Below are 144,179 nucleotides of genomic sequence, written 5' to 3'. Positions count from 1 at the left end.
ATATAATTTCGCACCGCTTAATCTTTTACCGCCTAACGTTGAGAATATCCTCTCGAATCATCATCTCTAAATTATTGGTACAACATGGCGCAGTCAGCCGCAATGTCTAGAACCCCACTGGGTGTCCCATTCTTCTGGGACCACGACATGGTTCACCTATCGAGTGGCCATCATGGGCATCAAACCCGAAATTAGCAATATGGTGAAAGAGTCTATAATCGTAGACTCGTTGCTTTGCAACAAGCTTGAGGCAAAAGATCTGTTCAACAGTGCGGAGCCAAGATACAAACCCCCACAAGCCAATAAAACACAGACCCAAGACAATGACATGGTTCAACAAAACATCAAGCCGAAAGTGGACTCGGAAAACAAATGCAAATCCATTAAATTCAAAGGACCAGTCGTCGACGGAACCCGTGTGACGAAGCTGACGTCAGAGTGAAAAATCTGACCTGCTTGTGCCTCGATGCTGAAAGACAATCAGCAATGTTTCCCTCACTCTGTCATCAACACAATCTCAGCATTCGAATTATTCCACGAATTGTCACTCGCATTCACTCGCCCCGAAAACACAACGAATCGTTTCCTCCTATTTACATGCCAGCAAAAAGAAGACAAAAGTTACAGAACTCACATTGTAAACTCGAAGGCCCTTGGAGTAGGCTGCCACCTCAGAACTGCCGAGGATGAACTCAGCAATGAGTTATTCATAGCCTTTATGAATGTCTCCGAAAATGAGCGTGAAGTCCTCATGGATACAAAGACTCCCCTACAAGTCCAACAAATCGCATTGAACTGAGGGAGAAGACAGAAAAACCAAAAAGCAATTCCAGGCAGACTGCATAGGATTCCAGTCTACGAAAACCAAATCTCTCTAGTCCAACAGCAAAAAACCCGCCAGTGGCTCCAATGCCTAAAATTTCCCAGCATAAGACAACAACAAAAGAACGCGGCCTTCAATAGTGCATGCCAAAAATGCAGGGTACCCTTCTAGTGCGAAAAATGCGGGTTACCTCCAAACACCTTCTTGTATGTCCCGCAGAATAAGTCCAATGTAACCTTTGCAAAAAAATCCGACGCTATAGTAAAGTATACATATAGAACGTTCAACAAACCCCGCTGCAACAAAGAAACCACACCCATTGCGGAAGACAGACACCACCCACTCTCGGAACTAGAACAGTGGCATTCAACACAATACCGCATTATTTTACTAAAACTCTTCGACCAAGAAATCTGTTCGCGCCACCACGAGAAAAGATACTGGGAGCAACTAAGGGCTGTAAACAAATACTATAGCAACTTACGCCAGGACTGGATATCTCACCTTTCGGTTGTATACTCTACGATGGGAAGAGAGTCATACCGTATCGGCTACAGTCCGTCATCGTAATCGTAAGCGCAGTTAATCGAACCCATCCGGGTGAAGTAGTGATGCGACGCCAATCCAGCCTTATTTGTTTCCCGCAGGTTAATCGCACAATTTCCCTTTGGCTGGAAAGATGCCGCAAATGCCTCGATCAAGGTAAAAACCTGAAACTACTTATCCCTAAATCCGATAATTTCCCAACTAACTGAACCGAACGAAGAAATCCAATTGGACTTCGCAAGTCCCATCCAAACCCAGGTTTTTAATTTTAGAGCGGTTTAAATATTTTGCAAACATAAAAACAGAACTTATCTTCTCCCAAACTAATGAATTCAGGGCATCGGGAATGGTAGGTGGTTTAATCCAAACATTAAAACGATGCCTCACTTCTACGAAATTCGACCCACTCTTGAACAATGCAACCCTGACTGAAAAAATTTGCTGGCTGCAGCAATAATTGAATCGATAAATCTAAGACCCAAACGGGTCACCAAAATCGCCCCTTTTGACACTCATTTCGGATGCCCCTACCGAACCGTCCGTATTTTTACTAAAACTAAAAAACATAACCCAACAAACAACATGTCACATCTCTTTATCTAGATAAACGGCTGCTCCAATTTCCGCCCCTGACACCCGCAGCAATCTGGCAAATGGGCAAAATTCTGAGACGAACCTGAATATCAGATACATGCGCCACCTGTCCACAAACTCGAGCAGCGTGAACCCTGAATCGGACAACGCTCCCTTCGGATACCTCAAAAAGTGTACAATCATTTCTCCGAAACTTACCTTCCGATTAAAAAACAACTGTTATATAATCGTAGCACAACTGTAACAAAAAACGTAGCACAAAAACTCTAAACCTACGCGACTCCGAAACGGGATAATCGTTGATTATTCCCCTCATGTAACAATAGATATAAGCAGTAGAAAAAAACACGGTCATCCGCTCGAACAACCTAGCCATTTCGAAAGAAACCTTACCTAAACAACCAGAACCAAAATAACGATTAAAAAACTTCGTCGCCTCAAAACCGTCGGGGGCATATAACCGGAACAGAAAGCAAAACTGAAAATTTCTGTTTAGCAGAAAAAAAGCAGCTGTGAAGCAAGCTACCCAGCCAAAAGCTACCCCCAACCGCCGTCTACATTGACGGACACGGACCATCCTCAGGGAAAGTAACTACGCCTCATATTCCACGTCCCCATTTGAGCAAGGACCCAAAAGGGCTGCCCCTAAAAGACCAAACAGTAAAACCCACAAATGAAAGGCAACCAAAAAAACATAACAAACAAAGACTCCCCGTCCTCTGCAAGGATGACAACTTCATCTTGGCTCACAAAAGCCAAACTTGCCACCTTCCAACGATCTTAAGCAACTGCAGCGATCCAGCGACCTTTAAAACCCTCGACGCTACTCAAAAACCCACACATTAAGGTACAAATGATTAACAAAAGATTAACTATACCAAGCCCGCCAAACCACATGTCAAATTCCCCTCCTATTCGGCAGCCGACTTCATGTCACCATCCCCACCGTGGAACAGGAATACCATATCGCTCATCGCAACCACCCAACAAGCACCTAACAAGCAAAAACGGTAAGCAGAGCCCACAGTGAAGCTCCGCGTGGAGAACGCAACGTCGAGCCTACCCCTTTCCCATTGCAAAGCTCGCCCACTAAAGTGGACCTCCTCGACACAGCAGAAGATACCACAGTCTCCTAAACCCCTGTACTCACAATCAAACCACCCACGGCAACTTTTGGACATTTTCTGATGATTTAAAAAATAATACTAATAATAACAAAAAAAATAAAGATAATATTAATAATTATATTAATAGGAATAATAATAATAATAATAATAATAATAATAATAATAATAATAATAATAATAATAATAATAATAATAATAATAATAATAATAATAGTAATAATAATAATAATAATAATAGTAAAAACAATAATAATAATAATAATAATAATAATAATAATAATAATAATAATAATAATACTAATAATAATAATAATAATAATAATAATAATAATAATAATAATAATAATAATAATAATAATAATAATAATAATAATAATAATAATAATAATAATAAGAATAACAATTGTTCTGAGTTCACTTTACCCAAGTAACCAAGTTGCAACAATTACTAAAATAGACTCTCTTTTTGTTTTTTGTGTATTGCTACTTTTTTAAAACTTTTAATGTTTACATATGTTGTTCTCGAGAATTTTTAGGAATTGTATTGTGCTACTTCAGCGTTAACCGATTGTTTAAACTGTATGAACGACTGTACATTTAGCATTCTTTCTACAAAGCAATGATAAGGTAGATATAGTGTCTTAAGTGAAAAGAAAACAGTTCCATTTCAATTCTTCGCAACATTGCTCTTTCGCAGAAAACATTTGAGCAGAAAACATGGCTTGGTAAGCTATTCTGAACCGAATTCCAGTGGACATGCCGTTTTTCTGGGAAAGCAGAGATACAGTCTCTATCCACCTCTCAACTAGGCGACCTAGTCATCCACTCGCGACCTTGTCATAATGGTAAAACACTGCATACACTTAGACCTTCTCCTCGGCAACAAACCCGAAACTAAAGGCTTGTGTTGCCCAGCTGAGCCAAACTCTGTGCCCCTGATAGCTGACGAAAAACAAGATCAACTTCACGACAGGGACCTCCTAAGAGTAAACCGAAGAATAGATTGGGAAAAAGATAGCAAAAAATGTGGAGTACAATCGGCCACAAGTGGACGGAATCCCCTGAGACAGATTTAACTGTGCATTGGAGAGACAAAAATATTAATATAATTAATTATTATAAAATGATATTAATCATAATAATAATAACAATACTAATAATAATAAAAATAATAATAATTATAATAATAATAATAATAATAATAATAATAATAATAATAATAATAATCGTAATAAAGATAATAATTATAATAGTAATAATAATAATATTAATAGTAATAATAGTAATAATGATGGTAATAATAACGACAAAAAAACTATCTATATTAATAGTAGTAGCAAATATAATAATAATAACAATGATAATAATAGAAATACTAATAATAGTAATAATAAAAATGATAATAAAAAAATCATAATAATGATAGTAATAATAATAATAATAATAATAATAATAATAATAATAATAATAAAAATAATAAAAAAGATGATATTAATCATAGTAATAATAATATTAAAAAAAATAAGTATATCAATAGTAGCAACAAAAATAGAAATACTAGTAATAATAATAATAATAATAATAATAATAATAATAATAATAATAATAATAATAATAATAATAATAATAATAATAATAATAATAATAATAATAATAATAATAGTAATAATAACAATTATTTTATTAACAATAATAATGATAATAAAATAATAGCAAAAATAATAATAATAATAATAACAAAAATAATAATAATAATAAGAATAATAATAATAATAATAATAATAATAATAATAATAAAAGTAAATATATTAATGGTAGTAAGGAAGATATTAATAAAAATAATAATAATAATAATAATAATAATAATAATAATAACATCAAAATTAATAGTAGTAATAATTATATTAAAATTTATAATAATAATATTTTTTAATAATAATATTAGAATTAATAATAATATTAATAATAATAATATTAAAAATTATAATATTTTAAAAAAATAATATTGTTAATAATTATAATAAGAATAATAAATATTGCAATAATAATGATAGTAAAAAGAACAATAAAAATAAAAGTAATACTAATAACAATACCGATAGTAGTTATAATTATTTATGCATAAAGGAAGGGAAATTAATTGGTAAATAAAGCTACTAATAGTAAAAATATGTTTAGAAAATTAAACTAATTGAGAATCTCTCCACTTATGGTTATGCTTGTCTCAGTAATCTGCTCTATGAGTGAATATGCTTAAGATTTTTTTTTCGAAAACGTTCCATCTTCTTATATAGCCCTATCAATTTTGATCGATCTTACAAGACCGTGTAAACTTTGGAAGGTTTTTATCAGAACAAGAGTCCTAAAACACTAAAATCACTATACGTACAACTATATATAGCATTTTTGATGTTAGCAATTTGATGTTGAACTTCACCTTTTGCTTTGAACACAAAATCGAAAAACAAAACAATGGTGAATTTGATTTGAAGTCTAAAACTCAAACAAAGAAATGAGGCACTAATAATTAGCTAGCTGATTTTGAGAGTTCATTTGTAATTGGATCTGAGTATGAATCGCAGACAATGAGCTGCACTTCAGCGACCGCCTCTTTCCAACTGAATGCGATAGATAGCTAGCTAATTAGGATATGCTTGTTTGCTTAGTGTCTTTCCTCTTTCACTGATTGATCTGTCATTAGGAAGTTGATACACCAAAATGGCCTGAGCCGGCATTGTTGTTATATCACGCACTATAGCCGATCTAGTTGCACCTTCGGCATGTTGTTAATAATGAGGTATATGTATATATTAGCTAGGCTTTTATCTTAAATGCATGGATCGCAAAACCCTTAACTGTTACAAAAGGTAGATGAAACTGACTTTGGCAAATGGTTATTGTAACTTTTCAAAAAAGCTTTTCTTAAATATTTTTTTAAAAATAGCTATTTACCTTTTAGTTTTCATTTATAGCTTTTATTAAAGCAGTAAAGTCTGCAAAAGTAAGCCATTGATTAACAAAATTCAGGCCACACTCTATTTAAGAAAATCAACGAATGATGGGATTTTCTAGAATAATATGAAATATTCTCTTAGGAATATAGGATTTTTAACATAAAGCATCATTTTGAAGGCATTTATCGTTTGTATATATTCTAAATCATTTGATCCATTAATCGGTTTTAGTGGAATCACTGAATTTATTTACCGATACTGAAAAATAAAAGAACTTTTCCCATGAGCCTGAAATGGTTTCGAACAACCCCAGTGAAAATTGGACGGTTATCTTGCAAAATCTTGCAAGAATCTTGCAAGATTCTTGTAAGATCTTGCAAGATAACCGTCCGTTGCAAGAGTCCTGCAAGATAACCGTCCATCTTGTAAGACTCTTGCAAGATAACCGTCTTGAAAGAAGCGCCGGAGACGTGCCTTAGCTGCTGCATGGGCCTCTTTGGCTTCTTTGGAGATTAGAGAGTAGGATTCGACCTATTCTCTAAAAGAAAAAGGTAGGAAAAGAGAGTAGGATTCGACCTGCCAAAGAAAAAGAAAAGAGACACCCTAAAAATGCTAAGGCTAACACGTATAATTAGGAACATCATCAAAATGCGCAGAAGGGGTCACAGAAAGGGACGACTAATAAATTTTTTTTCTGGAAACTGGTGTTTCAAATACCTTATCACCAGTAAAGTACATTTGAAACTTTCTGTTTAGGTCTGAGAAAAAAAATGATTTAGGGCAAAGAAATTTTCGAACCAATTTTTTTTAGCTGTGTGTTATCCTCAGTAGGAGTGCAGTTCAGCTATAGATCGCTTTTTAAACGGATCAGAAGGCCAACAAAAGTGACCATTTACGATTTTCACCATGTAGACATTTAATCATCAAAAAACCTTATTTTATCGCCACGCAAAACGTAATACCACCTTTTCTGCCTACCATACTTGTATAGTCAAGCCAAACGTACAGCCATTGATTAGTTGCTATGGTATTTGAACCCTATTTTTATTTCAATGTGACTGGAGTCAGTGAAAAAGTCTTATTTCGCTATGTACACATTCAATCAGTAAAAACGTTGCTTTATCGCAACGAAAAACGTTAGATCAACGTTTCTGACTGTCTTCAGGTTTAAAACTGTCTTCAAGTTTTTGGGACGGTTATCTCGCAAGATCTTGTAAGATTCTTGCAAGATAAACGTCCGGATCTTGCATCTTGCAAGATAAACGTTGTTTGCAAGAATCTTGCAAGATCTTACAAGATAACCGTTGGAGTTCGTCTGGGGAATAACACAATTTTGTTACCAAGATGTTCAGGAATTTTAAACGATTCAATCATTTTCGCACTGAAGTAATTAAATTTTTTATTCATTCAAGATTCTGTTGATGAAATATTTATTTCACAAAAACAACATCTTTAATGATGGACAATTAAGAACACAAATTCAGAAAATCAAGAGGCTGTTCAATTTTCTAGTTATAGCTTTTGTATTCATTAGTCTTATTAGCTGAATTGCATCCACACTATTGTGTCTATACGTATATCGCAATTTTCCTGTAACCTTTTAACTACGAAATTTGTTCATGCCAACATTCCTTCTTGAGTATATATATTTTTGGGCAATTTGTTTTTAGAGAACAATGCTCTTTTAACACCCCCTTTTCAAACAAATTCCTTCTTAGTTCAAATGTATGTATTCAAAGAAAATTCAGCTTTGCTGTGACGCCATTCGGAGTGATTGAGGCATAGCTGAAAGATCACGAAACTGATGTAATGATTTCTCTCTAATGACATAACAAGTCCCACTAATGACATCTTAATAAGGAAAGCAGTACACTAAAGACACTAAAGTAAATTTTCACTAAAATAAAAGGCCTTTCAGTCTTGGTAATCAAAGCTTTGACTTTTTTGTGTTTAACTGAAGTGTGAGAATCATAAATTTAAATACAATGGTTCCACCAATAAAATGATACAATGTAAAAAAAACATGTTTCCGCAATCGTTAATATAAATCCTGACGTTTTGCGATGAACTGTCGATGCTGTTTTGAGTCATACGATGAATGTTGCAACAAGTTTGGTGTCTGTCATCCAGAAGTTATCAAACTCTGAGATGTAGAATAACTTTGAAAGGTCAATAACAACAGCGTGGTAATATTTTTGTTTAATACTCGTTGCAATTACAACGATTGCATAACTTGTGCCGCACTGCAGCTGCCAGACTATCGTCTTCGCCACCCTTTTCTCCCAAATTCATATAGCCCTAGTGGAAAGATAATACAGGCCAAAAAAGATATTTTAATACCAAAGCAGACCTTCTCAGCCTCTAATTCGGCTTTTTGTAGTATTTTTCGCGCTCTAACACGTTCTTTCATCTAAAAATGAATCATCTTTTGTTACCGCAACGAGAGTTTCTTCAAAGAAAAGTTTCATTATTAATTCAGATTTGCATTGTATACATTTAAACTCTAATTTTTACGAAACACTACTGAAAGATTCAAAGGAAGAGGTTTTTGTAATACTTTGAGATTCATTCCGCGGGTCAAATATCATTGCTACTGTCCATTTTTTTTTGCTAGAGTATTTTGTGCTTTCCGTAATCTTGCATGTTACTAATTAAAATAATTCACTTTTTTGCTGTTTGGGCTGTTTGGACCAACTTGTTTTTATTTCGCAAACAGTTTTTCTTAACTTTCAAGATTTTCTTTTTAAATAAAAATTTTTAGAAGTAGAACACATTTGGTCAAAATAAATTGTGGATTGATAACGAATTAAAAATTCGGTTTGTTTAAAGGACAAATATGTGTGCAAAAGTGCAAGAATGTGTAGAAAGTTAGTACTTCTGTGCAGGAATGAAAAGACAATTTCCGACAGATTCTCCCGGCTGCCAATATTTCAAAAACAGCTGAACTCTTTTTGAACTTGGAACTTGTTAATTGTTCCGACCCCCACTTTAATAGGGAGGGAGGAACTATACTCAAATGGGTTTTTTTTTTGTTCAGTCAATTTTGGCCGATCGATATAATCATCGTAGAGAGTTGTGAGGGGTATCATTAGAAAGCCAGTCCAGCGTAGAACAAGGAAATAAAAAGATTTTTTTCATTTTTCGCTTTTTATAGGGAGTTATCGAGGTTTAAAGTTTTGTGAATAATTGCTGTTTTTATTCACATTTTCAGTATTTTTGACCAAATTTTTGTCAATTTTGGTTTAAAAAATGTAAAAATTGTTAACTGTACTGCTTTTTATTTCATCTTGCATGTTTTTTTGCAAATTCAAACTCGATGATTACAAAAAAAGCTTTATTTATTTTTTGACAAACTAAAAATTTTGTTTAAAAAATGATTTATTTCGCAATCTTTTGAACAATTGATTGTTTTTTAGACGCACAGCATTATCTGGGCTAATCTTGATCTCATCGTGGATCCTTACGATAACAATTTTTTATATTTATATGGGGCGCGACCTTTTTTTCAAAGCATTTCAGCTATGTAAATGTTTTCATGTAAATTACTGGCAAGAATCTCAAATCAGGGCTCAATTAATGTCAGCTACTATTTTCAAAAAAGATGTACAACGAAATTATAATATGAATTAAGAGTTAAGCTCATGGTTTTTATGGCTTTGACGAATTGTTTTCGTAAAAATTTTATAGACTTTTTGAGTTTTGCCTTCATTTGTTATACTTTTTGTAGCCCAACGACTTAGTGCTCTCAGTCAAAGATGGTATAATATTTTTAGCTGGTATAGATGAACCTAGACGATTCTTTCAGTTGTTATCTAAGGTCTCTTATGATTTTGAATATAATTGTTTTAAGAAAAGATTGATGAGTTTTTGAACTTTGCCACTATTTTATCTTATTTCTCTCAACTTCGGGCGCAGCCCCAATGAAAACAAGCAAATACCAATTTCGTGTTGATAAAACATTTTTGTTGGAAACGGTTTTATATTCAGTTTATGTTTTCCTTGTTTTGATGCTGAGCGTTTTCAAATATTTTTTTTCTTTTTCATTTTTGAGCGTAATTGCATTTTTTATGAGTCCAATTCGTTTCGTTGTCGAATTATCACTTTGTTGGCAAATCTAATTTTAAAAAGCAAGGTGGGAAAGTTTAACAGCGTTGGAAAAATACGTATCTGTATGTATTAATTGTTTTTGTTGACTAGTTGATGCTTCTTGGGCTGAGACCAAGTTATCTCGCAAATTTTTGTGGATTTTTTGTTGTTTTTTTTTTTAAATTTTTGTCTTTCGTTTTGTTGTTGTCCGCCAAATACATGATAACAATAGGTCTCAATTGCTTCCACAGGACGCATAACTCCACCTTGATAAAGATATCAGTTTATAGCTGTTTGTTTTAATGGTTTTCAAATTAAATTCTAAAAACTGTTTTTTTCAACTGTCTCTTTTTGCTTTGAATTTGGTCGCCATGTAAATAAATCTCACTGATTATAGGTCTCAATTACTTTTGATGATTTATCAATTTTTATTGCGCTGTGTTATACGTTGTGACTGATTGCTTCGACCATTTATTTTCAAAAAAAATTTCGAGGTTTATGTACTGTTAAATTTTCGGGTTTTTTCTCCTTGGTGTCGTTTCTATGTTGTCCTTTTAAAGAGAAGGCTTGTTGGTGTTAGAATGAGGAAAAACGAATGATTTACAATTCTTGCGGGTAACGTCTTATAAGTATAGTGCCTTGAATGGTGTGATGTCGTAAAATTGTTTGAAGTTTTGGCTTCTTTGTGTGTTTGTTATGTATTTGTTATTTTGTGGGGTCGTGGCGTGGTCTCATTATTATTAGGCCCAATTGGCTTCCTGGGTAGTTGAAGCCTAATCCATCGGTTTTTGTTGAAATTTTATATCTGTTATGACTTTTGGAAATATTTGTTTCCATAACAAATTTGGGTTTTTGAGCTTTGTCATTTTTTAAAATAGTTTTTTGGTCGAATTGTAGTTCAATCTTTGTAAACACAGGCCACAACCCGTTTTCAGTGAGCTGTATAAAAACCTTGTAACAGTTTTAGTTTCAAACTTTTATTCGGCTTTTTTACTACTTATACTACGAGACTTCATAAAATTTTTGAGATTTTTATATATTTGTACATTTTAGAGGATTTTTGTTTTCTTTTTGGTTTATAACAATAATCGTACAACCCATTGACTTTGAAATTTTGCGCAATTGAAAACTGGATTCTGGTATGTTTCAATTGCTTCCTATAGAGATATAAATGAAAATTTCAGTGATATCTAATGACATTAATAACTGTGAAGTTAATTGTTTTCAAAAATAGAAACTAATTTTTTAACTTCTCACCTCTTTGCTATTTTTTTGCATTTTTGTCGACCTGTTAACCAGTTGCGTTGAGAACCGGTCCCATATTTTTGCTAATGAAGTATAGGCTAAACTATTTTTTTTTTAGATTTTATCTGACGCGAGTTTGATTTTGTTGTGATTTTTTTTATTGTAGACATCGAGTTGCGGTCGTAAATAATGTTTGTTTGTTAATTTTTTAATGGACCTTTTTAGTAGTTTATTTATCAAAAATTGTCGTCGGCCCTCTAGCGTGACATTATTATATTCCATTGCTTGTTTATTGAACGATATCTATGTTTTTGATCTTTTCATCATTTGGTAGCCAATAAAGTTAAGAATGTGGATTAGCGGGGTCGGAACACTATGTGCGTACGCACATTACCGAGCCTCCATGTTTTAACTAGTATCGTTATCCGATAATTTGGTCTAATTGTACAACTGATCGTAATTAAGCAACCGGGCGACTCCCATAAATTACTATATCAATTGAATAAGATTTTTTTATTGTTTTAAAAATATTATTGATTTTGTCATATGATTCACTGTCATTTTTATCAACCTGGCAAATTTATAAGCATGTAGCTGCAAATAATTTCTTTTCAATTTTTGATTTCCTTTTGGTGCCACCCCTGCTTCAGCACTTTGCTATCAGCTCTATTTGAACAATTATTCAGTTCTGTTTTTTTTCGGGTAATGACAAATCAGGAATCAAGTTTTCGTCTTTCTTGGTGCTGTTTTGGTATGGTACACCTTCAGAAGTCTTGAAAGTGAATGGAAAAACAGAAATTTTTCCTTCGGTTTTATTAAAAGCGCTGTTCATCTGAGTTCTCATAAGTTTAGATATACGTTAAAGCTTTTTCATCACTCTGAGGAATATTGTTAAGACCTGACACTGTTGGACTTTCACTTCTTACTTTCGGTTTTCTCAAAGCAACTTGACGCCAAATTTCACTTAATTATGATTAAATCCTACATATTCATTGAATAGACAAAAGTAATGGTGATATTAATTCGCAAAATTTTTTTTCGGGAAAGCAAAATTACTGTTACATGAAAATCCGATCAACAGCGGAAATTCAGAGACTCTACTGGGCCGATATAGCCGAACCATTGAGATTAGAATGTCATATAATGAGAATTATAGACGAGTACCTCCCTTAATTCTGATTGGCTCATTTTTAATGCAGCGTATTATAGATAGAAACACCATAACGAAGTTTTATCCGTGCCTTCCCCCCCCCCCCCACCCCGAGAAAAACACAGTAGATCGATATCGAACTAAAAAATGGACAATTGCACGAAGATTGAACGGTATGCATATTGGTCAAATAAAGAGCTGCGCTATTCGCAAGCTTAAATGAAGTTTCGATGTACTCTCTTTAAATCTGTTCTAGCACCGTAGTCATCCATCTACCTATAGGCGAACATGAATCATACATTTCCAAACTGCTATTTGTAAAGACTTCCGTATAAATCGAGACAAATTTTCAAAAAGACCATTCAAAGCGCTAAATGTTTATGTTCAAATCGTATGTCTCAAGGCATCCAAATCATTTGCTCAAAACGTAGTTCGCAGTTTGGCTATAAAATCTGACTTGCCACCTGGAAAAAACAGGTAAAAAAAAACTGAAAAATAACTTTAAATGACACTATCTTGCTTGCTATTTTCAAAAAATTAAATGAATGTTGTACACAAACGAACCATTTTAGACCTGTCATGGATTTTTTTCTTCAAAAAATCTTGCAATATCGGTCATTAATTACGCTTAAAAACGATCAAAAACGAACAGGTCAAGGTAGTGATCTTTTCTGCTAGCCCCCCCCCCCCTTCCGCTTAGTTTCGCATCCTTGTTTGTAAATGTTTAAATATGTTGATAAAGCTAAGTACTCTTTTACGTGAACATATATGAACAATACGCATTTACTAAAAGCTAGCACAGCTATGGTTTGAAAGTTAAGTATTCATAACCAAAACTTTTTGCCTATAACGTAAGCAACAATAAAAATTTCTGTATTAGATAAGTTTTGGTGTTATAGGCTACAGTAGGGCTCGATTTTTTAAAATTATCAAAGGAAAGTATTCTAAAAGTGCCTTCAATCTGCCTAGACACTCTTGTTTCAATGAAATGCAAATTTCACTCTTACAATTCGCAAAAATTTAGATTTTAGGGGGTGCTAAATTAACGGCTATATAGGGCTGGGGGGCGCTAGCAGAAAAGATCCCAAGGTAACTGATGGGGTTTGGGCAGTTCCACTAAAAATACCATCATTTAACGCTCGTTTCTATGTTTCCCCGACAACATCCAATCTACGGTGCCCGCCCATGTTATTATTTTTTCACAAAAGTAGAGTTCTAAACCAGAGCGATACTTTGATGGTTTCGACAGTAACTTTGCATCATGTGTGATAGATATACGCAGCAGCCAAGAAGCAGCAGAGGGCAATCCAGAGACAGGCCAGGTACTCCCTCCCCTCCCAGGTGCGCTCTGGATCAATAGGGTGCAACGACAATGACAGTGTTCAATTCACACCCACACACGATGACGCTGACTTTCATCACAACCCAAATGGACAAGAGAACGGGTCTATCAGAGACGATACCAACACAAACTACCGACGCAAAAAGTTAGCTCTTCATCTATTAAGTTTGTTGTGCTAGTAAGCAAGTGGATACTAAACTACTGATTTTCGGGGTCTAGGAAATAAACCCCCTCGTTAAAAAAAACGCACCGAACCCCCATTTTAAAATTGAATTTCGGTCGTGATAAATTGTTCGGTTGTGATAGTTTCATATCAAATCCCACGGGCCGCTGTGGCATGGCCAAACGCGCTGCTTTTTAATAGTAAAGTGGGGGTCTATTTCCGTGGGGGTTTATTTCCTATCTAAAATGAATTGAGGGTTTTTCCGCGGGTTTTGTTTCCGCAACTGGACTTTCGGCATATCGAGTTGTTAATCGTCGACGGCAAGCACACAAAGAAGCAGCTGTTAAAAATAATGGACAATTTCGCTTGCTTAACGTTATTGCACTATTAATGAATACAAAAATTACATCAACAAATTTTTATATAATTTTCGAGATGTTTGTGCTATTTGTAATGGTTAACCTAGCAGATAACAAAAACTGTCGTAAAATTTGGGCCATTTCTAACTGAAGTTCCAAAATTTTAGCTACGAAATTAACTTTTATTAACTCGACGCGCCAAAAAGCAGTACGTTAAGCATTACAATCGTTTACAAATGTAAATTCCCAAATAGAAAATTTATATATTAAACTACTTTTTTTCGATAAGCATTTTGAGTGACATTCATTCCAACTGCCATTATATTTTTTTATAAAATCGATAGAATTTTTTATTGTTAATAGCCGCCCTCATCTTCTCAGCCGGCTATTATAGCGCTCCTATTTTTTTTTACAATTCAAAGAATTTGAATTGTATTGGGGCGCTGTCTTTTTTTTAAGATCTGTTCACACATTTTCATGATTTTTGAAGTCAAATTGGAGTGGTGATTTTGGTCACGCCGAAACAGGAAATGGAGCGAAAAAGCGAGTGGTTTTGCGCCGTGAATTTTTTTCGCTCTAATTTTAAAGTAGAGTGAGAAAACGGTGTTTGAACAAAAATTCGGTTTCTCGGTAGTGGTTTTTTGTTCACATGCGGCAATTTCACTCTTAATTTTACTGTTTTTTCGATTTTTTGAATCGAATTTTTTTCTAAATAGTTTTCCCAATCCATTTACAGCTCATTCTGGACCTAGTTTTTTTGTTAGAATCAAAATTACATATCTCACTAGTGGTTTTTTTGTTCTCACTAGCAGCATTTTGACATTGATTTTCTGTTTTTTTTTTGTTTTTTTATCTGATTTTTTTTTAGAAATGGTTTTCCCAATTCACTCATTGTCTGTTCTAGGTCTAGTTATTCGTTAAGTCAATCAAAATTCTTTGAATTGTACGTCAGGACTTGTCCTGCTATATTTTTTTTACTTCGTCGAATAAAAAAATGTTTCGCTTTACCTCATTTTGCCGCCTTTTCAACATTTTGCGTAAAATCTTTTTGACTTCTCTAGGCTAGTTTCTCTCTTCTCTCATTCTGCTAAAAGTGATTTTGAACATCAGTTGCTCAGTAAAGCAATTCAAAATGAACAGAGTCAGTATAAAAATTGAAGTCAGAAATAGAAACGGGATAAACCCATAAAGCCCAATTTTAGATGCCCGCTATTTGAACGTCTTTCCTATTAGTCTTATTTATCATCTCTAATGCTTATTGTTATTGATGGTAGCCCCTGTAGCCTCTCTCTAAAACAGAAATATGTTCAACCACGAAATGCCATCAAAATAATTCGGACTTAAAAAAATGTTTTTGTACAAAAATCTTTTTTTTTCAATATCTTCTGTTATTTCAATCCCAATCATGCTTATTGGAATCAACGGCGGCTATTTTTCGGCAATCTGCCGGGTATGTTTCTGAGTTCTACAAAAAAGGAAAGTAGTTAAATGAGTTGAGTTGACATGAGGACTGACATTTATTATTGAAACAATAATAGAAGTTCTCTACTTTTTATAAGCCTTTATCCAATTTGTAAAAACAGTGTAATGTCTAAATCAACATTTTTAAAATTAAGTTCAACGTTTTTGGAAAACAAAGATGCCCTGCTCAAACGAGAAATTTTTCAGGCAATCAGCAAAGAATTCAATGCACAGAAACGAGAAGAAACTGAAAGTTAACATGTAAAGATCAATCAATCAGTTGTTGAATATTTAAAAGTTTTGGTACGAAAATCTTGGCTTTTCGATATCTAAGCTTAGTGTTTACGATATCTAAAGCTTTAGAAGCTCTTCAAAAAAAAATTAATGTTTCTTTTTTAATTTTGAAGAGATCACAAATCTACTAATCTAAGTCGGACTTAATAGGTTGACCGGAGAACTTAATTATTGCTTAGTTTATTTGAGAGCACAGTAAATCCAAAGTGTTTTGCAGACCAAATCTGATTTTTTTGAATTAATGGTATGGAGTTTCAAACTTGAGATTGGAATTTTGAGATTGAAAAAGTTCAGTCATCTGGCATTATAGAGAAGAATGCTATGAATGACTTTTCTTGAACGAACAATTTCAATTTGGAAGCAGGAAACAGAAACTGTATAAAATCAAAATTGAACATCAGAAATTGAGACTTTTTCGCTGCACAGATTTTCAGTCCAAAAGTAGCAAAATTTTGTAAAGAAAGTTTTCCACTCATTTGCGGTTTTCTTGAGGAAGACCAAGTCATTAGAGCCCGATTTCAGCTATATAATGTTTGGTTAGAGCATCGATAGGGCTTGTATGTATCAAGCCACTATGGATAAGCCACTATGGTTCCAAAAAACTACGTACGAGTAAAAAAATTTCTTAAAGAAAAATCTTCTGGGGGCATCAAATACAATACAATTATTTGTTCCAAGCAGTTTTCTAATAGAACAGTCTATTAACGAGTCACTGCAGCCTTGGATTTTTAACATCTAATAGACTGTGTACATAGTTCTAATAGTTGTTTCTATCAATGTCTGTGTCAATCTACGCCACCTTTTGCTTTAAATTGGATTCGAATCCGGACTAAATGACGACCATTACAGTAACTCCCACTCCTTTTCTTGCAATTTTTAGCAATCTTTTCTGTGCAGGCGGAGAAAAAGAATGAAATTTTTTTTTATAACTTTAAAATTTCACGCCCTAGTGGAAATGGGATTTACTGACCGAAAAAAAAGACTAAAAGAGCGCAAAATGTGCTGTACGTAGTTTTTTGGTCCCTTAGTGCAGCTCATCTAAAAAAACTGTTATCTTTATACCCAGATTGATGTTTTATCTGAAATTAACGTAAGAACTTCGGTGATTGGCGTTTTAAGATGTTTTCAAATAAAAAATGTTGCATTTTTTAATGGTGAATGCTCTAAATGCGGTACATTTGCTCAAGAATTGCGATAATTAGTGGTTGCAATTTTTTCCCTGCATTCGCTGCAAATCTAGCGATTCTAGCGATTGTTATGCCTTGGTGATACATAATATTAATGAAGCGATTCAATGAATGGTTGCGCCATTGAAATAGAAGTATGTGTTTAAAAATGATTTTGTTTAGACACTCGCTACAAACAGTTGAGGGAAAGGTGTCTGCCTCGAGGGGCAGAAAGAACACAGTCATATTCTCGACCCCAGTCAACACCTACAGCAGTCATGGAGGAGCAGGCTCCCAAAGGGCATCAATGGTGAGAAGACTGTCTACAGCTGTGCCCCAGACACTCATGCGGGCAAGACGCAAGCTAACCAATCAGGTGTGGATACATAAAGAATTTTTAAGAAAAACAATTTACTCCTACTCAATGGCCCCACTCACCTCAGAATAAAAGCCCGCTTCAATTATAAAGATTATTCTCGCTTTTCTTCTTTTTCAGCTGCTGGACATTCATTAATATACAATATTTTTGTTATGATTCAGTAATGGTTTTATTAGAGAGACTCATATTTATACGTGAACAGTACTGGAACGTACTGGAATTTGGTACGGCATATTCTGACATCATATCTTTTCACATCTACATCCCTTTACCACAGACTTTTCACCCACCGAATTTCACCATGGAAGATTAAACAGCAGCTAGTAAATTAATTGAAGAAGTTTAAATGAAACTTTCTATTATTTTAAAAATGACTTTTAATGTCCTATATTTCACATTTTAGGCAAAAATATTGGTAGGCTATAATACAGTATGGCATGCTCTCAAATAGACAAATAATCAAAGAGACAAAAATGAAACTAAAATAAGTATGAAAGCATATGAATGAAACAGGACACACAAGACGGTTCTGCCTGCAAATTGTTTCAAGCAATGTTACGTGACTCATCTTGCTACCGCCACTTTGAAATTGTGACTGGCATCTCGAATAGCTGCGCGGTTGTCAATTCAAAAAATGGCACACTTAGTGGTCATATAACTATAGCCCCCAATCATGTTAATTATACCATAATGGGGGGCTACAATTTCGTGGGGGCTATAATGGAAAAGACCCCAGATCTGCTCACTGATTAAATTTGAGTCACGTAACCTATACATCAAAGCTTAATTGCTCTCAAACAAAGTTTGCGACAATTATATTAGTCCTGTGGTCTTTTTTATGCAATTTTTCGGTTGACCGATTTGTCGTCTCACCCATTTGACTTTTCGTCCTCAAAAACGTGATAATCAGGTAACGCCCGGGGGGCATTAAATTCTCCATTACGGGCGTCTATCGATATCAAATTTTTGAGTAAATGTACTCGTTTTTATTACGAGATTACACTTTTCCTAAGTTAATACATAGTGCGTGTGAAACATTCTGAAAAACGTCGCGGACGAAAAGGCGGTGCCCTGTATGGAACTTTCGGTCAGTGTTTTTCACTTTTAAACTGAAGTTGAAAAGTGAAAACTGCTTTCCACGGCAAAATCTGTTTGACGGAAGCGCGTTCCGCAAAGAATTGTGCGGCGGATTAATTGCACTATAATCCTTCATTTTAGTAATCTTAAAACATTAGATCGTATTATTGAGGGGCAAAATGATTAAAAGTTTGTGAAATGCCCTTACATTCGCTCGTAACTACTGTTCACATTTATTTGATTCTACTTTTCATTTTAAGGCTTTTAATTGCTTTCAGGAAACCATTTTCACTACACTTAGGTGCTTTCCGCATTGAACGGAAGTCGGCACTGGAACTTTCTTTGCCAGCCACTTTCTTTGAAAGTAGACTTTTGGTATCGGTAGACACTCTTAATGTCTTGGCGCCTTTCGTCATACTGTACTCTAATTATGCAAATCATTAAAACTATTTTAAAGACATAAATTCATGTTGTGAAAGGTTGTTTTCAGAGTTTGACTTCAAACCCCCCCCCCCCCCTACCCCACTTCACCCCCATTGCCACTTCAGCCCTCAAACCCCACCCCGGCACATCCTTCTACCCATAACCCAGCGTGCTCGACTCCCCCTCCCCCGATGTTTGAGAGCAATTTGTGCGATGTTATTTGGTTATGTTTTGTTTGACTGAATCAACAACAGAACGGTTATAAAACATCAAAGTTAATCAATAGTAAAGCACACTCATTCCCAGATCATAGCAAAGTTGTAAGTAAAACCAAACCATGATAGTTAAAATCTGTATTTTACTATGAATTGATTCCGATTATGTTAAAGAAGAACAAGAAAACACTTTTTCGCACATACAGGCCTATAAATAAAGTCAATTTCTCTATGGATATTTAAAACGCTGCCAAAAAATAATCGAACTCTGATTACGACGTGGAGCCAAGTTCAGCTCGATAATTCATTGATATTTGATTATTGCACTGTAGAAGAAAATAGAAATTGTAATTTTCTCCGATGCATGATGATATTCAACAGTTGTTCACAGTGCTGTGAAATTACCAGTTGTTTATGGAGTAAATACAAAATTAAATGAAACAATGGAATTGAATAAAATTTTTTGCATATATGTTTCCCTTCCCTCAACCCCGCGTAAACAGAATTTTATTTTTCTGAGGTTTTGTCAACAAGTCGAAAAACTAATGCATTTTTTAGAAAAGATAATGGTTGATATGCTAGTCCAAAAAATTACGAAGACCATAGCTTTTTGTGGCCAAAAATATGTTTTTAATTTAAATCCGCCTAAGAAATTTACTTCAACTGAATTCGTTTTTTTAAAAGATTTTAATACGTATTTGCTTCAGTTCTATAATTTAACATAATAACTAAAAACGAAATCAAGTGCTTACCGTATTTATTTTAGAGAACATTTTTAAAAGTTTACTTTCTTATTTGCACTTCGCGGACAAATTAAAAAAAGGCGTTAATTAAAAGCATAAAACAAACTAAAATTTTGTTTGTTCAACAGTCCACAATGTTCGATTGGTACCTTATTGTCTCCACGCTGTTCAAATTTGTAATTTCAAAAAAAAATACAAATTCAATACACATGAAAACATCAATCTAACTTTATACCAGCATAAGTGTTCTGGCGTCAGTTACTAATAAATAGTAATAAAAGTTCTTCTTCACAACAATATCTTTCTTCGAGTAATTTTTATAAAAATAAAATGAAATATGCAACATATAATACTATATATGTAACAAAACTCGTATACAAAATAACATTTTATTGGTATCTGATGCAAACCTATTGTGCTATTATTAACAAAGTCTATATCGAGGCAGTGAACCAATCAATTAAACTATTCCAACTGGCAAGAAATTTAAGCCTTCTCTATAAAAAAGCAGTAATTTTGAAGTCGAATCACTTTTTCAATCTCTGCCACAAAATAACACTTTGGTTGGAGCCTGAAGCCCAGCTGAACAGGAGCGGCCGGAAACAACACCAAGCTTTATGTTATATATTTGAAGGTTTATTCTTTGAGTTAATGTAAGAACTTCTGTTTGGATGATTCTTTTAGTAGTGAAAAAGTTATCATATAGTCTTCGCCAACTAAAAAAATCTTAATTTATCTGAAACGATTGAAAGTTTATGTTGAACCTTCGAAATGTAAATATCACGTTCATTGGGCAAAATTTTCTACATACGTTTATCTGGCGCGAAGCGATAGACGCTTTTATTGGGGTCATCGTGGTTTCTACAATCCGAAGAATTTGAATTGTATTGGGGTGCTGTGTTGTTTTTAAGATGTGTTCACACATTTTTCAATGACTTTGGTCTTTCAAAACAGGATAAACAGGTAAAGCCCAGTTGACATTAAATTTCATTAGAGGCCCAAAGAGGGTTTTAGTAGTCCTTCGAGTGCTTAGAGTAGTGCAGCTGCTGGGATGGCCTAAACTTGAAGTTTAAAGGTCATTTTTAGCAGTTTTTGGGCTCAAAATGGTGCAATTTTGCATGTTTTTTTTTGTGATTTTTCTGGAGTTTTTGTTTGATTTATCATGGATTGAAATTTTTAAAAGTTGATAAAGCCTTTTTTGGAGACAAAATTAATTGCTATGACCAATTTATGAGCTATATGTTTTGGTACTAATAACACAAACACGCAAAGTGATACTAATTTTTGCTTTTTTTTCGAATTTGAATTTTTTTTGAAGTTTTTTGAATTTTTTTTTGTCATTTTTGAGTTTTTTTCAATTTCAAGGGCCAGGCAAGCTCCTCTAAGGTTTGATAGTAGGGCACTGAATAGTTTTTTGTAACATTGGATTGGTTTTCAACATTCTAATGTCTCGATTTTTTGCATTTTTGGATAAAAATCTGCAATTTTTTAAAGTTTCCTAACGTTTTTGTCAATTTCTATATTTGTCCATTCTCAAGTGCCAGAAAACCTATTCCACGGTCTGATATAAAGTTAATGCATGGTTGTTAGAATCATTGGATCTGTTTTCAATAATTTAATCTTTCAAATTTTAGAAACTTTTAGATAAAATTTGCAATTTTTTTCAAGTTTTTCAAAAAAAATTGTGTTTTATTTAGTTTTTCTCGCATCAGTAGCCATGTAACCTCATCCAGTTTTTAATAATCTGTTATTAAATAGTTACTAGGGGGCAATTTAATGGTTGTCAACATTGTAATTGAACGAATTTCTGTTTTTTGAAATTTAATATCATTTCTAAAAATTATCGATCTGTGAGCCAATGAATTTTTAAGGCTTGCAATTTGGTCACTGGATAGCCTCTAGAGACACAGAAATGATTCCGAAGATTTGAATATCCTAATTTTTAGCAAAATTTCATTAAAATTTGCAATTAAAATTTGCAATTGGTCATTTTCGAGTTAGTTGATCTTCAAGGGCAAATGATTTTTTTTCAGGTCTTGCAGATATAATACTGGGCCGACTTCAGAAACACAAATTGATTCTTATCATTTTTTTGAAATAAATATATTTGAAGAAATCAAATTTTGCCTCAGAGGTAAGAGCTTCAAGAGTTTTTAACAAAGAATATATGTTTGTTTAGTTTGTTTGTTTGTTTTAGTTTCTAAATTTTTTGAGATAATTTTTTGTTTTGGCTGGCATTGTTCAATTGATCTGCTGACCAGAAAGAGTAATTCTAAATTTTTATTTCAATTCTTTGAATTGTTTTTCAGGACTTGTCCTGATAAGTTTTAAATCGTTGTCTCCATCGATGATTCTTGAAGATTTTAATATGATTCCGAAGATTTTAATATCCTAATTTTTAGCAAAATTTCATTAAAATTTGCAATTAAAATTTGCAATTGGTCATTTTCGAGTTAATTGATCTTCAAGGGCAAATGATTTTTTTTCAGGTCTTGCAGATATAATACTGGGCCGACTTCAGAAACACAAATTGATTCTTATCATTTTTTTGAAATAAAAATATTTGAAGAAATCAAATTTTGCTTCAGGGGTAAGAGCTTCAAGAGTTTTTAACAAAGAATATATGTTTGTTTAGTTTGTTTGTTTGTTTTAGTTTCTAAATTTTTTGAGATAATTTTTTGTTTTGGCTGGCATTGTTCAATTGATCTGCTGGCCAGAAAGAGTAATTCTAAATTTTTATTTCAATTCTTTGAATTGTTTTTCAGGACTTGTCCTGATAAGTTTTAAATCGTTGTCTCCATCGATGATTCTTGAAGATTTTAATATGATTCCGAAGATTTTAATATCCTAATTTTTAGCAAAATTTCATTAAAATTTGCAATTAAAATTTGCAATTGGTCATTTTCGAGTTAATTGATCTTCAAGGGCAAATGATTTTTTTTCAGGTCTTGCAGATATAATACTGGGCCGACTTCAGAAACACAAATTGATTCTTATCATTTTTTTGAAATAAAAATATTTGAAGAAATCAAATTTTGCTTCAGGGGTAAGAGCTTCAAGAGTTTTTAACAAAGAATATATGTTTGTTTAGTTTGTTTGATTGTTTTAGTTTCTAAATTTTTTGAGATAATTTTTTGTGTTGGCTGGCATTGTTCAATTGATCTGCTGGCCAGAAAGAGTAATTCTAAATTTTTCTTTCAATTCTTTGAATTGTTTTTCAGGACTTGTCCTGATAAGTTTTAATTCGTTGTCTTCATCGATGATTCTTGCGACCATTGACTTTTTCAACTTCAGTGACTTCTACTTCTTTGCATTTAAAATGTATGTTCCTAACGTCATTTCTGCTTTTAGGTCAATTGCGTGACTTACCTCACTCAAAAAAATAACTCTTGAACTCGCTTAATGAACTTTAATTTTTATGAACATTTACTAGTTAAAAATCAACAGTGTGCATCGAAGTAGTGCCAAACGTATATGCTCTAATTTTTGAGTATTAGAGTCTTGAATTTTTCATATTGAATAAAAAGTTTGAAAAACATCTATTAGGGCCTTAGCGTATGTGTCTCATAAAAGTAACAGTTCGAATCTAACCCAAAAAGCCTAGTGGTCTATCAAAATGACTGGTGGTCAATCTGTCCATCTAATTTCTTTAGTTGCTTCAATTCCATGGAAAGCCGCAAGCGTTTATCGCAGCTATTTTCCGGCAATCTGCTGGCTGTGTTTTTTTTTGTTTTTAGTTATTGAATGGGCGGAAAGAGCACCGATAAAATATAATGGTATCATTCAATTGAAATTTTCAAATTGGTTTCTATTCACCGCAACTCACAAAACGTGTGAATCATACGTTTTGATGCATAAAACTGTGGTATTCTGCCCGAAAAGCGTTCATCTTACCTAATTTAAGTTCCATAGATTGTTTGAGTTTGTGGAAAACTTCCATTAACAAAATAGTGTCTCAAAGTAATTAAAATTTGTTGATTTTTTTTGTGAAAACCTTAGTACGAAATATTAGTAAATTTGACGTCTGGAATACAAAGGTTCAAGTTCTCAAAACAATGTTGAATCAGTTTTTGTTTTTTATAGATTTTGATCTACTTCCAACCATTTTTACAGGCCAAAAATGTTGATTCGCCCTCTTCATGCATGTTTACGTAAACTCTATACAACACTAGACAATTGTCGGAAGGCAATCAATTATTTAATACTTTTAGACTTTATAATTTTCTATTTTTTTGCTTACGTTATTTTGAGTTGAAGTAATTTCTGTTATTTTTTGCAATGAATTCTTGTAGTTTCAAAAAAAGTGTGTTGCTTTTCTGTTTTCTGAAACCTTTGTGTAACGGCCTCTGTTTCATGATCAAGCTGAGTTTTATCCTGTAGCCACCAAAGTTAATGCAGAGGAGCAGTTCCTCTGACATTTTTCTATTTGAAACAGAAAAATTTTCCGATTCTAGCTGCGTCAGAAAAATGTGCGCAGGGACATATACTACCGTCTGTTTTCAGTTAATTGGGAAAAATAACTACGGAAAGATAAGTTGGAAGATAAAAGATGCCACTATATAAAGAGGTCAACAAAAAATTACTATTATGCTCTTTCAGCTTTATTAGTTTTTGAGCTAAGACAATGGGAATTACAACCGGCGAATCGCTTCGGTTTGTCTGTGGCTTAAGTAGAAAACTTTTTCTGTGCGTAGATGTAATCAGTATTCATTAGTTCTTACTTCAGTTTTCGTTCAAGTTTCAATAACATTATTTATTTTTGTTTGAGGCAAATTCAAAATAAGCCGATATGGACAAATTTTATACCCCCAAACTATCCCCCCCCCCCCCATTACCTGTCTCAGTTATACCATTGTGGAGGTATAATTTCGTGGAGGGCATAAAGGCGCGCTGTTTTGTGTATGATCACTTAATTATTCTTGATGTTGCGATTTGATTGGAGATTGTATGTGTGTTATGATTAGGCGAGTGAGTTGAAGGCGTTCCGTATCCTGTCAGTGGTGATGGGTGCATTCATCATCAACTGGTTTCCCTTCTTCGCCCTCTACGTGTTCGAGGGGGTGTGCACCCACTGTATCATTCCAACATGGGTCATGACTCTCGTTGTATGGCTTGGCTACTTCAACAGGTCTCCGCTCTTATACACTTCTGTTCTTTATTTAAGCTTGAATGAAGTTTTTAATCAGTAAGAATTTGATTATTATCATCAATTAAGGTTTCTGCGTAATCACAGATCCCGAACATCATTAGGCCATATAGTGGCATGTTCTAAGGTGCAAGCTTTCACATAAGTTGTCGACGTCTTAAACTGCAACGTAAAAAATGCAATATAACTGTTTCCTTTCCCCTTCATTATCTGGCCATTGTCGGATTTCTCGAGAAAATTTACTCAATTTTGTTACTATTGTCGGCGACCATGTTCTGTGATTAGGTTATAAACGTGTCTGAAAACTAGTTACATTAAGCTGATTTAGCTGAGTTCTGTAGGTTAGATTCACTCTTCTCTCATTTGACTCATTTTTTAGACTGCTATTGCTCAACAAGATAATCTCGAATCAACTGAGTCACTATAGAAAAACGAAATCAAAATAGAAACAGCATAATCCCATAAAACCCTAATTTAGACGCCCGCTGCTTAAATTTTGTTAGAGCTCAAAGCCGAAGGCGCTTGCGCCTGGGCTGAGCTCGAATTGCCGAAGGCTTCCCAGAACTATACTCTGACTTATTTAGACCCCAATTACGCTGTTCAAAACTCAAAAGAGAATTCAATTAAAATTTATAGTAACATTGCAATTCTCGTGCAGCGAATCAATCCAACAATTAAAAAATCATTCAACCCAAATAATAATTTTTCTGAATGCCTTGATTTTATTGTAGAAGCGAATGGATCGCAGAGGTCGTCAGCCGGCTCTGCTGTGTCACTCTCATTGTCACTCTTTATGGTTTTCAGAAAAATGAGCAACTTTTAAAATTATTTCTTTATATTGACTCAATTATAGACCTTAGAAAAGTCCTCTTTGCCGAAGTTGTTATATTTAGCGATTGTCTCCTGTTTTCAATTATCCCTTTTAATTATCTTTGAAAAGTGTATGCTTTGTCTCATGAGAAAAAAATGGACTTCCAATAAAATTTTCCAAGAGACATGGCTTAAGGCTTCCAAGAAATTTTCCAAGAAGGTTGCTCAGTTGATTGCTCACTTTATACCCTTTTGAAAGGTCGAACCCTTCATGGCAAGTGTGAAAAGTGAGCCAAAAACTGATTAAGTTCAAACTCTAGTGTGATATAAAACGTGAAATCATGAAAAAAATTGGGACGCTTGAAAAAGTATGAAATAATGACCTCTTTCTTGATCAACTTTCAAAATTAGTGATCGAGCCTAACTTTATTGCTGATTTTCATTAATAGCAAAATTCAGGTCTAATACTTTTTTGTATTAATACTGGCCCATCTATCTAAAACATGAACTTGCTAGAAATAAAATGACATCAAAATAGGTTTATTTTAAAACCGTTTTTGTTCAAAAATCTTTTTTTTTCTGTTCATTCAATCCGTATCTGGATTCATTGAATCAATGGCGGCTATTTCCCGGCAATCTGGGGGGTATTTTTACTTACATAATTTGGACCATAAAGTTTCAGGCTAATTGCATGCTCAAAATATTATGTTTATTGTGAAAACTCGTGAAAAAAGAAAAACCTTTTTTAGAAGATATAAGTAACTTATTTCCACGACTTGAGTAAATTTTTACCATCGTGAAAAATGGTTACGCAAATTGAAAAACGGTTACAAGGTATTGCCAATCGTTTCCAGAGCACCTACTTAATTGAAATTTACCTTTTCGGACACTGGCCAGCCAATGGTGAATTTTCCCCCGCATTCATAAGCCTGTGGGAACAAAACAATCTATGTTTTTGCAATGGTAATGAAATGTATAGCCCTATAAGGGGTGGGACCCGCCATAAGATTCATTATCTACAATTTTATAAATGTGCAAAATTATCAACTATAGATGGCGTTACTTTAGGGGAGAGGCACATAACTTATGACACAAAAATTTTAACAGGACAACCGGCTGGTGTAATACAAACATTGAGGAATGTTTTTTCGTTTCAGTTCCATCAACCCCTTCATCTACGTCTTCTGCAACCGACAGTTCCGAATGGCTTTCATGAAGTTGTTGATTCCCTCCAGAAGAGGACACAGACTAAGAAATAGACAGATCAGTGAACACCTAATCGACGCCAGCATCATGAACGAAGCATGCCAAGTCAACAACAATAACAACAACAATAATAATACCAACAACAATAACAACAGCAACCGTAGATCATCAAGTCGGAAAGCGAGCAGTGCTATTCTGCAGTTAGCCAAACAGAACTCAATCAACGCAGTTAACGATGGGGCTGACTGTAATAACAGTACTCTGTAAATTATACCTGGTTTTTATTTAGGGTAAACAACCACTAGCAGATGTAAAATCACACAGGATAGTACAGCACAATAGTATTCTATGTAAAAAAAAGAAAGTTTAGCATACAAATAAAAATAAACAAACTAAAAAATAGTACAGATCAATCTTGGTACAACCAAATAAAATATTTTATTGCGCCGCAGCAAATGGTATGCTGAACAATTTGTAACATCATACTTCAATCCAGATACTTAGATTTTTCAACTAAGCTCTTTGATACTGTGCGTACATTAATTCGTACATTATTTAATGGTATAAGTTGAAATCAAATTTTTACATATCAAATCACGGTGAAAACCTTAATACCTTATTACTGTAAAAACAAGCTTTTGATTTATTGTCTATTTTGATGGGTATATTATAGGATATTCTCGTTTATTAGAAAAATGCTTACTTCAGCCTAGTTAAATGTTCATTTCGGGACGAGCCAAAAAAATAATGTAATAGAATAACATCAGCTACTAGAAAGCTTTTTCCAAGATCATTTTTATCTGCTAATATCTAGAATAAATATATTTGGCACAAAAACTGATGAATTTTTGAAAGACGTAGTCTTAGCTCTACTTTTTGATCTATGTATAGTTTTAGATCAACATTTGCAAGGTTCTAAATGTTTTAAAACATATCTGTACACAAAATTACAGCTGTGGAGATTAACAGTAGTGAATTAATTGATTAGAACCACTGGATTGCTGATAAAAAAGATCCTCAATAAAAAACAAAAAGTTATGTTATAAACTTAGCTAATGATTTAATTAGAACGAAGATTATAAAAATATCTTGAGAGCAATTTTGGGATTTTTATTTCCCCATGCTTGGGGCAATTTATTTTTCAGTTAGAATAGTTTATTTAAAAAAAATTATAGCAATATTTTGGGGCAATTACGCCTGCAGACGAATTTGTAATTATAATAATGCGTTATGTTTTGTATTATTTTTAAAAAGTTCAAACTTTATTTCGTTTGTTTTTAGTCATATACAGTATTGCAGATAGTTTAATAAGTTTGCGATCTATTGTAAATATGAACAAATTGAGTGAGAAATTTGTCCCTGCTTAAGATCAATGGAAAACTAAACAACGAGTGTGAATAAGTGACGTCAACACGGTAGCTACAGACGAAAAAATAAAAATTTTACGCTTGGTTTTTAGTTTTAATTGAGTCTAGACCAAAAGCAGCGAGTAATTTTGTTAATATATTCTGTCTATAACAAACGTAATAACAAGCATAACGGCTATTAAAATGCGTAATAAATGCTGCATAAACACAAACGCGAATTCAGAAGCATTCTTAATTACACAGAAACTTAATCCTTGCGGTTGATAAAAAATCAATCGCCATTTTAGATGATGATTAATCTATTTGGCCCACTTCATGAAGTTAAAATTTGTAAGCAAATAAAAAAAATTGCACGCTTGGTCTTAAGGTTGAAATTTGCCACTGCTCCGCTGTACCCTCATTTTGTACTTTGAGTTTGCAGGAGATTTTCTTTTTCTTTTCTTGGGAAGAGATGCATCGAACAACGATCAGAAGTGATACAGAGTGTCATTACGATTTGTCAAGATCTGACAAGAGTTGTTAAGAAACTATCTTGGTTTATTTTGATAAGATCTTAAAGATATCATCAAGATTTACTACAAAATGTTTGTATTTCAAGTTTTTGGCAAGATTTGTTTTGGCAAGATTTTTGAAGATCTTGCATGTCCTACCAAGATTTATCATGTTTTATTGCACTGGGTTTGAATTATACATACAGATTCGTGGCTGAAACCATTTGCTTGGTATATTAAAAACTGTAATATGTTTACGAAATAGTGTATATTTTAAAACAAAGACGATGACAAAAAACTGTTGATCAAGAGAACTTAATCGAGGTTCATTGATTGATACCTAGCTTTTCTATGAGAAAAAGAATCCAACCGCTGCCAAATACTTGCAAAAGCATCTATGCAAGCTTAAGTCGAGATGGGTCTTGAAAGACTGTCCAAGTCGAAGTGTCAACGCTGAAAACCGCACAAATGTGCTTAAAAATTGCGGTGAATGCGGGAAAGGATGCGAGAATTTGTTTTATTGCATTGAATGCAGTCAATTTAGTGAAAAAATTTACCGCTAAGAATCGCAAATCTTACAAAAATTCAACGCTAACTTTACCAAACATCTTCACCAGGTGAATTATGTCAACAACTTTCTGGGAAATAATTTTTTTTCGTAAAACAACTTGTATATTTCACGAAAATGTAATTCATTGCAGCCTCTGCGTCAAACGAGATTACAATTCAAAAAAGTTTTATCTTGTTTATGCTATCACCACAGAAAAAAGTTTTTAGGCATTTATGCCACAACAATTTCAGCAAACTGTACTCAAAGTATTCTTGTTTGGCATTGAACCTGAAACAGACAGAATTTTTGGTTGGTAGTGTTCATCTAGTTTTGAAGGTTTTTGTGTGTGTAAGATGCCTAAAAGCGTACATTTTTTATTTAAAATTATTGATCGAGGTCAAAATTACTTCAAAAAAACCAAGCTCTTGATACGTGCTTTATTTTCAATCAGTATTCTGAAACAACAAAAATAATTGAAATCGCTTGCGTGGAAAAAAATGTCAGCTTTCTCACTAATTAAGTTGATATTCGGCAACTAAGCGTTTGTGAAAACATTCATTAATTGCTCCTGTTGTACTCTATTCAAATAGAGTAGCTATTCGCGGTGCGAGTATGCTTAGAATTATTTAGATAAAGATTTGCGGAGCGAAATCCTGATTTGAATTATTTGCGCTTTCTCGCGGAGCGGGATTGAAGAAAAGAATTGTTAACTGAATTTGAAATGCAAAAGTTAGCAGAATGAAAAGAAATGAAATGATGTGCTTGTAAGCAAACGTGAATGCGTGATCAGACATGTCTGATCACGAGGCGGGAAACCAAGAAGGAAATCATTAACAGATCACAAGATGCAAACTAAATAAATATGAACAAGATTATCAAGGGCAAATAAAATGAACTACTTTAGGACATCATATAAGATATACTGCATCGCGTAAAATAAAAAATGATGATAGCCCCAGGTATCACATACCCCTCACATTGACAAAAAAAATTGTTAAGTACAATTTTCGAATGTATACATAATAACAATATTTACAAATTAATACTTGGTCTTCGGTTAAATAAATAATAACAATATATTTCCTGGTTATCATAGCTAAAAATAAGTACTATTAATATATGAAATGTTTCAATTGACATAGTTTCGAAGAAATGCAGTTTCAATTTTCCCATTCATTTTCATCAGAGTCATGTCCTTCTTCCTCGAGTGTCGTCATTGTCTGAACGCGGGTTGGCGTATGCGTATCTACTTCGAGCAGAGATGTATTCCGCGAAGGGGGTGGTGAAACTTCTCCAATTTGTGGCGAAATGTGAGTCTCTTCAGGCTGATTTTCCGCAATCTGTTGAACCGACTCTGCAATAGACTCGGGTGGAGGCTGGAAATTTTCCACGTCACCCGCTCGTCGAGGTCGTTTTGGTGGTGGCAAAGGACTAGAGGACCCTTGGTAGAGTCTGGAGTTGAACTGTCGAATCCTTAGTATGAGGGACTACGCCTATTACTATCTGACGATCTCTTTTGTTGTGCTACTGCGGTCTGCGTATTTGTGGACGATGTTGTTGATTCCTCGCTATGCGAAACTGCGGCGGCGTCAGATTGTTGATTTCGGATAGCGAGAAAGTTTGGCATTTTGGGGATTCGCCCTCGCATCGCGCGTGAGATATTAGAATTGGATGAAGATACCCCGCTGCCCGGGTCACGGTTTCTGTGCTTCATCTTTTTATCTCCTTTTTGTTGAGAATTCTTTCACGTGACTTTGGATTAGTTCTTCTACAATTTTCTCGCCTGAACGTGGTACCCTATTGTCCGCATATGCTTTCAATGGAGTTTGCCGCTCCAATTGTGTCCCGAATTTCCTAATGTCACTGTTACGTACTGTGACCACTGGTTTGCCGGGTTCCTTAATCGTCGAGGTGGTCAGGCTAACCTTCAGGATGCGCGAGTCTGGCGCGAGTACTTCGTACAACCCCTCTAAACTCTTCTCGGATCCTCTCCTTCCATGAATTTTCCCGGCTATTTTGAGCTCTACTGCACGTTCTTTCAGCGGGAGTGGGCGGATTGCCTTGGTTCGTAGGAATCGTGACTCGCCGTCTGTGCTAGCTCTTTCTCGTTCCTTTGCTTCGTGCGTCGCCCGTGACATACCGGCTTCCACTTCGATGTCACTGCGATAGCCGTTCACCCACTTGTTGTCTGGAAAGGTTTCTTCCGGCATCACTGTGTCTTCATCTAAATAGTGGTTTACAAAGTTTTCGAATTTAAGATTTGACAATTTAGGCTTTGTCGCTGTCACGCTTAGCGGGGTGTTAGGTTTTCTTCCAAAGCGTGCTTCTAATGGCGAGATCTTTGTTGTTCTTCGTTTACATATTCGCAATTGGTGTATTATTATCTTTAATGCATGCTTTACATGATAGGCGTTAGTAGACAATTTTTTCTCTTTAATACATGCGAGTCTATTTTTAATAGTTTGAATCAGTCTTTCTACCAATCCAATAGCACAATGATCGTTCACAGGAACTTCAATTATATCAACGTTATTTTTATTACAAAAGGTCTTTACTTGATTGCCAACTAAACACTTTGCTTGATCGAGACGAATAGGTCGTGGAATCCCGTGATTTTCAATATACATGTCCAAAAATTTTAGAACGTTTGGTCCATTAGACTTGTCATAAATATATGCAGTAGGGTATCTAAAAAAACGGTCAATTGCTGATAGAAAGTAAACTTCATTACCCTATTCATCAAATATTGGACCTCCAAAATCAATTTGAAGTTCTTGATTTGGTTCAACACACGGTATGTGGGGATTAAATTGCTTAGCCGGAATAACAGATTTAAGGTTCTTACCAATCACCGTGCAGGGTTTGCACTCGGTGGCTTTAACAATGAGCTCTCGATGCATGTATGGCCACCAGTAATTCGTGGCCATACAAAATCATACCCCATGTACCCGGTGGCTGGAGTGTATGTCATCGATCATCGCTTCTCGCAGAACGTTCGGTATGGCGACCTTTTCATCAATACATACGCACCCGAACGTACATAGAAATCCATCCAATAAGAATGGTTGTAAGGGTTTAAAGCTTTGAGACGGCTCTCGTTGTCTGTCAGGATACAATCCCGGACCTCTTTCAATACTGCATCCTTGCTAGTCAGGGATGCAATCAGTGACTTGTTGAATTTTTTCTATACGATATAGTCAAACGTCGGGATATGTGGGCTGGGTGTGAGAGGTGTGCTTGTGTTCGATGAATGAGTCGGGGATGTCGGCGTTGTAATTAGAGGAGAACCTGTTGCACGGGTGTCGCTAGAAGGTTCGTAACGTTGATTCGCGGCGCGGGAATTACTTGGCGAGTTAGATCGCTGGCTTGTAGGGCGAGTTGCGTTTTCACTGGCCGATTGTTGATTCGCCGTGCGGGATGTGTCGTTGAAACGAACGCGAGTGATACGCTTCTTAGAAGGCATTATGTTTGTGGTTTTGTTAATATAATTTATTTCAGATGATGATTTAATTGAACTTGAATTTGTGGAATTTAAAACACACGACTGGATTGTAGAATGACTAGAGGCAAAAAGCACTGATTTTGTTTTTGGGTGATGACTTTTAAAGATATTTGAGGAACGTCTCTTAAGTGGCGGGATTTTAGAATGACTAATTCGAGGCTCGCGCTGCGCAAGAGCTACTTTATTCCAAATTTAGAATAATTGTTTATTCTTACTGGTATTTTGCTGAGCGAGAGCAGTGCTGAGCGGACTTTGCGACGCGTGTTTTTCATACTTCGAATTGTTTAAATTTCTATTAGCATTTGAGGCTAGTTTTCGCGGCGCGGGTGAATTGTAGAAAACGTGTTTGCGTACTCGTGCTGCGTGTGTGTTAATTGAGTTCATTGCCTTATTATTGGCTTCAATTTTAGGTGTGATTTGAAATGCGGGTTCATGTGCCTCAATTGTAGGCGTGATTTGCAATGCAGGATTTTGCGAAATTTTTAATTGGTGTAATTGAGATGCAGATTTTGTGTTGTTTAACTCTAATGCATTGATAGATGTAGAGATTAATTTTATTTTCGCTACAATGAATTCCTCATCATAAGCAGATACCTTTTCAGCTTTTTGCGACGGACGGGTGTCTAGAAATATAGTCGACTAAACCCATTTTCGCCCCGAGAAGATGTTCAATATCAAATTGAAATGGGAGTAAGCGATCGACCCAGCGGGTCAATCTGCTGTTTTAGGTTTTATTAGATCAAATTTCTTTCATGATTGATAGAAGTGAACGATGATCCGTAATCACCGTAAAATGTTTTCCATTTAAATAGTTTTTGAAATATTCAATTGACCAGACTATACCCAGAAGTTCAAGTTCATTTACACTATAACGTTCTTCGCACGAATTTAAAAATCGAGACGCAAATGCGATTGTTTTCCACCCATCAACTGTTAATTGTTCAAGAGCTGCTCCGAGGCCGGAACGTGACGCATCACATTTCACGCGCCTTTCGAGTTGCGGGTTATTGTGGCTGTTTGCGGTTGCGTTCGCAAAGCGAGTTTTAATCTCGTTAAAACAGTCCTCATGTTCCGCTGTCCTGATAAATTTTGATGACTTTTTCAGTATTGGGCGGAGGGGGTAACTAATTTGAGCAAGATTAGGGATGAATTTCCCAATGTAGTGAACTGATCCCAAAAAAGGACGGAGTTTCTTTAGAGTTTTTGAGCTTCGAGTGTTTATATAGCAGCTGTTTTGCTTTCGAGAGGCGAGATACCTGATTGCGAGATATGGTATCCCAGCCAATCAATTTCTAACTTCCCAAAATGACATTTAGGAAGTTGTATCCTAAGATTTTCATCATCTAATTGTTGCAGACATTTCATTACATAGTGTTTATGTTCTTCCAGAGATACTTTAATAACAATCAAAATATCGTCTAGAAAACAATATGTATTTTTTAAGCCAATTAGGGTGTAATCCATAGCTTTTTGAATTTCAGCTGGCATATCTGTGACACCGTAAAATCCTGTTCGAAATCTGTAAGTGGCGGTCATATTACCAGTGATGATTTTAAAGTTACAGTGACTGGCCGTGTTAGCGTCTAATTTCAACCGACTGCGTAATACCTGACGTATATTTATTTCCTTAATTTCATTGATGCAGTAAATCTTATACGATGTCCTAAATTTAGTTCATTTATTTTAACCTTCAATAATTTGTTCAATTTTTATCTTATGATCTTTCGTGAACTGTCTGCTTAGTTTCCCGCTTCGTGATCAGACATGTCTGATCACGCATTCACGTTGCTCTTGAGTGCTTTATGTTTTCCAATTTCATTCTCTTGACATTCTGCAATTCAAATCAGTTCTGCAAATCTTCTTCTGAAATCCCGCTCCGCGAGTAAACGCAACAAAATTGAATTTGAATCTCGCATCGCGAATCGACAATTAATATTCTTTCCGCATACTTGCACCGCAAATCACTACGCTAAATATATTAAGTAAGACATGGCGCAGTCGGCAACCAAAAGAACACCCCTTGGAATTGACCCTTTCTGGGACAAACCAACACCGGATCCCCCCTTCGCTGGGAGAAGTGGAGGGTACAGTACAAACTGGCACTCTTGGCCAAAGAAAACATCATTTTGGACACGCTACTCGGTCCAAAACCAGAAATGGTAGAGCTACTTCTAGAGCCAATCTACGAAGAGACAGTAGTGGGTGTATTTGCACAATCAGAGAGGGAAAGGAACGCGCGCAACGCGCAGCAAAAGATGAACTGGCAAAACAAATGTCAACGCTTAATTGAGGTGGGCATCATGTGTGGCGACACACCGTGGTCGTTGGCAGACCGCAAAACAGTCTCCCTCCTCTATCTGAGCATCGGGATAGAGGGACGTCGCATCCTTAACTGTAAGAACCCGCACATCATGATTGACACTCTATCTATTGTTAATTTTTGGAAGATCGTGGAGGAAGCATTCATCCGACCACGTAACATAACGTTTGACCGACATGTTTTCTTAATTACAAAACAGCTTAGGGGAGAAACAGTTGAACATTTCTACGGTAAACTAAAAGAATTGGCGGAAAACTGCGATTTTGAAAACAAAGAGGAGAACCTAATTCGAGCTGTTTTCATCACCAATCTGATTGACCCTGAAATCCAAAAGGACTTCTTAAAACAAACGGTCGAACCGCGACAGGCGTTAGAACTCGCAATTAATATGGAACTCGGAATGCGGAATCAACATCAGATACAGCAACATAATAAAATCGTTGTTCCGGCAAATGTTAACGCCGTTCAGTTCAATAATAACTCACGAAAACCGTATTGATAGAACAATAACAATGTCTCAAAACAAAATAATCGATCATCACTCTATTGTTCCAATTGTGGCGGAATTTAGCTCCCAAATCATCGTGAAAAATGCATTGCTAAAGGGAAAACGTGCAATAATTGCGGGTTACTAAACCTCTTTGCAAAGGTGTGTCGTAAACAACTGAAGTACACAAACACAAAGCCACAAGACTCTAAGAAAAAGATGGTTCGTGTGGTAGACGAAGAGCCACACCCAGAGGACTCTGTATTTCGTTCAACCAGCAAAACTCTACGAATCAGACTACAGCAGTGGAGAGGAGGATAACACGGTCGCAATGATTGAAACGGCGGTAGAAAAAGTCGAACCACTCAATATGCCCCTCAAGATTGGCAGTGTCAATACAACTCTACTCGTGGACTCCGGGAGTGCATGCAGTATACTTAATCATTCACTCGCGTCACAAGTGGTACAAAGCAGCCCCCGTGCTTTCTGGATTCATGAATCAACACCACCACAACTACGGAACTTTTCGAATGAACCCACACAAGTAGAGGGGGAAATCCAAGCCCCTGTCACAAGCAAAGGCTGGGCATGTGATCAGCCAACTTCACAGTCGCAGCCGACGGTTTAAAGTCCTTAATAGGTCGTGATTTGTTCGACCAACTTGGACTTGCTGTAACTCAGTCTACATTTCTAAAAGGTAACAGTATCAACAACATTGCATCTCCTAAATTTAAAGAACAGATAGCCAAAACTTTTCCTGGTTTGGTATCAGGTATTGGAAGATCTAAAAGTCATGTAGCAAAATCTAAATTTCATAAAGATTTTCAACCTAGACACCAAAAAGGTAGACGTATTCCCATCAATCTCCAAGACAAAGTTAATGCGGAACTTAGAAAATTGCTAGCTGAAAAATATATTATAAAACTTTCAAGCTGTCCAGATAATTATTTTATATCACCCATTGTGGTTACGGTTAAAAAAGACCAAACGATAAAGCTTGCACTGGATTCAAAAGTTTTAAATAAATCTATTCACAGGAACAAATATCAGATGCCAAACATTGATACGCTAATCGAATCAATATCTCAACAAATAAGTGCTCCCGCGTCGCAAAACATCACGTATTTTTCTACGATCGATTTGAAATACGCATACAGTCAATTAAATTTGGACACTAACACCGCTAATCATTGCAACTTTAATATCATTAGTGGAGATATGACTGGCACTTATAGATTTTAAACAGGATTCTACGGACTTACAGATATGCCAGCTGAATTTCAAAAAGCTATGGACTACACTCTAATTGGTTTGGAGAGTACATATTGCTTTTTGGATGATATCCTGATAGTTAGCAAAGGTTCTTTGGATGAACACAAAAATTATGTAATGAAATGTCTCCAACGTTTAGACGACAAAAATCTTAGGATAAATCTTCCTAAATGTCATTTTGGTAAATTAGAAATTGATTGGCTTGGTTATCATGTTTCACAATTGGGTATCTCGCCTCTCGAATCTAAAACCGCTGCGATTTTTGCTCTAGAAGCCCCGAAAATTTTAAAGAAACTTCGTTCATTTTTGGGATCTGTTCATTACATTGGAAAATTCATCCCTAATCTCGCTCAAATAAGTCATCCTCTCCGTCCGTTACTGCGAAAGTCTTCGAAATTCATTTGGACAGCAGAACATGAGAACTGTTTTAAAGAAATTAAGACTCGCATAGCGAACGCCACTGCAAATAGTCACTACAATCTGCAACTCGAAACACGCGTAAAATGTGACGCGTCCCGCTCCGGCCTTGGCGCTGCTCTTGAACAATTAACGGTAGATGGGTGGAAACCAATTGCATTTGCGTCTCGATTTTTAAATCCTTGAGGAACGCTTTAGCGTAAATGAACTTGAACTTTTGGGTGTAGTCTGGTCAACAGAATATTTCAAAAATTACCTATATGGAAAACATTTTAAAGTGATTACAGATCATCGCACACTTCTCTCAATTATGAAAGAACATAGATCAAATAAGTCATATAACAGTAGATTGACCCGCTGGGTCGATCGCCTCCTTCCATTTCAATTTGATATTGAACACCTTCCTGGGGCAAAAATGGGTTTGGTAGATTATATCTCCCGAAATCCGTCTCAAAAAGCTAAAAAGATTTCTACATATGACGAAGAATTTATTGTTGCAAAACTAAAATTAATCTCGAAATCAATTAACGCATTAGAGTTAAATACCAAATATTCCGCATCACATTTACACCAGTTATTAACACATCATACTCTCGCTATGCAGAACACATCTAAAACTAAGATACATGAACTCGCATCGCAAATTACACCTAAATTTGAGCCCAATACCAATTCAATAATGTCAATTAGCACTCACGCTACCCGAGTAAGCGAACATGTATTTAGCAATTCACTCGCCCCGGGAGATCAAGCCTCAAATAGTATTTGTCGATTAAACAATTTAAAGTATGTAACACCCGCGTCACAAAATCCACCTTGCACCTCTCTCGCTCTGCAAAACACCAGCAACAGCAAACAATTAATCCAAATTAGGAATAAAGTGACATTCGCGCAGCGCGAGCATCAAATTACTCAATCACAAATCCCGCCAATTAAATCACATTCCACAAATAGCTCTAAAAGTCATCACCAAAAATTAAAATCAGTGCTTTTTGCCCCTTGTAACTCTAGAAATCAGCTGCATCCTCCTAAACCCAAAAAATTAATCAATCACTATCTGTATCTCAATACGTTAACTCAATAAATAGTAAAATGCCTTCTAAAAAGAGAATAACCCGAGTTAGAATTAACGATGCCTCCCGCGCAGCGGATCAATAATCCACAAGTGGAAATACAACTCGCCCCGCAAGTACGCGATCCAATTTGTCAAACAACTCTCGCACGGCGAATCCAACAACGCAAAACTCAAGTACATCCCGTGAAGCAAGTACGCCACTTAATACTACCCCAACATTCGCAACCCATTCATCAAACGCCAGCACCCCATTAACCCCGAGCCCGCATGTACCCACCTTCGAGTATATAGTGTCGAAAATATTTAACAATTCCCTAATAGCTTCGCTAACCACTAAAGACGTGGTATTAAAAGAGGTCAGAGATTGTATTTTGACCAACAACGAAAGCCGTTTAACAGCAATCAATCCCTATATCCACTCATATTGGAGGGACCTACACGTGCGTTCCGGGTGCGTTTGCATAGACGAACGAGTGGCTATTCCGAACGTGCTACGCGAAGCGCTCATTGATGACATTCATTCAAGCCACCCGGGCACCTGGAGCATGATCTGTATGGCTATACATTGCTGGTGGCCTTACATGCACCGTGAGTTAATCGTCAAGGCCACTGAGGGCAATCCCTGTACGGCAATCGGTAAGAACCTTAAATCAGTTATTCCCGCCAACTCCCGCCAATTCACTCCCCACATACCCTGTGTAGAACCAAATCAAGAAATTCAAATTGATTTTGGGGGACCAATTTTTGATGAAAAGGGCAATGAAGTGTAGTTTTTGGCAGCAATTGATCGTTTCTCTAAATACCCAACTGCACTTATTTATGATAAATCTAATGGACCGAACGTTCTGAAGTTTTTGGTCATGTATATTGAAACTCATGGAATCCCAAGATCTATCCGTTTAGACCAAGCAAAATGTTTAGTTGGAAATCAAGTAAAGTCTTTTTGTAACAAAAACAACATTGAAATCATCGAAGCATCTGCAAATGATCATCGTGCTATCGGGTTGGTGGAACGACTGATTCAAACAATTAAGAATAGACTTGCATGTATTAAAGAAGAGAAATTATCGACACGCGCCTTTCATGTAAAGCATGCATTAAAGATAATAATTCACCAATTGCGAATATGTAAACAAAGAACAACAAAGACCTCGCCTTTCGAAGCACACTTTGGAAGAAAGCCTAACACCCCGTTAAGCGTGATAGCAACTAAGCCTAATTTGTTAAACTTGACGAACAAAAATTTTATAAATCATTATTTAGACGAGGACACAGTGATGCCTGAGGAGATACTGCCTGACGAAAAGTGGGTCAACGGATATCGCAGTGATATCGAGGTTGAGATTGGTATGACTCGAGCGAACACGGAAGTGAAATCCCGAGAGCGAGCAAGTACAGATGGATAGTCAAGATTTTTGAAGACTAAGGCGATTCGCCCTATCCCCCTGAAGGAGCGCGCGGTAGAACTGAACCTCGCGAGAAAAGTGCATGGCGAGAGACGCTCAAAAAAGAATCTGGTAGGCTTATATGAGGTACTTGCCCCAGGATCCCAAATACTCAAAGTAAGCCCCACAACATCCACCATAAAGGAACCCGGAAAACCAGTGGTAACAGTTCGCAATAGCGATATTGCGAAATTTGGCACGCAGTTGGAGAGACAAACACCACTGAAGGCTTATGCCGATCGCAGAGGACCTAGATCCGGCGAGAAAACTGTGGAGGAGCTGATTCACAGCCATATAAGGGAATTCACCCGAAAACAAAAGTGTGATAAAAAAATGAAACATTGAAGGAGAGAACCGGGGAGCGGGGTTTCGTCTACGAAATCCAATATAACACGCGCGATGCGGGGACGAATCCCGAAAAAAACCAAACTTTTCCGCGATGCGAAATCAGCAAAAAACAACTTCACTTAGCGAACAACACGCATCGACATCTACTGATCCGGCTCCAGCACCTCAAGATACGCGAACTTCAGATCGCACTCGTCGAAGCCCATCCTATTATGGATTCGAAACTTCCCCGCCGAATTCGGATATCCTGCCTCCACCAAAGCGACCCCGCCGAGCGGGAGATGTGGAAAATTTCGCACCACCAGACACTATCGTAGAGTCAGTGCAACAAATCGCTGAAAACCAACCAGAGGAATTAAACGTATCTCCTTGTATTGGCCAGGTATCACCACCCGCACCTCGAAATACACCTCTACTCTACATGGATACCCCAACGCTGGTACGATCGACGACGGCACTGGATGCGGAGGAACAGAACTCAGATAATGAAGAGTGGAATATATAAACTAGTCTAAAACTGCAAAAAACTTCATATTCTATTAATTACCGTATTTTTAGCTATGATAACCAGTACATATATTGATATTATCTATTTAACCGGGGACCTTGTATTAATTTGTAAATATTGTTATTATTTATATTTCGAAAATTGTATTCTACAATTTTTCTTGATGCAAAGGGTATGTGATACCTGACGTATATTTATTTCCTTAATTTCATTGATGCAGTAAATCTTATACGATGTCCTAAATTTAGTTCATTTATTTTAACCTTCAATAATTTGTTCAAACTGTATCTTATGATCTTTCGTCAACTGTCTGCTTAGTTTCCCGCTTCGAGATCAGACATGTCTGATCACGCATTCACGTTGCTCTTGGGTGCTTTATGTTTTCCAATTTCATTCTCTTGATATTCTGCAATTCAAATCAGTTCTGCAAATCTTTTGAAATCCCGCTCCCCGAGTAAACGCAACAAAATTGAATTTGGATCTCACACCGCGAATCGACAATTAATATTCTTTCCGCATACTTGCACCGCAAATCACTACGCTAAATATATTAAGTACGACAGACTGTAAGCGTATTTCAAATCAATCGTAGAGAAGTACGTTGTGTTTTGCGACGCGGGAGCACTTATTTGTTGAGAAATAGATTCAACTAACGTATCAATATTCGGCATCTGATATTTATTCTTGTGAATGACTTTCTTTAATACTTTTGAATCCAGTGCGAGCTTTATTGTTGGGTCTTTATTTACCGTGACCACAAATGGTGATATGAAATGTTTATCAGGGCAGCTTGAAAGTTTTATAATGTTTTTCGTCTAACAGTTTTTTAAGTTCGATATTAACTTTTTCTTGTCGATTAATTGGAATACGTCTACCTTTTTGATGTCTAGGTTGGAAATCTTTGTGAAACTTAGATTTCGCTACATGACTTTTCGATCTTCCAATACGCAATATCAAATCAGGAAAAGTTTTTGCGATTTGTTCTTTGAATTCTGGGGATGAAATGTTATTGACATGATTACCTTTTTGAGATGTAGATTGAGTCACTGCCAAACCAAATTGATCAAATAAATCACACCCAATTAGAGACTTTAGTCCCTCAGCTACAACTGTGAATGTCGCTGAATCACATGTCCAACCCTTGATCGTTATTGGGGATTGTATCTTTCACTCAACCTGGATCGGTTCATTTGAAAAGGTCCGAAGTTGTGGGAACACCTTTTCGTTAATCCAGAAAGCGCAAGGATTGCTTTGTACAACTTGCGATGCGAGTGAACGGTTGAGAATACTGCATGCGCTCCCGGAGTCCCCGAGTAGTGTAGTGTTGAGATTGCCAATCTTGATTGGCATGTTGAGTGGTTCTACTTTCTCTACAGCGTTCTCAATCACCACAACCGTGTTATCCTCTTCTCCAATACTGTAGTCCGATTCATACAGTTTAGCTGGTTGTAAAAATTTCACTGAGTCCTCGGGACGCGGTTCTTCTTCCACTACACGTGCCACCTTTTTCTTTGAGTTTTGTGGTTTTGTATTCACATTCCTTTGTTTTCTACAAACCTTCGCGAAATGATTTAGAAGTCCACAATTGTTACAAGTTTTGCCCTTCTTGATACATTTTTCACGGTGATTCGGAAGCCACTTTCCTCCGCAGTTTGAGCAAATGATTTTCGAACGATTGTTTTGTTTTGGGGCATTGTTCGTATTTTGCCAGTACGAGTTTCGGGAATTATTGGCGAATTGGACCGCGTTGACGTTTGCCGGAACAACCATCTTGTTGTGTTGCTGTATTTGATGTTGGTTTCGCATCCCGAGTTCCATGTTGATTGCTCGCTCCAAAGCCTGCCGCGGTTCGACGGTTTGTTTTAGGAGTTCCTTTTTAATTTCAGGATCCATCAGATTAGTGATGAAGATGTCGCGTATCAGGGTCTCTTCCTTGTTCTCAAAGACACATGACGATCGAAAGTTATGTTGCGAGGGCGGATGAATGCCTCTTCCACAATCTTCCAGAAGTCTACAGTAGCGAGGGTATCGATCATGATGTGCGAGTTCTTGCAACTTCTATTCCGATGCTTAGGTAGAGTAGAGATGCAGTTTTACGATCTGCCAGTGGCCACGGTTTGTCACCACACATGATACCCACTTCTATTAGTCGTTGGCATTTGTTTAGCCAGTTCATTTTCTGTTGTGCGTTGCGCGCGTTCCTCTCTCTCTCCGATTGTGCGGAAGCACCCACTATTGTCTCTTCATATATTGGCTCAAGAGGAAGTTCCACCATCTCAGGTTTAGGTCCAAGTAGCGTATCGAGAATGATATTCTCCTTTGCCAACAGTGCCAATTTGTACTGCACTCTCCATTTCTCCCAGCGAAGAGGGGGATCGGGTGTAGGTTTGTCGCAGAAAGAGTCAATTCCGAGATGTGTTCGTTTAGTTGCTGACCGCACCATGTCGTACTCTATTCAAATAGAGTAGCTATTCGCGGTGCGAGTATGCTTAGAATTATTTAGATAGAGATTTGCGGAGCGAAATCCCGATTTGAATTATTTGCGCTCACTCGCGGAGCGGGATTGAAGAAGAGAATTGCTAACTGAATTTGAATTGCAAAAGTTAGCAGAATGAAAAGAAATGAAATGATCTGCATGTAAGCAAACGTGAATGCGTGATCAGACACGTGAATGCGTGATCAGAGGCGGGAAACCAAGAAGGAAATCATTAACAGATTTCAAGATGCAAACCGAATAAATATGAACAAGATTATCAAGGGCAAATAAAATGAACTACTTTACGACATCATATAAGATATACTGCATCGGGTAAAATAATAAATGATGATAGCCTCAGGTATCACAGCTCCAAGGGGTTGAACCAAACGTATTCGGAGTTGTAAAATCTTTTCCAAGAAGAAACTAAGGCTTGTCATGCATTGTTTAGCCATTCGGTTTTTTGTCAAAAGAGTTGATTTCATTCAAGAAAAAGCAGTTAATCAGATGAAATGATTCTTACGCGAAGATGATAACCTATATTGGCTTCTCATGACTACGCCCAATTGAAAATATGCACCATGCCAGAATACTCGATGGCATAACGGTTTTAGAACCCGCGTTGACCACCATAAACCCATCTTATACACCATAGCAAAGTCATGTATGGTGCGTATCGTATCTTAGATTCTATATCAAAGATCATACAAAAAACAAAACAAGGTCTCAATTGACGTATTTTGGATCGCATATTAAGCAATGTGAAAAATTTGATTTTCTTTTGAATGAATGAAAAAATATTGTGGTGACTTAGATTTCAATAAGACATCATAAATATAAGAACTGCGCATCCGTTTTTTTTTTGGTTGAAGGAATTTCAATTAACTTGATAGAGGAAAAAAGACAAAGGAAATGTGAGTTGAGAAAAAGAATGTTTGATGGTGTCTTAGATTCCATATCCAAGACCGTAGAAATCTATGGCCCATAGAAGACCATCAACATTAAATTTTGTTTTTGGTAAAAAGAACTTGAAATACTGCAAAACGACAGAAAAGACAAACCGTTTTAAAAATGAGTTCAAATAACCAATAGATTGAAGGTGTCTTAGATTCCATCTCCAAGACGATAGAAATCTATGGCCCATAACAGACCACAGACCACAAATATAAAGAGATTATATGCTTTTTTCACAGCAGACGTGCGAGCTAAAGCATTTCCTATCGTTGCTCTAAAATAACATCTCAATCAATTTCAAGCAGAATTTTTCAGATATATCATGATAATGTAAAAAACCATCATGAAATAAAAACCTGAACTTTCAAAGGAAATGTCAATTCCTTAAAATTTAATTGCTTGAGAAAAAAGACAGAATGTGTTGAAAAAATTTCTTTCTACAGATAATTCTGTTAACTTCATTCTCTGGTATCCTGCCAAATAAAACCGAACTGCTCGCAAATTTTAACTAGCTAGTATCATTTTGTCAACGCAAACTGAACATTCTTTACTCAAGCATCCTAAGAAAGGCTGTAGCTTGATTATACAACTTTTTGGCGCATAAATTGTAATTGCTCTAGCTGTTTCATATTACTAAATAGATGATATTTTTCATATAGAATTACTTTGGATTATTTTAGGTTGGGTGGCCACAACTGAATATACGTTTTTGGCATTACAAACGGTTCATTTCTTCCTAGCTTGGGAAAATTTATAGAGAAGTTTTATGAAAACGTTTTTCTTGCCTAAAAAGATGACTTACCAATTACTTTTTTAAAGTACAATTTTTCTGAAAATTCTTTGATTCAAATTGATGCCTTCAAAATAGAAAAAAATTGCTGGTAATTGTTGGCATGTAAGCAAATTTGTGGAAAATTGTGCAGTTAATTTCACTTGCACATGACCTCATCTGCACACTGTTCAGGTAAATTTACCTATATGTTATTTAATGTAAATAGTAGTGGATAACAGGGGTGTACCGACCAGCTACCCGACTTGTCACATTTCCCCAAAAGCTCTCCTCGTATGAGGAAACGGGCCAAATCGCGCGTCTAATCGCTACCCCTCTTTCATCCACTACCACACACACATTTATTCATCACAAAACACAAACATTTTCCCCTTTTTCTTAAAATAAAAAAGTTATACCCAAATATAATATTTTTCACCTCAAATATTATATATTTTAACATGCTCTTTAGATCTATCCACAGTACGGCTAAATTTATATCTTTGTAAAAAACACATAATCTGCATTTATTTATTTTAAACCTAAAATGAGAAATATGTTTATTAAGCTACACATACTACAAGTTAAAAATAACTTCCATTCATTATAATGTTTTTTCAAATGGTCATTTCTATCTTTCTCTTTAATGACCACTTTACATATAAAACATTCTCTGCATGGTTGTTCTCTACATTTATAAAAACATTTTTTCCACTGTTTATCTCTACAAGTAAGACACTTCGAAAGCATTTTTAGGTTTTGACAATTCTTTTTTTCCCTAAAGAAACGGACATCAACAAAGCCAACGAGTGTATTACCTGCAATTAATCTTTCAATTAAAAGAAACAGTTTGTCAAACACACTTTAACATGCGAATATTTAGAAAGAACCACAGAGTTGATTAATGATGAAGGTGAAGACTCTCTTATTTATAAAGCTGAACTTAAAACTGTAAATAAAACTAAAACTGTAACTAAAGCTAAAATTAAAACTGATCATATGATCTCTACTAGAATTAAATCGGCTAAGCCGCTTCGCGAATACAAATGTAAAGAATGTCAAAAGTATTTAAGAAAAAGTGTAGCTCTAACTACTCACACACATATTCATACTAGAAAATATCTAGAGGATACTGAAGACTATGATATAAACTCTAGTTTGAACATGAGAGAGTTTTATATTACTTAAATTATATTGAAGCTGGAAATTATATTGAAGATAAAATTAAAGCAATTATCTACTCAGTAGAACAAATTAAAAACTGTTACCAGTTTAAAAAACTAAAGAGTTTTAAATACAGGATCACAGCTGAGTGTGATTACAAAAAAGAACTAAAAAAGAAGCTACAATCACGAAAATATTCTTCAACACGGATTGTATTTTTAAAAAGGCTATATATGAATACAGTGACTTCAAACAATGTCTAGATTTCGAAAAAGTAAAACTTGAAGGTTATCGCTACGACTTTGAGTTTCTTGGGTTAAGAAGCTTTCATTTAAATTTTGAGCCACTTAAAGCACCCATTGATTAGCTAAACAGATTTACCACTAGATCTAAAAAAATCTAAATCAATATTAAGTATACGCAATTTAAAATATAACTGTCTAAAATTCATTATTTTTGGATGGCTACAACTCGCTAGAGATCAAGCAACAGGCGAGAGTAAATATGTAAATAATCTAATTGTGCCACGTTAGCAAAAAGAAGATGACACTGCCTATATATGGGAATACAGAAAATACATAATATTAACGTATCGCTGTATACACCTCTTGCTGAGGGTCAGGTAGAGCTATTTAAACCATTCGATGAATTTGTTAAAGAGAGAAAAGATGTCAGAATATTATTTAGGGAAAACGGCCTAACAGAACACCGAGCTCTAATTAAAACAATAGAAACGTTAATAGAAAGACCAGATAAAAAGAACCATAAAAACTATTATTGTGATAGATGTACATACATATCGGTTTGATTCACAAATTAAATCTAATAATCATACATGTAGTCATTCATTTTAAGCAGAGATTTTTTGACACAAGAAGAAGAATATTAGTTTTATAAATGAACTTAAATGCCAACAAATCAAAAATATATTGTAACTGCTGATATAGAATGTTGTGTTGTTAATGTTGCCACGTATAATAATTATAATAAATATGTAATAGACGAACACATACCAATTAGTGTGGTTTACTTGTTCAATACTCAGTCCAAAAACTATATCGGCCTTAACTATATTAAATGATTTGCTACCGATCTACTTACTATTGAAACTGGGCATAATTTCAAGCAAAACAAAGATATGATTTTTACAGAGAAAGATAGACTATATCACAAGGCCAATAACAACTGTCATATTTGTAGTAAAACATGTATTAAAAAAGTAAGAGATCATTGTCACGAAACTGGTAATATTAGAGGACCGGCTTGTAATATATGTAGTCTAAGATGTAAGTAACAAAACTTCATTCCTGTTATATTCCATAGTGGCTCTGGCTATGACATCAATCTACTATATAGTGAATTATTTAAACAAAATAACAATAAAGGAAAAGTAGATAACATTCCATTAGCTGCTGGTGAGTCTAGTTTGTTTAGTATTGGTAATTCTTAAATAGTTATAAGTTCTGAGCAACGAGTCTAGATCAAATGGCAAAGATATATCACTGTAAAACAAAAAACATTAAATCCAAATGCATACTTTATTTTACACTTGTTCCGAGAAGTTATCGGTAATCTAAAAATAGACCACGTCAAATCCTCTCTCTCTCTCTCTCTCTCTAATTAATTATCAAAACAAGATGAAGTAGATATCTTTAATAATGAAAACAGATATAAAATTGGTAAAGACTTAAACATAGAATATTTTCAAAATGATGTGGAAATCTTAGACTATTGCATGATTGAATATGTTAATCTAAAAAAGATTGAATTCGGTCTCAATCCCCTACAATATGTAAGTCTTCCAGTTTATAGTTATGATTGTTCGTTAATGTCAAGTGGTGTCAAATTAGATATATTATACGATAAACAAATGCTAGATGATTTTATTGAAGCAAGGAGAGGCGGTATAGGTGGGTACAGTGGGTGATAGATCGTCCAACAGTACTATTAGATCCATGGCAGAGCATGACTGGAGGTATATCTGGTACATAGACGCAAACAACCAATATGGCTATGCAATGATGCAAAAGCGACCTTCAATGACTTCAAGTAATCTAACACATCTCTAGATAATATATTAAATACACCAGATGATAGTGATTATGGTTATTATATCGTTTCTGATGTTGATTACATTGATATATGTAAAGATAAAACAGAGCAACTAGCATTAAAGCCTATTGAAAGAAACATAAATGATAATAATTTAGGCTAAACTGAGAAAGGTACAGCAAGAACAGATAAATTAGTATAGATAAGAATAATAAAACCAAATGAATGGTTCATTAAAAAATGTTAAATTTTTTTGTTAGGATGAGTGCAAAAAAACTAAAAAACAATGGGTGAGTAAACTTAAACAAGATTATATATGTTGATTATGTCCAAAACAATACAGATAAAAGAGCAACGGCTAAAAAGCTGGATTAGAAAAGGATGCAAGAAAAATAACGAACAACTTGCTATATGGAAGAATATGCATGAAGCCTCTACACCTCCTTCACTTTATGCTGAGGGTCAGGTAGAGCTATTTAAACCATCCGATGAATTTGATGAACAGAGAAAAGATGTCAGAATATTATTTTTGGAAAACGGCCTAACAGAACACTGAGCTCTAATTAAAACAATAGAATTGTTGATAGAAAGACCAAATAAAAAGAACCATAAAAACTATTATTAGGATAGATGTACATATCGGTTTGATTCACAAAATAAATCTAATAATCATACATGTAGTCATTCATCTAAAGCAGAGATTTTTTGACATAAGAAGAAAAACATTACTTTTATAAATGAATTTAAACGCTAACAAATCAAAAATATATTGTAACTGCTGATATAGAATGTTGTGTTGTTAATGTTGCCACGTAAAAAAATTATAATAAATATGTAATAGACGAACACATACCAATTAGTGTGGTTTACTTGTTCAATACTCAGTCCAAAAACTATATTGGCCTTAACTATATTAAAAGATTTGCTACCGAGCTACTTACTATTGAAACTGGGCATAATTTCAAGCAAAACGAAGATATGATTTTTACAGAGAAAGATAGACTATGTCACAAAGCCAATAACAACTGTCATATTTGTAGCAAAACATGTATTAAAAAAGTAAGCGATCATTGTCACGAAACTGGTAATATTAGAGGACCGACTTGTAATATATGTAGTCTAAGATGTAAGTAACAAAACTTCATTCCTGTTATATTCCATAATGGCTCTGGCTATGATGTCAATCTACTATATAGTGAATTATTTAAACAAAATAACAATAAAAGAAAAGTAGATAACATACCATTAGCTGCTGGTGAGGCTAGGTTGTTTAGTAAGAGTATTCTTATATTCTTAAATAGTTATAAGTTCTGAGCTACGAGTCTAGATCAAATGGCAAAGATATATCGCTGTAAAACAAAAAACATTAAATCCAAATGCATACTTTATTTTACACTTGTTTCAAGAAGTTATCGGTAATCTACAAATAGACGACGTCAAATCCTCTCTCTCTCTCTCTCTCTCTCTCTCTCTCTCTCTCTCTCTCTCTCTCTAATTAATTATCAAAACAAGATGAAGTAGATATCTTTAAAAATGAAAACAGATGTAAAATTGGTAAAGATCTAAACATAGAAAATTTTCAAAATGATGTGGAAATATTAGACTATTGCATGATTGAATATGTTAATCTAAAAAAAATTGAATTCGGTCTCAAGACTCTACAATATGTAAGTCTTCCAGTTCGTAGTTATGATTGTTCGTTAAGGTCAAGTGGTGTCAAATTAGATATATTATAAGATAAACAAATGCTAGATGATTTGATTGAAGCAAGGAGAGGCGGTATATGTGGGTACAGTGGGTGATAGATCGGCCAACAGTAGTATTAGATCCATGGCAGAGCATGACCGGAGGTCTATCTGGTACATATACGCAAACAACCAATATGGCTTTGCAATGATGCAAAAGCCACCTTCATTGACTTCAAGTAATCTAACAATCTCTAGATAATATATTAAATACACAAGATGATAGTGATTATGGTTATTAAATCCTTTTTGATGTTGATTACAATGATATATGTAAAAATAAAACAGAGCAACTAGCATTAAAGCCTAATGAAAGAAATATAAATGATAATGATTTAGGCTAAAGTGAGAAAGGTAGAGCAAGAACAGAGAAATTAGTATTAGATAAGAATAAAAAAACGAATTGAATGGTTCATTATAGAATGTTAAAGTTTTATGTTAGGATGGATGCAAAAGTAACTAAAATACATTGGGAAAGTAAACCTAAACAAGATTATATATGCTGATTATGTCCAAAACAATACAGATAAAACAGCAACAGTTAAAAATCTGAAGTAGAAAAGGATGCAAGAAAATAACGAACAACTTGCTATATGGAAGAATGTGCATGAAGCCTCAACACTTCCTTCAACTTAAGTTCTTACATGATGAAGAAAAAACAAGGAAAAAATAAGTAATACGACATTTAAGAATTTAACTAGATATAATGACTACAGCCAGTTTGAATATAAAAAGAACAAAACCGCATATGAGTCATCAATATATGTAGGTGTTGCTATATTAGATTTAAGTCAACTACATATGTATGAATTCTTCTATGATGTACTAAAATCATCACTTAAAGATATACATCATTAGATGGATACACATAGTTTTGTATTAAGTTTTATTTAACGTAAAATTAGTGACGAGCACATGGATCTGTCCAATCTAGATTCTCCTATCAAATCTATTAAAAAAATCCCAGGTAAATTTAATTTTGAAGTTGGAGGTAAATTTATAGATGAGTTTATATCTCTATCACCAAAGACATAACTTCAAACACAACAGTTCAAAAAACAAAGGAATAAAAAAATGTAACAATGCTAAACATGAAGACTATTATATTGCACTAATGTATAACACAGAGAGAACTCTAGAGGAATGTAGAAAACAAAAAGTGGACAATTTTATGACAACAAAAAAACAAGTAAGACTAGTCTAAACTCTTTTGATGATAAAAGATTTTATGTAAATAGTATTAAAAGCTATCCTCGTGATGAAAACCTATATCTATTCAAAAAAAATTAATAAATAAAAGTAATAATACTCCAATAGAGCTAATATTGAAACTAGGGCGAGACAAAGACAACCCCGTTGATCTATTAATGAATAATATTAAAGAGCTAAATATTAATGATGACAGAAATTTAATTGAAATTGCTATTACACTATTTATTAATTTAATGTAAATTTTATAACTATAAAAATTGACTCAGCCGCAAACACTTATAGAATTAACTAAACTAGAAAAAGAAAACAGAAGAAATAGATTAGAAGCTAAATTAAATCAACAAGTAATTATGGTAACAGAGAAGAGTTATTTGATCCAGTAACTAAAGCCTTAATTTCTAATTTTGAAACAATGCAAGCTCTTTAAAACAAAATTTTAGCAGCTCTAGTTGATAATACTAATGCTTTAAAGATTGTGGGGAACCAACAACAAAGAAGTTTTCTTGATGAACGAGCTGCTCTCTTATTACCCTAACCTGTTCCACCTGTAACATTAAAAAACATAGATGTAAAATATTTATTGTAGACAATGATATGATTGATTTTTTATTACTAATGGGTGAACAATTAAATGAACAATTCGAATTAAAACCAGTTGTTCCAAATTCAAACAATTTTAAAATAAATGGTATAAATGTATTTCTAGTACCTGATGGTATAAAAATAAAAGGTAAATGATTTTTCTAACGGGTTTGCTTTGTTTATTACTAATAAAGATGTAACCCAAGAAGACATAAAAGTTGATGAAAACAAAATAAAACAATTTCTTAGGGATATTGATTATAAACAAATAGGAGATACAAAAAGTAATAGATCAAAACTTATACGAAGAATATTAGTTAGCATTGCATCATCAAGAAGGGTTTATACTAGCAAAGATGAGTTATGCGATTTGATACTAGTGATTATGAAAAAGGGGTAGAACTATTATTAGAAGAAGAAGAAGAAGAAACTGTTTACGAGAGTGACGAAGAAGTGAAAGCTAGTGGTCTTACTAAGGCCTCCGGCTTTGGTTCCCCTAAGCCAACCCCGACAATTTAAATGAAAGACTAGATTTACTTATACTAGATACAAAACCTGGTCTTGATGGATTAAATGATGAGATGTTTAAGATACCAAGAACAACTATTATCAATTTTTATTATTAATCAAGAACAACTAGATAATTTAGTTTTTAATAGTGGTAAAAGAGCGAAGCTATGACTAAGTCCATGAACAAATTTCCTGCAAAGCAGATAGTTGAAACCATGGTTATGTCCATAGCTAAAACTAAACAACAACAACAACAATAACAACAACAATTACTAGCTAAAGAAGTATTCAGTCCTCAAATAACAAAGTTCAGAAGCGGAAGAATAATCCTATTACATAGAGTTGAAACATGGCCAGCCGATTTAATTGATAAGTCATCTTTAAGTAAATACAACAGTAATCATAAGTTTACATTAACTGTTATAGATATTTTCACAAAATATGCATGGGCTATTCCAATAAAGAATAAATCTGTCATATCTATAACTAATGGTTCTAAAATGTTTTTAAGAGAAAGTAGAATACCAGAAAAAGTATGGGTAGATAGAGGTAGCGAGTTCTATAACAAAACCTTCAAATCCTCACTTGAAGAATATGAAACAACACTTTATAGTAGTCTACATATAGTGATCTAAAAGCTGATTCATAGAGAGATTCAACAGAACATTACTACACATAATCAACAAGCCAATGTTTAGAAATGGTGAATTTAATTGGGTAAATCTGTTAACCGATGCTGTTGTAGCATATAATAAAAATAAACAAACAATAATAAATATGACACCCGTTGATGCTTGTAGTCATCCTGAAAAGGTTAGATACTACGTTAAATCTACCAGAGTAACACCTAAGTCTAGAGTCGGTGATTGTGACAGGAAGGCTGACAAACGTAATATTTTCTCTAAAGGATACACTTCTAATTGGAATAGAGAAACATTTAAAATTAACAAAGTTTTAAAAAATGCAACTACCAACATATAAAATAGAAGACAATAAAGGTCAAATAATAGAAGGTAAATACTATGAACAGGAATTATTAATATCTGATTTGATTTTGAGTCTAATAAATAGTTCTAAAAATCACTTGGGATCAACATAGTTGTTGCGTAGCAGATCGAGGATCCTGCTTTGTCGATAGACCTCCGGTCATCTATGAAGTAGATCAGGGAACCTGCTTTGCAGATCTTTCTCAAAAAAATGACAAGAAACAGATTCAATCAACTGAAACATCAAGCAACATCAACAAACAACTTTAAACTAAGTAAAGCTCACAAATTATTCCTAGTAGTTAATGTGAAATTGACATGAAAGATGCCCTTAAAATTACAAATGTACACTCTCCTACAGATGAAAAAGATAATGTTAATAAAGAGTGTTGTGATAACAACTTACTATCTTCTTTTAATAAAATAGATACTTTAAGTGAAAACATAACTAAACAAAGAAAAGGTGAGTTTGATAAAGTCACGACTAAAATACTACAACTAAATAAAACACAACTAAAGAAGAACTAATTAATGTGTTTATTAAATCAGCATATAAAATTTAAAAAAGTAAATTTTGTAAAAAGCTTTCCTCTGATACCATCTCCAAATACAATCAATTAAAAGTAGATTTTGATAATAGTATTTTCAATCAGAATCTTGCTGACATACAGTAAGATGATATGTTTACTATTGGTCTCATGAAAATTAAAGAAGTTAATCCATTGACTACTTTTTCTGTTGACGAGGCTCTTATAAAGAATAAAAAGACAATTTCACAATATATAATAGCTATAGACATCAAAGTGAAAGTAAGCTAGTAGACAACAAAGAACAAGCAAGACTTGAGACGCATTATGATTTTAACCAAGAAGATTTAATGAAAGAAATTGATGGTTATATTAATACTTAAAATGACACAACCATCAGCACCGATTGAGAGATTACTATAACCAAAATTATCAACTGTTAGTGAACAATTATTCCGCGAAGCGGCATTTCCGTTGATCAGCAATGCTGCAGCTGCCAACGAGCAGCTGATCCACGATGTGGCTGCAAAGCAGATCAGCAATGCTGTAACTATCAATGAACAAAAAATAAACGAAAAAAAACAAGCTAATAAAAATTAATAATACTGTTAATATTATAAAAGATATTAAAAACTATTATGAAACTGAAATAAATAACGATAATAAAAAATTAAGTAAAAGAGAAACAAATATTAACATGGCTGACATAACAGAAATACTATTATCATCAAAAGCAACAGCAGGAACAACAACATCAGTTGCATTCGCGGGTATAGAATTACCTTATTCTATACCAACAGCTTTTGCTACAGCAACTATTTATTGTTCATTAAAAAAACATCTAATATTAAAATAAGGACTCAAATTATTAGCAACTTTCTTTCCAAAGTTAACTGTAGCTTTACCAACACGCTTAAAGAAATCTTTTAATCCTTCTGCTTCTATTGTTGCATTATTAACAGTCATTGACTGATTTCTTCTACAACTAGTACAATTACCCTTTAACATTTTTTTACCTTCTGATGACTAGAAATCCTCTTATGTTACCAGTACCACTATAATTTCTACCACCAAAACAATATGAATTAGTTTTGATCTTCAATAAAAAGAACCAAGTAATGGAAGCTAAACAGTGTAATACTTTTGTTGTAAATAAACCTAGGCCTAAGCCTAAGCCTCTTCCAAGTCTAAACCTAAATCTAAACCTAGATGTAAACTTGAAGCTAAGGGTTTGAATTTAGAGAATAAAAAGAAATTATATATTATTTATGGTATAAGATTTGTTAGGACAACTGGAAATAGTTTAGTTATAGAGCTAGAGCTCGAGTTATAGCTATACCCAACACTCTATCTTGAGCTAGAGCTAAGATATAATATCAACCATCTCATTACCATCACTATAAACACTAATAACTTTTCTAATTAATACAAATACATGACATATAACATCTGCAACAGCAACGGCAAATGAAGATTTCAGCTGTATGAGTTGCGAACTTATATGATCATTTTGATATCTAGTATCAAATACATGTATTCTGTAGCTACTTTTAAATGTTCTATTATTTATATACTGTTTAATATTATGAGGTAATCCATTATAATCATTATTAAAAATAGCATTCTCCTTAAAAACCTGTTTATAAAGATAAGTACCACTATTATTTTTCATTATGTCGTCTGGCTAAAACTCACTGCCAATCATACAAAAACATTCAGTAACATTCATTATATTGAATAGAGTAGCTTCATGAGTTTTTTCATTAACATTATTATTTTCAAAACCAACTGTTATATACTGAGGTCTATTTATACGATTTTTCATACCTAAAGCGAATATGAAGTTAGTAGCATCAGCCAAATTCTTATAAAATGTCTTTCTTTCTTAATAACTAAAGTCAATCCGGGAACCGGTTCCACCAATATTATTCTTTTTATTGAATCCTTTCTGTACAAAATTTCTATTTTCATTACTAGGATCAATACTAGGAACACGCCATGATATATCATTAATTTCTTTACTACCACCATTCGCCACTGCACCAAGATTAACATTAACTCGAAATAGAGCTCTATCATTTTTTTTCTTTTTATTATTAATTTAAACGCTAAACCAATACAATCTTTTCTAAATCATATAAAAACCCAAACCGATCACTCAATTTTATCATCATATACATATGACCACGTTAAGCAGCAACATGATCACTTTTAAGTCGACTATCTCTATTGCCTTGATTTCTAACAAAACCACTGTTATATTTATCATCAGTACTAGTTAACAACCTATACATCAATAGGTCAGGATGACAAAGATCTATATATTCAATAGTCCTACCACTATTAGTTTTAGGTTTAATAGAACTGAACAAAGCCATCATACCACAATTAATTGGTATAATATTAGCATCATTGCAAAAACACCACCAGCAATATTTGATACAATAACCTCTATCTCTAGATAAGATTCAGGTATATTTAAATGATTCTTTTCTCTATTGAGAATGAAATTATTATTATTATTTTCAACCGTATTCATTTTTGCTAGACTGTTAGGTTTATATTTTTTTTATCTAACTCTTGTGTATATCGTCATTATAATCATAAGTTGTATCCAAATTAAAGTCAAGTTGTATAGATAAGAATGTAGATATATATCTAGAGCTAGAGCTAGAGCAAACTCTAGATCTAGAGCTACATCAAACTCTAGATCTAGAGCTAGATATATATATATATATATATATATATATATATATAATAATAATAATAATAATATTGAATTCAACCAAACATGGTTACAACCAGCTTGGTAGTCCCCAGATTAGGGGAGAAATCAAGTTTCAATAATTAAATTTTCTCGAAAACTTTCCATCCTGAAGGATAACTTTTATATTTGAATCTTTTCAATGCCTCCCCTTCCAAAAAGTTCTTCACTTCTCTTCGAAACTGACATGGATTTTTGTGTGGTGAATAGTTAGCGAAACTGTTAAGTTGAGACAAAGAATTATTGAATCGGGCTACTCTATTAAAGTAATTATTTTCAGAACGTTTCCGAAATGTTTTTCTCGCTTCAATAAAAATCTTTTCGCTTGATCTGGTCTTTGGACAACCGAAAGTTATTGACCAGTGGTCTGACGCATTCATCGAAGTTAAGCCCAATAAAATCTTGTTAAGCAGAATTAGGTCGTTAAGAATTAGAAAATAACTGACTGGCAATAGGCGATTTCGAATTAGGCTCTCAACGTATTCTTTGTCACCCAGAACAGAACGGCAAGTTATCCATTTTAAACATGATCTCTGCAGTCTTTCCAAGCGTTGAAGATACTGTGGTCCTGGGTTCCAGACATTTGACGCATAAAAGACCGCAGAGAATATATATGTTTTCACCAACGTGCATTTGACAGTTTCTTTTGTGGTGCGGGGTATAACTCTTCTTAAATGATTCAGTTTTTGAAAACCTTTCTTTACCGCCATTTCGAGGTGACAATTCCAAGTCATGCTGGCCGTAAAAATTAATCCGAGATCTTTAATTTGTTTTTCATTTTTGATGGCAATTCCTTTTGCAAATAACTCTGTAGACGAATTATATGTATTTTTGTATGAGAACTCGAGAATGCTGAATTTGTCAAAATTGAAATTTAGTTTGTTTGAACCAGACCATTCGATAGCTCTATTTATATCAAACTGAAGTTCTTCACGTTCTGAAATCTGTCCTATTATTTTCGTATCATCGGCATAAAGGAATGTTTTATTATTAAGTTGATCAGGTAGGTCATTTATGTACACGGAGAACAAAAACACAGCAAATATTGATCCCTGGGGACCCCCGCTTGAGATTTTTGAGAAAGTCGAGTAACTGTCTGCAATTTTTACTCTCTGCTGCCGATCAACCAGATAAGAAGCAAAAAATTTCAAAAACTTTTCATCAAACCCAAAACGAGCGAGCTTTTGAAGCACAATGTTAAAATTAATCGTATCAAAAGCTTTAGCAATGTCCAAGTAAACTGTTATCGGGGATGAATTTTCGTCTAAAGCTTGATATAAGTTATCACAATATAGTAACAATTGGGTAACTGTTGAATGTTTTTGCCGAAAACCATGTTGAGTAGTGCAAAGCGTCCTTTCGAATGTCTTCTTAATTTGTTTGTACACTATTCTTTCAAAAACAATAGAAATTGCACAGAGCATTGCAATCGGTCTGTAGTTTTTAATTTCCATTTTGCTACCATTTTTGTAATGAGGACGCACGTGTGTGTTTTTCCAGACTTTGGGAAATTGGCAAGCGTTAATAATGCAGCTAAATATATACAAGATACTATTTATAACGTACGGCGCAGAAGCTTTAAGGAGTGATGGTGTTATTTGATCATAAGAGTTGGCACCACATTTAGTTTGTGATATTTCATCTAGCACATCTTTTGCGTTGAATGTGATATCGTCTAGAAAGATCTCTGGTTGAGCTGTTTCAGGCACAACAATGTCAGAATTATCTTCGATAAATACTGAAGAAAAATGCTCGTTGAAACTTTCCGCAATTTGCTGAGAACCCATTATATCTTGGCCTCTGTATTTCATTTTCTCGGGGAAAGTTTGTTCTTGGTTTAGTCTTCGCAAAAATTTGTAAGCATCATTGTTTGTTGAAATACAGAAACCCTCAATAAAATATTGTTTGTCCTTAAGCAAGGATAAATTTAACTCCATCTCTAAACTTCTAATTTCCTCTGCTCTTTTGTTTGTTTTCCTTAGCGTCTTCAGCTTGTTTTCTATGTGTACACTATGGGAAGACATATACGATGGTGCGTCAAGCCGGCGTTTTGTTATACGAGGTATTGACTTTTCACAAGCATTGTAGAAACTCTGATAAAAGCAATGTAGCAAGTCATTGGGACATCTGTTTGACATAGTGGGGATTTCAAAATGAGAGATGAATAAGTGCCAATCAGCCTTGTTGATGTTGAGTTTCTGGAAGAGAGGCTTTTTTTCTTTTCTTGTGAGTCTGACAGAAATTTCTGCTATGAACAATTTGTGATCTGAGAAGGAATTAGCCTCAACCACGAGATTACATTGCTCCAGATTATTGCATAAAAAGATGTCGGGACAACAGCTGGAGTTGAGGATTGAGCAAAGGTTCAGAGCATCTATTTCTTTCATGAAAGCTTTTTCATATTCATTACTACTAGAAAGTGTATTCCAGTCAGCATGTGAAAAATTAATATCACCATTCATAATTATCAGTTTTTTCTGAGTACTGGAGTCAAAAAGCGACTTCAATTTAAATAATGATATACTTATTGAACTTCGTAAATCTGTATCAGAAACCCGGTATTTGCTGTTTTGTGGAGGGTTATACAAGGTGATGATTATTAATACAATGTCGTTCAGAAAATAAACAGAACATGACAAAAAATCAAAGTTTGTTTCAATTTCTGCTGCTTTATTGAAACAAAGATTCGTTTTGTGAGCTATAAGAGTACCACCGTGAGTTCCAACTTTTCCATCTTTTCTGGACTGCACGAAATATTGCCGATTTAGGAAAATTTCTGAATTTCTTACTTCATCTGTAAGCCATATTTCAGTTAAGCAAAGTATGTCAATATCATGTTCCCTTAGTAAAATATCGAGATTCATTCTGCGATCAATTGTTAAAATTGACCGGCAGTTCAATAAACCTATCTTCAGTACTTGTTTTTCCTCTAGTCATGATCGTGAATTTGTTTGATGGCCTATCTTCTGACATGTCTCTTCTACTGAGAGAGTTATGTCTACGAGCTGGTTTTCGACGAACAACGCTCCTGATCTAATTTTGATTTCTGATCTGTTAATGTTCAGTTTTTGAGCAAGTTTAAAACGATAGTCAAGTAGCTTCTTTTCTTTCTCCCAATCATCTTTGGATAAGAAAGCTTTCACAAAAATGTTTTGAGCCTTCAACTTTTGATTCGACATCAAGAGCAGTCGATAGTTCCAAGGATTAGTCAACTTAACTACAATTGGACGTGTTCTTTGTGCTGCTTCATCAAACTTCCCCAGCCGGAAAACATCTTCAACCATGATTTTGTCAATTCCACAAGACTGTGCAATCTCTTCTACTTTTTTCTTGTCGTAGCTGATCAGCTCTACAAAAGAAGTTGTTCCCGTACCATCTTTGGGTTTCTCAGCTACTCCAAAAAGAATCAATTTGTTTAGGTTTTCACTTTTTTGAATTTGATTTTTGTCACTTGGTGTTTTTGAAGAGAGCTGTTTATCTGTTTCGGAAATTTTTGAATTCATATTTGTGTGAACATTTCTTATGCAAGCGCGAATTTCAGTTTTGAATGATTCTATTTCCGATTTTAAGTTGCCTTTGATATCCTCAATTTTTTGAGATAGTTCGTCTTTAATGTTTGACTGATCTTGGGGAATCCCGACTTGATTTCGACAATGTACACATGCCCAAAAACATCCATTAATGTTCCCCAGTATCCTAAAATTTTCCTCTGACAGGTCTGTGCAGTTAACATGGAACCATTTGAGACACTTGAAGCATTGTATGCTAAATGCACTACAGTTGTTACTACATATACCGCATCGAAAACCTTCAGAAGACGCTTGTTTTATTTTAGAGCCTTTTTTGTGAGGCATGTTTTTTAAACTGCCCAGTGGCACCTCACGGAACCTGGGGACAGCTTAAAACTACTTCTTTAGGGATGCCTCAATGCTACAAAACCTTTTGGGGGAACAGTTCTTCTTTTTAAAATCAATAAAACAACCAGATAAATGCAACGATCTAACCGGATATATTGAGTCCTTTTTCTAGCTTCAGAGTGTTTTTCCACCCCAAAATAACATTCAGGACGCAAAAAAATAAAGCTTTCTCGTTCTGAAATTTATGATAATTCTTTGATATATCAGATCTTTTCTCAACGCTTTTCTTTAAGGCAAAGCTAACGCACGTGCTTCAAATTGGAATGCACTATGATTTATATATATAGCTAGAGCTAGATAGATTTAGAGTTAAATTTTTCCTACTAAAATGACAGATAATCTTATACAATGGGAACCACAACAGATACATGAAGCTCTAACTAATACTAAAGAAGAATATACACTTAACTTTATAATGATAAAATTAACAGAAAAATTTAGCGTTAGTGGACATATACTTAATTTAACAAAATAAGGGTTAATCAGATTATCAGTTCATAATTCAGTGTTTAACGTAAATAATAACAAACAATTTCTATGTCCTAGTGAGATTTTTGTACAACTCTAGCTCTACTTCTAGTTCTGGTTCTAGTTTTAGTGTTAACTCTCGCTCTAGCTCTAACACAGTCTAACATTACATCTATTCCCAATTATAATGATCAGACTCCAATATTATTATTCAACTATTACAGCGGGTGCGTATGAATTATCTGAAATAGCAGATTTAAAAAAAAGAACATGAAGGAAAAATTGTAATTGAAGAAAATAAAGATAGAATGAAATGTAAAATGGAAATAAAACAAGGTGTTTTAGTTTTGATGTAGAAAACTTATTAGCATCATTACTAGGATTTAGGAAAAAATCACGTGAAGTGGGTAAATATTCATGTCCAAAAATTATCGATTTTATTGGTTTTAAGACTATTAACATTCACTGTATTGTGATAATGTGATATCTGGAGTTAAAGATAAAGTTAATGATAGATACATACTTTATACTTTTAATCTAAGAGAACCACCAGGCTACATAATAAACATTATACCTAATATAATACTGTATCAAAACGTTACAAAGAAAAGAATAGAATGTATAGAATTTCACATAAGAGATGAGCACGGAAGAGCAATTGAATTTGATGGTGATTTATTAAGTTTTACTTAACATTTAACAAAAAAATGGGTATAGCTTAATCTGTCAATAATAATTGATATAAATGCAATTTGTTCTCTTACTAAAATATAACTATAATATATAGTTTAGCCGATAATAATTTCACATCCCAATTAATTCTAAGTTGATCGATAAAAATTTTACTATTAGATATGTAAATGACAATGTAGTTATAAGGCTCTCTCCATACTTCATTACAGAAACTAATAAATTCTTTATAAGTAATTCAACGTCATTAAATAAATCTTGATATATAGACGTGAGGGCTTTGCCCCTTTGCTCAAATAAAATAAATAGATTACACTTCTCTCTACCATTCCGTCTAAGCAAATAAAGAGATTTTGATTAAGATATTTTATATTACAACTATTATGTTACAACCGAATTATTCATTAATAACTGATTCCTATGCTTTAACATCATCAAATATCATAAGTTTCTTTATCTCTTTTTGTAATTGATCAGGTGACGGTAAATCTTTTATATGTTTTAAAAATTCAAGATCTGCTTTTTCATTAATACTTTGGAGATCTTCATATTGATCATCTATAGAACCGATTATATATAGCTTATCAATTATGTACTATTATGTATACTCTATTTATATTTAAATTCTTTAATAACCATGTCTTGCTACATTCGATGAGTGCTGATGTTACACATCTGATAGTTTCTGGGAAAGATACAACATCTGCGAAGCAGGGTCCCTGATCAGCAAATCTACTTCGTAGATCGATTGAAGGTCGCGGGTGAAGCCAGTTAACTCTACCATTATCATTATCATTATCATTATCATTCTCATTATCATTATCATTATCATTATCATTATCAATATCTTTATCCTTATCATTATCATTATCATTATCGTTATCATTTCATTATCATTATCATTATCATTATTATTATCAATATCATCATCATTATCATTATCATTATCATTTCCATTATCATTATCATTATCTTTATCATTATCATCATCATTATTATTGACATTGATATTGGGCAAGGCCCGCAGGTGAAGATTGTTTTCATGGTCATTGAGGGTGTTCGACTATCCGTGAAACGACTTCGCCGATGTTTGGCCCTCAATATGGGTCTTCGACCAAGCTTCGCCATCATTATCATTGTACTTAACACTACAAATTAAACAAAAACACTCATTATTTAATTTAGGATATTTACAATGATTAATCAAAATATTAAGAGCACTCTTAATTCTTAATCTTCTATCAATAAGATACTCTCATCTGACCCTCGATAAAATTATTATTCCAAGAATATTGGTGATCTCTCAACACAAAAACTATCAAACTAATAAACAGGGCTTGCCTCGCGCTTCACTGTCTCACCGTCGTGTCTTCTTATAATTAAAACCCAATTAATATTATCAGTTGGATGAAAATTAACAATAATGATAAAGTTGGTTTTATTAATAGTTTCTCGTGTCTGATCACTATTTACTATTTCAATTGGTATTAAACCTTTTTCTCCACTTATATTTTCTATTTCGATTCTACTCTTAGCTTGATTATCAATGTGAAATTATTTTATTTAATCCTTCAAAAGTTAGAATTATCATTTCAGATATATAATTTTAACTATGTCCTAGACTATGTCTTAGACTATGTCTTAGACTAAGTCTTAGACTAATTATTAGACTGGGTCTTATACTAGATCTAAGACTAGGTCTTAGACTGGGTCTTAAATTAACTTTTTACCTATAAAAATGGGTAATGTATTTTTCGTGATTGTTATGATGTTTATTCTTGCAAATATTGTTTATGATAGTGTGCCTAGTAATAATCATGTATTAGAAAAAGGGTATTAAAGGATATGAAAGAAGAGAATTAAAAGAACTTTAATATGAGAAGTCCTCATTACATACTATTGTTTATGGTTGTACTAGTACTGGTAAAATATATTTTGTTCAGCAGTATTTAGAGCTGTATAAAGAGCAAGCAAAACCCATCGCTGCGGATGGTGTGTGAAGATAAATCAGACTGGGGGTTATACAATGGCTGCTATTGAAGAGATTACAGAAAATAATATGGACGATTTCAAAGATGCTATATTAGTTCTTGATGATATGGGTGGTAAGTTAAATAAACAAATAACCTATTATTTTACAAGTGGGAGACATCATAAATTTCAGGTGGTTGTTATTTGTCATAAACCAGCTCAAATAGATAAAACATGTAGTCCTAGTGCAGATACTATATACATTACATCATATAATAATACTGCGTTCTTTCAGATTTTTTAAAAAAAACTCATGGTTCTTAATATGATTTCAGTGATGCGTTTGGCAAAATTTTGTCTGCAGAAACCCAAGACATTCTATCTACAAAAATTAAAAGAGATGAGCTTGAGGCACAACATGGGATTTTATCTAGGTGTGATCTTCAATATAGTATCATAAAATATGATCCGAATAATGACACATTTATTATTATAGATAAAAATAGGAAAATAGTATATGATTCTTCTATAGGATTTATAGATGTTGAGGCAGTGAATCTCAAAGAATATTATTATGTAATATTTTCTATTTTAATAAATATCTAAAGCATAAAGGATTCGAAATATAAAATGATGTTTTAACAAAAGAATAAATTAGAGATAAATGATCAAATTGGACATCTTCTAGTTTTAGTGTTCTGGGTAGTGGATTAATTATTTATAATTCTATCTCACCAAGTAATGGAATAAGAGTTGCTGGTTTTTGTGGCTCCTACTGCTAGTCATGCAATAAATAGAGCTAATGTTATTTAACTATAAAATTATGGCTACGGGGGAGACAAATAAAATAAAAGTGAACATCAGGATTGCCCAGACCCAGTTGTTGACATACAACGCATCTACACAGATATCTTACTATATAAATATATTAATAAGAACACTATATGTTAAAATTCAGCTGGTGTTAGAGCCTATGAAGGAGGAATTTAATATTAACAAAAAATTTAGTTCTAATGTTCTCGATTACTTAATGCGTAACTATGCTTAAGAAGGAGAACAGTTTGTAGATAGGAGATACAAGAAAAATTATTTAAATATCATTGGTAAAGGTTATCTCTCAGATTTATATAACTCAAATGATAGTGCTTCTGATATAGTTGAAGTTTTTTTCCCGCAATAAATAATGGTTTATTATTGTTTTGACTGTAATAATAAGTTTGCGGGACACTATCCCATCAAGTGTTATTATGCTAGACATCATGATGATAAGAGAGGTGTGTAAATGTAGATATGATTTACTTAGTGGTGTTTGAATTTTGAATGATTGTAGTATGAGTAGAATTGAAGACGAGAATTGAGATCAACTTAATGACTTGCTTAAAGATAAAACCCACAGTTTTGATAAAGCTTAAGATAAAGATGACGATGAAGATTAGGTTTTTAATAATGGAAAAGAAATCAGACAGGAGTCAAGAAGAGCTTGTAATAAATGAAAAGTTATAAAACATATAAAAGATTTTGATTTAAATAAGTATACATATAATGATTGTAATGCTAGTAGAGATAAATATGAGCATTGTATTTCTATTGTTAGTTTTAGTTGGTCGAATGGTCATATAAAAAGAGTACACCCGAAAGTGGATGTACCTAGAAGTGTTTATTTTAAAAAGAGCCCGGTTTCTCTGGTAAATATGTTTTTCTGTTTTCTAATCTTGAAGCTTGAGGTATTGATATTAAAGAGTTATTTGAAAATTCGAATAAAATAGGCCCTGAGCTCAATAAGCATAAAAAAGCATAAAACGCATGAAAGCATGATTTTAAGTAGGAGGCTATGCCTATTTATGCGGGTGTGCTCATTCTAATTTTTTGTAAAGATGTTCTACATATTTTTTATTTTAGATTTAAAACAGACAAAATAAGCAAAACTGTAGAGTTAAGCTGGTGTACATAATTTTTGGAATATAACTTTTTGAAAACAAATATATTTTTGAAAAGAAAAAAACATGTAAAAATTACCTTTCTTACATACTTAGCATTATTTACTATTACATGAAGTCAAACTATAACTCAACCGCGAATTACCGTCACTATCTGCAAATCAGTTTGCGAAATATGCACAAAAGACAACTGGAAAAAAATTCGCGGCGTGAAATGCTTAAAATAGCTTTAGTTTTGTTCTTCCAAACCTGGCGAATTATCAATTGGAATTTTCAGAGTTTACCATACTATCACCAACAACTATGAAAAATTCACCAACATTGAATGAATCTCTCAGTTTATCACGGAACGGTAAGTATTCTGGCACGTTAACTTCAAACTTGTCCAGTGTTTCTTGATGCTTGTATTCTGGTAGGTCCTTCTGGAACTTGGTAAGAAAAACTTGTAGAGTTCTGCGTTTGTTTTCAGTTCTCGATTGTGTTTTCAGCGAGTTTTTCAGGAATGCATTCGTTCTCCCTTCAAATTGTGATCATTTGAGTTGTTAAATTATCAACTCGTGTAGATTTTCTGCAGATAATAAAGTGTTTGATAAAGCTCAGTTATTAAAGTCTCGTCAATCGAAGAAAATTGTTTAAAATGTTTTGCTATTTTTTGTAGTGAAGTGAAAGTCATGATGAAAAGCCAAAAAGTGTCAGGTAGAAAAAAGGTCTACTCAGTTGGATTAATTCTACAACATTCTTTTTCTAAAAAATTCCGACATGTTTGATCACTTAAAATTAGTTGTGCTTTCAAGAATAGTCACCTGTTTTAAACTAAAATTTAAAAAAATCCTTTCATTAAATTAAATACTTTGTATAACTTATTATGAATTAAATAGAAATTTAAACAATTTTTAAATTGGCATGCTATTATTTAAAGACAATTTATATTCGAAAATTTCACTCGTTTGATATCATTCCGATAATGGTGGCAGCCATCTTTGTTAATGGGAGCGGCCAATTTAGCATGACACGCACTTTTCATCATTTGATGTGTGGTGTGAAGTTACACCAAATTATACTACATGCTTTAATATAATAATGTTTTAAACTTTAAAAATGTGTGAGTAAAAAAATGTAGGTAACGGATAAGTAGTGGATAAAAAGAAAGTTTCCTAAAGCAGCAAGCTGGTTTTAATATCTTCAAAGTCTTCATGCTGGTTTTGGTCTGATTAGATTGCTCAGGATCACAAAATTTTGGGTTTTTTATTAAGAGTTCGTTCAGTCAGCTTAATAGTTAAAATGTTTAAGCATTCTGTCGTTGCACCCTCCGCCACAGTTAGCCAATAAGTTCGGTCGAGCAAAACTGCCGTAGCGTGGTAAAGGCGAGTCAACTTTGTGAACAATACCTCTAAAGACTCGGCTCAAAAAAAGTATCCAGGTACATAGAATCACTCATGTAAACATCATAGATCAATCGTCTCCATGGGTAAAGTCAAAATGGTGGATATATCCATTACTATAGTAGTGGATAAAAGAGGGTGTTGATCAGCCATTCGATTTGGACCATTCGTGTTGTATGCGTTAGCATCATACGAATGGTCCGAATCTTGTAGCTGGTCAATACCCCCCTTTTATCCAATACTGTGTACGGATACACGCGAGAGTTGGATTCGCAAAGAGTACAGAAACTTTTTAGGCTTCAGTTGCTCATTTCATTATGTTATGTCACATACAGTTCATTTAAAACTGAAAATATTCAAATAATAAGACGCCATGAATCGTTTTCAAAGTCTATTCATAGAGTGCTATAACTTGAATAATTTTACTCTAATCCTCTGACGCTAATTCCTCAGAAGTTCAGACAACGCATCGATAATTGTGGGAAATTGAAAATTCCACTGTGCTAATTTGCATTTCACAGCCAAAATAAAATGCTAAATAGTAATATCGTCAAAAAGAAAGGAAAGTACGCTAAGGAGACATTTTTACTCAAAAGTAACAAAAAACTACCGACCTCTTGAGACTGAATTCAACGGAATTATTAGTTGCCAATTAGCATTGTTCTACACGACACATCAGGGCAGTTTTATTTTCAATATAACAAAACTAATGTTTCGAATTGAAAATGGTAGCGGAAAACGTTTCAGCCACCACATTATAAATTCGAGAGTCCTTTGAGGAATTTCTTCACAAAAAATTCTGATCATGCTGTTCACAAATGCACCCACCAAAATGACCCCAGTCCAATGTCCGTTTTCATCCCATTTTTGAGCATTTTATACGCAATCCACATGACACCAAAGTAATCTCGGTTTCTGATTAGAGTGTTGCGCGACAGTTATCCATGTTTTTGTTTTTCGCAATTTCCACCAGTTCGAACTTTTCCAATATTCTCAAATGAAGTCTGTTCAGATTTTGCCTTTGTGGGGATATCAAGATGATCTCTTGCATATAATAATGCTAAAATTGGTGAGAATAAGAACATAAGCCACAAACGAATGCGCTATTTGTTGCCAAGAAAGAGCTAAAGCTTCGGGGTAGACTAAAAGCAAATAATAAATACAATTAAGTCAGCTGTTGAAAGCCCTGTTATGTGTTAAAGAGCTGTATATTTCAAAGTGTTTCTGAAGCGCTATTAGGTGCGTATAGTGTATATAGTTTAAAGTAATTACCAACAAAATTTTCATTTTCATTGTAAGGTTTCATTGTAAGTTACCGAAAAAAATAATATATTCTTAATAAATATATAACAGAAATGAAACCGAAAAAAGCAGACTATGGCTCCTGCCTATTCGATTCGAGACCAGACCGCTATCTTAAAAAATCTTTCGCTAAAGTCTTGCAAAGTTTGTTTGCTCACAAGATCATACACGATGCTTCAAGTTCATTCCTGTCAAGCTCCACTCTTATTGATTGTTCCTGTTGTGTAAATTTGTGAGCATAAAATGTAACTGTTTCATTGATCATTACTAACAGTTATTTAGCACTTCTTAAAATGGCTCCATTGTTTTTTACGATTTGCTCATCTACACGCATCAAACATGTTTCAACAAAAATTCTAACGTTTGAACTGATTATTATATCTCTTACGTTTCTTTTCTGGTCATTTAGATTCTTCACTTTTACACTCAAATTTAACAAAAAAGAACATTATTTTACTTCGTGTTGCTCAGTACGTTCAAAATTTCATTTGTGTTGGCCGAAATTGCTGCAAATGAAGCATGCTAAACATGCCCTAATTTTTAAAGATAATTCTCATATTACAGTCCTGCAAATTTTCCAAACAAAATTTTGCAAGACTGCCAGAATCAGATCTTGCAAGGTAAGCATTAGAAGTCAACGGGGCATCTCAACCAGAAAATGGACTTTTACAGGCAATAATTAAATTCAATTGAGGATACAGTGAGCACTATCAAGGTAAATAATTTAGGATTTTAAAAAATTTCACATTTTTCATATATTTCCAAACCCAAATCCCAGCACACTGCACAACTCCCCAATTAACTTTCCTCCACATAACTATGCCTCCAACCTCCCTATACACTTATCTAACCCTCCCACTTCTTAACCTTCCTTCAACCACCCACAACCCACTTCAACGCACCCTCTTTGAATCATTTTGTTAAAATTCAGCGAAGACCAGATCTTTGAAAAAATATAGTTTTCTTAAATCTACAAAATCACAAACATTAAATATTTGATTCTGCCCAAGTCGAAAACTCAACGTAGCGCTGAACGTTGCGCTGAAATATATATTAATTATAATAACCAGCGCTACCTCTTATCAACCAATGCAAACTCTTATCAATGGTAAAACACGTATCAGTTGTTTGCAATGACTGGGTTATAGAGACAATGATTTTGTTCACTATAGCTGAGGCTCGGATAATAGATAATTCGTAATTGTCTTTTCTAAGCCGCCCATTTAATGAAAAAATTGGAGGGTAGGAAATTGGTGGCATATCCTAGAGTGAATGTCGAATAATCAATGCTGTCAACAGATGGGCAGTACCACTCCGGTTCTTTGATCGAGCACCGCCAAAGAATTTCGATAGTTTCGCCATTGACCTCAATTGGATAGGAACATACGCTCTGTTGATACAACCATTTCAACTGTTTGTTTATTTGATTCCGCTCCGTGCTGTTACCAGCTGGCAGAAAACCGGCCATTATTGCGGCTGATACTATTAGGTTCTGACTCCCATTTATACGTTCCACGGAATACCCAGATAATCCAGGACCTGCACCTGCTCCAAAAAGCTTGCCCTGAACCGGAACACCCCACACTGTGCTGTTTTCGTCAATTTCATTGAACCAATAAAGTTGGTCAGCTTGAAGCCATGCCGGAAACATAGTCTTAGTATAGAAGTTATTCATCTGGTACCCTTTCGAAAGGTAATTGCAAAATTGGGGAATGAAGCTCGACATGAACTTATTCGGTTGGTCGGTCAAAAGGTCGTATTCGTAGTAAGCCTTGTGTACAGGATAGCGACCATCGCCTACTGGTTCGCCACCATTGGTTTCCATATAAGTATTGAAATACTTTGCCGCTTTCGAGTCACTATTATTTGAAGTCATGTTTGCCAAGTACGCCACCAAAAAGTACTCATTGTAAGGCCGAATATTACCCGACATTTCTCCTGTTTCTGGATCAACCACTGGATATATTGTTGGCTTATTGCTCGCTTTAATTGCTTTTGACCAATCAATGCTGTCACGTATATTCTCGGCCAGCCTAAGCGCCTCCCCGCCGAAGTAGTTGCCAGCGAACAGTCCACCCAAAACCAAAATGGCTGAGTCGATGGTGGAGTATTCCGATTTAGTCTTCCATTTTCGATTTGTAAAATGAATCAAAAACCCTGTGTGTGAATCCTTCGGCCATTCATAAGTTACGGTTTTCAGGGTCTCAACCACCTCCAATTGTGCCTTTGACTTGTTTGTGAACCCATACTGTGCCATAATTGTCTTGATTACAAGACCCATACCTGCTCCCGCACTTGAATAAAAGTTATTGGATGATCCACAGGGAACCATGGGATTGAATTTGATTGTATCGCAATACAAGCCATTGTCCGCGTCTCGATAGAGGTCCCAGAGTTTAAGTGAGTCGTTGAAGATTTGCTGTTTGATTTTGGCTCCAAAAGCAAAACTTGAGAAAGTTATAAACAAAATTAACCTGACTATAAAATTCCCCATGCGCAAATTTTTTCGCAACATTTAGATCAATTATATCAAAAAAAGCTAGATCAAAAACTGGAAAACCAAATGATTCTTCAATTGGTATTAAATTACAGCATTTTAGAATTTGATTATTTCAACTTGAACTACAAACAATTTAATTTCAGCATAAATAACATCAACAGATGATATAAGATCCAATTCCAAAGTTCAAATAAACAAACGATAATGAAACTAAAGATGCAGCAAATGTCAACAATGCCCAAAATGCCTCCCATACTCGTTTCATAAGTGCTTAAGAGTCACGGTTACCCATTTAAATATCAATATATCTTGCTTTGCCGTATCATCAGTTCAAAAGTAATTTCCCCACACTCAATTGATAATTTGACTCTGAAAGCTACTGTTACCAAGTGTGCAAAAATTTGACGACTATTGCGCCTCCCCTTGTTTAACTATTACCGTGCAACAAAAGAACACGGTTCTAGAGAAAACAACAGTTGTTCAAATACCGCAAAAATTTTGCAATTAAGAAAAATTTCTGATTTACAGTTGCACTTCTTTTTGACGAATATTGTCCGCACTATTCGTTTTTGAATATTAAAAGTATCCTGTAGAAATGATCTATAAAACCAGCCATAGATTAAAACTCAGAAGTTGATGCCTGAAATTTCATATGCTTCGTACAAAAAGTGTTTGCGGGATAAAAAATTAAGTAACTTGGAAACCATTCCGCTTTCTTCTAAACGGGCTGTTTTTGGCGTCTATATTTTCAGTTTTCATCAAGGTCTACGCTAAGATGTTTGCATGAATCATTTTTTGTTAAGGAATTGAGGTGGCTATCTGGTGTATCAGTACTGGCACCAAACCAAACGATTTCAAATTGTGTGCATTAAGGGTAAGCTTATACGAGGATAAATTTCTCTAGCAATTCTTTAGATTTGTGCCACAGCAAATTAGACTACTACGATGGGTGTAGAAAGCAATTTTGCAATCCGTCGCGGCACTAGGCAGATCATTGTACACAAGGAACAAAAAGGGGGCAGAATTGAACCTTGTGTTACTCCATAATTTTTTGCACTGATATCGAGTTATTCCAGAGAAGATATTCAATGGCAAAGTTGATTGTACCACAAACTTCAAGTTTTTGGAGGAGTATGCAAAGATCTACTGTGTCTGCAGCTTTTTTCGAGTCAAGCAAGCTTAAATGTCAAGAAATTTTGATCCACAATACTGTCCAAATTTTTTCTGTCAAGTCCTTGAGGGCATCCAGACAATACAAAATTGCTCGGAAACCGAAATTATTCAGGTTGAGGGTATCATGATTTTCAATTAATTTACTGTTCTTGTGTATATTACTTCAAACATATTGCTGAATCTTCTTAGCAAAATCAGTGGTCAATGGTTTCCTAGCACAGAAGTGTCATCACTTATAGTCTAAAATAAGTGTATTAAATTAAAAAATAGTTTATTGATTTAGGGAAAGCATCCTCGTGAATGCACTGGTTAAATACATAGGATAGAAGCTTAGCGACGACGGGACATAAAATTTTTGCAAACAATTTTTTTTTGTCAAAGCCAGCTGACATTTTGTTTGGCAAAATTTTTATCATGATCATCGCCTTGTCAGGGGATTAGTTGATATTACAACGAACTGACCAATTTTGGTATAAAATAAAAAAAAGTATAGAGGTTACTTGAGGAAAAATTTGCAGACAAAGAAGATCCCAATCTTGCAATTAGGTATGCTGATTTCTGTTTTGTCCTTCAGTATCATTAGAGTAAAACTCGTTAAAGTCTGGAAATTCATTCAATGGCAGAATTTTTGCCCAATTTGGAGCTATAATGGTTATCATTGGCCCGGCGTAGTTTTGATGTTGCATCAATTCTTTTTCTTTGATAGGCTTTTCTTTTTTCTAGGGTTGCTTCTTTAGCCAGCGCTAGAAACACTCATTTCTAACATGCAAAGCTTTTTCAAACTTTTTATCCAAACATAGAATTCTCTTGTGCCATATGAAAATTCAGTAGTACTACATCACCGAGTCATTGCATTACATGTTTGCACAGCTTTTCACGTTACTATTGAGATCCCCTGCCGACAACTTAAAGATTTGATAATATATATTGAAGAGAAAGTTTGTGGGCAACAATATGATCATCCTTTCTTTATGTGTCCAATCCAACTATCAGGAGTTTTTGATTTTGTAGTTTTTGGAGAAGTAAACTCTTTTAAAACAGGACAGTGAATTCATTTTGTTCAGCAGTTCAATTTGGTTGGAGCTAATAGCTGGTCCACGAACTATGCGAAGTTTTCTCGAACTCTTGTTACATTGGAATTGCACTGGTATAATTCTCGACAGTCTTAATTAGTGTGTCAATATGCCACTTGGACATCCATTATGCTGCATCGCTACTTCAAATAGTTTTTCAAATTCTAAAAAACTGAAATTTTGTTTTTGGTGGACGGTATAACAAAAGAGTAGTCAAAAAATTTTTGTGCTCTCGAAATCTAACAAGAAAAATCTGAGTTTTTATAGATTCTGAATTGCAGTCTTCCAAATAAATTGGCAGCTCGCCTGCTTTAAGGTTGTCTCTTCAAAACCTGTGGGACAGAATCCGTTTATCTTTGTACACTACAATTGCCTCACTGTCTCGGGCCCAGCTTCGCAGAGAAACATTAATTCTCAGTAAGTCAGCTCGACATAATTTTCCTAAGTTACCCAACTTTGTGCAGACGAATGTTATCCCTATCATTGGCCAACGGTTTGTTATCAGTGGCTAGGTTTTCAAGCATTAAAACATTAAATGTCAAAATATCGAATCTTTCATCCTCCGTAAACTTCTGATCGCGTTAACCCTTCATTTTGAGAAAGTTGTTTTGAATGTTTGCAATGTAGTTTCCCATTGAAATCGGTTTCTTCAAAATTTATTTAGGTTTCAACGCAACAAAAGTTTGTCATAGCTATACAACAGTTCCTCATCCACAGCTGATATCGAGAATTTTTTCGAATTTGCTCTGCTGCGAGTGCTTTTCTTGAGGGCGCTCGGGAACCTTCTAACTACCAGGAGTGTATTAGTTTTAACGATTTTAGACTGCTATCTCTTAATTGCAAGGCCTTGAACATCATCATTTGCTTTAAAAGATTTCACGAGCAGTGAGCTGAAATTATCGCCAGGTTTTCTGAAATCTTTTACGTTACAATTCGTTGTGGTAGAAATCAAACTACATTGCTCAGATTTATCTTAAATTTAAACTAATGAGGGTTTAGCGCTCATTCATATCAATAGAGCGTCCGTCATTGGGATTTATTTGACTTGCCAACCACGATTTGCATCAAAATTTCATTTTTCAATAACGTTTGGAGCGGAACATGCTAGTTTCAGTTTTGAAGAACATGGAGTGCTTTAAAATTGCCAGGTTGAGTCGAATAAATTGAGTATTTCTAGATATGAGAGAAAAGTTGCTCTCCACGCGAGGCATTATTGTTGTAAAGGGCATATTGACCAAAGTAATGCAATCTTCGGATGAAAGTTTTTTTTTGCATTCGGGAACTCTTTATTCCAAATTATCAACTCGATTTGTCAACGCTAGGGTTGTTCATTCTTATTAGATAAGCCCTTCATGAATTGCGATGTAATTGCTCTTACACTGGGAATTTCAAGCAAAATCAGGAAAGCTAGCATTACTAATTTTTTTCGCCGTGTCATAATGTAAGAAGTTTAAGAAGCAACACAACAGCCGTCAGAGGCACTTAACTTTTCCCATTTTCCTGCAATTTTCCTCAAATTGATTACAAGTCAGTGTTCAGTTTCTTTTTAAAAAATCTCTAAAATCCCAACGGTAGTGGACTAAAATTTACTATATTGACTCAAAGATAACACGAAAGCGCTTATGTGGGAACCAGTTACACCAGCGTCCTATTCTAATAGTTCAGCACCCCCAAAAAAAGCCCTTAACTTTTTCCCCAAAAATTTGAACATATTTCAGGTTTCGCAAAAACAACTATTCGTAAGTTAGGACAAAATTACTTTGATCGAGCCATACACTACCGAAATACAAACAAAAGGAGGTCACAATAGTCTGCTCCTTTCCCGCAATTCGGGATTTTCCCGCCAATCAGCCCATTGATCCAATTTTTACGAATTTCAAAACACAACAGACTGTGACCAATTTCCTCCCTTATAACTGCCGTCCAAAAATAAAATCTCAGAGCACAAAAATTGGTGGTGACCGCATTGGTATAAAAAACAAGCTAATAATCTACGATTGATATCCTTTCTTAAGAACGCCCCTTATCAACTTTTTCGAAAACAAATTAGTTATCTTTTTCGAAAACAAAATATTATAAAGTGTAGCTGGAGAATAAACAAACCGAGAGTTATCGAATTCTTTTAGAGGTGTATTGCCCAGTATGAGGTGCCATCCGGGAGTGACCCCTGATCAGTCCGTACCAGACGAAAGTAACCTCTGGTCAGACTATCCCAGACCAATTTTTCCACTGATGACTGAAGTGCGCTCGAAACACCGTGTTCGCTCGGAGTGCGCTCGAAGTAGTCTCTGATCAGACTTTGCCAGACGGAGATGACCTCTGATCAGACCAAAATCAGGCCATTGTCCAGGCTATTGTGCAACGATGGCCCAGGCCATTGTCCAGACGATTGATATGTTGAATATAGAAATGTTACGGATTTGGCTGAGTTTGTAACAAGCGGGTCTAGAATATAAACCCCGACAAACAAAACCAGATCTATTCTGTTTCGGCCTCCAACTGTTTTTTATGACCCCGAGTTACAAATTATGTGTTGTTATATAGCATGCTACTATGTAAAAAAATGCACGTGCAACTGGGGGCCATAAAACATATATTCCCACTAAGCTGGAGGGGGGACAAAATAGATCCCAAAATCCACCTAAATTTATATAGGAGATAAGATCGAAGAAAAATTCTTCACGGAAATGAACCCCATTTTAAAATTAAATTTCACGCAAAACGCGCTAAATTCTCAGCTCTTACAAAGCCAAGTATGGGTTTCTTTTTCGTCCGGTTAATTTTCTTTGTGGGATTTAATTGCTATCTACAATTAAGTGTCTTTTTCCAAGAGTTTTTTTCGAAACTGCCCTAGTATGAATTAAATGTCCAATTTGATTTTAACTGATTCTATTGCTTTTGTAGACGATCTCAAGTCGATTAGTTTGGATGGCTCCAGACCATGGAAAAGAACTGCACTTATTAAGACATTTGAAGTGGTGCCCTGTTTTTCCTGGACACAGAAACATTCCGGAGTTCTAGAATTTTGTAACAAACGGGTCTATGAAATACCCAGGTTGAGGCGCCATCCGAAAGTGACCCTTAATCAGACCGCACCAGACGAAAGTAACTTCTGGTCAGACCATCCCAAACCAAATTTTCAAATTTTCCAGTGATCAGACTGAAGTGGGCTTGAAACACCCGGTGCGCTCGAAGTGCGCTCGGAGTTGTTGCTCATCAGATCTTACCAGACCATTGTCCAGGCTATTATGCAACCAAGGCTCACGTCATCGTCCAGACGATTGAAATGTTGAATAAATAAAAATTCATTATTTCTATAAAGAGAAAATACCCCAAAAACAAAATCCACCTAAATTTATATAGGAAAAAAGCCCCAACGAAAAAAATCTTCACGGAAAAAAGAACCCCCATTTTGAAAATAAGTTTCATGCAAAACACGCTAAATGCGGAGCTCTTACAAAGTACGAAGTTAAGTCTGTTTTTCATTTTCGTACGGTTAATGTTCGTTGAGGGGATGAGTTATTTGGTATATAAAAACAAGTGTCTTTCCACGAGTTTTTTCCGAAAGTGCCCTAGTATGAAAAAAGTCCATCTTGAGGACCTTGCAAGATTCTTGTAGAATCTTGCAAGAAGACGCATTGCCTTCCAAGATTTCCTTACAAAATTTTGCAAGATAAATTAGTCCTTGCAATAATCTTACAAAACATACGTTTTCTTACAAGAATCTAACAAGATAACATTTTTTCTTTAAAAAAATCTTACAAGATAAACTTCGTTGTTCAAGAATCTCACAAGATATACTTTTTCTTACACGAATCTTACAATATACACTTTTTGCAAACGCGCAATTATAGCATATGTATCATTTTAATATCGCCCATGAAAATAAATATTGAAAACATAAGTCAAATTGACGCACGTAAAAAATTCCCTCTGAAAAACTGAAAATTTGTTCAAACACCAAATTCTCACTCCAATTTAAAGGTACTTTAAAAAAACGCCTGACCTACCAGATTTTTCATATTCTTTGTAACTTGAGCATGGCTAAAATCACCAGTATAATTTGACTTCTCATTGACGTGAAAAAGCCAAAAAAAAAATTGTGAAAAGATCTTCAAAAAAAGACAGCACAGCAGTACAATCCAAATCCTTTGGATTGTAAAAAAAACGAAGAGAAGGCTAATAAGATCCCCAACTATCGCGTTGCGGCTCTTAATAAATCCAAAAAATGATTAATCTAGTTTGTAAGAAAAATATTCTATAACCTCACGTCAAAAACGGAGGAACACAGTGAATTACTTCGAGCAAGAAGGCCGCTACCATAAAACTGATAAGCATGTCCATACAGAAACCCCAGAAAAGCAAACTGAATTGAAAAAAGAAACCAGAATTAACTTAAAAAACATGCGCCAATTTTTCCCTTGAAACGGCCCTGGAAAAACACTGCAGAGGGTCAAAAAACTGCAGCTCCGATTCAAAAAAAAAGATCTACAAAAAATTAACTACAGGCTAAGGAAACGGCTAAAAACAATTACCTGGATACATTATTCTGTCGCGTTATTCTGTTAGAAAAGGCAATTCAGAGTCAAATAATGATCCACTCTACGCAGCGCATGAACAAAAATCTCTTGGAAAAATTAGTTCATACATAAATTTTACTTTTGCTTTTAGGTCAAAAAACGCCTCCTAAAACATTTAACTTCCCGTAAGAAACCTCCAGAAAACCAGAAAACACGTACTCCTTTTTCTCTCCGTTTTTTGCGAGTCGCAAAAAAGCGAGAGAAGGCCACTAATAGCTCCGCTCAGCCATATCAGTCATTTAAAAAACACCAAACTACCAATAACAGCCTCGCTATCGCTTTAACGCAGTTGTTTGAGACGCAGTTGGTAATAATCTTTAACGCAGTTGGTTGAGACTTAAAATTGGCCTCAATAAGAAAAACGAAAACAACAAAAAATAACTCTCAATTTTTCAAAATTCAATAAGTTATGAACTATATTGTCGAGAGCATAAAGCAGACTTCATTCTATGAGGACTTGCCCACGATAGTTATGAACTCTCTCACTGCCAGTCTAAAATCATCACCACCAACTAATGCGCCAAGACAAAACAATTCATCATAGATTCCAAAACTTTCCAGTCCTTCTTTAGTCTCAACAAACACACCACATTCTGCAATTTTTTCATCATTCGCTGATTTGAAATTAGACATTTTAGACCCGGTCTTCCGTTCAAAATCTTGAGCAATCTCAACCAGAGTCTCTTTGTGGGAGTCGAAGTCCAAGGTCTCCTCGCTCCGCAGCTCCATAACGCTTTCAATTCCCACAGGGAGTTCCCGGTCGTCCAAGAGTGCACCTGCCGCCTCGTCTGCAAATCTGTGGTTTTGCAGTTTCAAATTTGTGACGTCATAGTACATGATCTTCTCATTGCCGAGACTCGCCTAGTGAAACACAGACGGTCTCACCACACCTACTTGATATGGACCCTTTCCTATTACAAACCCCTGTAACTGCCATAAAAAACAACTCAATATGGTGGGCTATATTTTCAAACAAAAAATTTGGATCCTTTTTGGTAAAAACACGTTTTAATGTTTCGCAACCAAAATTGCAAATAACATTATCATATAGCACTTAATTGTGTGCTCTAAAATACCCATATTTAGAATGCAACCAACGCGCGAGACGACATTAGCAAAAATATTAATTACACAGGATTTATTACAGAACCTAGCGTACAAAAAATATTCAGACACTAGAGACAGACCAAACGCGAAAAACACTTGTAATTTTTATAGCGTTTTTGTCAAATTTTTCTGCCCAAACTAATAGCCCTAATTAGTCGCCATCTCGCACTAACAAAAACACACACTTTGATTCTCTAAGCAAGTTAGAACATAAACCCTCGATCGCCTCGAGCGACTAAAAACTATGCACTAAGTATATGTTAAAACAGAATCTTAGTCGCACGAGTGACTTAGTGACGTCACAAGAGGGCGCTTGCAACCGAGTGCTTGGCACGAGGCCCGACGTTTTTAGACGACGTTTTTAGAGAACGTACGAAAATGTATATTTTCATTTGAAATTGAAGTTAAGAGTAGATTAAAGTTAAAACGCAGATTAAGGAAACCAAAGTTTTCTTCAATTTTTCTTTTTCATGTCATCATCAGCAATTTCAATCATCTTTTTCTCCAATTCATTGTCGCTGTCCAAATCTTTTCACACATTTGACAGCAATAATTCTGACGTTTATCGAAAAGCGTAGCCAGAATTTCGAAGTGACTTCTGAAAAGTCACATAACCTTGCGCAAAACTAGTATCGTGCTGGAAGTCAACATCCGCCCAAGTATAAGAACTACTGGCGGCACTGCAGAGCAGACTTTCGACATTTTGAAACTTGCAAGTGCGTATTTCAATCGGATTTGCGTGCTCCAATAAAACCTATTTGGGACATACATCGAGTTTTATGCGAAAACTTTCAGGAATGGCTTCGAAGCCATCGGGTGTTCAGATGACTCGCTCGAACGGGGGGGGGGGCAAAATATAAACAACGGGAACTCCTTGACAAAAGAACATTGAGTTGGAATTGTTTCAGGAGACATCAGCATTAAAACAATAAAAGTCATCATTACGTTAACAATTATAAAGAGTTTACGAAAATGCTGGGAGAATGGGATTTGTTGTACAGGAAAAATGTGAAGCAAATTTAGCATGAGACAAAATAAAAACATCCAGCAGATTGCTGAAAAATAGCCGCTACTGCTTCCCATGGCTCCAATTTGAATTGAAAGAAGCAAAGAACACAAAATGAGACAGATAATTTTGTTCGCACAAAAGACTCGAAGACTCAAGAAGCACATGTTTTTTATTTGGATTATTCAATTTGGGCTTACTCCTGGATGAGAGCAGAGCGAGGTTAATGCAAATACCACTTAAAATTAGACCCGGTAACAAATTTAAAAAAATAATGTAGAGGACATCTTAAATTCCGCCGTTTTTGACAGACACCGCCTATTTGAGGTTGCTTTGCTGAGCAACAGTGCTTTAAAATATATATATTGAGCACAATGAGCGAAGAATGAATCTAGCCTAGATAGTTCAAAAAACGCGAAATGTTCAAAAAACGGTAAAGTTTGGTGAAACGTTAAAAGTTTGGTGTGACAATGCCAGCAAACAAGCTTAACATATCCTGAATTACTACACAAGGAACTAAAAAATGCTAATCTCCCCAGACAACCAACGGAGCATTACGAGCCGAACAGAAAAAAGTTTCGAAAACTCGGAGAAAAACTTCAAACATAACCGACATAACGTCAAAAGAATTGCGCTCGAACTACTAGTGAGAGCTAGAAACTATTGCAACTAGTTCGGGGGGAATAACTGATTTCACTTAGATGGCTTCATTAGAGGTTATTAAATACCATTATAACACCTAATAAAATTTAACGTGGAAAAAATGAAACCATTTGCGGCGCAATTTTAGTAGTAAACTGCCGCAATTTGAGTTCAGCTGCTGACTTGTGAATGAGAGAAACTTAGTCAAAGCCCCAAAAGTCACTCGAAAAGTCAAAACGGTTAAGCAAAAACTTTGTATAACAATAAAAAGACCACCACGTCTACAATAATTGCTTCAAACTTAGGGCATTTAACTTGCGGACACTTCTGGCCTTTTCGGGTAATGATAACCAGAATTCCTGATCTAAAACACCAGAACACGAGATCAGATATCCTGAAAGCTAACAGGAATCTTTCTTTACATATAAAAGACCAGCAGACGCCAAAACAAATTATCTTATATTCTTGGTGCTAATGTCTTCAAAAGCAGTACTGTGCAACTCACGTCTACACAAGAACACCGCAGCAAATTCCACATTAAAAATTGACTCCTTGTACTCGAGAGAATGAGAAATTTTCAAAAATCATGAAAGCAAAAACACTACAGAAGACCTGCACTTCGGATAAGCCGAATCTTAGCTTGGCAAAAATCAGACAAGCAGACAAAAACGACAAAAACTTAACCATTCACAACAAAATTTACAGAAATTACTGTAAGAAAAGTCAACTACATCCCTGAATTTTATGAGTTCAAATATGAGCTTTTGTGAAGCTAAGATCACTTCAATTGTTAATTGCATCACAACATTTCCGTTCAAGTTGCCATTTTTAAAACAAATAACTCAAAGACAGAAACAAAAAACTTTAACCTGGACAAGAACTCCATCAACTGTCGCCAGCGTCAATGAAAAACCCATTTTTCAAAAAACCAAAACATAGGCGGCAGACTGACGGAATATCTGCGAAAGAATAGACTTGCCGTAAAATAGATATAAAAACAGATAGAGATATAAGTTGAAAAAAGTTATCGACGCCGCGCTGTAAAAAGCTCTGTAAAAAACATTCAGCAATAAATTATTCAAGCTTGTTAAAACACATTGGGAAGTAGCCTTTTCATTAGGGACCTTTATTACACACATGAGTTCCTTTGACCTTAAAATAATTCAAATTAAACTTGTGCAAAATGAAACTCAAGTGCAAAAATGAAACTCATTTTATTGAGTGAGATAATTCACGTATGATCAAAATATCAGGCAGATGAGCAGACAACTTTGGCAGATGAGAGAGAGAAATGACTTCACGCGCGCAAATGCCATTAGTGAGAGGAAGAAGTTTTCAGTTTTGCAGTGTGAACAAATGTAAACGAGAAAGAGCATCAGACGATGAAACAAAACATTGCCTGACAAATTCCGTAACCGACTCGACGGAGAAAACTGACCATCCTCGCTGACCTAATGCACATTCTACATAAGTAAAGAAAGCATTTTGAAACAAAAGGAAAATATGAAAAACTAACTGACAAAAACTAATATGCCATCTGATAAAATTTAAAGAGAAAACCGAGGAAAGTGAAACGAGATGATGACGGACAAAACCGAACAGAAATATTAATTAAAAAAGTCTATTTAACTGCTAAGTGCAATTTGCCAGCCATTAATTTGAGAAAACGTTAATTACATTGTTTCGTACATCAGTCAGCCTCCCAATACTTGACGGAGAAGCAAATAAATAAAACATGGAGAACAAAAACTGAAAAAATAGGTTAATTTTTAAATCTATTGAAGTTAGTGCCCTGTTTAGATTTGACTATTTTTCTTAACCGTTACTCGGCAAACACTTCTTCTGCTAGATCAGTCTGCGATCACTTCTTCTGTAAGATCAGTCACCTATCCATATAACAGGAGAAAAATATCAAACATTGGAAACTACCGGGAACAAAAAACCTGAAAGGAAATTTGGGTAAGTTATTTTAGTGAAAAGTGCCATGTCTAGAATTGAAAGGTCACTTCATATTAACAAAAACTACCGAATAAGAATTGAGCGACAAAAACTACAGCGAGAAGCGTAAGATCAGAAAAAACACGTTTGCAAAAACATAGAAAAATCGGAAAAAGCTTGCTCAAATTTAGCCAACTAATTGCTCGCATATTCTTCAACGAAAACATTTGAAATTATTTAACAATCGAAAACAAAGATGACCAAAATTTCTAGAACTAATTATATCAACCACACAACTCCGCATATGCTATAAAAATTGAAGAACACAATTCGCTAGAAAAGCTTAAAACAAGGCAAAATGGTAAAAATAGCCGACAACTGCCTCTAAAAGTGTAATATTCACTCCAGATGGTCAAAAATGCTTCCAACACATAGTAAACTAATATTAAACTAATAGTTTGGATGATTGTGAAAAACACAATATTGGAGTTAAACTAAAAAATTGTTTTGAAAAAGCTCACGTGATCAAAATAATTTGCTCGCTTATCAAAAAATTTTTTGCAACTATTTTTCCCGCTCCCTTTCAAAAACATTATGAACAAAAAGCCTGTCTCTTTTTTCTCTCTGCCCTTCATTTCGTTCAGCTGTTTGACTTAAATATTTAGTTAGCACATGCGGCATTGACTTTTACGTCCTGTTTCAAATACACTTCAAATAATCAGCTATCGAAAAATAAGTACAATTGTTTATTAAGCAAAAATTTATCAATAAGTGACACAGTCATCCTTCTGTCTTAATCAAAAATTATATAAAAACATTATATAGAGATTATATTAGATAAAAACATTATATAAAAACATTAAAAAACATTTATAAAAACATATAATTAAGAAACAAGTATTCACTGAAATACAACGATTAAACGTCAGAGGATAAATTCAATTTCAATAACAAAATAAAACCCTGGCTGTTCAAAGAAAATCTTTCTACTAATTTAAACCAAAAACAAACAAAGAAGAGAAAAAATGGAGAAATGCAAATAACGGATTAGCTGGCCTACAATTTTATAAAACAAAAGACTTGGCGTCCAAAAGAGTTGTTCCGTGCACGAATTGCCAAACGAAAGTGGACATACACAGAGATTTTTCAGATTAAAGTCCGATCAAGGTCCAAAAATAAATAAATTAGTGAAAAAAATCAAAAAATTAACTAAAAAATTGAGAAATGCGCCAATCTTACACTTATGGAATTATTAGACTCTGCAAAACTTTGTGGTATCAATTTCAGAAAGTTACATATTAATGCAGCATCAGTCGAATACTATTTCTACAAAAACCAAATTACAAGTTAAAAAAATTGAGCCAAATGAAAGAAAAAACGGCTTAAAATGGTTATCTATATGCTCCATTCTGAAAAAAATACTTTTCAAAGTCAAAAAGTCATTCGCTGACCGAAGCCCATGAGCAATTTTACTCTTTCGCTTTTAGATGAAAACACCGTCGGAATGAATAAGGCTTCCGGTTTGAAAAACCTTAAAACAAACAATTCTCTTCGAGTCGTAAAAAACCAAGACCAACGCAATACAGCCCCGCTCAGCTTACAGTCTCGCAGCTATAAAAAGAGAAAAAATAGGTGGAGGATTGCGAGAAAGCAGCCGCAATAGCTTCGTAGATCTGCAGTCTAAAAAAACAGTAAAGACAGGCCAAAAAAATTAGTCTTTTCATTGAAGGCTGAGATGTTAAATTTTGATTAAGTTATTCTGTATAAGTTATTGCTGCTCTTAAATAACCTTTATTTAGAGTGACACACACCCATTCGACCTTATCTCTTTGAATGAAAGTAAATAAAAGTCAATTTCAAAGAGATGAAGTCATTTTTGAGAGTGAGGTAAGTCAAGTGTGACCAAAAATTTAATCAAGCGAATGAATAAAAAATGACGTCACGCACGCACGCACTTCAGTTGAAATTGCATGGACGAAAGAACAGAAAGCAGATTTGAAGTGGTTGTGACTTTTTATGGTCGTAACAAAAATCGCGACGACGAAATAAAAACCAGCAGGACAAGTCCTGACGTACAATTCGGAGAATTTTCATTAACTAAACAGAAAACTAGACCTAGAACGGACTATGAATGGATTGTGAAAACCATTTGGAAAAAAATCCAATGCAAAAAATTGAAAAAACAGTAAAAATCTAAGTGAAATTGGCGCATGTGAACAAAAAACCACTAGCGAGAAAGCGAATTTTTGTTCAAACGCCGTTTTCTCAATCTACTTTAAATTTAGAGCGAAAAAATTTCACGCCGCAAAACCTTTCGCTTTTTCGCTCCACTACCTGTTTCGGCGTGACCAAAATCACTACTCCAATTTGACTTCAAAAATCATGAAAATGTGTGAACAGATCTTAAAAAAACATAGCCGGAAGAATTCCGGAAACTACTCGAAGGAAAAAATTGGCCATACTTATGACTAAACAACTAGAACAACTATTATGAATACTGAATCTCCACAAATGCCATAAAAAATTTAAGGAAGATAGAAACGGCATTCAAAAACAAATTGAACAAAAAAAAACTAGAAAAACTTAATAAGTTTTTTTTAATAGTACAAGGAAACATAAAGCCGAGTAAAGCTCGTTTGTAATTAGAGCAGTGAAAATCTCGCAAAACAATGGGCAAGTCATTATAGGCTAAGAAACTTGTCTAAGATTTGAAAAAGAAAAAATGCAAAAGAAATTAAGAAAAATGGTTTTGAATTTCTCAATTTTTCTGTAAAATTTCCTAGGAAAAAATTAATTTATACCAAGAAAACTTTAGTCAATTGGCACCTGAACATTCCTTAAGTAACAAGGTTCTATTCAAATCCCACTTGAAGCATTAAAACAAAAAAAAGTAAAAAATCATTAAATTTCGTCTGAAAATAAAACTGATCAAAAACATCCAAATTAGCATTAAACTCAAATTAACTACTTGAAACCTTCAATTCCTATCATAACAAGCCTAAAACTAATACAATATCATAACCAAACCTCATCAAAAGTTGCAAAAAACTGCGTTCAAATGCCGCACTTGAACAAAAAAATTTTGCTCGCTTAGAGAATTTTTTCACACATCAATTTTTCGCACTCTCAAAAACAGCGGTATGAACAAAAACCACTCTCTTTTCGCTCAACTCTTCACTTTTGTTCAGCACCAAAAGCACTCCAAATTTTTTCACGCGTTTCATTTCCGGCTTCAAAAATCACTCCAATAAAATTGATTAAAAAAGGACTTCTCCAATACTCCTCTTCGAGTCGTAAAAAAGACAGCGCCCCAATACAATTCAAATTCTTTGAATTGTTAAAACAAAGAGAAGGCCAATAATAGCCCCAGCTATCGCTGTGCGGATATTAAAAACATAAAAGGGTTTAAAAAAGTAACATTTTCGCCTTGCATATAAGCCTTCCCAGGAACTTCAGCGCACTTGGCCTCAATAAGACTATTAAAAGATCTTAGACCACTGAAGGATTCTAACTCAATATAACGTCCCAGGGCTTAACTGTATTATCTCGCTTCAAAAGAAAGCTCAATGTCATCGAAAAAATGTGTGAGCACTTCCAACAAAAACATACCCGGCAGATTGCCGGAAAATAGCCGCCGTTGATTACAATAACTCTTTTGGGATTGAAAGAAAAGAAAATATCAACAAAAATTGATTTTTGTACCAAAACATTTTTAAGTGCGATTTATTTTGATGTCATTTCGTAATTCAGCATACTCCTGTCTCTCAGTGAGAGGCTACAGGGTCTAGTATCAATACCAATAGGTATTATAGATAGTGACTAAAACTTATGAGAACAAAGTTCAAGTACCGGGCATCTAAAAATGGGCTTTATTGGTTTATCCCGTTTCTATTTCTGACTTTGATTTTTATACTGAATATCATCATTTTGAATAGCTTTGCTGAGCAGCTGCTGTTTAAAAGGACTTTGAGCAGAATGACAGAAGAGTGAAACTAGCCTACAGAAGTTAAAAAGATTTCACGCAAAATGTCGAAAAAGCGGCAAAATAGGTAAAGCGAAAAAAAGTTCGACGAAAAAAAAATTAGAAGCGCTATAATAGCCGGCTGAGAAGATGAGGGCGGCTATTAAAGAGCACTAATACAATCCATCAAGTTATTTCGATTGCAAAAAACAGGAGCACAATGATAGCCGGCTGGAAGAGGTTGCAGCTGTTATAAAAAGGCAAACTAAGACAAACAGAAAACAAATACGCTCAATGTATGGCTTCACTCCTTTAATTACAGATTAGTGTTATCAGTTTCTCCTTCGTGTAACAATGGGCCTGATGATGACACAATTCAACCATTTCTACGTCTGATAAACCAATCGGGCAAAACCTTCCCATAACCAAGGTCCAAAAAATAAAATTCACAAAAGTTCGGTCTCTTACCGTGACGAGTTTCTTCGATATAGCCAATTGTCTGCATTGGCTCGTTATACTCAATTGAAGGAAATCCTCGTCAAACGACAACTTTACTTCACTCAAGCTCGGTCTCAACTCGAACTCTCTGGCATTGTGAGAAACATCATCAGTCTTCAGTATCCTTTCCACTTTTTTATCCACAAAAATTGAGTAATCTTCAATATGCGCTTCCACATTCAAATTATCAGATAGCATTTCCCACAGAATCAACTGCTTTTGTGCCCAGTTAGGGAACTCAAATCGTCTATAATTGTGAAAGCGGTTTCGAAATTTCAACGTATTTAAATGTCGGGAAATTTTGAGATAACTAAGAACACTATCGTCGTGTTGCAGTTGCAGCTTATCACCAAACATGAGCATGTGAGGGGGCAACGTTTTTCCAAACAGAGTCCTGTGAGCCCATCTAAGCCAAAGTCGGGACAGTTTTTTCATGCGTTTGTCATCACAGGAGTCAATGACAGCGTGTTTCACAATGAAAATAGACACGAAAATGAAGACATCAAAATGAAGAATGCTGTCGGGAAGTATTGCAAATCTCTGCTTGTTCTGAAATAGAAAGGTTAAAAATTGGTGGACAATAAGATTATCGCCCCCAAGTTACTATAAATGACGAATAATTGGGGTTATAATGTTATGGCAACTATTTTGGGAAAAACCCAAAAAAAACTTGCAAAACCAAACTGGAATGGCTTATTTATGGAAATCCAACAAATATTTATATCTCAACTACCGAATCTGTCCCCATCGTCTTTTAATGGGCATAGAGCGTAAATGGACAATTCATATATTTAATGCGTGAGCTCTAAAAAGAGACCCACAAAGAGACATGTTTAAGGGGCCTCTCGAAGCACTTGTTTAAGAGCCTCTTTGAACAGCATGCTTAAGGGGTGCGAAGTGTTTGGGGGGGGGGGGCTAAGCCTTAGCAACTTTCTGACTGCTGCAAAAAAATAGAAGCGATGACGGGATTCGTACCACTGTACTATAAGATGCGCGTCGGGTGGTAAACCACTGGGCTATTGGAACGATGGTTTTTCTGGTTTTTAAACCGACTAATTCACCGAGCCTTGAAATCCTGGTGTGCTTCTTGACGTCATGACCACGTCGTATTACCCAATAAATTGACAGCAAAAAATATATCATTAGATAGACGTTTAGAGAATGTGTAAAACAGGAAAACTATCGCTTAGATTTTCCTTTCTAAATGAGCTATATGTATGAATTCTGAAATACCAAATCGACTTCCCACTAAATATAACTTCAAATATGGCTCAAAATCGTTCTCGTAGCCTAATATCTTTCGCGGTTTTCCTGGAATGAACTAGATTGAATTTGTTACGGCTCTTAGACCTGAACCAAAACCTTCCAAAAAGATGAAGCTAGATTTGCCAATCGTATGCCATTTCCTTTTGCCTTATGTACTTGAGTTACCAGCTGTATGTGTTTCTTGCTATATTCAGAGATTAACTATACGAATCGGAGGACGCCTGCTCTAATTTCTAGCTCTATAGGAATCGGGAGACGCGGAATAAGCTTCACATATACGTCGTGTGGCCTTCAAGTTTCTAGCAATCGCGAAACTGAGCAAATACAACGTCAAAAGACTATCTATCTGCACCGTAAGCGACTATCTATCTGCAACAAAGAAAAACCTCTGAAGCTGCAACTTACGCAAACTTCTCGTAGGTCAATTTCAATTCATGATTATAAACCGACTATCGTCGGATGAATGCTGTAACCTAAGCAAACGTCTCGAAGGTCAATTTCAATTCATGAATATAGATTGAGACAATTTGGATTGTTTTTGCGTGTTATTTGACAAAGCCATTTTGCATTTGGTCTTTAAATAAGGAATTTGTATGCAAACATATAGGGTGCGCAAAGCAAGAAACAGTGTACTGCCAGAGAGACAGCCAGGTTAGCTTATGGGGGTACTATCTCAGTGGAATTTAATTCCACTTCCTATTTTGTGAATATTCGTATGTGTTTTTGTGCTTATTGCCCTTCCCTTAGCCTTACAAATGTACGCGGGGGCTCATGGGCTATAGTACTATTAACCTTTGTACTAAGTCAAGAAATTTGAACACGCGCTTTAAAAGGTGACAGGCTAGGCCGGTCCTTTGAAGACAGTCTATTTTTTTTGCTCACGTGAATATATATTTCGAGTGGTGAACTTCTTTGATCATCTTTTTTAAAGTGCCAGAAAGGTATAGTTTTTTCAGGTTGCAGAAGTAGGAGCCGAGCTTTTGTCTCAGATCTTATTGTTAAACGATTGCGTGAAACTGCCATTCTTTCGATTTGATTTCAGTTTGCTTGTTTGTTTATATAATCTATCTTCTATCTATATATTAATTCTAACTCGAATGCTATGTCACCATGCTTAAGCTCCTAATCTTCACATCTTTTAGCGTCCCTTAAACATGCAGCCTAGCGTTTTGCATGCATTTTGAGCGCTGCGAGGTGGATTCGAACCGGGGTCTGTTGAGTTTGATCAGGGTATAAAAACGTTCGCAAACCACTAGGCTAATACCTTGCTGTTCAGCATCTATTAATTCAACGTCGACAGAGAACCACTGAACACCATGCGCCACATCGTTTTGCATGCATGCTTGCTATTGCCAGAAAAGTCTTTGACCGAAAGGCTACCTATGCCGTAAAGGTCAATGACTGATTAGCGGTGGATGCAAAAAAGGTCATTGACCGAAAAGCTGCCAATGTCCGAAAAGCGGCCTGTGCCAAAAAGGTCAACGACCGAAAAACTGCGGATGCAAAAATAGGTCAATGACTTTAAAGCTACCTATGCCGTAAAGGTCAATGAATGATTAGCAGTGGATGCAAAAAAGGTCATTGACCAAAAAGCTGCCCAAGTCCGGAAACCTGCCTGTGCAAAAATAGGTCAATGACTGCAAACCTGCTTATAAAAATTTATTCCATCGCCGAAAAATTTGTCACACGAAAACTCCTTGAATGAAATGAAGTCCGAAATGAAATCGAAGATGAAAAATTTTCCATTTAAATGATGAATAATGATAAAGAAATTTGAATTACCTTGATAGAAGTGCAACACGGTCAAGATTCTGTGTAGCGTTTTTAAATTCTCAACAAAGATTGTTGCGATTTCTTTTCTCTTTCTTTTGTCTTATTCTGTATCTTTTCTCTTTCGTTTTTCTTTTTCTTTCTATATTTCTTTTCTCTTTCGCTCTTTTTTTCTCCCCCTCTTTTTCGTTTTCTTTTCTTTCTTTTCTGCGCTCCTTTTCTGTCTTTTCTCTATTTTCTCTGTTTCTCTCTCTCTGTTTTCTGTTCTTTTTATCTGTCTTTCTTTTTCTCATTCTTTTTCTCTTTGTTCCTCTTCCGCTTGTCTTCAGTTTCTCGAATCTTTTTTTCGTTTCAGCTCTTCTCTTTTGCTTTTCAGTCGTTCGTTTCTCTGCTGCTTTTTTTCTGTCTTTCTTTTCTCTCTTGCTTTTCTCTTTTTTTGTTTTTCCTTTCTGTCTTTTTCTATCTTGTTTCTTTTCTTTTTCTATTCTTTTTTTTGTTGTTTTCGTCTGTCTGTCTATTCTCTTCTTTCTGTTCTCTCTTTCGATTATATCTGGCTTTTCATTCTCTTTTCTCTGTTTCTTGTCTGTCTTTTGTGTCTTTCTTTTCGCTTTCTTTATTTTTTTCTTTTCCGTTTTTCTTTTCTCGCTTTCTTTTCTGTCTTTCGTTTTTGCCTCCTTTCTCCCTTCTGTTTCTTCTTCTCTTTTTATTCGCTTTTTTCTGTTTTCTTCTGTCTGTCCTCTTCTTTCTTTTGTTTCTTCCGTTTATCTCTTTCTTTTGTTTTTCTCTCTCTTCTGTATTTCCCGTCTGTCTTTTCTGTTTTTTCATATGTCTTTTTTCTCTTTTGTTTCTCAGTCTTTTCTCTCCTTTTCAGTCTTCTTTCTCTTTCTTTTGTCTGTTTCTTTTCTGGCTTTCTTTTTCTCATTCTTTTTCTCTTTGTTCCTCTTCAGCTTGTCTTCAGTTTCTCTTATCTTTTTTTTCCTTTCTGCTCTTCTCTTTTGCTTTTCAGTCGTTCGTTTCTCTGTTGCTTTTTTTCGGTCTTTCTTTTCTCTCTTGCTTTTCTCTTTTTGTTTTTCCTTTCTGTCGTTTTCTCTCTTGTTTCTTTTCTTTTTTTATTCTTTTTTTTGTTGTTTTCGTCTGTCTGTCTATTCTCTTCTTTCTGTTCTCTCTTTCGATTATTTCTGGCTTTTCATTCTTTTTTCTCTGTTTCCTGTTCATCTTTTGTGTCTTTCATTTCGCTTTCTTTAGTTTTTTCTCTTCCGTCTTTCTTTTGCTTTCTTTTCTGTCTTTCGTTTCTGTCTCTTTTCTCCCTTCTGTTTCTTTTTCTCTTTCTATTCGCTTTTTTCTGTTTTCTTCTGTCTGTCCTCTTCTTTCTTTTGTATCCTCCATTTATCTCTTTCTTTTGTTTTTCTCTCTCCTGTATTTCCTGTCTGTCTTTTCTGTTTTTCCATTTGTCTTTTTTCTCTTTCGTTTCTCAGTCTTTTCTCTTTTTTTTTCAGTGTTCTTTTTTCTGTTTCTTTTGTTTTTCTTTTCCTCATTGTTTTTTCTCTTTGTTCCTCTTCCACTTCTCTTTAGTTGCTCGCAACTTAATTCCTTTCAATTTTTCTTTTCTGCTTATATCTTTCTTTTTTGTGCTTTTTTCTGTCTTTCTTCTCTTGCTTTTCTCTTTCGTTTTTCTTTTTCTTTCTGTGCTTCTTCTTTCGCTCTTTCTTTTCTCAGCCTCTCATTGGCTTTGCTCTCTTTCTTTTCTATATTCCTTTTCTGTTTTTTCTCTTTTGTCTTTTTTTCTATCTTTCTTTTCTCTTTCTTTCTTTCTTTTCTGTTTTTATCTGTCTCTCTTTTTCTGATTCTTTTTTCTCTTTGTTCCTGTTCCGCTTCCCTTTAGTTTCTCGTATCTTTTTTCATTGGTTTTTCATCTCGGTTGCTTTTCTCCTTTTTTTCTGTCTTTTCTTTCTCTTTTCTCTCCTACTTTCCTCATTCTTTTCTGTCATTTTCTCCCTTCTGTTTCTTTCCTATCTCTCTATTTGTTTTTCGTTTTCGTCTGTCTGTCTACTCTCTTCTTTTGATTATCTCTTGCTTTTCTCTCTTGCTTTTCTTTCTCTTTTTGTTTTTCCTGTCTGTCTTTTGTCTTTCTTTTCCCTTTCTTTTGTTTTTTTCTCTTCCGTATTTCTTTTCTCGCTTTCTTTTCTGACTTTCGTTTCTGTCTTTCTTTTCTCCCTTCTGTTTCTTTCTTTTCTCTTTCTATGCGCTTTTTTTCTCTTCTCTTCTGTCTGTCTGTTCTCTTCTTTCCTTTCTCTCTTTCGTTCATCTCTTGCTTTTCTCTCTTGCATTTCTCACACTTTTTTGTATTTCCTGTCTGTCTTTTCTGTCTTTGGTTTGTCTTTCTTTTTTCTTCCTCCTCTTTTTTTCTGTTCTTCTTTTCTGCCTTTCTTTTCCTTTGCGTTTTTTGTTTTCTCTCTTTTCTTTCTTCCTTTCTGTTTTTTCATTTGTCTTTGTCTTTCCTTTCTTTCGTTTCTCTGTCTTTTCTCTCTTATTCAGTCTTTTTTCTATCTTTCTTTTGTCTGTTTCTTTCTTTTTCTCATTCTTTTTTCTCTTTTTCCTCTTCCGCCTCTCTTTAGTTTCTCGCATCTTTTTTTTTTCTGTTTTTCTTTTTTGCTTTTCTCTTTCGTTTCTGTCGTGCTTTTCTCTGTTGCTTTTTTGTGTCTTTCTTTTTTCTGTTGCTTTTCTCTTTCGTTTTTCTTTTTCTGTATTTCCTGTATCTCTATTTCTCTCGTCCTTTCTTTGGCTTTTCTTTCCTTCTCTTCTGTATATTCATTTTCTGTCTTTTCTTTTGTCTTTTTCTTTTCTTTCTTTTCTCTCTTTCTCTCTTTGTTTTCTGTTCTTTTTATCTGTCTTTCTTTTTTCTCTTTGTTCCTCTTCCGCTTCTCTTTAGTTTCTCGCATCTTTTTACCTTTCGGTTTTTTGTGTTTTGCTGTTTTCCTTTTTTTCTGTCGTTCCTTTCTGGTTTTTTTCTCTTTCTTTTCTGTCTTGCTTTGCTCTTTCTTTTCTGTCTTTTCCTCCCTTCTGTTTCTTTCTTTTGTCTTTCTATTCGTTTTTTTTCTTTTCGTCCGTCTGTCTATTATCTTCTTTCTTTCCTTTATTTCGATTATCTCTTGCTTTTCTCTTTCTGTTCTGTGTTTCCTCTGCCTTTTCTTCCCTCTTTTTTTCTCTATCTTTTTCTTTTGTCTCTTTACTCGGTATCGTTAATTTTCCTCTTTCTTATCTGTCTTTTCTTTGTGCCTTTTTCGCTCGCTTTTCTCTTTCTTCTTTCTCCATTCTCTTCTTTGCTGATTTGTTTTTCGCTTTCTTTACTCTCTTTTTCTTCATTTTCTTTCGTTGCGCTACCTATCTATATTTTCTGTCCTTTTCTCTATTTTCTTCGCTTTCTTTTCTCTTTCGCTTTTGACTTCTCTTTTTATCTTCTTTTATCTTTTTATCTTCTTTGCTCATTCTTTACTGTCTTTCTTTTCACTTTTTTTCTCTTTTGTTTTTCTCTCTCTTGTCCTTCGTTTCTGTATTTCTTTGCTCTTCCCTCTTTATTTTGTGTTCTTTTGGCTTTTGCTTTTCCGCCTTTCTTCTTTTGCTGCCTTTCTGCTCTTTTGTTTGTTTACTTTCTCATTTTTTCACCTTCATTTCTCTGATTTTCTGTTCTTTTCGTTTTTACCTTTCTCTCCCATTCTTCTCTTTCGTTCCTCTCTCCGGTTTTTTCTTTAATTTTTTGTTATTTTCTCTTTCCTCTGTTTTTTCTTTACCTCTTGCTTTTCTCCTTGTCTGCCCTTCTTCTTCGTTTGCTCTTTTTCTTTTGTCTTGCTTTTCACTCTCTTTTCTGTCCTTTGTTTCCGTCCTTCTATTCTTTTTCTTTTTTTGTTCTGTTTTCTATTGTTTCCTTCTTTTCTCCTCCTTTTCTGCCTTTCTTTTTCTTTTCTTTCTTTCCTTTCTCTCCTGCTGTTCTCTTTTCTTTTCTTTTCTGAATTGATTTTCGCTTTCATTTCTCTGTGTTGTATTTTCTTTTTCATTTGTCTGCCTTTTTTTCTGTCTTATTTCTTTCCTTTTCTCTCTTGTTTTGTCTCCTTCCTTTCGCTTTCTTTTCTCTTTCCTTCTTTTTATCTCTTGCTTTTCTCTTTCTTTTCTGTTTTTCTTCTCACATGCTTTTCTCTTACTTTGCTTTTCTCTTTTGCGTCTTTTGTTTCTAACTTCTCTTTTTCCCCTCTCTTTTTTCTGCTCTTTTCTATTCCTTACTTTTCTCTCTCGTTTCTTCTCTTTTTTTTCTATTATTTTTTCTGCCTTTCTCTTGTTTCTTTTTCTCATTTTTTATTCTTTTCTCTTTTTCTTTTCTGTTCTTTTTTCTGCCTTTCCTTCTCATTCTTCTCTCTTTTGTTCCTCTCTTTGGTGCCTCTCTTTCGTTTTTTCTTTAGATTTTTGTTCTTTTCTTTTCTTTCTGTTTTCCTTTCTCTTGCGTTTCTTTCTTTTCTGCCTTTCTTGTCTTTGTTTCTCGATTTCTTTTCTCTTTTTCTTTACTCTCTTTCTTTTCTCTTTTTCTTTTCTGTCTTGGTTTTTTTTTCGTTTGTTTTTCTCTTTTCCCACTCTCTTTGGTCTTTTTTGTGTTTCATTTCTCTATCTTTTCTCTTCTGTTCTGTTTTTTTCTATTTTCTCTCCTTTTCTCTCTTTTGTTTATCTCTTTCCTGTTCTTTTTTTCTGCGTTCGTTTTCTTTCTTTCCTCTGTCTTTTGTCTTTCGTTTCTTTCTTCTTCCTTTTCTCTTTTGTATGTTTAAGCTCCGTTTCATCGCATGTTATAAACGCTCCTTATGCATGCAGCCTAACGTAGAACATGAGTTACACTATGCCACCATGTAGAATATCGTTATCTGTACAAGTCTTAGCGCTCCTTAAATATGCAAAATGTTCAAGCAGAAAACGTGGTTGAACAAAAATGTGTTGGCACATAGTGTAATATACTCATACCAAACACATCGGTGACGAAACGTAATACCTATTGCTTTTGAACGAGGGGCATAGATTCCAGTCCCAGGTGGTGCAAAAAAACGGATTTGTTAACCTTCTATCTTTTTATCTTTTCTTTTAGATGATTTTCTGGTGATGCTTTTGCGGGCCTGCTAGTAATTTTTAATGCGTAAAAAGGACCGTGTACACCATCCGGCAACGATGGATGTAGGTCGGAACATAAGGGATGATGAGTAGCACTTAGCCGGATGCTGCACTCCAAGCTGTTCCCCTCCAGACAGTGTAAACACGGCCCAGTCACAAAAATAACTAACAAGTGGAGAGGAAAGCACCAATATATATAAATAGCACAAATAAGGAACTGGTAAGGAAGGATTAAAATAAAAATAGAATATCAAGGAAAGAGCAAAGGAATAAAGTTAAGCAGCCATACACTCAGTGCAGCCTTCCCTCCTCAACGACGGCGCTAATCGAAGTCTCACTGACAACACGAGGCTTGAGGGCGCGACATCCCCTCAAGCAGAGAACACAGCTCCTCAGAAGTGCGAAGCCGAGTTTCGTTCGGATGGATGTAACTTATGGTGTCGGCGTACGGCTCTCCGCGTTATTCGCTGATCTTGGTTGGGAGTTGTTTCATAACGCGCGATGCCGATGGCCCAGCACCCCCCGAGCAAGCATGTTTTGATAACGCAAGCGCGCTAAGCCAGCTAGATGCTCCTTTCTCCGAGGTCAGCTGGATGGTATACTTCATTTCTGGTAGATTGTTTTCGATTCTGGATTTTTTCGAGATGAGTTCATGTTGCATGTCTGCTTTCTGTCTGAGACTGGTCTTGGTTTGTTCTAATTCACATAGTTGAATTTCGAATGAATTATTATTAAATGACGCCAACATCCCCTCAAGCAGAGAACACAGCTCCTCAGAAGTGCGAAGCCGAGTTTCGTTCGGATGTAACTTATGGTGTCGGCGTACGGCTCTCCGCGTTATTCGCTTATCTTGGTTGGGAGTTGTTTCATAACGCGCGATGCCGATGGCCCAGCACCCCCCGAGCAAGCAAAAACCAGTGCGTTGAAACTGCTGTGTTCGGTTTCGCGGATTCGCTCTTCGTACTTATTTTGCTTGATGCTCTGCTCTCGTGATATTTGTATGCATCTTTTATGGTCTTGGGGCAGCTCTTCGTGTGAGGGTTGAAAATCTTCACATCGAAGAAAGTGCGATTAAAGCGGGAGCCCCACAGACCATTTGCCTTGATGTCCAGTCGAGCGTCATCATCAGTAGTGGTGTAATTACTCGACAAAATTTCTCCATCGAGCGACTGAAGTTTTGGCTCTATCAGGACATCGTTTCAGACGTCATCCATTAGGTTTGCAAACACGTCTCTGATTTCGTTGTGTCGTAGGTGCGTATACCCGCCTTTGGCGCAATGAAGGGCATGGTTGATGCTAAATTCTTTCCCGCATGGGCATATAGCTGGCGTGTTCTTCGCTTCCCAGGTGTAGCGAAATGCTATTCCATCACGGAACTCAGTCTTCGTGAGGTCGAAACCATGTTTTGATAACGGAAGCGCGCTAAGCCAGCTAGATGCTCCTTTCTCCGAGGTCAGCTGGATGGTATACTTCATTTCTGGTAGATTGTTTTCGATTCTGGATTTTTTCGAGATGAGTTCATGTTGCATGTCTGCTTTCTGTCTGAGACTGATCTTGGTTTGTTCTAATTCACATTGTTGAATTTCGAATGAATTATTATTAAATGACGCCAACGGAGTTGAGAGTTCAATTGATTTCTCATTTTTTTATTAAGATCTTGTGGGAGGGCGATGTTAAGCCCACCCATTCTGAGAGGGAGAGAAGTTCTCTTCCCCCTTGGATTATTTCTTTGCCGACGATGTTCGGTATGACTCGGCCAAGCCGCTCCTCTACCTTGTCCAGAACCCCGTCCATGGAGGGTGTAGTACGCGAGAGGAAGCTCAACTTCTGTTGAACCCCCTTCGTCAAACATGCATAGGCATTCTGGGGAGAGGTGAGAGCAAATTGACCAAGTCTGTCCAAACTTTTTGTGTATTTAATTTCTGCATCTTTCAGGAAATTTTTACTGGCCTGAGCTACCGATTAATGATCCCAGGACTCGAGCGCCCTGCGTGATTTCCACATTTGTGCCTGCAAACTCAGTTGACGCTTGGCGTTCGCCTCCTGGCTTAATTATCAACTGACACTTCGGAGGATTGACAAGATATCCGTACTTGGGACCAAGCTGAGTGAGCTTGTCGAAGAGTGCCCTGATATCTTTCAACTTACCGACGACGCTACCATCATCAGCATACCATTTTTGTGTCAAGGAGTCATTGCGAAGTCTTGATATTAGGGGCAGGATTGCAATTCTATACATTGCCATCGCAAGGGGAGCACCTTGTGTCGTACCTTCCTGAGACAGACTGGTCGACTTACCGATGTAGAGATTAGATAGATGGCTATAGGAATTCTGTAAGGCAACATGCAATGATGGGCATAAGGCTTTTACGTTCTCTAATGCTGTTCGTCTATTGAGCACATTAAATGCATTTTTGGCATCAATTAGTAGAATTGCTTCGTTTTCGGGATCATCAAAACTGTGGCGAAGCGAATGTATGGCATGTTCTATGCCGCATTTCTGGCCCAGGCACAGCTGCATGTTTCCACCGAGGGATGTTAGATCTTGCCTGATGCAGTCGATGATTATGCGTCCGGTGATGCGACGCATTACTTCACCAATTCCAATAGGTCTCACACCTGGACATTTATCCAGAGCCACTATTCGACAACCATTGTATGCAATCAAATCATCTGGTGGTATTATGGACGTGGCCTGCCTCTTAGCAAAATTGGCAACAGGCTTGCACAGGTTCTTGGAGGTCTGCCCGAAAGCAGAAAGTAGTCTACGCCAGTCATCGGCATCGAGACCTGAAGGCCCGGCACTGCCATGAGTCTTCATTGCATGCCTTCGGACAAGCCTCGCACTGATTTTGTCGAAAACAGCGGGGTGGTAGGGAAGTGTGCGTGAATGTTGGCTCTGAATGCAGTTGGGCTCCAAAGGTTGCCCTTCAGGATGTTTGTCGCGTAAAATCTTGAGGACCGGTCTACCGTCTATGAGATCGGTAGGTGCGAGCACGCCGCCTTTATGTTGCCTAATTTTTCAGTTTTAGCTTCGAGGCCGTTTTGTTTAGTTGTTGACTACAATTCCGTGTACTCTTCCTAATGCTTCTATAAATCATTTGACTTTTAGCTTCGTTTGGTCGATGACGATAGTTGCAGGATTTGTTGTAGGAAGTTATGATGTTCGCTTGCAAGTTTACAATTTTCAAGATCGAACACTTCAAGTACGTATTGAATTAGAAATTATTGTCTTTCGTTAAAGAAAAAACTCAATATTGAATATTATAAATGAAAGCTTTCATATCTTTTACCAATCATTGACCTTGTTCAATCTCATGCTTCATTGCACTGCTTCAATTATCCACAAGGTTCAGGGCAGGACTTTACAGCGGTTGTCAATCTAGCTGGAAATACTCCTTTGAGTTGCGGTCAGTTTTAAATGGCAGATTCATTAGTGAATTACCGAATTAGTGCTTCACATCAGATTTTGCTTCCTGTTCCTGAACAATGGGTTACAGAGGGAATTGTTACAATTTTTTTTTGAAAATTTTGCATGGAATTTTTCTCAGTTGCTAATGCGCTTCAGATTCCGATTCTGCTCCGGAAGAGATGTCAACAGATGAGCGGAAAGCGGGGATCCAGAAACCATAATATCATGATGCTTAAATATACTGGTCCCTTGCGTATCAACTTTATATCTGAATAATAACGAATTTTATTGGACGTGTATTTCTGGTTAAGCAATGCGGTTCAGATTTATGTATTTATCGTGGAAAATGTACACAACTGATTGTCTGCATTGAACGACGATTACCATGATGTGCTTTATATAATTTGCTGCTTCTGAGTATGTTGGTGTTTTCATGACATTATTGAGTTTCTAATTGTTTTAGCGTCTACGTGGAAAGATGCAAATACAATTAGCAATAATTGGTACAGAGGCGCTGCCTAAAGTTCGTTCTCACTTTAAAAAAAACTCACTTTTCTTTATTTTTAATTGAACTTCATGCGATTTCGTTTTCTAAAACAACTTTGAACAGAGGTTGAAAATTATTTTTAAAAAAATGAATTGTCTAAAATTCGAGTATTTTGTAAGTTATGGAATTTTGAGGTGTAAAGATTCAGTTCAGCACGGGTCCTATGCTGATAATTTAGTCAAATTATTTTGGCTTGAATATTTCCTGAAAAACTTCTGGAGTTGGGGTGATTGCCCACCTTGCCAAAGATTGCCACAACGGGCCTGCTACTATATATAGTATAATGGGGACTATTAACTTCCATGGAGAGCGCCCAATAACTTCAGGAGGCGGGGTAGTGAGACTAGATTTATGAAATTGCGAAACAAATTAATGATCTAATCTATCTTTTCTTCCCCTACCATAAGAATTATGGGATTACACTCCTTACATTTAAACATGATGTGAAAATACATACTTGATGTCATAACGGTATTTCTCAGCATCAGGTGGGACCTGAAAACTCACCAAGAAGTTAACGCTCTCAGATGGACTTGACTTTTGATTTAATGAATTAAATCGACTTATCAGGCTAAAGATTGAAGCCAACTTTAGATTATGACCATAAATATACTCACTCTTGTGGATATGAGTTTGAGCCTGCAGCTATCCAGGAGGGAAAGACAGAGATGTGAGAGGGAAAGAGGCAGATTAAGGAATCGGAGAGCCCACTGACACTTCCCTCGCAGATACTCGTTCTGCCCGGGTTCTATACACTCACTCGGTAACAAACCACTGTTGAACAAAACCTGAAGATCAAAAAAGTAGCATTTGATGAGTTCATATATATCAATAATGGAGTCGGCAGATTATTTGCCAATAGCCGTAAGATGGGCTGTTGAGTCTCCTTGTAGTTTAAGAAAGACCGCATTGCCCAAAGTCAAAAAATGCAATTCAAAAAATCGCATTTCGATTTCAAATTCTATCCAACTTTCAAATCGAAATCAAACACCAAAATAACTTTCGAGTAAAATTGTTCTACAATATCAAGCTCGGATCACCTCTATTGAATTTAAATTAGAGATTGCATCATCCATTTAGATTTAATAAGCGACTTTATCTTTTTAGATATGAAAACTATAGGATCATTCTAATAAGTGTTAAAAACTCTCGAAATTGGATAAAAAAGAATTACGGCCTATTTATAGAAAAGTCCCCAATTATGGTCCCCAAGCTCTGTTATCACCACCGTTTATTAAATAGGACTCCATTGTTGACCTTGGAAGGGTTAAGAGCAGCTTTGAGTGGTTTTTATTTAATGTTAAGTCATTAAGAGAGTGAGTAGGTCATTTATGATAAAAACATAGCCGCCAGATTACAAGATTAGCTGAAAAAAAATTGCGTGCCGTAGAATTCAGATAAAAACAGACAAAAATCAGTTGATGAAGTTATCGACAAAGCTCAAAATCTATGAAAAAACTTCTAGCGACGAATTGATATGGCTTGACGCCTTAGAAACTTGTTATTAGATATCATTATACAGATGAACTTCTTTGACCTTAAACCAATTTATATTAAATTAAATTGATTAAGTGTCCTTTTGTCGAGTGATGCCGTTATTAGGGGAAGGAGGAGGAAGTCACCAAAAATATGACTTTTTCAGCTTTTCTGTGCAAGCAAATGCAAAACTAAAAATCAGCTTCAGACGTCGAAACAAGAAACAACGATCACCGCAACATAGCTTCACTCACCTTAAAGCTATGCAGCTGCAAAAAAAAACATGACCAAATTAAGCTTTAAACACACCATTCAGACTAAGAAATGAACTCACGGGTATAAAAGCAGCAAAGTGGCAACAATCGTTTGACGTTGACAGCGTGAAAAAAAATAACAAAGGTCGTCAGACGGAAAAACTTAGAACGTAGACTCCAAATTCGACTCAAATAAGAACTTGACATCAACCGCAGACAACCAATCCCAAAACCTCTTATGCCGTTACACCAACAAATCAGAAACAATTAACAACAATAAATTTCTCTCAAAAGTCTGAAAAAAGCTTTGACTCCAAAACAATTAAAACCAATAGAACGCGTGATTCTGCTACTCGCGAATTGTTTCAGCTTTGCTGTGTAAAAACAAACTAAAAAAGACCGTCAGACGACAAAACAAAACCAACAGCACCGCAAAATAGATCCACTCAGCTTACAGCTTCGCAGCTATGATTAACTTAGCCGGCAGATTGCCGGAATAGCTGCGAAAGAAATAGACTAGCGTGCCGTATATTAGAGATAGAAACAAAAACATCAGATAAAAAGTCATCGACACCGATCAATAACTATGTAAAAAACGATTAATCAATCAGGTCTCTTAAAAAATCACTCCGCGGACGCCCTTTCATCACGGACTCTTATAAAATATATGCGTTGTTCCCCTGACCTTGAACTAAATCAACTTAAACTTAAGTTTTGAAATGAAGAAGTCATTTAATCGAGTGAGATACGTCATGAATGAATAAAACATAATGACGCAAATGACCTAAAAACTTTAGCTAACGAGGGAGAGAAATGACGTCAGGCGCGCAAATGCCGTTAGTAATAGGAAGAAGTCAATCGGCAAATTTGTTGTTTTTTCAGCTTTCCTGTGTGAATAAATGTAAAACGAAAGAGCATCAGACGACAAAACAAAACCAAGGGCACCCCAATATAGCTCCGCTCAGCATACCGCTTTTCAGCTAAAACTAAGATAGCCAACACATTCCCGGAATAGCTGCGAAAGAAATAGACTAGCGTGCCGTATAATAGAGATCGAAACATACACGGATATAAGTTTAATAAGTTATCGAAGCCGATCAAAAAACTTTGTAAAAACATTTAGCAAATACTTATTCAAGCTTTTTAAAAATTTCTCCGCAGACAAGTTTTCATTCGAGACTATAATTACATATATGAGTTCCTTTGACCTTACAAAAAATCAGTTTAAACTTAAGTTTAAAAGAGTAGAAGTCATTATATTAAGTGAGTTAACTCGCGTATAATCAAAATGTATTCAAGCGAATGACCAAAAAAACGGGCTAAAGAGAGTGGGAAATGACGTGACCCGCGCAAAGGCCGCTAGTGAAAGGAAGAAGTCTTTCAGAAAATTTGACTTTTTCAGCTCTGTGAACAAAAGGAGAACAGAAAAAGAGCGTCAGCCGACGAAACAAAGAAGGACAGTCTTGCAATACAATCCACATAATTAAAATGAAAACTTAAAACTACTGGACCTGATCATCAGATCAATTGAGCAAGGCCAGTAAAAAAACGAACCTCAAAATTTTATAAATCAAAATAAACAAAGAAACAACAGAAAATCATTGCTGAAACTCTTGAAGCTTTAACCCTGAAGGCTTAATTTGATCAAATTAAATATACCCAATAACTCACGCAAAGCCCTTGAAAGAAGATTATTGACCACTAAGGTTAGAAAACCTCGAGAAATCACATGATTTAAGGAAAACGAAAAACTCAAAACAAAACGAAAGTTTCTAAATTTTGTCATATTAAAATCTTCAAAACTATTTGTTGTCTCTAGAATCTGTTGGTAACATCTCTGAAAGACCGAAAAACATTTCAGTGGTCCATAAAGATTGCTGAACCAAAAAGAACAGAAACAATTGCAAATTTCAATGCAAAGTTGCTGGATTTCGTGATATCATTAACTTCAAAGCCATTTGATTGCCTCCACAAACTATCCAGTAAATAATGGTTTTACTGGCTAATAAAGATCGACAAACATAGAAAACGGTTATTATTTTGAGAAAATTTGAAGAAAAATTCAAAATTTAACAAAAAAAATGCAAAAATTGTGACATTAAAATACTGAAAACCATTCCTTTGTCCCTAGCAACTATGCATTAATATAAAATCAATCTCCAGAAAAAAACTAAAAAACCAAACGTTCTCAAAAATACTGCTAAAATGTGTGATATTAGAATCTTGAAAAGCATTCCATTGACACAAAAAAATATGCAGTCCCCTAATGCTAAGCCGAAAAGGAGGTTCCCTGGCCCACTTGGCTGAGAAAACTCAGGGACAGCAAGATTTTCAACGAAAATTGAAAAAAAATGCAAAATTTAGTATCTTTTGCGTGTTTACGTTTGCAGTACTAAAACATATAGCTCAAAAATGGTCATTAAAAAATAATTATATCTTGTAAAAGACATATCATTTTTGACAATTTTCAATTCAAGACTGATCAAACAAAAACCCGACAAATGAAGAAAAAACAAACTCAAGACTTCCCAGAAGCTGCACAACTCTAAGCACTTGAAGTGCCTCTAATAAAACTTAATGCCTACTGTTCCTTGCCTATTTATCACGTTTTGAAAAATGAAAGTCAAGAAAAAAGTTTAAAAAAACATCCATCCTACAAAAAGAAAATAGCAGGACAAGTCCTGAATAACACTCCAAAAGAATCGAAATAAGTAATGACCTAACAATTATCAATTTTAGAGCAGTATTGAATTAAATCATGCCAAAAACCTATGAACCTATATGCAAAAATAAATAATTAGAAAATTTCGTTTCCCAAGATCTAGCGTTTTGCAGAATAAAATAATTTTAACACATGACAAAAACACTAAATCTACACATCCTTAGAATGAGAAGAAAATACAAAAACTCGATGGGAATCGATGACAGGCAACTCAAATTTAAGCAAATCTGAGAAAATTGGAGAATAGAAAATTCACACAAACAGGTAAAACAGTTTGAAAACCAACGGTGTCTCAGTCGAATAAAAATTTAGCCAGAACCTGCTGCAAAGAAAATGACGAAAATGACGGAACATGGACAGGGCAATGAGAAATTAACTTTTAGAGATTCAGCAATAACATCACAAGAAAAACAACAAAATGCAAAACTAAAAAATTATTGTTCAATTTCTGAAAATGTCAAAATTTAAAAATCGATTCCACTAACTCTTGCATTTAATTAGATGCACTTTTATTCCCATTAGAAACCAACGAAACGTGTCATGCATGAAACCCAAAAAATAAGACAACAAACACGAGAACACTATAATAGTGATTAAAAGCATCAGCCACGCACTGAACAATTTTTTCCATTTAAACAAACATTCATTGGCAATTAAAGATACCTGTCAATATTGAGAAACATAACAGACTAACGTCGGGCAAATTGCTCTCAAACGAGAGGCGAGCGGTTGGCTTGGTCAGTCGCTAGCTACGGTCTAGTGAGGCCATCTTTAGCTTAGTTGCAGGAGCGTGAGGTGAGCGCAGCGAGGAAGGCTGATGGGGGCAACATTGAGGGAGCGACAGTGCAAGGTTTTCGGCTGACGGCGCCCTTACGGCCAGAGCGATGTGCAGGCGTCAGCATTGGGGGGGGGGGGGGGGGGTGAAGTTAGGGGGCTGTTGTGGGGCACAATTTCTGTGAATCGCATACTCTAAGACTAGTGAGCTGAAACGCTCTAAGAGAACTTAATGCCCTCTGGAAGCTACCCGTTTTTCCCGTTGTTGAGGACGAAAAGCCAAGTGGATCAGGCGAAAAATTGTTCAATCAAAAAATCGCATTAAAAAGACCAACAGGACTAATATAATTCCTGCAAACTTCCTTTGAGAGCAATTAATAATTGATTGGACAGCAACAAATAAAACAAATACATGCGAAGTTCAAAAAATCTACAACCTTTTTGAAAACTAACAGCGTATAAATCATAGACGAAGACAGCTATGACTTCTAACGGTTAATACTGTTTATTTATGCATACTTGCCAACTGACGAGACCTGTCATTAAGGAAGCTATGAGAGAAGACAACAAAAGAACAATACATACTCGGAAAAAAATTGATTATTTTTCCTAAAACAATTAGTATAAAAGCTTTCAATAGCTTTCAACGGAAAAAATTAAACCGATAAAGTAAATCTCCATTAGGAACTTATGAGACATTTCCCTGATAAAATTAAATGATAAGACAACAAAAAATTCAATAAATACACGAGAAACTCAAAGGTTCCCTATAAAAAGCCATTGACTCAAATATTCACTATTATTTTATGACTGCAAATAGTGTCAAAGTAATAAAAAACTATAGCTGCCCATTGATGAATTCAAACAATTGTAGACAGGCGCAATTAGAACACATAAGTATCTTTCTATTAGCACTCAAAAGAAGAAACACTGAAAACAGAAGGCAAACTGACCTACGTAAAAATTCCCTCTGAAAAACTGAGAAATTGTTCAAGACCAATTTCTTACTCCACTTGAAGACTTTTTTTCGAACATCAGTTTGGGACAAAACACGCCTCAGACCTGCTCGATTTTTCGCTCCCTTTACTACCTCAGCGTGACTAAAGTCACCACTATAATTTGACTTCCCATTGACGCGAAAAAGCTCAAAAAGTGTGAACAAATCTTCTTTAAAAAAATTGACAGAGGACCAGCTATAATAGAGGACCAGATCGTGGCCTAGCCATTAATACCATATACCCAAGAAAATAATTGCGTTATACTTCATTTTAAGAAAATTTGAAGTGCAATTGAACTTCATCAGCTTGTCGTTTACGTTTTATCGAATCCTTGAAATCAATTAAGAATGAAGGAACAAAATGCTGAAGACGTTTCACAAATAACACTCTGAAAGACATATATACTCAAATAACACTCTGAAAGTTGCATGTGATCAGAGCTCTACAATCCTGCATGTAAACTATACAATCATGGAATTTCATTACCAGACAAAATACTAGCCCTAAAGAGTCGCTTGGCAATGTTTCTGATGATAGCGGGAAAGGAATTCATGCCAGCATTGACCCAGAAATTAAACTCGTTCTTGGTCAGCACCACGTCCGGCAGCCACGAGACCAGATCAAGCAGAGGAGCCTCAAAATCAACATTACATTGTCGATAACAAAAATGATTTGTTTCTGTTTAGAAGTTTTTTCTTCGTTAAATACTAAGCTAGCAAATTGTTTTGTGGTATACGCAATAGGAGAGTACGAAGGTCGAGTCTTTACCGTTATTGTATCCCACTACCTAACAGATGCATTCAATTTGAAAATGCCACGCAAACGTGCAAAAGGTGAACTTGCAACTGGACGCCCCCCCCCCCCCCCAACCCAGCGCCTGTTACGACACCGACTTTTAAATTGCTGTTATTTAGCACGTTAATAAGAAAAAAATAGCACGTCCTCCAGTGGGAGTATAACTTATATGCCCACTAAGCTGAGGAGGTGAAGGGGTCAAACAAGAATAAATACTGAAAAAAACAACGACGGAGAGGGACATAAAAGATCCAGAGGATCTATCAATATTACCTCATTATAGACGATTTTCTGTACCATGTCGTTGAGGAAAATGGGTTTGTTGATGAGGGCTGACACCATGTAGAGGATGGCATAGGCCACTCTGGGCATGGGCCGCAGAATGTTATCAGGGTCCCTCTTACACTCTAACGAAATACAACGTCTCAGAGGCGTTGGTTAATCTTCCAGTACTCGACACAAATACGAGCTAAATGAGATATACACACTGCTACGAGAAACTATTTAAGATATTGTCAAGTTATATTCTTGAACCTCTTTCGTTTCTGCCATTGAAACATTTTCTAAGCCCATGATAGCAAACTAACACCTCTTTATCAATCCAAAATGGCTTTTAAACGTAGTCTAATAAACCGTCCGTAATCAAAAATAATTGCATTAACAGTATTTCGTTACCACATAAAACGGAAATTTATTAAAATCGGCAGATTTTCGAAAAAGCTTCAACATAGAATTTAAATAGAACTAACTCATAAGTTAAATCCGACAAATGGGTCAAACAGAAAAAGAATAACATTCAGGGAAGTACAGTAGAAACATCAAAAAAATCAAGCAAAAAACTCATTTCTTCTGGTTAGTGATCATGCTAAAAAATAAAAGGTAAAATCTACTGCAAAACTGTTACAGTTTGAGTTTCAGGAAATTAAAATTAAAATCTGCAAAACTTTAAATCAAACTAATTACTTGCTTACTATTGATTTTTAAGGCTAATTAGAGGGAAAAGTTTAAAAAATTTCAAATACCTTTACACCTTTTGTTACCTGTATATACAAGGCTTAACAAATAGAAACCCGGTTTCATTACCTGCATTTCAAATCCCGTACGCAACAAAATCAAATACAGTAAGGCAGACCCCATGAGGACAACTTTTACAGCCTTAAAGTATAAAGAATTAGTACTATTTATTTCTGCGCGCAAATTAGGCTTACCTAGTTCTCTCAGGCTAACCGACTCAGGAAAACATTGAAGGAAGACTTAATTATAATTTAGTTAACACTGGAGTCAAGGTAGTGAGAATACTTACGGCTCAACAATAATTACAATACTGAATAAGGTCAGCTGTACAAGCACTATATAAAAGAGAATAGAGTATTCTCATCCTCTGATCGGCTGGAGGCGTATATTGAGTATTTCATCTCCCACATCCATCCAGGGTTAATAGTTTTTATCAGAAATTGTAGAATGTAGCTGAATTACGTTGAATGTCTCATCGTCATTGAGTGTTAGAGTCGGTGACTTGCTTCGTCGTCTGAGTTGCCTGCCGAGTGAAGTCTTTGACCAGGGTCGTCGGTAAGTGATACACATCTTCTCAGGTGTGGAGTCAGTGACGGTGCCAGTTACAGGGTGTGCTGGCCAGGAACGTCAGTCCTAGAAGAGTATCCAGCTGCCTCCTACTGTCATGTAGTGAGGACTGTTGGGTGGAAAGTTGTAGTCTGCAGTCTGTCGAATGTACAAGGAGATTTAAATTCATCTCCATCTGGTACAGGTCGTTCCGATCGGATTTAACAGCTTAACTTCTGGTTAGAATCCATCATTAGCTGCTGTGAGCTACTGAACCCTGTAAACCTTATAAGTTTATTTTCCACTGGTTAGGTTCCAACCAAAGAAGGGAAAATTTTCCTTAACTTCAATTTGGATAAAGGGAACATATATAGAAAAAAAAGAAAAGGAGATAAAAAATAAGGGAAAAGGTAAAACTAAAAGATTTACGAGTTTTTGGTAGAGAACTGTGTCCTTTTTAGTGACAGTGACCCTAGGGGGAGGGACTCTGCCAATCAGCTATGCTCGAAGTCCTGGGCCATACTGTCAGAAACTCGGAAGAATTCGAGAAACTACATGTCCCTCGCCAGACAAGCAGAGAGAGCTCTACGGTAAAGATCCGTGATCTTCTGTTTGTTCCTCGCCTGAAGGCTCTCGGTTTGCCAGCTTATCTGTAGTCCAATCCCTGTAGAGAGGTTAAAGGTATGGCTATACATACACTTAGTAGCGCCTCCCTCTACACATTGAGAGATATTCGATTGGGACGAGGATAGAAGGTTCGTCCTAGTGTATAGGGGAACAAAAAGGAAGTAGTTTTTAATCGGATCGAAGTTCCTCAATGATCATTCGCAAAATTTGGGTCATTGATGTAGCTGTAGTTGAGATAATACGGAGATGTGATCTTCGTATTGACATATTGGTGCCGTGATCTAATATGCATCAGAGGATTCGTGTGATGAAAATGAAGTTGTACGCAGAGATAGCTGTGAATCGTATCAAGCATCTTCGTACGATTCATTTGATGCGATTAATTATATCCATCTGTGTGGGATGTAAAAGTCCAAACTGAAGATATAAGGGGTCATCCTTCTGGTAGAAACGATAGGGAGTGGTGTCTCGTAAACATTGTAATGAGGTAATCATTTTGGCGATCCGCCAAGGCATAGATGTATTTAGAGGTCTACCAGAAGCGATCCGTGGAACATTGATTAACAGGAAAGTGTGCACATTCGAGGGGAAGGTTCTTGTCGCGTCCCTCTTCTACATACTCATTTCCGAGCTGTCCCATTGTGCACATGCTAGACAGGTGCTTGGGTGTAAGTTCCGAGGGAGTAGATATGTAACTAATCTTCTCTGGGTCATGAATGTCGTGCTCGGTGTTGACGCCCAGAAGATATGTGCATTGATGGAACAGAAAACTGAATCTTGCCGGTCGTCGAATGTGATCTGTGTTGGCACGAAGAGATTAGGCTTCAGTTTTGTAGATGAGGGCTGTGGGCCTCGATGTTGACTGATTGTGGGGCGGTAGGTGAATGGCGACTGCGGCGCTTTGATTGGAGATCTGCGGGGTGGGTACATCTCATGTCTGACAGGACGAGGTCTTCGTCGAGGAGAAGGGTCAGTTCATGGATAATGATCCCTGCAAGTAGGTCTCTCGTACAATGGTGGTTGAGGAACTTGTTGTAGTGGTCGTCGTGGAGGCACTGTGGGGCTTTCATATCTCGGAGTACGCATCCTAGTTGTAACCGACATTGTTTCTGGTGCCCTTATCTTGGGGCCACGCACTCGTCCAGAGTAGGAACAATTTTGGACAACTGTTTCGGGTGTGGAACATTCAGATTGTTCGGCAGCAACTTCGTCAGCCCATGATGGTTGCTGTGGGGGCTCTTCTGTTTGTTCCTCGCCTGAAGGCTCTCGGTTTGCCAGCTTATCTGTAGTCCAATCCCTGTAGAGAGGTTAAAGGTATGGCTATACATACACTTAGTAGCGCCTCCCTCTACACATTGAGAGATATTCGATTGGGACGAGGATAGAAGGTTCGTCCTAGTGTATAGGGGAACAAAAAGGAAGTAGTTTTTAATCGGATCGAAGTTCCTCAATGATCATTCGCAAAATTTGGGTCAATGATGTAGCTGTAGTTGAGATAATACGGAGATGTGGTCTTCGTATTGACATATTGGTGCCGTGATCTAATATGCATCAGAGGATTCGTGTGATGAAAATGAAGTTGTACGCAGAGATAGCTGTGAATCGTATCAAGCATCTTCGTACGATTCATTTGATGCGATTAATTATATCCATCTGTGTGGGATGTAAAAGTCCAAACTGAAGATATAAGGGGTCATCCTTCTGGTAGAAACGATAGGGACTGGTGTCTCGTAAACATTGTAATGAGGTAATCATTTTGGCGATCCGCCAAGGCATAGATGTATTTAGAGGTCTACCAGAAGCGATCCGTGGAACATTGATTAACAGGAAAGTGTGCACATTCGAGGGGAAGGTTCTTGTCGCGTCCCTCTTCTACATACTCATTTCCGAGCTGTCCCATTGTGCACATGCTAGACAGGTGCTTGGGTGTAAGTTCCGAGGGAGTAGATATGTAACTAATCTTCTCTGGGTCATGAATGTCGTGCTCGGTGTTGACGCCCAGAAGATATGTGCATTGATGGAACAGAAAACTGAATCTTGCCGGTCGTCGAATGTGATCTGTGTTGGCACGAAGAGATTAGGCTTCAGTTTTGTAGATGAGGGCTGTGGGCCTCGATGTTGACCGATTGTGGGGCGGTAGGTGAATGGCGACTGCGGCGCTTTGATTGGAGATCTGCGGGGTGGGTACATCTCATGTCTGACGGGACGAGGTCTTCGTCGAGGAGAAGGGTCAGTTCATGGATAATGATCCCTGCAAGTAGGTCTCTCGTACAATGGTGGTTGAGGAACTTGTTGTAGTGGTCGTCGTGGAGGCACTGTGGGGCTTTCATATCTCGGAGTACGCATCCTAGTTGTAACCGACATTGTTTCTGGTGCCCTTATCTTGGGGCCACGCACTCGTCCAGAGTAGGAACAATTTTGGACAACTGTTTCGGGTGTGGAACATTCAGATTGTTCGGCAGCAACTTCGTCAGCCCATGATGGTTGCTGTGGGGGCTGTTGACCCTTTATCAGTAGCTCTTGAGATGAGTTGATTGTTCCGGGTGGTATTGCCGCTGGGGAATTTGAGTCACTCCAAATGAAGAGCGGTAGTTCTCCTCCTGAAGAGGAAGATGAGGTCGCAGGTGAAGGCAAAGGGTTCACCCGAGAGTAAGTGGCAACGTCCACAGAATGTGGCTGTGGAGATGCCTTCGCCATCGTGATGAGGGCCGGTGCCTGTATCTCGCATACTGACTCGGGCACTGGAAGAGTCACGACCAGCGGTGCGAGAGGTGAAGGCAAAATGTCAATGACATCAAGCCAGATGAGCATTTTCGTCTATTATGACTAAAGGCATTGAGGTGCAAAGACAAATTCTGGTTTAGGTTGTGATTCTAGCTTTCCATAATTGCATAATCCATAGCATTCATTAATTGAGGTTCGAAAAGTTGATGCTCTGAGTTTGTTGGAGTTATTGTGTAGAGGAGAAGAGCATTTCTTATAGATAATTTTAGGCTTTCAGTGTAACAGATATACAATTTAGTTTGAGTTTGGTGTAGTACTATCAACAGAGTGTCTTCGCTTCCTTTTTGTGGGTGATGGTGGTTTGTAATTAATTCAATCAGTCTGTAACAGATGAAATATAGTCTGTGAAAACACTCTAGATATAAATTCCTGTGGTTTTTATTTTGGCTAAGATGATATTAAGCCCTAGAAGAACTCTTAGAATATAGGCATTAAAGGCGCTACGAAATAAGCCAAAGAGACCTTGTAAAAAAGTTAAACTTTGTACATGCAATGGCTATTTCTTTTAATACGTACCAAGGGTACCCAACGACTCCAATAAGAGAGTCTTAAATAATTGCCGTGAATAAGTTCTCGCGTCGATGCGATTGAGTGTGAACTCTTTGCCGTTAAAAAAAGCATTAAAGTAATTTGTGCATTGGCTCTGTAACTGTGAGCACTGAGCTTGTAATTGAGCTCTTGTTGCTTAAACTGCAAAATAATCAGCTTATGCAGCTTCAAATTTCTCTGCTGCATAATCAACCAATTGGTTAAATTTCAATTTGTCTATTGGATTTGTCCAGTCACTAGATATGTCTATTTGTTGTGCTGTAAAGTTAATTTGTGTAAAGCGGCGTTCAATTTCATCAGGCGTGAATATTTAAACGCTGTTTCGCGCCCTAATTGGTTAGGGCGTTCAGATGTATGATTCATCGCCGTATGTGTCAAGCGCGAATTGTTGATCAAAATTATCAGCTTTACAGGGTGCTTTAAGTAATCAGGATAACGTTTTCCGTGTTACTTGACCCGAAAAATGTACATTGTTCGGCACAAGAAAACGGTGTTCTCTTGTAGCATTGGTTTTCGAGTACATTGAGGGGTATTAATCTGTTTTAAATTGGCAGAGAGAGATTACATTTGAGCATTTAGTTGTAGCGAATGTTTTTCTGTTTCCTGTGATTATATAGTCACAAGGGGGGAACTTTTGTGTTAATAGGTCAAGGGAAGTTTGTTTTAAACCTCTACCGAGGTCGCTTAATTTTTAAAGTTAGAAAGACTAGTGTGGTCCTTTCTCAAAAGCAGTAATAGCATAGTCGATTTTAGCATCTATTAGTACATTTGGATCTACTGCACCAGAAATTTTGATTACGAAAAACTTCGTACTTCTCCGATTTAGGGTAAAATTGTGACTCTTTTGGTATAGCATAGCCATTTCTTATATTTGCTCTGGTGTACGATGACACAGATGGTACTCTGCTTAAAAGTGTTAAGTGCACATCTTTGAAGTCTGCATAGGGTTTGACGGTAGCAAAGTAAAAAGATAAAAGAATCCTGGTAATGCGTAGCAAATGGGCGGTCTTTGTTACACTTTGTAGTATTTTAGTGACTAATTCAGATCGGAACAGAGCCGATTTGTCATAAAAAATGATCTTGAAAACATCTTGATTTTGAATTTAGAGTACATGTGAGCATTATGTTTATGCCCTGGATAAGTTTCGTTGTTTGTTAGTGTTTCGTTAAAAAAACCGTTTTTGAAATTTTATCATGCGGTCATTTGTTCCTCCAACGTTGAAAATTTGGCAGTGATCATTTGGTTCCCCAAAGACAGTGGACTTCAATGCGTTAATGGGGTACAATAGCCCGTTTCAATATTACATTTCATGCGTAAGTTTTCACATAAATTTACGGATTTTAAGTCAAAAGTGAGTGTTATGTTCGTTAATTTTAGAGACCATCATAGTGTGTGCATAACATGATACTCATGAGTCGGATTTATGGTATCTGGGAAAAAAAGGGGATTACCGTGTTGCAAAGCAAACGGTCGATAACGATCAATTTGAAATCGACCCCGTTTTGCTTCAATGGTAGCGTGTCAGCGTGCATCATTGGGTAGAAAAAAATTTATAATAATTGTGCAGCATAGTAATGCTTATTTAAAAAGCCAATCCCTCAAGTTCTCTACGAGTTTGAATTTCTGTTTGAAAGAAAAGTTCCATAGTGTTAACATACCAATTATTGTGATCAAACCTGTAGCCTCTAAGGGCAATTTTAAGCCAAAAAATTTCCTTGTCGCAGAGTTCAGAGTTTTGCATATAGGGCAAATGCAGGTATTTGAACCGATCGAACTTGTGAAAAGATTGAGACTTGGGCATGTAAGATCTGAAAATCTCCTGGTTTGATGTTGCAGTCACCAATCGTATTGAGCTTATAGTACTGCATATTTGTGATGTCGTGGAGAGCCGTCATAGTGTGTTACGATAAGATCTTGTATCCCGGATCTGGCAGTCGATATGTTCCGTTTATCAAAGGTGATCGGTTGTTTTAGAAGTAGTGGGATTGAAAAGAACGAAATAGTCAACAATAAGATTAAATTTGCAATGGACATGTGTACGATAATCAACATTTGTGGTTTATTTCTTGGCAGATAAATGCAGAGGGGTTGGTTTTAAATTCAAAGATAGGTGGAGCGTCTGCTTGTGGATGGAAAATCAATTTGTCATGTTCGACATTTTCGACCGAATTTAATTTTTGATAGTTTTAATAGATCGTGCCCTCATTGTTTTGCCCTGGTATGATTTTGTAAAAGTTTGTAATTCTTTCCTTAGCTCAATTATGTAGTTGTTCCTCGTTATTATGATCTCCAAAAAAGGCGTGAGGGGGTACAATAAAAATTTTGTCAAGCTATAAATATAGTGTAGGATAAGTGGGTGTAGTATCTGGTTGTTTTCCAATACAACGATGAGAATGTTGGTCTGGATCAGGGGTTGGAGAGTTTCAACTGAGAGTTATAATTGGAGCGGTACCAAGAAAGCTTAGTGAACTTTGAAAGGAGGGGGAAGAAATAACTATATTAAATGATTGATTCCACTGAGCTTGTGAGAACAACCATTCAATATTACTGGCCGGTCTCTGTGGTGGATAAAAGGGGCTACGTGCCCATTGTGATGAAGTTGGTTAAAATTCAGAGCTGAGGAGATCTGAATTTTAACTTTCTGAAGACTAATATCTTGGTAAGCTTTGTTATATTTGACGCAGTGTGTATTGGTTGCGGAAGATCGGAGCTTTTTGTTTTGCTTGTGCCAAATCTATTGGTAGTGTTGAAAAGTTTGGTGATTAGAGTAATTCAACAATTCTGGCTGTGGTGCTCTCGGAGGAGCAGGTATTATTGTCGTTGGTGGCAAAGCAGTGTTTACTATAAAGCCTGATTATGGTAATATGGTTTGTATTCACTTGTTGTTTTTGCGCTTGACTCTGGTAGATGAAATCTGACAAATTAGAAGAAAAGGTTGTCAAAAGTTCCTCAAGTGTATAGTCTTTTTTTCAAAAGAAAAAACATATGTGGATTTTCAATTACGTTTCGTGAATTGTCGTTGTTGGTTATTCAACTTTAGAAGGTCTTTGATATTTTTTGTATCGACAGAGTCTGTGATACCATCCACATTTATAGTATATACTATACCTGTGTAAAACAACTCTGAAAGCTTTGGTGTAGGTTTTCGCGGAAAAATTGACAATAAAAAGAGCAATTTGGTTGTTATTAAACTCTTAAATATAGAAAACCCACTCACAACAATTATGTGAAATGAGCATATGATCTACGTAGCAAGAGACAACGGGGAACCTTATTTGTTTAATTTTGAAGCTTTGTATGTATCTAAAATTCTCAGCGTACGCAGTTCTGCGAGAACAAAACTTAGAGACTTTGTTGAGAGATTATTTGCATATCTGTTGTTTGAAACCGGGAAGTGAAGACCTTTCAGTGCTGTGGACTGAAACATTAGGTGGAGGAGAGAGCTGGTTGTCCGGAGACGTGGTTCAAGCCGTGATCGTTGTACTGGAATCACTTGCTGTTGTAAGCAAGTGAACTTGATTTGGAGAGACTGATCTAGGCAGCTGATGCCAAGGCAAAATAAAGATTTTTAGGATGAAAGAAAGGAATTTAGTGTAGAGAGAAAAAGAACTGTACTGTGAGGCAGTTCATTAGATATAAAAGTATTCGAAAGTGTTTGAAATACCTTGGGTTTCTTTTCAGAAAGAACACTAAGAAAATTGAGAAGGTTAAAATTTAACCTTCTCAATTTTAAGAGATTTTAATGAGAAAGTTAAAATTAGATATTTTGAGAGAGAAGAGAGACAACTGAACGCCAAGCAAGTCAAACTGAAGCGAATTTAATCGTTCTCGTCCAGGAAGATTGCAACTTTTTCTCGGGGGTAAAAAAAGTTACCAACTCATATCTAGCTGAGTTAAAGAGGTTGATGGGTGTTCCCATACCAATCTGTGGTTCGGTTGTCAACTCAATTTTTGGTCAATTTATTTTTTTCAGGCTAAGAAAGAAGTTGATAAAGTATTCCTCAAGTGCATACATCGCGGGGTAATGGCTTTGAAAAAACTCCAAGTATAATAATTGTATTTCGGGGAGAGGTGTGAAGGAACTATCCAAATTACCACTCTCGTTATGGAGAAATTAACTTCTGTATTTTCTTTTGGGTTCTATTTATGGGGTATTTTTCGTGTTATGCTCAATTGAATCCAGCTAAAGAAAACGGGAGTTGAAAGTGATTACATTTTTATTGGTAGTAGTGGTAAATTACATTTTTATACTAGTAGTGTTTCGTGCGTGAAGCCGAACTTTCGGATGGTGGTAGAGAGACTCTGCCGTCTTTTGTCGAATGCTTTTGTAAGTGGACATCTCTAGTATTGCTGTTTTCCGGGTTAGTATCAGGTAGTCTAGACTGACTGTCTGTCGGTTGGGGGGAGGATCCATTCGTATTTGATGGTAAGGCCGAGTTGTCTAGAACAAAAAAAGAGACGGATTTCGACTTTGCGATAGTCGGTTTTTGTGGACTAAGTCGTAAAAGAGTTATAAGTTTTTTTTGGTTAATAAGTTATTTAGGGTAATAGGTGACAATGTTACTTCGATAGCGAACTATTTGTTTTCCAGAAAACTACAATTTGTATGTTATCATTGTAGATGTTTCGATTATTTTGTAAGGCACAACTTTTTGTGGTTGCATTTTTCTTGATACACCCACTTGTGAGGCTTTATTAACAATTAAACGCAGGAATATATTTTGAGTGGCTGGGCTGCACCAAAACAATTTATAAACTATCGGAGAAGTTTGTTATGATTTCAATAATTACACTTAAAAAAATTCTTTAAAAACATCTGAGTGGGACTTTTTTCTATTATGATCCCAAGGTGCAAAAGTTCCTTTTTGTAATCTCTCAGTTTGCGGGCGACGACCAAGGTGGTCTTCATCAGTGTGTTTTGGTAAAAAAGTACGCTGTGAGTTGAGTGTTGGTTTGCGATTTCCAACACTATCTGTAGTGGAAGATAAATTGACAATTATAGGTTTTTGGTTTTATACCAAAGACAGTTTCAAATGGAGACAGTCCCATAATTGTTCTAACTTGTGAATTCAAAGCGCAGGAAAAATTTTCAATTTCCAAGACCAAGTGTTATATTGAGTATGTAAGACGGTCTATAACAATTTTCTACAAGGCTACTTGACCATGGCTCGTAGGGAGTGCGTGGTGTAAAAAGTCAGTTATAAACACGACGAAAAGGAGTACATTTGCTGTTATTGTATTCATTTCTATTATCCGTGGCTAAGATGTCTGGACCTCTACACTTAGCGATGATACAGTCATCAAACAGAATGTTTAAAGCATTCACTGCATTTCGTGGTGAAGGGTGTATCTAAATAGTGTGAAAATGCGTCCACGAGAACGTAAATTAAAGAATTGCCTTCTGATGATGGCGCGATAGGTCCTATCGTATCAATTGAGACACGATGATTTAAGTATGGTGAAACTTCTAGAAATGGCTACTGAGAGGCCATTAAGAGGTTTTTGCACTATTTTGCTTGTTGGGCAATCTAAGCAGTCTTGTAAGAGGATTGCTATCCAAGCTTTAATGTTAGCAAAAAAGTAATCCTGTGTGATTATTGCATGGGTGTCTTCAGAAACCAGGATGGATTTTGTCTGTAGGGTTACTTCAAGACCTGCATGGCCTAAAAGATTATGTGTGTCCACTTCATAAAATATGACTAATATCACGGAAAGCTGTGAGCAAAATTTTTTTGGCTTTGTTTCTTGAAGACAGTATAATAGTGGATTTGATTCGTTTATACTTCGGTCTTGAAAACGACGATAACAGTCCTTTGTTCGCCCTTATTGTTCCGGTCATGTGATAGGACGATTTTTGTATCGTAAAAGTACAATTTCTCTTAGCACTGCAGTTGGGTTTGTAGGCAGGATTCAGTTATTTCAATTTTCTTTCTGTGGAAAGAATAATAATCGATTTCTAGTGATTTGGGTACAAAATCCTTCAGTGCAGGAATGGAAAATTTTATGCTATTAATCAATTCAGCATAATCAACGTTTTTGTTTAACTTTTCCTCTTAATTTGTAAGAAATCTAATGGTTGTGTGTTGTCATATATTCCCGCTGAGAAACCACAAGATAAACGTTGTAATCTAGCTGCACTTTGAAATAGTTATCTTTCGTTCTTAAACATAACTGGAAATGCAACGACTCAACAGTTTTGTCTGTAGTGACGTTGTTAACATATTCTTTTGAGACAGAATAGCGGAACTGTAATTAAGAAGTTTGTTGATTGTGAGTCATGAAGAATTTTTTTTAATCTGGTATTTCCAGACAATGAGTCAGTTTGGGAATTGCATTCAGATGAGCTAAAAACTGTCGGGTCTCTGATTGGGTTTATTTTTTTGTGTAAAAAAAAGTATTGATTTTTGGTCTGTGTATAATATAATAGGGTGTCCTGGCTCTTGTAAAAAGAATTCATTTTCTGAAAGTGCATATATTATTGCTGAGCACTGTCTTAGAGTAGTTGAGAGTCTAATTTTTGCCGTTGCAAAAAGACGGAAATTTGGTGATATTAATTTCATTTTACCAAATTGGTTTTTCTGAAGTAATGCTGCGCCTATACCGTAGTTTGAGGAAACACATAAGATATAACATAGCTTTTCTGCGTTAGGTGTCGCTAAGCGTAATGTACAGTCTGTACGTTTTTTACCTTGTCAAAAGTCTGTTGCAATTCACGTGTCACAAATTATACATACATATATTTTGATATAAATGTGAGAAAACCAACATAATTTTGAATCTGTTTTGTTTTTTGGTGGTTGGAATTTTAGAAAGCCATCAATTTTCGATTTTAGAGGGTAAATGGTTTTTTATTTGCTGTCTGAGGAATTTCACGGATTCTAAGAAAAAGACGGGTTTATCTGATGCTGCTTTGAGGTTTTTGGCTTTGAGAATTTGTGAATATTTGTCAAGTTTCTAACATCGTCTCTGTTGTTTGGTCTTGAATGAAGACGTCATCTAAAAGTGCAATTACTTTGCTTTTCGAATTAGAGGTATAAATATACTATACATAAATGACGAGAATGCGGCTGGGCCAGTGAAAATACCATAGGACATTCACTTAGTGTTGTGAAGTATTGTTGTCCTGCAATAACAAAACATGTTAACCTCTGTGAGTGTGTCTAGTGGCATTTGGTTGCATGCGCTGTTCAAATCAGCTACTACGAAAACCGGTCTTTTAAGACTTGTTAGTATAATTTGTAGAGGCTCTGTTGGCGCACTACCATTTGTTTTGTCAATCATTGTTTTTAATTGACAATCTTCTGGAAATTTTTTAGCGATTCTACTTTACTGAAAATTATTATTTAATTGATAAACATGTTCCCCGTAATGACTGAATCTGTGTTCTCAGGAGCAATTATTCCGAAAAGTATCTGATTCAAATAATGGTGGTCCGTTTCAATAAGTTAAAATTCTTTGTTTAAATGATCTCCGAACGAGAAATAGTCGTGAATAAGATGGTTGTAATTTTGTCGATGAATCATAAAATTTTAGTGCATTTATTAAGTAGTTATGGTTCTAGAATGGTAAATAGGGTGTTCCTGGAATTTTAAACTTTGTATTTGATACATGGAAAGTCGATGTGAAAACTGTATTTTCGTGTTTCCGATGTTCTGTTTAATCTGGACTTCAAAATCAATTTCTATTGCTGTGTGAGACTGTAATTCAGTGTTGTTTACTGAGAGAACAAATGCTGACGTTTTCTGTTCGATTTTCTGATACTCGTTTATTTAATTTTAATATTCTCCATTAAACACGTTAACTGTGGCTCCCGAATCAAGTAGGATATAACTTTCTATATGTGGAGGGGATATTGTTCCAGTATGGTCCTCTGACTGGAAAGTTGTGTCGTCTGCTTGTTCTTGGTCTAGTAGTCGATTAATGTAATTTCGTACATTTTTAAGGCGATTTCTCGAGAAGGGTAGCCCAGAACAATTATCAACTCGGTAATTAGGTGATTGTGCCGGTGAAATAGAGGTTTAATTATTTTTGGAGTTTGGTTTATTATGAAAATTTTGTGGTCCTGCGTATGGTGAACCTGATCTGCTTGTTAGTTTGAAATCGTTGTTTCCATAAAATGGTTTGTTGATTTTTGGGTTTGGTATGGAAGTTCCATTTGGGCTTCTGTGACGAGAAGTAAATGGTTTAAGGTTTCCCAGTCAAATTACTTGACGTAACTTGTTTATTTGGAAGATTTTGGTTCCCTTTCACAGCTTCACTAAATATTTGTTTTAGGAAATTAGGTTCATCAAGGGGATTTGTGTATCTACGATCGGGTCAAGTTGATATAATATGTATAATATGTGGATTTTCTTTAAAATTCCGATTATTTGAGTACTTATGTCGTATTACGTTGATCCCACATGCTATGTCCTGTTCCACAGCTCGAATATCATGTATTGTAAGATTATCTATTTCTGTAGAAATAATATTATTGAGGGTGAAAGAGTGCAATTTGTTTTGATCTTGTGCCGATCAAAATCTGTACTCGAAATCTCTTCTTGATGTAATTTTTCTACTAATTGTGCAACTGGAAGTGGTGGTTCCATTGCTGTTAATTTGTGATTAGTTATCTTTTTTAAAGCTATTCGTGCTAACTTTTGATCTACTGCTGTGACAAGTGCGTCATTCCTTTGTGCAATTCGCACATTTTGAGCGTTATTAACAAATGTTTTTCTAGCCATTTGTTAAATTCGGCGGGCTGGTGTTTTAAATTTTTCTCCCGAAGAACGTGGGATGCTTTCCAGTAGTTTCGCTTGAGTCTGCAATTGTTGGTTATTAAATGTCTTTTGAAATTGTTGACAAAAAGCTTGTCAGTTCCCCTTGAATTCCAATGGTAAGAGAGGATACCACTGCAGTGCAGGGCTTATTAAAGCTGTTCGTATCATGGCGATTCGCTTAAGATCCAAAGCTTCATGATAAGGCGAATCAAATTGTTCTGGCTTTGCTGTCATGACCATATTCGCTGCGATAGCATTAAGAAAAGATTCTGCAGTATATGTTGGATCAGTACCATCAAATGTTCGTAAAGATTGTTGAATAGGTACTGAACCTCCTAAATAAGGTTATATTATTTGTGAATTTTGTTCTCACAGCAGAAAATGTTTGTGTTGACGCTGCTTGGAAGTAGTATGCTGTCGGAGCATTTGTTGTCTATTTTGTAATTTAACCTTTCTAACAAGAATCACCAACTTTTGTGGCGTTAGTTGTATGTTTTGATCGTTTGTCCCCGACTTTTGAGTGGATGTAATTAAAATCAATAGCTCAGTGTTGAATTATACTGAGTTTTGTCTTTAAGAACGGGATGGTGGTGTGTTTACGTTCGGTAAAGTTGGTAGGGTAGTATTCAGTTGATTTGAACTTTATTTCAGTGGAATTTATTGGTTGTTGATTAAAAGTTTCTGTATTTCTTATTGTTATCAATGTTGTTATAATAGAGATCAATCAAATAACGGGATGGTCTTTATTGTATGCGAAGAAAAAAATGTTCCATCATCCAACAGTGTGAAATTAAAGTCTGTTTCTGTTGTTTCATTTGAATTTGTATCCATTGGTAATGAGTGTATAAGTATATCTAAATTCTGTTCAGTTGGTGACGCTTCTAAACATAATTTTGTTTTGGATGATCGTGAACGTAAACGGGCAAATTTCCGCATCGTGGTATTGCAATTTGATTTGCGAGTGATCAGTTTTCAATTGTTGGAGAAGTTCAGATGGTACTTCTTGTGATTGTTTAAAAACTCTCCGGAAACCAGTTTGGATTACAAATATATAGTAATATTTCGAGTAACAATGATATTTTTCCGTTTTTGTTTTTGTAGCTGTAAAACCATGAACAAGGCTTTTTGAAAAACGGTGTATGTACCACGATAAGATTGTGAATACATCTAAAGTTTCTTCGTCTGATAAGTCTGCATCCTGTACAAAACTCAAAAAAAGTTTTCATTAAGTGGTTAAAGCCTTCTACTTCATGCCTAGCTATTTTATGTACGCTTTCTAATCTTGACTCGACAGCAGCTGCATTGAGAGATGGTGCTAGTCATTTTAAAACTTCAAATGATGATTCTCTAAATGCGTATCCTCTGTCAGTAGTACGTATTTCGTCATACACTACTCGTAGAAACCTAAGTAATATATCTGATAATGGCTGAAATAGTGTATCATGAATTGGAGATGTATATCTTTCCGTGATGGGATCATAAAAAAGAAGATTGTGCCTTTTGTTAACTGTTTACCGTGGATTTCTATGAGATACGAAAGAAAAGCTGTGCGAGCAATTTGCGCCGCCTTTTCTGACAGGGGAGAAGAGGCTGTTACTTTATGCTAAAATTTTGGGTTTTGAGTTGGATAGCGGTGTTTAATAGTAAGTTTAATTCATCCACATTTTAAAATCTTGTAGTTTCAAAGGGTTTTATGTCTTTTATCAAACGATTATTTTCTTGTCTGAGTATAGACAATTGGTTATTATCGGAGTTAGTGTCCGATGTAGATGACGTTTGGCCGATGTGAAGGCTCATCTTGACGGAGTAAATGTGTGCAATTTGTGGGTTGATGTCAATTTGATTATTTAAAAGGATTGTGTTTCCTGTTTAGAAACTCAAGCGTACAAAAAAGATACAGATAGAGAAATCTAGCTCTAGATTTCTCTGTATAAAAGGTTGCGTTTAAGTGAGCTCGTTTTTGGGTTAGAGTTTATTAACTCACTGGTCGCAACAGTGGCCTTATGAGGGCTCCTTTTCAAATCTTATGGTAAAAAATAAGGCTACTTATTTCTGAGGCTTACCTAGTTCTCTCAGACTAACCGACTCAGTAAAACATTGACGGAAGACTTCAATTGTAACGGCGTTTACTTTAGTCAACACTGAAGTCAAGGTATTGAGAATACACATGGCGTGCTCAACCATAACTACAATACTGACTAAGGTCAGCCGTACAAGCACTATATAAAATATAATAGAGTCTTCTCAGCTTCTGATCGGCTGCAGGCGTACATTCAGTATTTCATCGGCTCTAGTAATAGAGAAAATCACTCTGATATCGGAAATATTTATAAAGAAAATGAGAAGCATGTTTTTTTTTGGTTCAAACTGGTGTTTTAAATTTTATGTTTGAACTAAATTGATGGCTAAACTGATATTTATATAGTTGGCTCAATTTTTAAGTATTAGAAAGTGGAAATCCAAGGTTGTTCTTACGTATTTGATAAATAATGGAAATGTCATCAATCCAAACCGAATTATGCATTCCGAAAAAAGTATTATTGTCTAATACTTATTTAGTGGCTCGTTAATATGCTATTTTGTTAGTTTTCCGTTTTAAAAAACGTAAAGCTATGTAAATTTAAAAATGTTAGGTACTCAATTTTATTAAAACTTTTTGATGGTGTTAGGAATATTAGCCGACGTAAAAATTAGCCGGAAAAAGTCAAAAGTAGGAAAATTAGAAGAATTAATTGCTGAGATAATTGCTGTAATCAAACATAAGTGAGACAAGCAATTATCTTACTCACTTAAAGATGAAATTAGCGGATTTAGCCATGCCTCGCGGGCCACAGCTATGCCTCAACGAACTATGGGATTTGAAATGAATCTATCACAAACGAACAAAATACCACGAACGAAATAACGTTATTTGTTAATCTCCACAGTAACAATTGTGCGTTCTCAAATCTGAATGGTTAATGTCTCCTTTTCGGCTAATTTTCCTGACGGCTGATATTCACGGCCCCTTTGTTGCGATATAACGAGTTGGAACATCGCAAACGCACCAAACCGATCCTCATTGTTTATTCAAGAATTATATACAAAATGTTGGCATCGTTTCAGAATCAACTGTATTTGTCTTCTGACATGGCTCTCGACCATGTACGCTTTTGCATTACACTTTGGAATGTAAAATAGTATTTATTTTATCAGAGCGATTTAGTTGAAACTATCTGTCTTGGAACTTTTTGTTTTCTCGAACATCCGGTTCAATACAATTTGATTCCAACACTATTCAAATATGAGAATATTCGAATAAAAAAATTGAAATTAAAAGTTAAGGCGACTGAATACCTACATAATTATGTAATTCCGACATTGCATGACCTTTTTTATTTAATTTAGGTGCAACAATTTTATATCTACGAAAAAATGTGTAAAGAATTTTGACACAGAAAATCCCAGAAAATTTGGCTTTTGTGCCATTTCTTAATAGGATGTGCAGACCATAACCAGTACAAAAACAGTCCATAGTTTGTTCCAAAATTGATATGAAAATTTTGGCCACCTGGAAGGAAACAGTTACCAAAATTTGTATAGTATTTTAAAACTTGGTCAGCATTAGACTTCGTATGGCTGCAAAGCAGAGCTCGTCGAAGCTAAGTACAAAGTCAAGTTAGTCGGATTTCGAAATAGATAAAATTACGTTATTGGGAATCGAAGCTAGATAAAATAGCTAATAAAGAGCATTTCAACATTCAAAATGCACAATATTAGTTTATGCCGCTCGTACTTTTTCGGGAACCTGCTCCGAAGATATTGCGATACCAGTTGCATGCTTCGTTTAACGCTGCCTGCTCATCCTCCATAAAATAGCTGCTCACAATCTTCTTTGTCTCCAAGCTCACCTCAGGGTCAACTTCAAACTAAAAAGACAACTTTCAACCAAATTTATACAAAGACAGGGTGCCAGACTTAGTCAAAGAATTTCGCAGGTCTTATTTTGCGTTATTTAGAGCTTTCTTCGATTCAATTGAGAACACTGACATTTTTGTTCGACACTCTTTAATATCGTAAAAAATCGGTTTATTCCGTTTTTGAGGACAAGAAGTTGACATAGTGAACAAAATTCTGGCAAAATTGAAAAAATCACTAATAAGTAATAAAAAATTATCCAAATCATTCAAACTAACTAATCATTCAAACTATCAATCATTTAAACTATCATTCAAAAAGAAAACATTAACGGAGTTCATTTATGCTTTCTTAGAAAATCGACGGGACCTGTCATTTCCGAGCCTAAGTGATCAGAGCACAGAAAGAAAACCAAACACGGGGAAAACTAAAATGTTCATTTATATTCTATGATCACACAAGTTGCTGTTGGATACATTTGTACACAGAACTACCGCAAAGCGACCGAAAAAGCCGACATAAAAGCAAAAATAGAAATTGAATTGAGTTTAAAAAATTTTCTTTATAGAAAATCAATCAAAGTCACCACAGGTAATTAAAATACCATTTCTAACCACAAGCTTAGCCGATTACAGCAAAATTTTAAATGTGATACAAAAACTGGTGAGAAAAAAGTGTTATTGATAAAAAAGAGATCAAACTAAAAAGCTGCCTAGGAAAAATTGCACGTAATCAAAAACAAATTTTTGCACTCCGCAAACATTTTTCGCACAAAGTATTTGCGCCGAATAGATTGACTGATTTTGCTGAGCAGATTGACTTAAACACATCTTGTGTCGTCCGGCATTTGAAACGGAAAGTCACCGGTTAAAAATAGCCAAAAAAACTCCGGAAACAACTGCAAGAGTCGCCTCTGCACAAACACACACACACACACACACACACACACACACACACACACACGCACGCACGCACACACACACACACACACACGCAAAAAATTTGAGTTCAACCGAATACCCGACAGATAAACACTCAGATTAAAAAACAAAAACAAATCCCAGGAAAATACTTTTAAGAATGATTCATTGACTACAATGACTGATGATCTAGGTAACACGCAAGAGGCTCCTATAAGTAAAAACACCCAAAACAATATACCACTGAGCACGATATCTTTTTGCAAAAGAATTTGCCAAAATAAGCCAAATTTGGATTAATTTAACAAATTTTTATTATCAACAAAACAAATTTCATATTAGCCAAAAAAGGTACCAAAAATCATAACAAAAATTAATCAATTGTACCCAAACAACCATCCGAATGCTATAACAAATTGAAGAAGGATGCAAAATTGGTAATAATAGTCGACTATGACGGCAAAATGACAAAAAACTCAAAAAGCATCTTAAAGTCTAATATATGCCTTCGATGGCCAAAAATGCCTCCGAAAATACAACCACTATTTATTGAACCAGAAAAACTAAATTGGCAAAAAAAATTGAAGTTAAAACAAAAACTCATTTGAAAAAACTGATGGTGATCAAAAAGGTCCCTAGCTTAGCGAAAGTTGTTTCACACCTACTTCTCTCGCTTTCTTTCTTCAGCAAATTGCCCTATACGCCGTCTTCACGCTTTTCACTTCCCGTTTCAAATAAACTCCAAAAATAATATCCAATCAAAAAACAGTGGCAGAATTCCAGAAATGACTCGAAGTTCTGTTCGCCGAAACAACTATCTTTTCAAACAAATAGTATCCGTTGGCAAAACAAATCAAAAGCGAGAAAATTTTAAGATTAAGTCATATATTCAAAGAAAAGTCAAGTAAAGTAAAGAGCAAAAAGCAATTACTTTTATCATATAGTAAAGTAAACATACAAACGAGACACTTTGTTTCATGGAATCAAGACCAGAAAATTGTTCACACAAAGTTAGGCGAATCCAATTAAGTTCACAGAACTTTCTAATTTGACCCAAAAACAGCTTAATAACACATACGAGCATTAAGCTGCAATTCAGCTACCAATAAAAGCAACAAAACATAGCAAATAAAAGCAACAAAACATAGGGTCAAAAATGCTTAAAATAGTCCAAAAATCCTCAGAATAGTTAACAAACTTTCAAATTAGCCTGAAACAATCTTTACTTGCAATAAACGTCTCAAACACTAACAAAACAATCTGAGTAATACTAGTTTAGTATGACTAGCGTTTATACAGCACACAAAATTGGAAACAAGAAACAACCGCTTGAAAAAACAGCACGTGAGAAAATTGCTCGCTTCTCTGAAACTTTTTTTTAACAATACTTATTGCTCTAAAGAAGGTAGGCAATATTTCTTGCAGAAGGTATGAACAAGACAACCACAATCTTTTGCTCCACGCGTCAAACTCATTCGAAGAAACTACTTTTTCGAATTTTATTCACTCAATGAAATTCCACTTTTTTGCTCGCTCACTTATCAAAAACGAACAAAATACTTCGAGTCATAAAAAAAAGAAAACTATACTGAGTAAACGAAAGCGCGCTGGATTATGAGTGTAATGATGTGCAGGGGCTGGGGAGTAGTGGCGTTGGGGCGTGAAGTGGAGGTGGGATGTGAAGTGGGGAGAGGGGGCTGAGCGTGAAGTGGTGGGGGTCAGACTCTATGAACCCCCTATATAACCAAATTATGTCTCCAAAAATTTTCTATGAATGAGAGTCTAGTAAGCCAAAGGGCTCTCCAAGAACTTAATTCCCTCCGTTTACCCCGCTCTGAGGACGAAAAGTCAAAAGAGTTCAGACAAAAAATCGACCAAACAAAAAATCGATTGAAAGAAGACCACGGTACCATTATAATTGCTACAAACTTCGTTTGAGATCAATTATCAACATCAGCTAAAGAAATTGGTACTGTTGAGATCTGTTCAATTTGTGACAAATTTTTAACAGTACGCCCAATTCAAATAATAGTTTCTCAAAACTTAAGTTCGAAACACTCAAGAAGTACTGTCTGTCTATCTACTTTCAGAAGCAAAATTCTTTGCAACGCTTTTCTTTATTTCATCAAAAAAATTTCGAAAAGATATTTTTGGTCAAAAACTTGAAAAAATCAGCGCTACGAGTAAAACGATAAAAAAAATTGACTAACATCCTCGACAACGACATCTTGCTGGTAAGTGAGCTTAGTGCACAATGTGACATTGCCCGTAACTGACTCATCCTCCTGCTCAGCTGGATTTGGATCTCTCCCAACTCGCCTCTTTAGATCACTCAACATTTGTTCAATCTCAGTAGCGACCGCCGCCTCCTGTTCGGCATCCTCGGCATCTATCACCTTGTTATCTATGTTCGTACTCGACTCCTGCTCCGCTTTCTTTGCATCTAAATCGGAAATGGAAATGTGATGACAGATACTGCTGACATATAATCAGGAGGCACGACATCACTAAAGGGCTTCAAATGATGAGCCTATTGAGGTAAGATTTAAATCGCCAAAGCGTAGCCGAACAGGAGGCGGCGGTCGCTACTGAGATTTAGTCAAAGCTTTTAACTCAATATCTCACAAAATATGGATTTAGTACGGAATCAATATCAATGCTAGAATCGTTTCTGTCTAACAGAAAAGAATGCGTAAAAAACGGCATTGAAGATTCGAACTGGGTGACAATCAATCACGGAGTACCTCAAGTAACAGTTCTCGGACCCTTAATTTTTATAATGTATATCAACGATTTCTCAGAAAAAATGAAAGAAGAAAGGACGTTTTACAGTTTGCTGATGACATATGCATCATTTGTCATTCCAAATCCGATGAAAATCTCCTATGCGAAATTAACAGTGTATTTGAAAATACTGACAGTTATATAAGGCAAAATATGCTAACTTTAAAACGAGATAAAACAGAAATTTTGGTTTCTTCAAAAAATGGTGAATTAAAAATTGAACAATTGCATTATAATGGAATTTTCGTAGAGCCAAAAATAAGTTGTTATTTAGGTATAATTATTGATAACAATCTAAATTTTGACAAACAGCTAAACAAAATGTTAAAAAAAATGGCAAATGCTATTAGGTCAATTTACTTAAAGACGTCTTCTACCATTAAAAGCAAAAATCAATCTTTTTTAAATCAATTCTTTGTTCCATCTCAATTTAAGTGCATTTTTTTCCAATCGTTGTCGGTTATGTCACTTCAGAGATTTAATAGACAAATAAACTGGGGAATAAGGTCTGCCACCTGCGCAAAAAAGTTTACAGTACAAGAGATCTATTGTTGAAAGACCAAATTTTAACAGCAGAGCTTTTCATTAAAAAAGTTTGTCCAGTTGTCCAGAATTGTCCAGTTTTTTTCCAAAGAATAAGTGCCAATCCAAATGGAGTGACAGGTCACAGATCAGAAATTTTTCTAGAAAGTTGAACAATTCAGGAATTGAAATCCGAAAAGAAAAAAACTAAAAATGAATTTAAGGAAAAACAGTAGCGAAATGGTCAAACTGCATGAACGTGTTCAATGGATAGACAAGTAAGAGGCTTTAAGAATTTTTTCTGCTGAAGTACAAAGACCAAACTATTCATATTTTTGCGGGGCGATTTTGAAAATGTAAATATTTAATCAAACGTTTTTGCTGTGGTTAAAACTTTAAATTTAACGCCAGAAACTAAACTGAAACAATGATTCCAATCTCGGCAAACATTACATTTGAGTTTCAGTAGTAAACTACCCAACTGAGTTTAGCTACTTAATATTGTGAATGAGACGAAATAAGTTAGCACAAAACTTATAAAGTAAGATGCAAAATTCAATCCAAAGATCAAAACAGTCGGCTAAAAATTTTGCATAAAAAGACACACAGACACGACTACAAAAATTGCTTCAAACCTCGTTCGATAGCAGTTAAAATTTGAATTTCTAAGTTTAATCAAAACTTTACAAGTATTCCTTATTCAAATCAAAACTGCAAAAGATTGCAATTCAAAGCCGAATCTGAAATTTCGAAACATCAGATTTAAAAAAAATGCTCTCTTGATTTTCTGAAAACTATTAAAATCTGGGTATTAAAACAAGTTTTCTGTGTTCTGAGTAATCAATTATTCTAGGCTCAGGCTAAACTTCATATTAGTAGCATCTAAGATTCTAGAAAATTTTCGCATTTTGAATTTTCAAAATTAGTCACAACCTTGCATTTCATAGGATCAGTTTTAAACTTTTCAATTCATCTTCTAGCGAATTCTCAATTCCTCTTTTGGGTCCTTTTTAAAATTTCGTTTTAGAAAACGAGAACAAAGATATCATATTTAATTGACTAACAGTTAATGATGTAAAATGATGTAAAATGTTTTAGTTAATTCTTCCAACTACGTTAAAAATAAAATTGAAGTTTCAAAACTTCACAATTCATTTAGCAGTTGCTCTCTACATTTCAATGTGATGATTTGTTACCCAAAAAATTCCGATCTATCGAATCTCAAGATATTACAATTTTCCTTTCAACTTGCGGCGTTTTCTGTTTTCATTAATTCGTATGTTAGCTTTTGTTTCATAGGATTGGCATTGGTTTTGCCAAGACCCGGACCCGAGTGTCCGACATTCAGTACTGAATCAGTATATTCCAAAAGTAAGCCGACGATTCAGTACCGAATCAGAGTGACCTAAGGGTCTCTTTTAGCCAAAAAAGTGCAGTATTAATCCAGAAAGCATTTCTGAAAATAGGCTGTACATGATGTTTTGAGTTTTTCATAATGTTCATAGAAAATTCAGGAAAAAAATGAAGCTTTAAAATTTTGGTTGCGCATGACGAAGCTTTAAAATTTTGGTTGCGCATGACGATTACATTTTTACTCAGCGCAGTAGTTTCAATTAGAAAAAACTGCCGCTCGGGTATCCTTCATTGCGGTAATTAGCCTCGGATCTGAAAATATGATCTTAGCGTCTGAAAATATGATCTTTGTACTGTACGCAGTAAAGGATACCTGAGCGGTTTATGCTAATTGAAACTACTCCCAACCAAAACAATCGTTTATTGTTTTGGGTGGGAAGCAACACAACCCAGAATTAGGTCCGGGGTCCAAAACATGCATGGAACAGTCGGACTTGGGGCGCCGGGGGTCCGTCTGCCATCCGAGCTCATAGTTTGGACGAAGTTGAGGTCGTGCTATTTGGGTTCTTTCAGTAGGTAACTTTTTATCCAGCAGAATATGGCCAATATAATTGATAGCTGATGGTGTTATACTTTTCCCATTACTCCCAAACAGATTTGCTTGAGGATCTTCTTTACAATCTGGAAATTCTGATTCGATCTCCGTCAGATCTCTTGAAAATCTGTGTTGACTTCGGGACAGTGCCACATCTAAAACGGCGGCAGGTGGCGAAGTCTCGGACTCAGATGGGCGAACGGGTGAATGTTCAGTGCTGAGGACGAGGATCAGTTCAGGAGGACGAGTAACAGTTCGGTGTCAACACCCGAAGACACATCAGAGAGCATCAAATAGCATATAGCACTTCGAGGAGGTTTAAACTTCTACTGAGTAGGGGAGTAATCTAACATTGAAATACACTTCAAAAATAAAGAGAAATTGAGTACACGAAACAAATAATTTTGTCACCATGTTGCCACATTTCAGTTTTGGTGCAGTTTTTGAAATATTCACCATTTTCCCTTTCCTCGGCTTAGATTTGAACAATTTTTAATTAAATTTCCCACAATATCTCACTTTCTTCTGTGGTAATCATTTTATTTTTAAACAGCTCGTTTTCATGTACTTTAAAACCTCTTTTTTAAAACCTCTTTTAAAACCCTTTTTTCGATATTAGGGTGATATGCCGTTTCCAATAAATTTTTATCAAGAAGTGCTCACAAAGCACTAAATTTGGTGTTTAATAGTTTGATAAATTTTTGATCTACGAGATCCGTTTTCGCTCAAATGAAATAGTTTAGTGAAAAGGTCTTCATATCAGTGCATATTCAAATGTTCAAGTTATTTGGCTTTGAGAGAGTAAGCGAATTCTTCTAAGTGAAGTAAGCGAAGTCGTCATTGGCATGTTTTTCGGGACATCGTTGACATATTTAACACTTCATTTGTTCATGTTCGAGAATTGAAGTGATTAAAAAAGTGCAAGATCTAAAAAATGCACTAGGGGCAAATTTTGGAATCCCACACTTATTTAAATCGCAAACTAATTTAAATGGCGAAATTTGCAGTTATTCCAGACGATTTGCTTGCTTTTTGAAAAGAGAAGCCATCTCAACGCGCTTAAGTTTTGGTCCACGGCATATGCTGTTTTACAAAGGGTAACCCGGAGCACAATTTGGAAAACCCTCTCGATCAACTCTCTACTAAGGTCTAATCTGGAACTGAAGGCTGAAATTATTCCTAAAATCAAAGTGACAACATGAAACTTAGCTCCCTAAAATCTTATTAAATCATATTAGAACAAAATTTGCTCATCAATCGGAGAATGTATCACCAAGTATGTGCAGAAGAAATACTTAAAAGAAGAAAGACTTCAAAAAAAATTAAAACTGAAATTATCAAAGTTTAAAAAATTTACATCTCAATAACGCTAAAAAAATAAATTTCTGATAAAAACATAGCTGGCAGATTGCCAGAAAATAGCCACAATTGCTTCGTAGATCTGCAGTCCCAAAATAACAGTAGAAAAGAGAGACCAAAAAAATTCGTCTTTTCATTGAAGGCTGATATGTTATATTTTGATTAAAAATCAGTGTAAACGTTTGCTGCCTCTATTAGCTGCTCTAAAATAACCTTAATTTAGAGTGACACACACCCATTTGACCTTATCTCTTTGAATTAGAGTAAATAAAAGTCAATTTCAAAGTGAGGAAGTCATTTTTGAGAGTGAGGTAAGTCAAGTGTGACCGAAAATTTAATCACGCCAATTAACAAAAAAACTCGCTCCATTAAGAGCGAAAATGACGTCACACACGCACTTCAGTTGAAATTGCATGAACGAATGAACAAAAAGCAGATTTGAAGTGGTTGTGACGTCATATGGTCGTAACAAAAATCGCGACGACGAAATAAAAAGACATAGCAGGACAAGTCCTGACATACAATTCAAAGAATTGTCATTAACTAAACAGAAAACTAGACATAGAACGGACTATGAATGGATTGGGAAAACCATTTAGAAAAAAAAACGATCCAAAAAATCGAAAAAACAGTAAAAATCAAAGTGAAATTGCCGCATGTGAACAAAAAACTAGCGAGAAAGCGAATTTTTGTTCATACACCGTTTTCCAACTCTCCTTTAAATTTAGAGCAAAAAAATTTCACGCCGCAAAACCACTCGCTTTTTCGCTCCACTTCCTGTTTCGGCGTGACCAAAATCACTACTCCAATTTGACTTCAAAAATCATAAAAATGAGTGAACAGATCTTAAAAAACATTGCCGGAAGAATTCCGGAAACGACTGGAGAAAATTAAAAATACTTATGACTAAACAATTAGAACAACAATTGTGAACCGTGACCATCCACAAATGCCATAAAACATTTAAGGAAGAATAGAAACGGCATTCATAAACAAATTGAACAAAAAAACTAGAAAAGTTTTTTTTTAAATTGAGTTTTTTTAATAGTACAAGGAAACAATTCTTTTGCAACTAGAGCAATGAAAAGCTCGCAAAACAATGTGCAAGTCATAATAGGCTAAGAAACTTGTCTAAGATTAAAAAAAGGAAAAAATATGAAAAATGGTTTAAAATTTCTCAATTTTTCTGTCAATTTTCCTAAGAAACAAAGTGATTTATACCAAGAAAGCTTTAGTCAATCGGTATCTGAATACTCCTTAAGTATCAAGCTTCTAATCAAATCCCACTTAAAGCATTAAAACAAAAAAAACGGGCAAAAAATCATTAAATCTCGTCTAAAAATCAGCAAAAACTGATCAAAAACCTCCAAATTAGCATCAAACTCAAATTAACTGGTTGAAACCGTCAATTCCTATCAAAACAAGCCTATAACTAACACAATATCATAATCAGACCTCATAACCATCAAAAGTTACGAAAAATTGCTTTCAAAAAGCCGCACGTGAACAAAAAAATTTCGCTCGCTGAGAAAATTTTTCACACTTCAATTTTTCGCTCTCTCAAAAACAGCGGTATGAACAAAACCCACTCTCCTTTCGCTCCACTTTTCACTTTTGTTCAGCACCAAAATCACTCCAAATTTTTTCACGCGTTTCATTTTCCGCTTCAAATTTCACTCCAATAAAATTGATTTAAAAAAGGACTTCGAGTCGTAAAAAGACAGCGCCCCAATACAATTCAAATTCTTTGAATTGTAAAAAAAACCAAGAGACGGCCAATAATAGCCCCAGCTATCGCTGTGCGGCTGTTAAAAATCAATAAAGCACTCACTTAAATCATCAAAAGTATGCGCTTTGGAATCGTCATCAACTATTTGCACAAAAATTTGACGCCAGTGACCGACTAAAAAGGCACGGAGATTAATAGTTTTGCCTTCTCGCCACAATGCTACAAAAAATTCTGCCTCAAATGAGTTTCTTTCTTTGGTCAGGAGTTTTAAATAAAATAGCCGAGCCGCTCTTGTTTGTATGGGCAAATATTGCCTCTTCAAATGACTTAAATAAGAGGCAGTCCATCAAAACATTTCACACTGCAGGAAAGATGTCCGAACCGCGCAACAATCTGTGAAAATCTGTGAATTTCACAACTTTCTCTGGGGTAGGAAAAATTGCTATGTATAAAAACTTCATTTCAATTTACCTTTCCTTTTCCTGATTTTCGTCTTGACTGCTTCCCTGAAGATTGCACCTCTCGTATCCCAAAGTCCGTACAAATACAGCAGGTAGAAATAACTAGACTGTTTAAAGAAGAAGTAGTCGCGCATTGAGAACGGCTCCCCTTCCCAAGTGTGCAAATATTTTTCATACCCAGACCACATACTCCACAAGATTCGGTCAAATTTCTCTCTTTGGAGTTTAGTCAGGTCAATTAGGAAAATGTCAGCTAGTTTTTCCAGCACTGTCTTAGTGATGAGAAGAGAGCTGATAGGTGGGATGTCTTTGGCCAGCTCGCACATTCGTCTGAGTTTCGATCGCAAGCCTTTCGTTGTAAGCTTCTTCTGTCTACCTATAAAGAAAATTCATGATTCTATGATTTATTAGAAAGTTAAACAATCGTTAAGCATATTAGCCAGAACAGGCTTAATTCTTCTATTAACTAACATAAAGACGTCTGCTGAAAGCAACCTCTAATTTCGCATCACCTCTGTGACCTGCACCACAAAAATGTCATAATGACAAGGAGGCTCGGTAATGTGCGTTCGCACAAAAATTTCCGAACCCGGTTATCCAGATTTTTGGCATAAACGTCTACCAAACGAGGAAGAGATGGAAAACCCCCAAAAATTCAAGTAATTTTTTAAAAAAAATAAGTATGAACAAACAGATTGCCTCCAACTTAAACAACTCAGTGGAATATAACATGCAGCATTAACAACAATAACAAACATTAATTACATCCAAAACTTTATGTCCATTTTTTTAAAAAACTTATTAAAATAGTCAAAATAGCGTCAGATAAAACTGAAAACAAAAAATCTTATAATTCACTAGAAAAGATATGGGACCACTCCATAATAAGGCTCGGTAACAAATAGAAAAAAAAAGGAAAAAAACAGCAAAGTTAAATATTGGCTTATATTATTGAAAACAATTAACTTCGAAGAAATGAAAAGCATTAGATATAAATTGAAAACATCCAACAAGTTTATGATCACATAAGCCTCTATAGGAGGACATTAAGAGCAGTCATTATGCAACTTTTAATGCGGTTACAAAAAGAACAACAATGAGAGACAACAAAAATTCAATTAAAATTTGCGAAAACGCTGTCGAAGCAATAAAGCCATATTTTGCGCCTAAAAATATGTTCAATTGAGCTTTCCTCGAAGAGCAATAGAATTTTATGCGAACTCTCATTAATGAGAACAGGTATCAAGTAGACAAAAAAAGAAAACAAATGGAAAAATTAAGTAATACTAATATTTTTCGAAAACAATTCTTTTCAAAGTCATGAAAGCAATTAGCTACAAAATTAAAGTAATAAATAGGTTGGTATTTTCGTCCGAAGCAAACGCTTCTGACCTTAGATTAATCAGAATATTCTACAAAAGAACGTCAAATATACACAAAATCAAAAACTAGTTTACTTTTTTTGCGAAAAACCCGTGTCGAAGCCAGGAAATTCATAACGAATTCCTACAAAACAAAAAATTTTGTAACCCTGCGCCTTCCCTCAAGGAAAATATTGTTATATATGACCTCGAATTAATGAGAAGAGGTAACAAATAGACAAAAAAAAACAAAAATGCGAAAAAAAAACAGTTTCTGCGCGAAAGCCATCAGCCATCTACCGAAATCAGAATAAAAACTGATTTATTCAGCTATAAACCATAATCTATGACTTTGACGAATTTTACATTTTCAATTGTGCCTTATTTTGAACGCCAATAATGTAATATGCGAACTGTAAATGTGTGTGAGAAAAGGTGAAAAAAACGTGAACAATGGGTCAATGCCTGAAAATCAGATTTTCGTAGTATCAAATCTCGTAGTATCAGAAATCTCGTAGTATCAAAAGCAGAAAACCATAACTTAATGCGTAAAACCGCAAAGATATTAAATTTAATTTCAGTAGAAAGAAGAGGAAGAAGAAGCAATCCTTCTTTGCAGACAAAGCTACAAGTTCACCAATTTTAGAGAAAAAAAGTGGCGAAGTTCAATGAGTCATGTTTATTTAAAACCACAAATAATTTTTAAAGTCAAAAAGAGCATAATCTCTCGAGTAAAAAAAACTAGATACAATAAATTGGAACTGCTTAGGAAGCCAATTCGACTATTAACAGTGAGCTTTGATTTGAATTGTTCTGTTCTTTAATTAGCATAAAACGATCAAATATTTTTCTTAAAAAAGACCGACTAATTACAATCCCAACTATTTTTGGATTGTAACAGTCCATGATTGGACAGCACACAGCCTTGCTACTGCAGTTTGTCCACTAACACCAACCAACTGTTTCGAATGTTATAGATCTATATAATTTGTTAGTTAAAAGATCAAAAATAAATGCTGCATTTTTGAAAATCAGAGTAAAAACAGCAAAAACGACAGAATTTTATTTCCAGACTACTCTCAATGGAAGTAGAGGTAAAAAGAGCTCTCTTTGTAGTTAACACAGATTTTGTTAACTGTTTTTGGGTGTGTACTAACGGCAAATTTATTCAAGGTTGACTAAAAAGTATATTTCCAGAAGTTATTGATGAGAAAGGCTAAATTTTGAAATCCTTTGCCACAATTTAAGCCACAAAATTAAATGAAAACGGTCAACAACAATTTTTGTCTCTAAAAATAAAATCAACAGTACTATTCTTAACAATTTTAATATATCTTAGCAAAATTAACTAAAATTTAGGCAACACTTCCGGAAAATGTGATTAATAATAACTCAAGTCAGTCTCAATATTCACAAAAAAGTAAACCTCGATAACTCGCTCTAGAAAATGAAATTAAAAAACCTTTTTAATTCCATAATCTACGCTGAACACGACAAAAAAAGGAAAATTAAATATTGGCTTACATATTTAAAAACAAATAACTTCAGAGAAATAAAAAACCATTAAATAGCAATTGAAAACATCCAACAAGATATGATAACATAAGCATCTTGGAGGGCATTAAGACAGTAATTATTCAATTTTTAATGCGGTTACAAAAAAAAACCAACAAAAAGACAACAAAAATTCAGTTAAAATTTGCGAGAAAACGCTGTCAAAGCACTGAAGTCCTATTTTGCCCCTAAAAATATGTTCAACTGAACCTTCCTCGAACGCCAATGATGTGGTATGCGACCTCTCATGTAGACAGAGAAAAATGGATAAATTAAGTAATACTTATATTTTTCGAAAACAATTCTTTTCAAAGTCATGAAAGCCATTAGCTACAAAATTAAGATAGTAAATAGGTTCGTTTTTCGTCCAATGGAAACACTTCAGACCTTAAATTAATCAGAATGTCTTACTTCTGGGAAAAAAATAAAGTCAAATATAGACAAAAATCAAAAACTAGTTTACTTTTTTGCGAAAAACCTGTGTCGGAGCCACTTAATTCATAACGAATTCTTGAAAAACATTAGCTTTTGTACCCTTGCAACTTCCCCAACAATAATGCGATATGTGACCTGGAATAAATGAGAATAGGTAACAACTAGACAAAAAACAAAAATGCAAAAAATAGTTTTTTTTGTTTTTGAAAACAACCGTTTTCAAAGTCATGAAAGCCATCAGGTATCTACTCAAATCAGAACATAGGCGCTTTTATTCTTCTTTAAAAATACAAACGAGACCTATCATTATCCAGAAAATTTCATACGACTAAAAAAACAAAGTTAAAACGACAGTTGAAGACAAATGTAAAAAATTCAAATTCTTCGAAAAAGAGGTCACGAAGCAGCTAAGCCCATAACTTATGACTTTCAAGATTTTTATATGTTCAATTGTGCCTTATGTTGACGCCAATAATGTAATATGTGAAATGTCAATGTCATGTGAGAAAAGGAGAAGAAACGTGAAAAATGATTTCGGGCACTTTTTGATGAGAAAGGCTAATTTTTGAAAAACTTAGCCAACATTCTACCCAAAAATTAAATCAAAATAGTTAACAACAATTTTTTTCTTTAAAAATAAAATCAACAGTACTATTGATAACAATTTTAACATATCTTGGCAAAATTGACTAAATTTAAGGCAAAACTTCCAGAAAATGTGATTAAAAATAACGCAAATCAGTCAACATTCACGAAAATTTAAACCTCGGTAACTCGCTTTAGAAAACGAAATTCAATACAAAACCTTTGTAATTCCATATTCTACGCTGGACCTGCTTTTTAATGATACCCCTCACAACTCTCTACGATGAATATATCGATCGGTCAAAATTGTCTGAGCAAAAAAACCCATTTGAGTATATAGTTCCTCCCCCCTCAAGAGGGGTCGGAAAAATTATATGCAGACATTAAATCAAACTTTCATACAAAGAGTGTAGATGCATAAAAATGAGATTGCTTCGGTATAAATTTGATGAAAAATATATTTAAAAACTTTGAATGCAAAATTATCGAAAGCAATTAAAGTGAAATTGAAGTGACAGTCGAAAAAATAAAGGTGGATATCATTTGATTAACTAATATTTAATGTGACAATACATATCCCATTACGAGAAAATCTACCGTGAATCCATTTCAGTATCAACAAAAATAAATTCCTCGACACCAAAATTAATGTTTGGTAGATTCCGAGTACCGCAATATTAACGCCAGAACTATATTCGCAAAAGAAAGTTTCAAGACTTCAACTTCAAAAAAATAAGATTAATCAATTTAGAATTTTTGGAAAATAAGCGAACACCGGTTAAATAACTTAAGCCCGTATTTTAAAATCAACTTGACGCTATAAATAAACCAAGTATCCCTTATCCCTAATGGTCGTCTTCACGCGCAAATTTTGTTTGAAACAATAAAAATCAGTATATAACTACACAAATGTATGACAAACGCAACAAAAAAATAAGGAATATAGTAAAATATTAGTAAATGATTTCGATGTACAAGTAAAACTCGTAAAAATTGAAGGCTACATTCAATAATTTTCTAACATTTTATAAAATGCCCAAAGTAAGCGCTAGCAACAAAAGGTACATTCAGTAGCTACTCAATGAAACGCTATAATATAGTTAAATTAATATACTTAATATTAAAATGTGCCTTTCTTACACAAAAAATCTTACGATTTCAAACGCTTCAATCAACAGTTCGAGGAGTTGCTTCTGTTAGGCGGCATTCAAGGAAATGATTATTTCGAACGGACTAAATAGTTTCTTTTAAAAAAATTAGCGTTACTGTTCTTTCACTAATAAATGTTGCGTTCCCGTCAAAAAAAGAAAGGGAGCTATTCATGCATAAATTGTGGCTAATTTTTTTCAAAAAATTAATTCTTCGCAATTTCCGACGGTTTCGAAGACGTTGTTTCACTTTGTGTTGAAAACTTCCCCGAAACATGTTGGGAAGATTATTTATTTTACTTCCTGGTCCGCTAAATTTTAAAATAGATGGGAACAAATGAACAACAAAACAGCTCATTCATCTAAAAACATCAATCATTTTCAGCTCTGATATTGTTTCCCGTTTCTGTAAAAATCTCTACAAAACATTCAGATACACAATGGTAACAAAAACCTACGTACACGTGACGATTTTTTTCAAAAAGCATTAGAAACAAAAAATACATTCTGACATATAATATGGTCTTGAATAACGGGTCAAAAGACCTTTAGCTTCTTTAACGTGTCTAGCAGACCGTTTGCATAGTTTTTAATCGGGCTCTCAAGACATCTGCGTCATATTCATTCCATATTTTTGAATATTTCTTCCAAGTTTCCCCTAGAAACTGTCTGTTTTCGTCATTGCTGCTTCAAAATCGCCCATAAAGTTTGAATAGGATTCAGATTGGACTGTAAGCCGGCTTTTCCAGTTCGTTCTACTCCTTGTCTTTTGGAGAAAATTGCCGATAAACTTCGATTTATGAACAGGGGCATTATCTTGTTGAAAAATAAGGTCCTGAAAATGCAATTTTTCGTAATGATTCAAAATTTCTAATTAGCTGAGAAGTTTGGACACCCAACAAGCAAGTTCCGTCCATCTGGTTGTATTGCAACCCGATATAAAAGTGATCGCTTGTACGAACACAAATTTTTGTTAGAAATCTCGAAACATTTCAAAAAAATGAAAAAACTCCGTCACTGGCGATGCGCACTCTGGTAGAAAGACAAAGGCTTCTTGAGCATATTGATAGCCCATTCTGAACGGAAACAGAAATTTTTCCTTCAAACTGACTTTTTATAGCATAATTTCTCAACAAAGCACCATATTTTTTGAGAATTCGTCTAATTGTATTTCCGGAAACTTAATCTTAACAAGCAAAAGCGTTTTATAACCCTCTAATTCCCTCCATTGATCTTTTGAAGCATCGTTAACCAAATTTTTGGATTTCTGTGGACAATTTTTGTGGTCTTCCGCTCGATTTTTTGGTCTGGAAATTTATCTTTCAGGTAACGTTTGTATGCATACTGTGTACTTGATCTTGATTTAAAGTTGAGTTGTTTTTGTATTTTTCTCCATAAATCCGACATCTCGTAATGTATCAACTTGGCAAACCGTGAAAGAACAAAGCGGTTCAACCATCTTTTCTGTTTAGGCGGAGAAAACGAGACTGATATCTCTAAATAATTCTAAAACTTCAAAAATTCACGTCTTTTTTCACGCCTTGGCGCAAATCATGCTCAAGAAGTACGAATCATGCTTTATAAGCAGAAATCATGCTGTACGTAGCTTTTTGGTACCATAGAGTATCAAATAATCAGTCATTACATTTTGGAAACAATTCTGACAAAATGTACATAACTTTCCACCGCCTCTGACAAAAAAGTAAAAAAAGAAACCTCGGATGTTTTGTTCTCGAACGACAGGTGTGGGCAAAAACGCCCGCACAGGTTCTTGAACATCTGCCCTCAAGTTTGGCGGGCTGAAATCTTAACCACGCAGCTACAAAGGCTATCATCCCTGTTAGTTTTTTGTTTTCACCGAATTTCCAAAAAGTTGACGTTGTGTCGAGGAAAATTGTTTACTAACCATGCTTTAACGAATTATCCATACCCACCGTTGTGAACGACATACAAATTCATTCATCTTTATATCTTGCAAAAAAATCTTCAGAGATAACATCTGTTGTTAACCTCCTTCAGCGCTTGAGCTGCTTTCCAAATTTCAAATCATTAATTGAATGAGTTAGTTTTAATCTTAACGAGCACGTTCTTATTTAGGTTGTACATATCATTGTGTTGTTGTGACGAGAGCCTATTACTGAATCCCGTGTCACTCAGCTCCGCGACCGTTCACAAATTATTTGCTCACCTTTTTGCGTCAGTGTTTCATTTCCACGAGTGGTTGCGTCTTCTGCAGTAGCAGCAGCAGTTGTTGTCTCTTCTTCGAACTGGACCAGCTCCTGTGACTGAAGAGCACAATTGGTGCAGAAATAGAAGCCATCATGTAACTCAAAATTAGTCCCCTCGCACCTCTCACAAACTGCCATTTATCACTCTGAAGTTCACTCGTCTCAAGTTTCCATGTTCAACATACCGTTAAGCTCTTATGAGTTTTCATTTTTTAATTAGTTAATTCCAAGCAGCTTTTTTGCATTACTCAATTTTTGAGTTTTCAACAGCAGCGTTAAAAAACACGATCTTCCTCGCAAAAAAATTCATGTTAACTAAGATAACAAAGGCTTCGTATGAAACTTGCTGGCTCTGACTAGTACTACTAAAATGCGAAACAATCCATGTAACTCAACAGAACATTTAGAAAAATAGAAAATATAGGCTCTTTATAGATATAAAAATTATTTATTAACTGTCAGTATACATTGAACCAGATTCTGAAATTAAAAAGAGCTTTGAGGATATAAAGAGCGGAAGGTAAAATCATTATTGGTTTGAGTTTCACTGCTGTGTTATGACCGAACATTTCAACCAGTTATCAAGATAAAAACTTTATTGCTCTCGTACAATTGGGAGAGAGTCAATACAGTTTGGAACTTATTCAGATATTTACCCCTAACCTATACTTTCAGATTTTACCAACCTCCGAAACTATAAATTGGAGTTATAGAAGTGGAAACTTTTGCTACTTTTCTTTCTCTGTCAAGACAGCGTCTTTTATTACAACCCAATCAACTTTAGAAACAAGAGAATGAAACAGATTAGCAGAATGTACAAAAACCTTAGTAGGATCTGCGATACAATGTTGAGTCGGAGCGTTAAACCTATAACAAACACAATCTAACTAAAACAATAATATTCGTGCACTTACCATAGAATATGCTTTTCTAAAAATTCTCAAAATTAGAAAATTCTGGTAAATTTTTGATTGTTTTTGAAGCTATTTTTCTACGAAGTCAATTGTCATAGTCACTTAATTATACTATAATATCAAGCGGATATTGCCGTTGCTCCTATGGTATGAGTTTTAAATGGTATTCGCATAATTTCCACAACTTTTTTGTTCGGAATTTTTGCCTAATGACTACGAAAACTGATTTCGCGTAATCGAATTTTCTACGCCCCTTACAAAGTGATATCCTGAGTTGAACTTCACTCGTGCAGTGAGAGAAGTCCAGTGACCAGAAAACTAATCAGGGGAACGAACACCAAATAGGAGTGGAAATTGACGTCACGTCCACAACTCAGTCGAAACGTTAAATGAATGAATGAAAGCGGAATTATCCACCTCAAGTTAGCGTCAAGTGCATTGCTCATATCGATATTCTCATACAAAATTTCTACTCGAAAAATCCTAGGGACTTTGTCCAATGGCATATTAAAACTGAATAAAGCGAAAAGGAGGCTCGGTAATGTGCGTTAGCGTATAAAGTTCCGACCCCGCTCAACCACATTTTTGACATGAGAGTCTACCACATTTTTTGGCTAAAAATGTGTATGAACAAAAAGATCGCCTAAAACGCAAAATACTCAGCCGAGCAAAAAACAACATTAGATTGATGAGATCATTCATTATTAAGAAAGCAAGTCAAGACGAACAACAAAATCAAACAATAATAACAGCAAACAATTATCATATCCAAAACTTTGCCCATTCAAAAAACTAATCAACAAGGTCAAAATAGCATCAGATAAAATTGACACTAAACTAAATAACTTGTACAACACTCGAAAACATATGGGACCACTTCATGAAAAGGCTCGCTAATAATTAGACAAAAAAGAACAAAAAACAGCAAAGTTTAAAAAAATTGGCTTACTTTTAAAAACAATTAATTTCAAATTAATAAAAACCATTATATAGTAATTGAAAACATCTGACATGTTTCTGATCACAAACGCCTCTATAGGAGGCCATTATGACCTGGCATTATTCAATGTTATATGCGGTTACAAAAAGAACAACAAATAGAGACAACAAACAAAAATTCAATTAAATCTTAAATCTTGCGAGGAAACGCTGACAAAGCCGTAAAGCCATATTGAGCCCCTCAAAATATGTTCAATTGTGTTTTCCTTGAACGGAAACAATGTGGAAAAACTAAGCAATTAAGCAATAATTTTGTATTTTTCTAAAACAATTATTTTCAATGTCACGAAAGCCATTAGCTACAAAATGCTATAATTAAATAGGTTCATCTATTCGTCAAAAGAAAGCGCTCGAGACCTGTAAATAGTCAGAATATGTCTTACGTCTACAAAAAGAACGTCAAATATAGACTAAAGTCAAAAACTGGTGTATTTTTTTTTTGCGAAAAACCCGTTTCGAAGCCAGTAAATTCACAACTAATCTTTTTTTAAAAACCTGAGATTTTTTGAACTTGTACCTTACCTCGAGATTATTTATGTCATATGTGACCTGTAATTGACGAGACTAGGTAGATAATAGATTGGTTTCAAAAACAATTGGTTTCAAAAACATGAAAGCCAACAGCTCTCTACTCAAATCAGTAAATTAAATTTTTCCTGCATAATAAGGCAATGCGGCCTGTCATCAACCATGAAATTTCAAACAACTAAAAAGACAAAATAAAAACGAAAGTTGAAAACGTAAAAAAAATTCAATTAAATTCTCCGAGAAAGAGGTGTCAAAGCCGTTAAAACCACAATCTATGCCTTTCGAGACTTTCAAACGCTCAATTGTGCCTTATTCTAACACGAATAAGGAAATATATGACCTGTAGAGAATTTGATAATGTGACAAAACGAGAAAAAAGAAAAATGGGCCAATG

The 144,179-nt window shown here is 35.3% G+C and overlaps 2 protein-coding genes across 7 annotated transcripts in view; one reads left to right on the top strand and one right to left on the bottom strand.

Annotated features, from left to right (window-relative positions):
- Nucleotides 1-27,822, top strand: part of LOC142341662 (putative G-protein coupled receptor No18) — a 111,984-nt gene extending 84,162 nt beyond the window's left edge. For all 6 annotated transcript variants that reach the window (XM_075392787.1, XM_075392786.1, XM_075392784.1 and 3 more), the window contains exons 5-8: nucleotides 13,798-14,012; nucleotides 17,494-17,686; nucleotides 25,112-25,275; nucleotides 27,261-27,822. In XM_075392787.1, coding sequence (XP_075248902.1) covers nucleotides 13,798-14,012; nucleotides 17,494-17,686; nucleotides 25,112-25,275; nucleotides 27,261-27,576 — 888 coding nt within the window. In that variant the 3' untranslated portion in view covers nucleotides 27,577-27,822. The remainder of the gene's footprint in view (nucleotides 1-13,797; nucleotides 14,013-17,493; nucleotides 17,687-25,111; nucleotides 25,276-27,260) is intronic.
- A 50,371-nt stretch (nucleotides 27,823-78,193) lies between these two features.
- Nucleotides 78,194-141,527, bottom strand: LOC142341661 (uncharacterized). The gene is made up of 9 exons (XM_075392782.1): nucleotides 141,305-141,527; nucleotides 134,044-134,409; nucleotides 127,441-127,673; nucleotides 124,189-124,321; nucleotides 106,407-106,540; nucleotides 105,841-105,972; nucleotides 99,732-99,902; nucleotides 86,948-87,526; nucleotides 78,194-78,686 (listed from the first exon to the last, which is right to left on the bottom strand). Exons 1-9 carry the CDS (start codon nucleotides 141,480-141,482, stop codon nucleotides 78,273-78,275), a joined length of 2,340 nt encoding a protein of 779 aa, XP_075248897.1. The 5' UTR covers nucleotides 141,483-141,527; the 3' UTR covers nucleotides 78,194-78,272.
- Between the last annotated feature and the right edge of the window lie 2,652 nt (nucleotides 141,528-144,179).

The sequence above is a fragment of the Convolutriloba macropyga genome, chromosome 6 (genome assembly GCF_964194025.1).
Source record: "Convolutriloba macropyga chromosome 6, txConMacr16.3, whole genome shotgun sequence".
Taxonomy (NCBI): Eukaryota; Metazoa; Xenacoelomorpha; order Acoela; family Convolutidae; genus Convolutriloba; species Convolutriloba macropyga.
The sequence above is the reverse complement of the archived record's forward strand: the minus strand, read 5'-3'. Positions and strand labels throughout refer to the sequence as shown.

What these genes read in the sequence shown, in the direction of transcription:
- LOC142341661 (XM_075392782.1), bottom strand. Translation starts at nt 141,482, where the DNA reads ATGGCAGTTTGTGAGAGGTGCGAGGGGACTAATTTTGAGTTACATGAT. An exon ending in TGAAACACTGACGCAAAAAG is followed by an intron (nt 134,410 to 141,304) that starts GTGAGCAAATAA and finishes TTTTCTTTATAG; the next exon opens with GTAGACAGAAGAAGCTTACA. An exon ending in TATCGAAGAAACTCGTCACG is followed by an intron (nt 78,687 to 86,947) that starts GTAAGAGACCGA and finishes GTGTTTCACTAG; the next exon opens with GCGAGTCTCGGCAATGAGAA.